This window comes from Sparus aurata, chromosome 4 (genome assembly GCF_900880675.1).
Source record: "Sparus aurata chromosome 4, fSpaAur1.1, whole genome shotgun sequence".
Lineage (NCBI taxonomy): Eukaryota > Metazoa > Chordata > Actinopteri > Spariformes > Sparidae > Sparus > Sparus aurata.
Genome location: NC_044190.1, coordinates 18832606 through 18947495, shown reverse-complemented (window position 1 = coordinate 18947495; position 114890 = coordinate 18832606). Strand labels below are relative to the sequence as shown.

Genomic DNA, 114890 nt, shown 5'->3' with positions numbered 1-114890 from the left:
CAGTATAGTGATTCAACGAAGCACATAAACATAATAAATGAGATGAGTAAATAATAAAAAAGAAGGAAAGAAAAGAGGAGGAAAGAGAGAAAAGAGAGGGAAAAAAAAAAAAAAAAAAAAAAGGGGAGTGTGTATGGGGGGAATTACATTGTCGCAAAAAAATTCATGAACGATTGCCATTTATTGTAGAATTTTTTCAAGTTTCCCCTTCTTGAATATCTAATTTTCTCAACTTTTAAAAAGGACATAGCCTCTTTAATCCATTGTGTACTGGAAGGAGCTGTTGTGGATTTCCAGTTAAGAAGGAGGGACCTGAGACTTTCAACATGGCTGCTGCGTGGTTCAGTGGTGTGCATCTAAGCATTTGCTTGGACTGCAATGATACCGTGAATAAATTATTTCATAAATGCTTTACAAATTCCGCCGAGCATTGTCCACCGGAGCCACCACAGTCACATGCGCACCAGAGCCAATCACTACACACGGTGGCCACGTGCGCACCAGAGCCAATCACTGCAGAGCTCAAGCCCACGACATACCTGAAGAAACAAGAAGATTTATACCTGCAGCGGCACGAGCTGGACCGGGATTTTGCCGGCGGTTCGGTCCCGTTCTGTTCTGTTCTGTGCATCTAAACTGACTGCTGTGGATTAATGAGATTAAAGGAGTCCGGACCAAGTCTGTTCGGGTCTGCGGAGATCCGGAGACGCGCGGACAACAAAGTGGAATCGGAATCTGTGGATGTTCGTGTGTAGCTAGCGGCTAGCTGCTAGCCGCTAGCTACACGGCCCACCTCCCGAGGCGACGGACCGGACGCATCGGCACGTCCAAAACTGGACCTAGGGTAAATAGTGTCCTCCCCGCTTTTTCGCGAACATTGCCGTAACGTTTGCTTTGTGTCTGGTGCAGGAAGAAACGGTAAAAACGGGCTTTTGTCATGAAAGTGTCCAAGCAGCAAGTTTGGTTGTTGAGGAACAGGAAGTTGTGGGAGGGACGTAGGCGGATGATTGACAGGCAACGACGGTAGGTGTATAGACAGCGATATTGAGAGTAGAGAGATTTGTGACATTTAGCGTGTTTGGAGTGTGTAGTTAGTGTGTTATGTAGTGTTTGGTGTAGTGCGTTTAGTGTGTAGTGGAGTCGGTTTTTTGTTTAATGAGTCAGAACAATGAGGAGAAGCTGAATGTGGAGCAGGCAGTGCAGCTCTTTATTCAGCTGGAAGGAGCACAGGCAGACCTGAGCATTGCCTGCATTTAAATGTAAATAGTTACATATAACTTCGTAAATGTTCAAAATGTATGCACAAATTTAGCAAACAACAATTTATATTTGCATTATAAGTAAAAAAAACTTGCCTAACATATTTGTGGTTTTCACAGTAAAAAAATCTAACTTTTTCTACTCGGATTTTATGTTTTTTTTGTGATTTTAGGTCCATTGTGTTAATACAGTATGTCAAAATAAAAAAATAACTCTACAGTCACACATGTGAGGTTGTGCTGAAAATAATGACACCAAGTAAATAGTTTTTAAGGTGAAATATAATGGCAAAATCAAAAATAGTCAAAAACGGCCAATTATACCCTGGAATATCGGATTTCACAACAAACCTAAATGTCCCTGACGTCCCACCTTCAAACACAGCCTCATTTGGCCATCCATGAAAAAGCTACTTAACCTCCCACTTTTTTATAGGAATACATTTTTCTTACGGGCACTGCACTAGTAATAATAATAATAACAATAATAATAACTTCCATTTGTCATTTGTCAATTACCTTTGTTCTATATCTAACAAAACATAAATCTATTACAAAAATATTTATCCTAATAAAATATTATATTATTCTTTCTATATTATACACACACATACTGAAAATGACACAGAGTACAATATATACATATATAAACATACATACACAGACCTACACACACACACACACATATATACACATATATACATATACATACATACATACATACATACATACATATGACATACACACACATACTGAAGATAACACAAAGATTCATAAATAACAAAATAAATAAAAAATATACACCCAGTGATAATCATACACCCTCCTCATTTCTGTACCTTGTAAAAATCATCTCCATATATTTTTTTTTTACCTGGTTTATGTTTGGACATTCCCTGAGCGTCCCCTCCTGACTGTTCCATAATTTAACCCCACAAATTGAAATACAAAAAGTTTTTCCTGTTGTGCGTGCCTTCAGTATTTTGAATTTAAATTTGCCCCTTAAATTATAACCCCCTTCCCTTCCAGTGAATAGTGTCTGAATATTTTCTGGTAGCAGATTATTTTTTTGCTTTGAATAGTATTTGTGCTCTATGAAAATCCAACATATCTTTGAATTTTATTAGTTTTGACTGTAAGAATAGTGAGTTTGTGTGATCCCTGTATCCTGCCCCATGAATGATCCGTATTGCTTGCTTTTGTAAAATTAGAAGTGGATGTATTGTAGTCATGTAGTTATTGCCCCAAACTTCTACACAGTAAAAGAGGTATGGCAGAACTAATGTACAATACACTAATGTACAATATAATGATCCTAATCAAGGGGGTTCAGGTGCCTAAACAAAACCGTGACAAAATTTAAGGGGAATTATGACATTCCTAAACCTAGGCCATTTATGAAAATGTTTTGGTGTGTAAATGAGTCATACTTAGCAAAAGTTTTGGAATTAGTCCAGTAGATGCCTCAGCTGGCAGCTGCGACACAGTCACCACAATATAAAATTAGCAGATAATGTTTCTGCAAACCCCAGATATGCCCGATTTGCGCGTGCCATACGCTACATGTATTTACTTGACCATATTGACAAAGTACAAGGCATATCACATTCACAGAACATGTTTAATAACAGACCTTCATGAGAGGTTGAAGTGATGGTAGTGGAGATACAAGCAATGAGGCTGCCAAACCGGCGACCACAGTTTGAGTCTGTGTGTCTGCATTTGTAAGCATGACACCACTGGATATTTGTAAGGAGACCTTTAGGGACATTTCCAGTTGTGGTTGTGGCGAACAAAACTGGATATTTTATTCATGGGAAGTCGTGCCATCTCCAGCCATGTATGTGGCATACAAGGTAAATTAAACAAATGGAAAGTTGCAACATAAAGGCACTGACAGCTGACGATGACGTCCACTCTGAAAATTGGGTTGAGTGGCTGCAACGTAATCCTTTGAGGCAACTATGACTGTTAAAGTTACATCCTCTGAAAGCGCTTGTTTTTGCCACTGACAGGCTGAGGTTGTTGTTCCAACTGTCTGGCGACATTACAGAAACAATTCCTACACTCTGAAAACTCTGCTCTGAAACTGAGCAAGTTAAATCATTTACACATCAAACCATGCAAATAAAGGGCCTGGGTTTAAAAAATACTGGAAATACCATTTAACCACAGTCAAGTTACTCAGAGCAGACATGAGGAAAATTATTTTGCAGATGACTTCATCATGTCACACAACTCTTCCATGGTATGTTTTTCACCGAATATTTTCAGGCCATCTTGCCTTCATCAGGGTGTTGTTTCTGGTTCCCATACACAAAGTCCATTAATCGGTCAGGTGACTTATAAATTACTATAGATACCAAATGTACATAACATTATAATCATCCATTTTTTCTTTTTTAACTGATAAAACAAAATATTTACTCAAGTGAATAAAGAAATTTAAGAAGGAAATGACCAGAAAAACAAAACATGTATTATTAGAACCTTCCCAAAAACGTACTATTCTAACCCATCAGTTCACAAGTACCTGGAAAAACCTCAACATCATCCTGATAAAGTATTGACTGTTTATGTAGTAGGTAGCAGTTAGTGTATTTGTAGGCAGTTTGTGGTAGTTCTACATAACCAACATCACTGCCCCAGCTCTTTCTGGTTGTGTTTGGAGAACACTCTTGGAGATGTGGCTTTCACAGCAGCAGAGGGAAGGCATGAGGAGTTTGTGAGGTGCCTTGGAAACTGCCCAAACAGCTTGTGTATGCCAGATCACTGTTTCCAATACATAGGCCTTACCTGGGCAGTGTGCCCAAGCAAACTTGCCGACCAGGAGGAGTCTTTTTAATTCAGATTTACATCACATAATACCTGTGGTACATTTACTCAAATACTGTACACTCCTGTGTATTTCCAGATCTTGTATTTCATAAGGCAATACATTACCTGACAAATATGGTTACTAGTTACTACTTACTTTTCAAACTGAGATGTATGCTACAAAATATAACAATTATAGTTCCAATCAGCATTTTTGGTACGATCAATCTGCATTTTTGGTACGATCAGTAATTTGATGGTAATACTGTTTTACTTTTGCTGAACATTTTAAATTCATTATCTTTACTTCCAACATTAGTATTTCTAGACTGTGGTATTGCCACTTTTACTTAAGTTAAAGGTCTGAGATCTTTGTCTACCCACTCAAACTTCCTGTGTAACATGATAGCAATGCAAACGGTGCATATTGTCCCAGTACACCACTGGACCCCAATCACTTAGCTGAGGCCAAGTAATTAGTTCATAATTCATGAGAGACGATATATCAAAGTCTCGTCTATTAAATAATTACTAAATATTTGTGGACGACATCTCGGTATCAGTCATTTAATTCTGAGTTCCTTTCATGTCATGACTGGGAGGCATGCCATCATAACGTAAATACTGTATGAAATAGCACATGTCAGATCACGCATCTGTGGTGCAGACATGTAAACAGAATTTACCGCACATGCAGACAGCACCCTCTAAAAGCAATAATCAATGCTTGTGTGCAGCATTTTCAAATCACACCATGAGATTTGTTGTGGGTCAGAATTTATAGTGAGCTTAATCAAATGTGCATCTGCATAAACACACAGCATTATGTGCTGAGGTTGATGCTTTGCTCTAATGTGATATTAAACGTGCAGTCGAATGTGTTAGAACGGGGTTTAAGATGTCTGTGGATTTTATTTTTTATCTTAGTCACTACAAATAATATGCGCTATGGTAAACACATTTCAGTAGACTATAATAATGTATGAACTATTCTATACTATGGCATTAATTATAGATTACAGCACAATTATGTTACTGCCGGTGCTTATTTTTGCCACCTTGGGTCAGAAATTTTAGTTTAGCCATTATTTTACAGGGGACACTAGTGAGTGTGGAATATTGGAGTTTAGAGTCTGATGACCAACTTAATCGCCAGAATAAATGTTGGCATATTAACAAACCACGGATATGTTGAAACTTTACATTTCTTTATGTTACGTCTTTGTTTTGACAAAACTGTGCTTATGGTCTGGTTAGGTTAAAGCATGAAAACCTCTTACTGAGGGTTAGGAAAATATCATATTTTGGCTTAAAATACCTTTTGTTCACCTCAACCCCAACTCGATTTCTAGTCAAAAATGTCTCTTTTTTTTGCTGTCACAATCATGACCTGAAAATGTCTAAGGTGTCCTGAAAGTTTTTATTAAAAATATGGGTCAGATTTTTTTTTAAAAAAGCTGAACAAATATATATATATATATTAGTGCTGTCAAGAGATTTAAAAAATTGAGAGATTAATTAATTATGATCTGTAATTAATTGATCTAATTAATCTCTTTTTTAATCTCACCTTAAAATTGCTGAGAAAAGCCCTCAACTTGAGGTATTTTCATTTAAAAACTCCACCAAAAGTTTGTTTTTCTTTTCGCAGTTTGCAACAGCTCTGTTAACCCCTTGTCTTCCGCTATGTTTGTCGGCCTGCAGTTCATCGCTGTCCACTTAGCAAGAACATTCGTCAGCCTGTCGGTCGCAGACTTGCTCATATGCGGGGTGTACTCCTCTAGTTTAGTTTGGCGAAGAGCTTTGCTATGGCTCGCTAAATTGATAATGTTTACGCTGCTAACCTTAGCTGTGGCTGCACTCGCGACTGGGTGCTTTGCGTTGATGTGGTAGGCTAAACTTGAGCTACTTTTGTGATAAGCAAACTCCTTCTTACAAAGAAGGCATATCACTCTACATTTATCAATGGTGCCGTCGGGGCGTATGTGAAATGTAAATTTCCCATTCATTGGACTGACAACTCTCACATGCTCCTCCATTTTCACGTCTCCTCTCTGCTACTCACAGCTCCTCACCTTGCCCTCCCAACTACAATGGGAGCCTTTCAGCTTATGCTAAACCATCCCAAACACAATGACAGCCAATCAATGTCCACTTCAGGGTGTGACTGACCATTGTTTTTTCACTCAAGCACAAGAATCCGAACGCACAAAAACTGATTTTATAAAAAGGCAACTCGCATACAGAAACAGTAAAGTTAGAGATTAAAAATTAGATTAATGCGATTAAAAAACATAACGTGCTAAATATGACAGTAATCAATTAATCGCAATTAACGCGATAATTTGACACCCCTAATATATATATATATGGGGGTCAGCATATCACAAGAGTAACCAACAACTACTGCTCTTTGCTAGCAATCGTTACCTTTAGCTAGCTATGTTACCTAGTACTCTCGTGGCTCAATTAGCCATGGAGCCAGTGGCCCTAGAGTAAACAAGGACCTCGGATCACAAGGGGAGTCACCACAGGAGACGAGACTCAGCTCAACTGGATCTGGCAACCTGTTGTGACAGTGAACACACTGGACACCAAACTGGACTGAACATCAACTCCATACATACACACCACAGCTGATACAGTACAGAGGTGATTTACAGCGGCTCTAATTAGGACGATGAGACACTGCAGGGAAGGGAGAGGTATGCAACGGGAGAGAAGCGACAGAGAGTTGGACAGTAGCAGCAGGCAAAACCAGCTTGAAGAGCTGTAATATTTTCACATCTTGCTCAGTGAATTTAATATCTATTTTGACAAAATCAGAGGCAATTGTGGAAACACAAACCAGACTATGTTGGTGAGTTTTATTACCTTTATGTTGAGTACTAATGAAGTTTGTTTTATAAATGATTTAAAAAGGCATTTAAGCTCATCTTAGTTTGGAAAAGGGATGAATTTAAATTCAGGCAGTGTACAGTTATATTTTTTCTTTAGGAAAGAAAATGCAAGGAATAGTATTTCATTTCTTGACATTTAGTTTTGTTTATTTAATACACTAACAGTTGGTATATATTTGCCTGCTGAAACCACAGGGACAATCTGACTTTTCCTGTTGCGAATTGTGGCCAATGGCACAGCAGCCTTGTATCTCCACAACCGTCCCCTTCAGCTTTAGATATCAAAGTCAGGTCATAAAGGACACTTTTTGTAGAAATATCAATATGGAACATTGCCAGTGACAAGTACAAATGTGAATGACTGAGTGGTTTGCAGAAACGCTAACTGCCAATATTTCATCCTGGTGACTGGGCTGTGATAAAAACCCAGACTAAGTTACAGCCCGCAGTATGTGACGAGAGAATGTGGCAGTGCCAGTTTGATGTCCTGATCCAGATTTGGGGGATTTGGTACAATCTCTTAAAATAACTTGGAATTATTTACACAGATTTTTGATCTCTCATTTTTAAACGTGTTCACTGAAAAGCATCAGAGAAAGACCTGACCATCATCTGTGTATGTCCACTTTCATTGTGCCCAGTTGATCATGCCTGTAGAGTTGCAGCAAAGACAATTAACATTCTGTTTGTTGGATCACAGGATTTACCATGAAAAAAGTCTGCAACTATAAAAGAAGACATGTTGAAGCCCAATTATTGGCTGAGGGAAATGAGCAAAAGAACATCGCTTGCGCCTGGCTACGTGAAGAGTGGGCAGGCCCAGTTCTGGCGGCCCTCCAGTCATCACTCAGACAACAAAAGTCCCCTTGTACTTTAAACACACACATTCAAATTTTCCAACCTCATTCTGTGGAAGGATGCTGCCAAAATGACAGCAAGTGTTTCCAAAAATGTACCAAAAGAATTAACAACTGTTCCTCCTTTTTCGTTATATGCATTTGTTGTTCACAAATATTTTCACAAGTTAGCGAAATGGGGTTCACACATTTAGAAAAATACTTGTTATATTCTTGTTGTAATACAACAGCAGAACACAACACAGCAAAGTTCGCAGACGGTGGTACAAACTTAAAGAACACGATGTGCACTCGCTCACAGTATCACATCTGAACAACTTCTGTCCCTTTGTTCTCCATTCCCGTCTCTTTGCATCCAGCTCAGTTTATGATTCATGAGCTGTTAGCTGGCTCCTCCCCTCCATCTGCAGTTCCTCCCACCTGTGATCATCACTCAGCCTCGACAGGGGAGCAGGTGCGCGACACATGTGTCCAAGTGAACTGAACTGGAAAAGCTAAATATCATTTGGTCTTGTCCTAATATTTGACTATTCTTTTTCAAAACAATACGGGTCCCTCTCAAAATATATGATACAACCCTATTTAAAGTGAGTGATCCGTGTCTTTGAAACAGAGGAATAGATGAATATATATTGGCTGACTGGAGAGATTTGCATCCATTTCAGAGAGGTTTATCATTAGATTAATTTATGTTGTAAAGTCTTCACCGCATGCAGCTTATCTGTAAATCCTGAAAATCTTGTTAATGCTATAACGGTGTTTTTTACTCACTAACACAATAAGAACTATCAAATCATTCTTCTCTAAACAAAAAACTAATAACCGTCTTAGTTTATAAGCGTCAGTAAATCCAACGGGGACTGTGCTACATTATTGTCACCGCTAGAAAAAGGAAATACATATAAAGAAACACCTTTAATGTTCTCTGGAAAACAGGGTAAAACTGGAGAGGGAAGAAGCATCGCTTGTTGCCTTGAAACTAATAACAACCACGCTGTTTGGTTATTTCTGTCTGTTCTTTATTTACTTTTAGTTGCTGCTTCATTTAAAATGGACGGACAAACAGCGTTACATAAATGTTACACAAATCTCTGTGTATTAATCATTTCCTACCAAACGTCCCAGATTAGTCTAGACTAAATTCAAATTGGATAGCGAAAGGATGGAGGGTTGCTTTGAAGTACCGATTAAAATTACCACTTGAGATTTTGATTGTTTCCTCCCTATTTGAGAGCATTCACTTGGCAAACTCACGCAAAATGACACGCAATTATTTTGGTCTGACCTGTTACAAAATATTTGGATGAGCACAGGTAAAGCCCACGGAAAAGGAACATTTTTTTAGACTCATATTATGAAAGCACGATGGTCACCTTTATAGCTGTGAAAAGTTTTGTGCAAATGAGAAGCAGAAGCACAAACAATAGACCCTATTTATAGCAGACATTTTGACTTGTCATAGCAGAATAAAAACGCAGGTGCTGCTAATAACGTTAACACTGGCTTCGCTCTATTCAAGTGTCCCAGTAGGCCATGGCAGTGTGACAGTGAGCCAGCATACACAATACCAGGGGCTAAATGGAATTCAACCATCAGCCATGTTATTATTCGCCCCTTTAGTTTTCCTACCAAGACTTGTCAATGTGTCTTTCGTTGAAAAAAGGGGCCTACGGCACAGCGAGGAAACATCGCCGACTAATCTACAACTCAAAGATGTGAATGCATTTAAATATTTTTAAAAAAAGGCTGAGATGACATTCACAAGGATTTTGCATTTTACAAAGTCATCCGTACGCAAACGTGCTCGTTTTCTTTGGTTTGCTGTGTTTACATTTATATCCCTCACTTTGAAGTGCATTAGCCTCCGTGCAATACAGACAAAACACCATTTGTTTTGACAGCACGTGTGATAAGTGCTTGTTTTCTTCCTGTGTGGAATAACAAGGATTCTTTAGCTCTGGAGCAAAAAGCACATAATCAGTGTGTGCTCATATACAATGTAAATGTTTTGAAATAATAAGACCATAAGATGACAGTCAGTTGTGATCTGTCAGCGGCGTGACACACATGTGAAGAACAGACTGGTCCAACATGTTGGAATAAACATGTTTTCTTTGTTCTTACTCCTGATTACAATATTGCTGGGTAAGAGTGGCTGTTCACTAAAAATACATTCATTTACATATATTTAAAAAAAGATATCCAGGGACGTAATTTGCATATGTTTCTTTCTTGTTTTTTTTATTATAGCATTTTGTAATTCAATTAATCCTCTGATGGCTTTAAAAAGAGCTAATTTTTATTTTATAAGAGGTGTTCCCAAAATGTCTGTTGGAGCAGATTTCAAACAGTCAGCCTGCTATCACTGTTCAAACTCGACAAAATCTTCCCCTTGATGTTAATGTTACTGTGAATCCAGGGGAAAGAGTCAAATCGGTGATAATGGTGAGAAGGGGGGTTGAAAATGGAAATCGTGGCTCTCTTATAGCCCAGGAGTGTTTGTGAAACCAAGACATGACCTCTACATCTGTAGGCTTGTTAAGCTCTTAAAGCTGATATCACCTGTCGCTCTGCTGTTTGCCTAAGCGCTGTGTACATAAACACACATGGCTCAACGTCCCACTGAATTCTGATTATGGTCCTCCATCATTTCTCTGGGACTTATTTACCACGCTGACATTGTGTTAACAGGCGGCAGAGAAGTAAAAGCGAAGTAAACCCTTCTTCCTGCTCGTACGTTTTAATAGCCCACAATCTCCTCTGTCTCCCCGCTGTTGTCACTTTTGTGTTGACCAATTTAGATAGCCTTCTTTTCTTTTTTATTTCTTGCACTCATTCTCTTTTGTCTCTCTCAAAGCTGGCAGAAGGATGCCATCGATCTTCATGAGGTTTTGATACACATCGTTTCACCTCCTGCAGTACCTGCTTTATCAGGAGATTGGAGGAGGACGGATGACTGATCAGACTGATATAGCTTCTCTCGCATTTCAGTGACAACCCCCCCTTCCTTCTCTTTTCTCATTCCACTTCATTCTTTTTTTCTCTCCTTCTCTTACCTCCTACAGGGTAATTGAAATTTGAACAGCTTTAGCCCGGTGTTTTACTCATTTTTATTTTTTTTACACGATCCTACCTTTATTTTTGTGTGTTTCTACTTAGCTTGGTAAAACCACTTGCGGCAAACAATTCAAATACAGTATATTTCATAAATTTGTGGAATTGTTTTGCTGAGGTTTACCCCCCCCCCCCCCCCCCCATTTTAATGCATGTTTAAGCTTTTCACAGGATCCAATGTCTCCGGTGAAATTAAATTCTGCACATCGTGTGAATCCCAGGAACAAAAAAAACTAACCAACCAAATAAGCAAATTTGTTCAACCTTCACAAAGGGAAACAGCTAAGCCCTTGAGCAGGGAATCAAAAGTCCCATCACTTCCCTATAATATTTCATCTGGAAACAGGTCAACTTGATAAAGGAATTTATATGAGGATGATTGATTTCCTGAAATGACTAATTTCCTTTGTGCAGCTGGTATCAGTGAGTTGATATTGCATTGGAGAGAATTGGGTACTTGAGGAGAATAAGATGCAGGGAAAGGTCACATGACAGGTTACCTCGTTGGGAATCCCAAGCAGCCAAGCAGGGGGTAACCTTCACTGAAAGATCGTACAAAATAAGGATATACGCTGACAAACAGATAGTGTCTGATGCAAAAACCTGACTGACTGACGAGAAAAAAAAAATGCACTGCGCAATGCATGTGACTGATCTGATGTATATGGCTGAATGACCGTGAATAACCGCTGATGGCACAGAGGTGGGATGATTAATTTCTATGACTGATAAACCTTCATCAAGGCCAGGCAATAAGAGCTTAAATCACTACAGGACAAGTGTCTCTCTATCTCTTCTCTCCTGTGGAAAAGCATCTTATGATCTGTCCCTGCACAATATCTGCGTTGATACAAATTGCTCCTGCATATCATCATAATTGGTTTTCAGGTAATTTTAAAATATGACAACAGTGACTCCATAATGAAGGCAGCGAAATGGAGCACTGTACAGACAAAGACCAAAATCCACAGACATAACAAGAAACAATCATATGAAATATTTTAGAATGAGGTTTTGAAATTCTGAAATACCTATAACTGTGCTGAAAAGTTTTTGCTGTCCAACCAAGATTTCAGTATGATGAATTCGACAACTGCATACAGACATTTAAACCCTTTTTCACTCTCTTCTTTTTAAGTATGCCAGTTTTATCAGCAGCCTTAAGCTTCAAACTATGAAACTTTACTTTCCTGTATGAGTCAGTTTTGCATGTGAAGGGCTCCATGGTCAAGTAAATCATAATACATATGCAACATCCAGTTGGACTTTCAAAGTAATGCATGCTGACAAACTTTTCACATATTATGATATGTTATGACCTTCGGATTGTTTTAAATGTTGTGAAACAGTTAGGTTGAGGCTGAAAAAATGCTAGGTTACTGTAGGTTTAGGTACAACAACTTTTTGCTTAGGTTAAAGGAATAGTTCGTGTTTTTTGAAATGGGGTGATATAAAGTACATATCTATAGTCGGTCCGTTCCCTATCGTAATTGCAGATCAGCGAAGCCTCAGTTTGGAGAAGTCAATGTGTATGTCTACATCATTCATACCTTTTTTTCCAATGCAACAAAACAATAGCATGTGTGGTTCTATAACCAGACTCTTACCTCTACCACAATTATATTGAAATATCAACTCAAAAGTACCTAAGATGACTTTAGAAAAGCCTTCAAAACTTTTATTGAGTTGGCCATTGGATCTTGCAAGGTTATTCAGCAGGGTACTGAAGCATGACAGCCTTCATCAGGATGTACTGTACCAGACACTTCTACATTTTTTAAGGCAAAGCTGCATTCCTTTCCTTTACTATTTTATTTTTTGCACGTGATGCCATATTTGGCAGCACAGTGGCTCAGTACAGTATTATTATATTTTCCACCTCCAGCTTACAGTCGCCACACGGCACCAGTTTGAATTTCAGCCCCTTGTTTTTAGTGTGTTCCATTTGCATGTTCTCCCCAAGTCTGTGCTGGGTTCCTCCAGAGTGCTCCTGTTTTCACACTCCAAACACATGCTGCTCCAGTAAAGTGAAAAGCAATCTCACATGTGTGACTGGAAGTGTGACTGTCTACATCTGTTTTGAATCTTACAAACACTTCTCGGTGATGAACATTCAGACTGTGTGCTCTTTAGGACCTCATTAGAAGAATCATAAAATGATCCTTCTCATAAATCACGAGAATTGCCATTTTTGACACCAGCCTCAAATGTATAGCTCCAAACCCATCCAATCTCATCCCTGATAGGAAATGAAAATATCACCTTATCTCGGAATTAGAATCACTCCCCCATCATCACCACCACCACCACCACCCTTCTACCTCATGACTGTGGAGTGCCTGAAGATGTTTGAATATTACATGCCATCCTTTTGGCTTTAATAATTAAAGATAGAACCATTGATGTTGATTAGAAGCTTTCAGATGGCTTATAAGGCAAAACAGCTGCTCGTAAAAAGCACCACTTTTTCATTACCTTAAATGGGATTTCATCAAAGACACTTTCTTGATGCACTTCAACACTGTACTGACGCAAGCTGTTCATGTACACTTTCAAAGAGGGTGAAAATAACTGGGCTGCCGATTGACAGATCAAAACCTCCTTCCTTGCAATAATGCACCTTATGGTAAACATGGTAGCTCTGTAAAGCGTGTATTATTATTTTATTTTTTTTGTCCAATCAGAGCCTAAATTCAGCTACTCTATTATATATATTTCCAGCGCTGAAATGACCATTAATGGAAAAAGTCAGTGGATTCCTCCAGAGGTAAAGTGATGCAGCTTGACTGATTCTAAAAAAGTTGCACACAGCCAGAAAAGTACCATAAATGCATCTTTGTAGCAGTTTTAAAGATAACAACCGAGATGGACTGTGCATTAACACAACATGCAGATTTTTCACAGCTTGAATTAGGAAAAAGATGTGGAAGGTGACGATAATTGCCAACAAACATATTAGGGCTGGCTCTGGTTAAATTACCTGACATTAATTTTAGGCAGTTAGAGCAGCGGGGTTTAGTAAATCTGTTTGAGCGCAACGGGAAGAGAAACTGTGTTAAATTAGGAGGATGCTAAATGAAGGATAAGGTCAGAAATGGGAAAGCAAAGAGTTGGGGACAGATAAAGGGTTCGGGGTGGAAAGAGAGCAAGGAGAGGTGGGAGAGCCGAAGCCTTTGCAGGTGGCCCCATCACCACCCAAACGTGCTGGTAATAGCTGCCATTCATTATTGAATCTGCGACTGCCTGGTGCAGGACCAAGTACCCCATCCATCCCTGTCAGCTAGTGGCATGTCAATGACAAAACCTTAATTACACCATTAATTAATGGAATGATTTTTTCCAGCATGCACTCTGTGCCTGATGTTCGTTAAGCCTCCTCGTGAGCGATTGCTCATGCCACAATACCATTTAGCTGACAGAAGTACACAGAGAAAAAACAAGTCAATGAAATGGCATCCTGAGGAAGGAGGGCCCTGAAAAGCACCACGGAGTTCTATTGATTGACAAGATAAGGAGAGACAGTGGTTGATCTTGTTATATACATCATCTATTGAATTAATTCAAAGTCCCCCGCACTGTTTATTCAACATGCAACGAGAATGTCAAACAGGAGGGAGGACAATGTGTTTCTGAAAAAAAGGAAAGTTGGCGGGAGTAGGATGAACAACATCTTCGATATCACCAAAGAAAAAGCTTGAGATATTAGCAAACGTAAAGCCAATAAGGAGGGGATGAATGACAGGCCAAAAGACGACATGTGAAGGAGAAAATCAAGGGCCACTAAAGCAACCCTTAAGGATCTTCACCAGGTCCTGCCCAGGAACTAACCAGGTTCAAAACCATTTTTATGAGAGCGGCAGGCATTCAGCCTCTGCTTTCATCTAGACTGTAGAGAGTCCATTACAACTGCAATATCTATTCACAACTAGCGATGGCTGTTCAGTGAAGAAGTACCTGCAGTTGAACAAGAAGTGGATAGTTTGGAGGTAAACATCTGAGAAAAACAGTTTGCCTCTCTGTTACCTCTTCCCCTTAAAATGTTGTTTTTTTATGGAATACAGAGTGTTTAATTATCTAGACTGAGTCGCATTTCAGCCACTATCTCAACAAATCTTTTCATTGCTATGACGAAAAACCGAATGAACAGATAATCACATGCTATTAATCACTGCACACATTACACAGCACACCATCAAACAGATATTATTAAGGTCACAAAAACAATGATGATAAATGGGAGGCAACTCAGTGTGACTGCACGGCACTTAGTCCGTCTCACACTATCACTGCAAACACAATGAAAAACATTGTTAATGCTTAATCTCTGTCAAATGTTCATGAAGACATCTCGCCATTAGTAAAAATTAAACAGAAACGGGAGGAGCAGAATCAAATTAGGACTGCCACAGAGGCTGGGATAAGAAGGCAAACAAAAAAAAATATGAAAAGGTCAAAGTGGCTGAAGTTGACAGCGGAGTGCAGAGAGGCTGGGTACAGAGCTGTGACCGATGTCAAGTTCTCATCAGTCGCAAAAGGAATGGCAGGCCAAAATGCTGAATAAAGCATCAAACCACCTGACTGTGGCGGACAGGGACAGAAAATGGCTGTGGAGGAAGCTGAGTTGGGACAAGTACAGTGAAATAAAGACCAGTTGAACAAAACGGTCTGGGGTAAAAGCAAATAGTGAAAAAAAAATTCTGATGACCTAAAATAGAGCAATATTTAACAGAAAATCTTATGTATTTTCGTTCAGAATACTGTTTTTGTTTCATACATCACCAGCAACATCTCAGGTTCACTAATACAACTTTCACACACAAGCTGTATACAGGTAACTAAAATAAACTGTTGTGGGAAAGGAAAGATCATTGTTTGGGTCAACAAAGAGTTGACTTGCTGCAAGATGTAAATCCAACATTTCTGCAAAGTTTAATGGGACAACTCAGTGCATCGTTCTACAATCACGCTTAAGTGTCTTTCGTTGTGGGTCCAAATTTATGTGATGGAGAGCTAGATTTATTGCAATATCAAATGATGATGCAGTCTCAAAAATCCATCCAGCCAGGCTCACCAAACACGCAGTGGTTGAACCAATCAGCATCCTCTGAGATACTACTGGCAGGAATGTAGGTGGTTTAGATTTGACAACCAGCAAGAGAAGCGACTGTTCTCTGGAAATAACAATGGCTGCTCCCCAAGAGATCATCTTAAATGCTGTCAGTTGTATCAGAACTGGAGAGTACGTTTCATTGAAAGAAGAACAAAGAACGGCACTGAAGGTTTTCCTCGATGGAAAAGAACCATCTGGCACACCTGACAATAAGGAAAATTTGAAATTTTTCAAACAATTTTTACAGATGGGTCCGTGTAATTGACTATCTGGCACATCAGGTTGGAGCAAGATTCTGTTACTAAGGCTCATGATCGGCAGAAATTACTAATAAGTGAGCTCCATTTAAGTACAATTCTGTACTGTTCTTCTACTCTCTGCTTCTTACTCCCCCACCATTTAATTACCATACATTTTACTTACTATACAGATTCAAGTTTTACGTCTACCTTTTTGGATTGCAGTGTAAAAGAAAAAAATGTGTATAGTCACATTCAGTATTTGAGTTAGTTGCAGTTCCACCAAGAAGCCAAGATTAGAGAAAAGCTGGAAGTAATTACTCGAAAAAGGGTGTATGTTTGTTTTACTTCCTTCCAATCCCATTAATCATTTATATCGACAGGGATTATAACTATCTTCACCTCAACCACCCAGAACAGAAAATACCATTTACATGTTGTTTTCATCGGGAAGAAGCGAATTTATTTGCACATAATGCTTCATTATTTCTACCTAAGCATGAGTTCAATGCAGGACTTTAACTTATGCTTGTAATCATAAAATTGGTAAAAGATCTGAATACTTCTTCCACCACATTTATATTAATCCTGCAGTGAGTCTAAACCCCAAAATAAACCTATGATTATTCTAGAAAACCCATGTTTTCTCAGAATTCGATCCATGGTTAAACAAGAGCATGGTGGCAAAGCCAGGTCACATAACCCATGGTGACCCATACTACATGCGGGCCCTGGCTATGATGTGGAAGAAAGAGTATTGAACTATCTGCAAATATATGGAGGCACAGACTGACATAGAGATATATAAAGGGACAGAGAAGAAAAAGAAAAAGGAAAACCATGTGTGTTACGTACTTGCATTTGAAGAGTTGCCGTCTAAATGATCAGACATTAATTACGCTCACTTGAAGGCATTTGTACTGCGTGATCCTTACGGCTGATAATGGAGCATTGTGTCATGTTTATGTTAGGTGGATAGATAAGTCCCGTCATTAACATAAAGCACTGCAAATCTGTGTTGGATTTGCTCCGGTGGGAGCTATTTTGTGGTTGGCTTTTTCCTCGGTGATACAGTTGATTTACTGCTTCATGGAAGTCACAAATGCTCACAGATATTGAAATAGATTCAAGCTAAGAATGTCACTACGGCTGAAAAGAGAGCCAAGACTTCCTCGCTCGGAGAGCTGGCTCTTTATTATTGTGTGATCCGCATCATTATCACAATAAGCACATGGGATAATCACACCTCATTAGTTATGTCTGATATTAATGGGGGCAATATAAATACATTCCCCGTGTGTTTCAAATGGCTAAGCAAGAAAACACATAGCCCCTTATCTCGCTGCTAATGCAGTCTGGGTAAATGATGGGGCTTTGTGCTGCTGGAGCCTGGGAGAGTGAATATACAAACATTCCTTATTGATCCTCTGAGTGGTTCTGAGTCGAGCGCCCGCATACATGACCGTACGACAGAAATGATCCCAGTCCAACCCTGACAGACTTGATGTATGTTCAGGCTTTCTCCACAGCTGTTCCTCAAATACTACAGATATGATCTATTGATTAAAAAAAAAAAAAAAAAGTTAAGATGTGTGTGTTTGTGCACATGTGTGGATCTTTTTGGAATATGGGTAAGGAGAACAGGAGAGCATAGTGGAGGAAAAGAAGGTCATGGTATTACATATCCACATTCAGTAATAGAATATGGCAGACTGCTTGTGATGCCGAAATCTGTCAGATCTCCCTGCCCGGTCTCACTCTCTGTGTGTCCTGCTTGAAATTTCTGTTTGATTCTTCGCTGGGGAGAAGAGGCAGTCATTAATACACCGCAATATCTTCCATGTCCTTTGGTGCTGAGGGAATCCTTTACTGCATCCCTCCTCCGAAGTTATGTAAATTAAAATGTGCATCAAAAGCCATTTGCCACATTAAGCACCGCCTGCAAATATATGTGTACATGCAAGCAACCTTGACAAGACTAAGACTCCCCGTTGTATTTCAAATTCCCCGACCTCATTTAAAAATCAACCATGCTTAAAAAATGAAGACATAATCAAGCAGCTTGCTTTGAAAATCAATGGTTTTCGACTTGTTTACTTATGAATAAGAGAAATGTGCTATTTGCGTCCATCAGAAATTCTCTGATATTTTCCATCCGAGATATACAGGAGAAAAGAATCATACATTATTCAAACGCAAGGCTCTAAACCGTGTTTCCATACTGTATATTCTCAATATCGCTCTGATCGTGTCAAACACGTACTAAAAGATCACGGGGCTCTTTGATCCCAACATCTTGTGTGAAAAATTCCCCATGATATTGACCTTCTGTAAAGTCATGTTCTAACTTGTGCGTCATTGTGTTGTCCAGCTGACGAACACCTCCTCAAAAATGTGACTGCACATGAGGGACCATATGGTGATACTTGGGGAACACCACAATAACTGTAATTGGTCGACTTGGGCCGCCCCTTGTTTCCTCCTGCATCTGTTTGCTGCTGCTGGTACAGACTGTTGATGACGAAAACAGCATGAAGCGACCTCACAAAATACTGTGCAATTTTTTCTTTCCTAGTAAAAGTAGACAAGCTTTATATGTTTTGAGATCTAACGCAGCAAAGCTTTTTGTTTCTGTATTACTAAAGTGATTGTTTTGCAGGTCACAAGTAAATCTTGGCCATGAAGTACAAGTGAAACCAGAGTCGAGGTCCTTAACTTTGTTAACCAAGACATTATTTTATCGCTTTGCCAAATTCAATTAATTTTCAATTTTTTTTTAAGTATTTTTTTATTGATAGAACAGCTGAAGACTTGGACAAGAAACAGGATGAGAGAGAGGGGGAGTGACATTCATCAAAGCGCCCCAGGCCAAGAGTCAAATTCGGGTCCGCTGCAGCAAGGACAAAGCCTCTGTACATGGGATGCCTGCTCTACCAACTGAGCTAAACGGCTGAGTTGGTGCTTTCCAAAATCGTAACAAATCTTCGTTGAAAATTAAATGGTTTTCTGTTCTGATGCCCTAAAGGTAAAGATTCAGTTAGATTTGGCCAGGCTGTCCTAAACACAACCTGAACCAGAAAAACAGCCGTAAATGTTACCTGTGCAAGCAGCTTATTACGGCACTTATTAACTTGTTACCAGTCGCAGTGGTTTTGACAATCGCAAAGGAGGTAGTCAGATGAAGTAGTTTAAGAGCGGAAAGTCAGCACAAGAAGCAGCTTGAGCATGCATGTTTACCAAGTATATGTTTTCAAGAGAGAGTATTGTTATGATGTGACAAGGTGTGTTTGTAGTTAGATAATACACATTTCTGACATTATGTTGCCTTAAGGTGAAAAAAATTGAATAAATACTAAGTGTCCTTTGGAAATGAGCAACAAAGAAAGGTTATTGAAGTCTTCTGTTTTGCTGAGCCATCCATCCAGCCCACAGTTAAGGTTTATTCAATGGCTGTGACCTTGATGAGAGATAATCTGAGCTAAACTTATTTCCAAAATGTAACTAAGCTTTTAACTGTATAAATGTAATAACCCTGGCCTAGATAGTTCTTTTCTGCTGAAACGTTCATGTGATGAGATCGTCTGGAGTGGCATGTTCAACTGGTAGCTTAACTGGAGGTATAAAATGTTTGTAAAACACTTTCAACACTTTTATTTTTAGGCCAGTAAAAACTGTATCTTGATTCTTAATAGGCAATTATAAAAAAGGCTGCAAGAATGTATTGGATCTTGTGTTGGTGACATTATGATTGATCTATAGATCAACAGAGCATATGACTAGCATCTCTCTCCACCAGCCTTCGTTGTTTTCTTTTGACCTCACAACCCTAACCTTAACAAACGCTACCATCCTGCCAACAGGAGCATCAGAACAGAAACACACATATTTGGGTGGTAATGACAAACAATGTGTTTTGGCATTTAGTTTAGAGGACATTTTGCACAATGTATGTTCTTTCTTGAATCCACAGAGCATTCAGTGATGACGGCCTGCCTGTCTGTTCTATGCTAAGTTGAATTATGAACAGAGGGTATTCAAAAGGCATTTCATTGAAAGGATATCTGCCAGAAGCCATTTCAATGCTGGATTCCTGTGGCGGAGCAGATTGAAGTGGAGGTGGTTTGACCGCAAGAATTAATATATACAAAAGGGAGCTAAACGGGAGAATAGATTGCTGTCACAGTTGGTAATTTCATGGCTTGATTGATTGCTGGCATATTGTATGGTGCATACTGAGGTGATTAATCCATCTTTGCATAGTTCAAAACCTCCGTGGCTCTGACTTGTTTGCCTTGCCAACAACGCTGTCTAACACAATTGTATGTCACTTTCCTTTTCATTCCATTATTCTTTTTCTTAATTCCTCTTTAAATGTCCTCATCTTTACCGATGTGTGTGTGAACGTGCGCACGCACATCCGTGAGCGGGTGAGGGGACGTATGAGTGAGTGTTATTAACCTTGCATTGTTTACTCAGCCATACATACATGCATGAGTTGGCGGTGCTTAATTCCACACCGATAAAAGCCGTTTAAAATTTCAGACAGAAAATGAAACCTGTCAAAAATGTACACAATTGAAATTTGTTAAATTAATGAGATGAAAAGAATATGAAAGGGCGGCAGCAGGTAGACCAGATGACGGGGTCAATGGGATACACCATAAAACTGATTATGATTGATGATGACAGATTAGAACGTTTGTGCACACAGAGGAGAAATAATTGGAAAATGAGTAACTGTGGTTAACTTATTTATAGCCAACAAATAATATGCGCATATCTGTTTTATAAGACTAAATATAAGACTTAAATATTTTGAATGGAAAATAGCAGAACTCTTGTTAGAATCTTTAAAGCAGATGTTTGTGCTCCACATTTCTTTCGATAAAAATGATAATATCATATATAAATAGAAAACCAGCCCAGTCAAGCTGAAAAGCGTGCACTGCACACTCTGTAATTACATCCACTCATATCCTGGGAGGCATGTTTAAAGATGCAGATTGAGTGTTTAACAGAAGACTTCCATGGCTGTCGATTTTATTTTCTCATAGGATGCCATGCAATAATCTACAGGTCAGAGCACATTTTCATAAATAACTCAGTTCAAGATATTGTAACAGCTAGGCATGATATTGCAAAATTATCTCGAAGATTGCCGAGTTCAAAAAATAATTGGACATCCAGGCGGTCATTTAGCTTAATCGGTTTCCCATGGAAATTCTGACAAGCTGCATGTAGCTGTTTCTCTGGACCACTGGCACTACTAGGAATGGGAGAGACGTATAGGAAATGGGTAGTCTGATCTCTAAATAATGAGAATAACAATTCATACTCTACAGATCGTAAATATCTTCATGCTGAGATAAAAAAAATTAAAATAAAAATACTAAACTGATAGATGAATAAAATATTTCACTGACCTAAAATTTAGGGATCAAACTGGGATTTCAACTTAATATAGAAAAGGTCTGGTGGACAAAGGACCTGAAGACAGAAGTCTAAAAATAAATTCAAGTGAATTAATTTCTCTCTTCAGCCATGCAGCCACAGGGTCATTAACATAGACATGGCTTAAATTCCAGATAATTTGTTATTCTCATATTGCAACACATGGTTAAGTGTCTTGGTGGGACTTTGATGCCCCGAGCATGTCCTCCTTGTGTCTGGCAGAATGTCATGATCAGAGCCATGGACGGCAACAGGAGGCAGTATGCAAATATGAATTCAAAAGGGTTTTAAAACCCTTAAAAAGAACTGACCATCCTGGAGTGAGCGAACAAAATCAGTCTTTGCTCATATCCAATGCATGAGTGGGCGCACACAAAACCTACAAACACAACAGCTATACATCAATTTATATTTTTTTGTAGCCTGTAAAGGCTTTATAGGAGATTTTTCAATTGCTATTGTGTGAGACCTCACATGTTATACTTGCTATACTTTTTTTGATGTTGAAGCCAGCATGTAACCCGTTTTGACAAAGGATTGGCATCATGCGCTGTGCTATAATGAAAGTCTGAACCCCATTCCTGAGCTTTTACTCAAACTTGAATTATCCTGCAAGACTACTGACCTGTCACTCACTGTGTGTGCACAGTTATTTACTGAAGGAAAAAAAAAAAGACAAACACAAAGATCTGGATGTAGCCTTGACTGCAAAAGGAACTGACTGTGGTTTGTACACTTTGGAGAATTAAAACTAGATGCAATACAGCTTAGAAGTAGAGATGCACAGATCGATCGGCAACCGATCGCAATCGGCCGATAATGCCCCTATCGGTTTTGATCGGAGTTCTCAAAATATATCAAAGCAGGCCGATCAGATGACGTTTCAATATAGAGTGCATTGACTGCATGCAGGGTGGGAATTTCACGGTGGCAACGGCGGCCACCCGCACTTTGGCCTCGATGCCGCTTGAAAAAAACCTCATCGTACGGCCACAGTGGCCTTTGTGCCCCTGACCCTGTGTGCGTAGTGTTGTTGCCTTGAATTACAGCCACCTGAGTGCACAATAGTCACTCACAGTAACTTCAGTGAGTTCGCGGTTCGTGCAGGTGGAGTCTCATCATCACATCGATGATCTCACGTGAAAGCCTCTCAAACAGCAGCAGCGTCTCAAAACAGAAGAACGAAACTTACAGCACAGCGAGCGAGCGAGCGCAGCCGGTTTTGACATGATACGTAACTGACTTATGTGGTAGGATTTAGTTTGGTAAAGTTGGAAATATATTCACAGATTCGAACTTACCGGATCAATCACTCATAAGTGAAACCTTGTTAAAACACAAACGACGGGTCTTTCCTACTGTAGTAAGGTAGACAACGAGCTACAACCGTATTTTTATCAAAACCAGCAGTCCTCCGGGTCTGTATGGTCAGCCAGCTGTGAGACGAGGGCGCAGGGACCATCTACAAAGTGCAACACCGAAAAGAGAAACTACAAAAAATATTCAGTAACTTCACTTTTATTCAGAGTGTAGTGTCACCAAAATCACTCCACACATCAGTGGTCTCCTGCTGGTTATTCTACAATTTTTTGTTTGGAAAAAATGTGCTTTGCCATAATTTTGGGGAATTTCTATTGGGAGAAATATTCAATAACACTAATATTCAGTGTGGTGTCACAAAAATCACCTCACCCTAACCCTACTTAAAAAAACTGTTTTCTAATGTAACATTAACTTGATATTGACTCTATGTAAGCTGAGTCCAAGGTGTCTCTAAGAGAGTCTCTACAGTGTGAAATATTGCACATTGCCTCAGCCTGCAATACAACGGTGGTCAATGCATGATACTTTCTCATCTCCTAATTTTTATACTTAATAATACAATGTCAATGTTGTGTAAGAAGAATCATTAAATAAATATATGAAAGTTACACAAGACAACAATATAGAAGAATTTATGGATTTGACGCTGTGATCGGTGATCGTCAATATCGGGATCGGCAGATACTGCTTTCGGTGATCCGAGATCGGCCCCAAAAATCCTGATCGGTACATCTCTACTTAGAAGCCTGAAAGATGGTGCACGATATGAAAGGCGAATGATTTATATCAAATGGCATGATCAGCAGGCTCTGTTTGTCATACTTAATCCTTAAGTACAGCACTGAGTGATTCAGAGAGAAATGAACAACTTATTGAACTGAGCGAACATGGCAGTTCTGATACGGTATACAGGAGGTGTTAGCTCCCATTGCTCTTATTAAGGATGTTTGTCAGTTTTAATCTGTGACTTCAGCACGGTGTCGGACTTTAATGAAAATGACAAGCAGTTGGTGCTATGGCAACTCTAACATAAAGAATGTGTGCTTGACCAGTCCCGTCTCCTACAAATTAAGCTTATACTTTATATTCACAACAGTAAGTATGCTTTGACTGAATTAGGTTTTCTATCAATATAACGAGAAAATGTCGTAGCCTACTTAATGTATCAGTCAAATGTTCGCAGACAATGACCAGTATTTGATTTGTTCATAGGCTTGCAATACACTATCACCAAATAACTCTGTTCTTTTCAAAAAGTTGGATGTGTTTGGCTTAGTAGGAATTAGGGATGTATATTGATAAGGATTTAGCAATTCCGATGCTTTATCGATTCCCAAATAGGCTGAAAAACAAGTAGTACATGAGTAAAGAAAAGAATACAACCTGGTTTATTAATATAAATACATAAACAAATAAACAATACTCAAATGAGTAAAATGAGTCCACAAGTCAAGAGGCTATTGGCTAAGGATAATCCCATAAAGGAACAAGAGGAACAAGAAATAACTGACGTTATCTGCAGACTGACTACCAGAGCCAGCAGCAACCTGACTCTGACTGCCTCTGCTATCATCTACATTACATGGATGGAAAATGCAAAATGCACAAGTGAAAGGTGGTTACTCAAATTCCGAATCGTGGTGCTAAATTAACCTCATTTTTATCATTATCACACAATGTTAGCCAGTTGTTTAATTTTACCTGCTGTGCTGGTGATAGCACTGGTGCTGCTAAGTGCGTCAAACAAACGGCATTGCTGGAGTATAATGCCGTGTTGTGTGGCCAAATGCTTGGACATTAGTGGCGTAAGTATCGGCGGTGCAACCGGTGCAGCTGTCAGGGGCCCATGAAGGAAGGGAAAAAAAAAAAAAAAACAGCTGTCCAGAATTGCCACAGGCCCTGTTTTTGTGAATGAAATAGCTGGGGGCGTGTCGGTAAGGTAATGCTGAGTGGCCTTGATGCCTGTCAGTCATGATGAGTCGCGTCTCGTCACAGGGTTCGTACACATTTTTCAAGGTCAAATTCAAGCACTTTTCAAGCACTTTTAAGGGTCATTTTCAAATTTTTCCAGCACCATATCGCTGGGGTAAAATACATGATCTACAGGAATATATACACTCATTTAAAAAAATTTTTCACTTTTTATCACAATTATGTACATTGTGTTATGCTGTAAACTTCTAAAATGATGTTTCATAATAGCAAAAAGTTTAGAAATTAAAGGAGAACACAAAGTTTTATCCAAAAAAAATGGAAGCCACTTGGCGTTCTTCAGACACACTCGGACCAAGACAAAGAGAGACCTGAGAGCACCCTGTAATTTTCTTTTTTGACATAAATTTGTGGGTTTCAAAATGCAGTGTTGGGAGTAACACATTACAAAAGTAATGCAATTACTGTAATGCATTACTTTTTGCTGTACACAGTAATGTAAGGCATTACAAAAAAATATTTTACTTGGTACAAATCCCAGTAACGCGTGTTACAATGCATTTTAAACCCGAAATTAAGTGGTGTGTTGTTTTTATACAAATTCGCCAACAACTTCCTGTAAGTGCTGGAGAACTATTGATTGAGGAGAAGACGACTGCAGCAGCAGACAAGTTGGACTCTAAACTCGCAAGATGGACATACGCTCATTATTTTCAGTTCCTCAGAGACAAGGATGTGAAGAACATTATAGCTACGTGCACTTGGTGTGCAAAACCAAAAGATCTCTCTACCTCGTGAAACAACACAAGTAATTTAACGAAACATCTAGAGCGGTGCCACACTAACATTAAGCTAGTAACCAAAAGAAAGCAAACTAAGGATGAGAGCGGAGAAAAACCTAAGCAGCAAAAACATTCTCCCGTTCTGCGATGCTTGAACCTCAAGAAGTGAGGAGACTGTGACAGAGTATGTTGTCGAAGATATGCTGCCACTTTCAACAGTGGATTCTCCGTCTTTTAGAAAAATTGTGAGCAAGATCCCCGCCCAGGCTAGCAATAACAAGGTAAGCTATCATTGCCTCAACAGGTTAGTGCTGCTGGGCTACTGACTATAATATATCAGCCAATAGAACAGCGACATAATGTCAATCTGTTTCACATCAGTCTGTATCCAGATAAAACATACAAAAACTTCATAAACATTAGCTAAAGGGCCTTACAATGTAGGCTAATCTTACTTTATTAGAAGTAAGTCATGAAAATGGGAGAAAAGTGAACATTTCCTTTTCACACTTAAAGCTCTTACGTATGTTAGTGCCTGGTGTGACGTTACAGAGACAAACTGAACAGTCAGTTTCTGACTCTGGCACTTTCAGCTCTGGTGCATCAAATTCGACCTTCTCTTCAGCCATCCTTCTCTATTGCTACCAGTCTGCATGTGTAAGGACACACGGACAATCAGGCGCTAACTTAACGAGGTCACTTAACGTGATTAATGGTGTGTTAATTATTATTTAGCGTGTTATGGTTTAGCTAACGTTAGCGGTTAACATAAAGTGTTAACGTGCAGTGTTGGCCTAAGTTACTCAAAAAGTCTTAACTTACATTTCTTGTGACTGGAGAGCGCAGACTCTCCCATTGCACAAATCTGCAAATTCTTTTTTGCAGACCTTGCATGACGCCACTCTTTGATTCGGTCCTTATCTTAACCATAGTTTGTAGTTATCATTTTCAAGCCAACGCTTGTTAAAACAACAGCTTCCCGGCATTTTGTCATCTCCTGCTGTCTCTCTTCGAAAGGGGCGGGGTCATACACAGACCAGCAGGTCGCGGAGAGGAGCAGAGAGGCTCAGCAGAGCCCAGGAGGAAACATCTCCACATACGGTTCTCTTGCTGATTTTATTACTCCTTGTTATAAGCAAACTATCCAGTCTGATCCCAATTTTGTGAAAGACATAGAGTATATGACATTAGCATAGACATAATGTCAAGCACTTTCAAGCACTTAAACTAAAATCCAAGCACTTTTCAGACCTTGAAAACACAACACTGAAATTCAAGCACTTTCACAGATTTCAAGCACCCGTACAAACCCTGTCGTCACCTCTATGATGTGTCTGCAGCTGAGCACTGTGAAGCATGTCTCTTTCCCCGGGCGGGAGAGTTATCATACCGTAAAATACCAAATAATGGCCGGGGCGTTTATTTGTTTCAATCACTTAACAGACCAGGCGTTTATTTGGGATCAGGCGTTTAATTCCTTCCTCTCGAAAATCCAGGATGAAAATGTCACAAACTTCTCCAGCTTCTCGGTGAATTCTCTGGCATCCTTCTGCAAGTGAAGTTGTTGTGGCGGAGGAAACGACTCCGCCAAACAACACCCGCTGCAAACTCCTCATCTCTGCTGTCACTCACGTTGGCGTACATTTGTTTCACCATCACCCTGATCATTTTGCGGGACACTCTCTCGTGGCGTGCCCGTTTGCCGCATGTTTATCTCAAGCTCCTTGCTTGCCTTCTTCCTCCCTCCACCAGGCATCCTGGTCCTGTTGCTGTCCTCCTCGGACAGACGCTGAAGCTCAGTTTGATTTTTCGCCAATCTCTCACTCTCTTGGGGTCGACAGAGAAACGCCTAGGGGCAGCAGAAAAAATAAATAAATAAATAAATAAAAATAAAATAAAAAACGGCCGTCGATCGGCCCATTATTGATCGGCCCACCGGGAAAAATCCTGGTACTCCCGATGGCCATTCCACCCCTACATTAGCAGTTCTCTCGAGTGGCTGTGCGTGTGTCCAAGCGTGTCTGTGTGTGTGTGTCTGCGTGCGTGTGTGGATCGTTTTTGCTGGGACAACATTTCTCCACAGTGCATCGCATGTAGCAGCTCAGCTCACCTCTGCTCTGCAGCAGCTTGCCTGCAGCAAATTTGCGAGAGGGGTACGTTTGTTTACAGTGGCGGCGCAGCCCGGAAGATCGATAGCGGAATCGTAAAGGGTTTTTGTTAGCGATTCCAAAGAATCGTTATACTTAGAACCGGTTCCCAAACGAAACCGGTTAACGATGCGCATCCCTAGTAGGAATATTGTCTTTTTTGAAGTAAGGGCTAAAAACTGAATATTTTTCTTAATTTAAACATTGTTACTGAGACAACACATAAACCCTGATTTGACTTCTTCACTGGCTCACCCTTTTAAATTGGAAAAACAATTTAAAATTTTTTATAAATGCTATATTTTCCATCAGATCTATACACGTGTCTCCTACAGCTCTGGTCCCCTGAAAATGTCGGTGTGCCGCACATCATTAACAATCTCACTGCTGTCTGCAAATGGAAGTCAACTAATTGGGGCTAAGGACAAATAGTGACCCACACGTACAGCGAGCCAATCAGAGCGGTGGCCCATGCTGCTTTTCTAATAAGCTTACCCCGAAAAAACACACTCAATTTCTAAGTGGAGGCCAATGCCCTGTAATGTAAAGTAATTATTTAATATCAAAATGTTTTACAATTATGAAAACAATACTGCCGCACTTAACTATCCTTGGATGTTTTAAAGCAGATCATTTCTTAGTTCTTGTGATGTTTTTTTTTTCAGAACTTTCTCTAAACCTTCTCCCCGCTGAAGTGATGATACTGCTTTGAAGGCATTTTTCTGTAAAAAAAAAATGCAGCAGTGTCAAAGTGGGCATGATGTGATGCTGTAAGACTTGACCACATGCATAGGAAGAAATCTGCCACTCCTGCACTTTTCTCCTTGTTACTTACCCCTGACCTGCTCTTAAAAAAATATAGTCAGCAGCATTGCAGTGCCTCTAATGATGTGTAATCACAGTGGTTTCCTGCATAATGCCTTAAATGTTGGGAGAGACCATCAAGCACCACAGATATCCAGGGACATTTTAGGCAGATGGTGATACTTTACTTCGCTTAACAGAGAAAGCAAGATAAGACTTATTTTCATGCCTCAATAAGTAGCCCATTGAACACATTCATATTCAGCATAGAAGATCATGAATTTGCCTAATTTACTGATGATTTTGAACTGCACTGTATGTTGAAAATGGTGAATGGATATGATTGATGTTTCTCCTTATGCACTGTATGTATTCCATCATTTTCCTGAGAGCAGGGAGAGAAAAACATCAAAGTCATTCATGTCAATCTTTAAGCTCTTTAGGAGAAATAATGGCGAGCAAGGCTGTTTGAAAACTCATATCCATGTTTGGTTATGCTCATTTCATTGCGCCTTGTACCCCATTCTATTTCAAAGCAACTGAAAGCAAAGTAGAGCCACAGTTGAATTCAAATGGAGATGCAATTAAATGCAAAAAGGCTGAGAGAGAATTTTACTATGGGGATGTTTATGCATTAGACTGTGTCACTGAAAAGACTTTTGACTGCATTCTAGAAGTGACTGTTGGATTAAATGTGATCTGGAATTTGCTAAATACTCGGGATGAGCCCCGAATGGGGTGAAATGGCCAATTAGAAAAAGCTTGTAATCTCATGTGTGACATCATGCTCCTCCAAAGTTATAATATTTCTGTATGAGAAGTCACCAAACCATGGACAGAAGTCGTTCACAACTTTAGTCCAGACATATCTCTGCAACATTTGACTTGATTGCTATGATATTTGGCATAAACATAACCATCCCCAGAGGATACATTTACGAAAATGTCTCAGCAACCATCGGACAGATTATCATTAAATTTGTTTCAGATATTCACACTCCCCAAAGCATAAACTGTAGTAATTGAGATGACTTTATTTTCAATTTGTCCAGTTCTTTGGTGTGTGACAAAATACCTTTGAAAGTAATGACCTGCCCATCAGCCTCAACTGTATTGCAGTAGTTATTATTAGCAAGTACCACACATGCTAAATGAAGATAGCAAAAATGTTATAACTTCTAAAGAGTGTTTAACTCAAAGCCCCACAGAGTAACAATTGAACATCACAGTTTGTCAAAATGTCTCAATATAATCTACAGGATTCGCAAACATGGCCATTGGCACAAATTTTTAAAAATGTCATGCTTTGACCACAGCTATCTTTCATGCATGCAACGCATATCCTTCACTGAACAAAAAACGATATTAAGTAACTGCTGGAGTCGTAGGGAGGTGGTCATGGTGGATGGCTTGTGTACAAAGTCCAAGAATGTAGCATCAGAATCCAGACTTCGCCTCAAGTCTGTGTTCAGGGTTTAAGCAAAAAAAACACTTAAAATTAGGGACAGATTGTTATTTCCATCATATGTTGATGAAAATTAATGGGAAATAATGATGTTATTGATCTTGAGAATGCGTGTACTTGGACAAGAATCTGTAATGTGTTAATTTGATACTTGAACTGTTGTGATCATACGAAAATACGGGTTGGACACACATTTACAGTTATAACCAATCGGCATTTTGTCCAATCCATTACCCTGTGGTGCAATCTTGTGTCAATGCAGCTTATTTTCAATAAGTTATCTACCTTCACTTATCCAGTATAGTCTAGTTGTAATCAGGTTTCCCTCCAAATACATTTAGTACAACAGTGTTTTAGCGGCATCTTTGGTGTCCTTCAGGGACTGCTCTTGAAAGATGCTGATGAAGGTTCTCAGTCATCCAGGTCATGGTAATTCTAAGTGCTCTTGAAAGGTTTTTCTGTTTATTGTCTCCCCCCCCCAACAGTGAAATGAAAAGCTGCCCTTGGCCAAGATATTGGGTTGTACAGAGCCTGTGTGGCTGTAGATTTTATAAGAAGAACAAACATAAAAGCTTTGGCTCACAAATTGACTATTATAAATCATTTGGTGAGACGAGATAAATATCAAGATATTTACATTAAAATATGATTAATTATTATTGAAAAGTGTCTTTGATATTATTGATAGTTCCCTAAACTAAATGAGATGGCGTGGTTTGGTGCAGGAATGAACAGTGAACGGTCTTGGATGCTGTACCAGGTTAGAGCATTAATATGAATCAAGCAGCCAGTGTGTGCTGGCTAGCAGCTGTTTGGGGCCCCGAGTGCAATCCCATGCAGCACCTCGGTCCCCAACAAGTGCTAGCCGCAATGAGGTGCATCATAGTGACTTTTAATTTCCCTCCTCACCACATCATATCTGAAGCAGGCCAAGGAAGGGGGGGAGAGGAAATAGATCCCCAGATTATTTCCATCTATAATTTCTTATCTCGTGGTATGCGTTCCTTCTGCCTCTCCTCCATTGCCCCCCAGCAGGCTGAGCCTTTTACTCCCTGGGTGTGCCACCAATCTAGAAATTGAATTTGAGGGGAGGAAATTAGAAATGAGGGCATTTTCATTTCAATTTGGCTTTCCAATGAGACAGTTTTGATGTAGGGTCTTACAAGGCGACAATATAGAACTCCCACTCACTTGATACCCTTCACCTTACGACCTTGTCACCTACACCCCACCGCCACCCTTTAAACCCCTACCAGCATCTCCCTGTCTGCTCTCCCACCAATTTAAAGAGCCCTACATCTTAAAAACAGTCAATTTCCAAGCCAAAGTGTGCCACCTGCTTTTGGCAGCTGGAAGCCCTGGCAAATGTAGATAAATGAACAGAGCCACCTGAGGGATTTTATGAATCTGCTGCTGCTTGGCAGATTTATTTGCTCCCCGCCACAGAGAGCTGCACTGGTAAGCACAGATTACGGTCTATAGCACAACTGCCCCTGCCCATTCTCCTGTCCTACCCTCTGTGTGTCCACCAATGCAAGCACTGAGAGGTTGTTGACCTGTAATTCATCAGTATTTTAAATTGTAAACTGCAGCCTTGTGTTTTCCTGTGTCTTCCTTCACTTCATCATTGCTGCTCTGGAACAGATTGCGTCGTGCCCTTGGGAAGATGTGAATATGTTTGTTTAATGCCTGATCTAATCTTACATCATTATGCAGAAGGATATTTGACTAAATCTTATAGAACTGTAATTAGATTTTTATCAAATCCACTGCTGTTCGTTATACACAGTATATGTTTGGCTATACACTATCTCACCTCAGTCAAATTAATTGTTCAGAAGCTCCATTCTGTACTTGATTTAAGGTTAAGTTCAATGAAACGCATTATGAAGATCAAGTTGCAGATCAGTTTATTTTTCTTTTGACTAATTATTTTATATTCCTAACATAAACATGAAGGTTTTAAGCTCCCTTTAGGTTAATAATCAAAAGTGCTCTTTAAATAACGATTCATGGATTATTGAGTTGTATCTACTGAAACAACCTACATTCATTCATTTATTTATTTAAAAATTGAAGATGAACATTTTGACTGAAGTGCTCCTCTTGAGTTGCAAGAGCAAAGTCCTCCATGTGATCTTTGATTATAAAACAGCAGCAACAAAAACTTGATAGAAACAGAATCCCACATGTTGTAGAGGACTCTCATTACAACCATCATACATAAGAGAACAAAGAAAACATGTGGAACTTTTTTGTGGTGCAATATTTTCAACATTTGATTTTAAGGTATAAGCATAAGTATTGAGTACAGAGTGATTGTTTAATAAATATTTTTCAATAGGTGTTGTCTCTATAACAGAATTTCAAACTTTCAAAATACCTTGACAATGATCAATGTTCAATATAATTTCTTTGGACAATTTACTTCTGATCATTGTCTTTGTTAATACTTCGGTGATATTAAAAAAAATTTAAATTCACCTTTCATCTTTCTTTCAAAATTTGTTGCGTTAGCACCTTTCATTAGCACTGATCTGCCACAGTGCAGCATGGTCCCTGGCATCAACCAATGACAATAATGACATGACTAATAGCTTACTGGTATTGCTCTCTTACTTGTAAAACTCTAATTGACAGTCATTTATTTCTCACGTCAAGTGGCCTTCCCAGGTAAATTTGAACTGAGCCTTTTCCCTTTTGTGGAAAAGGTCAAGTTTCAGACACAATACGTGGCAGTCAGTGAGCTGTCTGTCTTTAAAGGGAATTCAGTCACAGACAGACACCTGACGGCTGATGTCTGCAAGCAGCGAGTCCCCTCTCTGGCTTCACTCATGAAAACCATTATATTCAACTCTGAATAAAGGCTCAAGAAAAAATAGACCGCAAATGTCCTGTCTATGTTCAGACAGTTTATATAAGTGTTATAGATGTTCTTGTCACCATTATCTCCTGTCATTTGAGGTAATTTAACCTTGTATATAAATCATCCTCTAAAGGAGCTCTCAAAAACACAAAATATATTGTGCGTATGTGTTATTCTATGGTGTGCTTTTTGAAGTAAAACTATGAAAAGTTGGGCATTTGATAAAAATAAGGAATGATGTGCACACAAGTTGTTTGTTTTTCTGTTGTCTCAATGCTGAAGTGTTCAGCGTCTCCATACTGCGTGGGCGTGAAAGAAGTTAATCAGCTCATTTTAGGCTTTGTTGCTGATGTCAGAAATGTTCATATTTGGTGGTCTAATTATGATGCCAATCATAATTGTGTCTGATGCTTTGAAACCACAAAATAAACAAGCAGATGTTTTGAAGTTCTGCTTAGAGAGTAAACCTAAACAGAATTGAAAAGATTCTTAGTTTTCTATTGAACCTTCAAGTACCTTTAATTTTCTACATCACAGCATCAGTCATCATGTCAAATTTCAAATTTATTTGTCGAGGGCTTTTAACGAACAGGCTCAAAATTGTTTCAGGGACCAAAAACTAAGATGAACAAGTGTGTCACTAATTTAAAACTGTGGGTGTTAGTGTGACTACAGCTGTAAATGGAGATGAGAGGATATGAGAGTGCGAGGCAACACCAGGGAGTAAGCAGACAATTAAATGACGAGACTGCTGGGAACGACAGGAGAGGAAAGAGAAAATGGAAGGGAAAACAAGGGTCCTTCTGGACTGAGGATAATTTTCCATTCAAAAAAATATGCAGTAATATGCAGTAACAAACACAGAAAATTGAGGGTTTTTTTTTACAATGTAAGAGCTCACATCTGGGTACAAAGGGGAAAAAAAACAATATTTTTTAAATATATGGATGAAATGTTCTTGTGTCTCCAAGCTGTTTTCAAATTTACAGTACATTATGATTTTGACTTTATGTACATATACTGTAATTTGTTTTTCCAGAATTTCACAACTGGGCCATATATTTACATAATTTTGTGTGTAATTTATTCAAACTTACCAAAAGTTTTGGAATCAGTCCTGCAGAGACACCCGCAATGACTGGAGGGTAATCCTTTTGGAGAACTGACTGTCAAAGTTACTCCACTAAAAGTGATTGTTTGTGCCACTGAGGTTGTTTTTCTAAGTTTATGACGACATGCCTAAAAATTCCTTCAGAGCTACACTTTTTTCCTTCAAGAGTAAGTTTTGTTTTGCAACCAGAAACAAAAATCTTGTTTGAGGACAAGTCTTGCTCTTAAATCTTGGGAGGTGAGTTGTAGCAGTTGTTGCCTCATCTAGATTGTAAAAATCAGCTAGTCAGCTGAGCTACTTACTGAAATAAATTCTTGCTGGCAATTCCTCTTTCCAACTCTGACTGACATTCCCACCATTGTCATCCTCCAATAAACACTCAATTCACACATAAACACATAAAGCTTGACAAAAAAAAATAGAGATATATATATATCCATATATATACTGTATACTGTAATATATATATATATATGTATACTGTATACTGCACATTCACATTCACATTCCATGCTTATTAACTAACTTTTACATCAGGATGTGGTATTATTACAGCAGAGAAGGCTGCCAAACGGCTGACCACATTTCAAGTCTCACCAGTGGATATTTTTAAGGACACTGGTGGACATTTCCTAGCGTTTTCTATTGCGACCAAAAGTATTTTATTTTTATTAAAATTGTATTATTATTTTTATTGTTTTTTATTTTTACTATTTTTCACAGGAACTCAGATCGTCTCCATCCTTGAATGTGATGTCCAAAACAGGTATTTTAAGCAACTTTAACCATGTATGTTTTGTGCCTATACCTAAGCAGAGCATAAGCGCAGCATTGTGACAAGAGAAAAATTCAATTTAACAGTGTCATGGCAACTGAAAATCATGCATGTCTAGTGCAGATGAGAGTTGGTCAAACACAGAGCTTGCAGGCAAAAGTCATACATCAGTTGTGCATAGATAATGACTGAAGAGAGGCAGTCTATTTTCATCTTATAAAATAACCCTAACAATATAGCATTATTCCAAACATCTCAACATCAGCCTCATGATACACATAAGACTTCTTGTACACTTCAACCATTGCTGCATGTCATACATCTAGCTAAAGTCAAAACACTTCTACAGAGAAGAGGTTTCACCAACCCCCTTCATGGTGAACTCCTAACCTTAGTTCCTTTACGTCAATTTTCACGGCACATTATACCATATACAATACATCCATTCTTACTAAGCAACCAGATGATTATCATAGCCAACAATGAAGCCAACAGACACAAGATTTCACTTTACATAAATAATAATTTTGCATCTATATTGTTAAATATAAGAACAATATATCAGAATAAGAAGGGACATTTGAGAATTTCCCTCATAACAGATAGACAGTTGTAACATTAGCATCCTGTTGTGGGGAAATTATCTTTTTTGTTGTGTATAAAACATCCTAATTGCTGTTCCAGACATCATGCTAGATTCACAAACTTTTGTGAAATGAGGCTTGGGTTTAAAATTAACAGCGCAGCTGTCCAGATATGCATGTTTTTTTCATTTCATGTATTATTAAAAAAAACTGGGCAATCCCTGCACATCACAAAGTACATTATGGCTGCTTCAGTGTGCAATTTAACATCATTTATGTTTATGTCCATTTTATCCCCCGTTGGTTGGATACAAGCAAGATAGCATATAGTCACTGTCGCAACAGCTCTTTATTCTGTACAAATGCATCAGTACAACATAGTTATATCCATATACCACTTACAACATTAGCAGAATCTAACTGTAGACTGTCTGAGAATTTTGGTGGGCTACAGACAACCTGACATCCTTTCTCCCTCCTCTCTCCTCTTATCCTAAATCCATAGAAGAAAAGCAAGTTGAGCTCGTAACGGCTGAGTGCCACCCATGGGTGCATTTAATACTCTAATTAATTAATTGTAAGTGGGGAGCAGTTCAGCTAATATTGAAGCAGACTCTGGCTGAAGGCATGCCAGACACAGTGTGTTCTGTACACTTCCTGTTGTACATTTACCCATCACTACTGTTCCAAAGTTCAGGCAGGGGAAACATAATCCTGCCTTTTATTAAGAATTGACTTCCATATCACATTTAGCAAGAGTGAAAGCCACTCTTATTCATGCAACTGAATGAAGGTAATTATGGTCTCACATCTTAATCGTTATCAAATTAACCTCCGTCTGAGAGATAGAGAACTTTCAGATGCCAAACAATCTAAGTGTGTTTATTCGGAATGGTCTGTGCACTGGATACAGTTTTACAGCAACACTATGGCAATAAATTATTGTCGGTTCTTTTGTGGTCAGTTTCAATAAAACAGAAAACTGGCTTTGTGAAGAAGATATTTATTAAGTTTAGCACATCCAGCGGCAGCTACGTTTAACATTAAGCAAAGAGAAAGAAAAAAAAGCTTGCAAAATCTGCACAGCTCACACAACAATGTTTACATAAACAAAATAATATATCCGTCAGAAAAAGGTAATAAATAGCATATTATTTGTCTGATGTAAGAGTCATGCTGGCTCTGGAACACCCCAACCTTCAGTGGAGCTATTAACTCTGTGGCAGACAGGGTTGTTCAGAGAGGGTGCACTAACATAGGTTTATTGTTTTCCTGTTTTTGAATGACAATTACTAGTAAATCAGGAGTATCCATTAAGAAGTGTTGTGTACGTTGAGAGGGCAGCTTGCTTGAGTTCCTTTCAGGACCACTTCCGTTACATTACAGCAGATCTGTTTTAAAATCCCCTTTGCACTCGTAAATGTTTGCTGCTTCCTGCGTTCTAACAGTGCAGACACTCTTCACGCTTGCTCTCTGCTTATGTTAGTTTTGCTACTTATTCCTATTGTCTCAAGCAGGTTTCCTATAACAAATAAATCATTGAAAGAATAAATTACGACATTCCTGGGTTGCGGTTATCTACTTTGAACTACCTACCCAGAATATTAACGGACCCAAACAGTAATTTAGTGAACTACTGACAGAATTATTCCCTGGACTGTGCTATGCGTCACTGCTCATCAGGATCGATGAAGTGCACAGACTGTCATAAATTGTGACAGAAGATCGGATATTCGCATTCAAAATGTCTTCTGCCAGTAAGTTTGTTCATCAGAATTTCAGAACTCGGCAAGATTTAAAAGGACGGCCATCTCTAAACGACGCCATAACTTTCCCCAAACCCGCTGAAATGGACCAGTGAAGTCATGAGCTGTGAATGGAAGTTCTACCCACTGAGATAATCTGAGTTATAAACCTAAACACAAGTGCAGGGCCCTACGCACACAGAGGGCAAAATCTATGGATTCGGCGCAGCCAGCTTCGCCCCCAGACATCTGGCGGACAGCCAAAGGTCGCATAAACACGAATAACAGTCAACCTGGAGATTTTAGTTAGAATACAAGCTTAAACCATTAATAAATCTCAGTGAGGCAGAAGTGGAGATGACTACTGATAAGTAAAAAAAAAAAAAAAGTCAAGGAAGTTGCATGTGGAGCAAAGGGGGGAAAAACCCACGCAGGGCCAATGATGCTTGCTGAGAGCAATCAGAAGTGCTAAAGCAGGATTTCATTGAATTGTTTAATTGTCTGGACAAACTAAGGCCAGGATTTTTTATTTGTGGACCACTTCCAACAGTCAACAGAGGAATCAACAGGTTCACAAGACTCTCAACAGATGCCCCAGTAAAACCTGCGGTCTGAAAGGGATAAACTACATTGAAAACTTCAGTCTGCTCCGGAGGACACAGTATTTTCTTTTAGGGCAGATGGCCTACACCTAAGTAGATCTGGAGTGACAGTACTGATGGGCCATTTTTTGGATGAGTCTGAGACACCCGTCAGCTTGGCCTAAGATGATTCACCCTGACACACAGCAGCCTTGGCACCATGGACACCTAACATCACTGCCTCAATGTCAGCATGTTGACAACCAGCGCATTGATCAGTCTGCTTATTCCTCCTCCCTCCCCTGCCTCACCCCTTCTGATAAAGCGGAAGCGCTGTTTAGCACTGGCAAAATCACTGAAAATCACCCCTAAGTCACTTCCATGTCGTCTGCCTCCACCCCAACCAAACAGACTGACTCAACTCAGCACACATACAATAAGGGGCACACTCTCGAGTAAATCATCTCAAACGGTGTTAACATTTTGTGGCTGTGGTGACTGATGTTGTTCTGTCTGATTATTCTTGTTTCTCCTTTGAGATGACTATCTCTGTGCACACAGATGTTCAATCAGAGTTAATCATCAGAAAATGACCTATCACTGAAAACACTGGTGAATTATTCATTCAGGTTTTCTCTTCCACATCGGCCCATGACTGGGTCTCAGTCCATGATGTTCTGAAATTTCAGTTCTGAAATGATCCATGTTATTAATGCAATTCCCTCCACTAAAGTAAAGATAGTCTGGTAAAAAAATAACATCATAGAGAAATGCTATGCCTGTAACAATTAACAGAGTGTTGGACGCAAGCTGGACGCAAGTAGTGAAAAAAACAAATCTCCTGGTGCATTAGGACAGCTATGAAGATACACCAAAGAAAGCAATTACAATTTTGAAAAGTGAAATAAAAGACAGTCCTTATTCTATGACATCATTGTAACCAGCTATAATAATGAATGTGCCTTATTTGCTAGGGCTGAAAAGCTGACAAACTCTCACACAATGAATTTGCCTCATTCTTTACTGTGAAAACTGCAAAGATAAGTCAAGTGATCAGTTTTTCCGTAGCTGGTATAAGGTCTGTGTTATCCTTTAAATTCACTCAAAACCACTACAGTTAGTACATCACAATTTGAATCCTATTAGCTACAACCTTGGCAGAAGTTGTCCAACATCTGTTCCCTTGATATTCTTTCAGCAGACTTCTCTGAAATGTTTTAACTGAATGGCACTGGATTTTCTGCAGGCCATCGACACACCTCCACTGTCAGGCTATTTCCCACAGGCCTTGAAAACTGCAGTTACGGAGCCACTTCTTAAATGGCATAACCTTGACAACTCACTAAGGAACAATCATACCAAAACGAAAAATTTTATGTAAAATCGTTTTTAAAAAAAAAGGTGTTTTTCAACAGCATAACACCCCCTCTTGCCTCTAAACAGTTGTTTTTATGTTTCCTAGCCAGGATTTCGATCACACCACAGCACAGAGAATGCTCTTGTTAAAGTCCTGAATGACAGTGGGAAAGTTTCAGTCTTGGTATAATCAGATCACAGTGCTGAATTGTCAAGCACAACATATCACAGAGAGAAAGAGAGACAGGAAACAGGAATTCCTGTGGCAGTGCTAAACTGTACTACTTTCTGTCATTCGGTAAAAATGACATATGGAGTCCCCAGGGTCCATTTTCTGTAAAAACAACAAAATATCTTACCATAATTATGCAAAAGACACAGAGACTTATTTAACAATATCATCAGATGACTACAGTCCAATGCAAGCACTGTGTAAGTGCCTCTGGACGTCTCCATCCAGCATCCATCTCCAGTTTGTGGCAACTAAAACAGGTATTCTAAGCCAGAACATGACCCTTCCCAACCCTGAACGGAAGTGTTTTTATGCCTATGGCTAACCACATCATAGATCAGAAGCACAGCGTTGTCATGGTATAGCACTGAACCTAAGAAATGGTAAGATGCAACATAAATAAAAGGAAAGTTTAGACATAACTGTATGAGATGTCAATTTTCAAAATATTCGTTGTTTCCAGAAAGCTACATTTCCACCATTTAGTGAGGCAATTTGGTTGTTCAAGACAGGGCATAAATCTCTCAGAAGTACCTTTTAAAATCTATATTAAGACGATTACAAAATCACCTTATACATTATATCAAGAATTAAAGGACATGTGTTTAAGCAGGTATTACAAAAAGTTGCCCATGCATCAGCTTCTTTAGGCTTTACTGTAACTTAACTGTGTTAACGGGATTCTCTGAGAAGTCGATAGGACAGCTGGAGCTGATTCAGAACACTAAGGTGAGTCTTCACTAAGGAAAATGGATCACATCACTCCTGTTCTCAGATCTTTAAACAGGCTTCCTGTTTGTCAAAGAATTGATTTTCAAAATACAATTGTTTGTTTATAAAGCACTGAATGGTTTAGGGCCAAAACAAATTTCTGATCTGCTGCTCCATTGGAAATATTTGTAAAGATGAACTTGGGGCCATTATTCATGTCTTACAGCACGTTGTAATATCTATTTTACTGTTTTTTTCTCATTCTACTTTATTTTTATCTTTCATTTTACTCTGTGTACTCTTTTGAAAAGCAACTTATGTATCTCTATTATGTATTTTTATATTGCCTAGTGTTTCTTTTTTTTTTAATCTTTTCTCAATACCTTTTTGTGTTATGTAAAGCACATTAAATCCCCAGTGCTGTACAAATAAACTTGCCTTTTCACATTCGTCTGCTGAATAAAGAATGTCTCTCAGTGCTCACCTTCAATATGAGTTGAAGACATGCACAGTACCTAGAAGTGTGGTTGTGTTACATAACAAGAGGTTTGGAAGTCAAACTTCATCCAGTTTGTAAATCACAGATGTGTGAATTGGAAGCTCTAAGCCTCCTGTGAACACAAACTGACAATGGTGATATGATAATGATAAGGAGCAGACACAATCTTAGAATTTTTTGTGGCATGTCAGAGAAAAATGTTTAATCAACTCTTAGTATTTTTAAATGTCATGGAAAATGTCTGGAGGGGATCCTTTAAGTGATTGTTCAACTTAATATCAAATAACTTTTGACACCGAAAGGATCTCGAAGCCCTACATTACCACCACAGTTACGATGGCAATCCATGTAACAATGTAGTGTTGCCCGCTATTTATCAGGACAGAGGATGTAACGTGACAGTCCCTTGTACCATAATCAAAGTCAATTTTGTACAAACTCTGACACGGTTACCGTAGTCAGCATCAGGCAGGGCTGTCAGGAATATAGGAGCCCATCAGTCAAGCAACAGGCTTACTGCCTAATCTAAATTTGATGGCAAGTGGTAAAAACAGGATTAAATGTGCGTGTGTGCATGTCTTGGGGGTAGTCACGAAGTCCTCTGCCACAGAAAATGCATGGATTTGACCAACAAGTCCATCAAAAAAGCTCAAGAGTAAGTCCCTCCAGAGGAAAACTGTTCAGCTTAGTTTACTTTAGTAATTTGGCAATTACCTTAAAGTAAGCTCTCAATATTGTAACACCATCATACATACGCAATTAATGTGCATCAAGGATAAACAAGAAAGTCAGATGACTAATTTCCACTGTGTCCTTGCGAATGACCTTGAGATGTGTACATGTGTATTTGCATGAATACAGGGAAGTAGGGCACTTGCGGCATATAAAGGCATTAAAGTATAATTATACAGCTAATATTTACATTAGACATTGCACCAAACATGTTTACATTCCTTCTCATGAGATCAGAAGTCATTCCTACATTATAACATCGACAACATCCATCTTTGAACTTAGCCCTCATTTTGATTTTGACAACACATCAATGCATCTTGAACATTTGTGCATCTTGCACAATTGTGACAGTACTGCAGTGACAAATATCCTTCCACAGACATACAGTCAGACATAAACACCTGGCAAAGCACTCAAAAATACTACTGCTGTGGCAGTTCCTGTTACAAAGGTGTCTCCAGGACCACCATTTAATGATGACACACAAACACAAACAGACACACTCACAAGGAGAAAGCATTACCAGCCAACACTGGTAATTAAGTCTATAATAAAAGAAATAGTGGCAAACATTCAAGAAAATCAACTGATAACTCGAAGCCGCTCATCTACGGCTCTATCTTTAGGGAGTGCTTCTGAAGCCTTAATTCAAAGCTGACTTTGGACACTCACTGCAGCATCCCTCGCTGAATGATGGTCTAACTCTTCAACTGAAGGTTCACAAAAGCTTTATTGATCATAAATGGCCCTGTAGCTCCGCAGACATGCTGTGAGGGAACTGGGAGAGATAAGAAGAAAAACTAAATATTGCCATCCTTTTATATCCTGATGGTATACACATGTTATAATCTTTGCAACCACAATTCATAACATGTTGTATTACAAATTTGATTGGAAATGAAGCATGCAACTTCATAACCCTTTTGACTTGACTTAAAGGCAATATCTTATAAGCTCTTTTAACCTTAAAATTGTGTTTTTTTCCTTTTAGCTATAGTTAACATTATGCATAGAAACATAATGCAAATCACAAATGAAATTCATCTTAAATCTTCTCCACTCAAGCATTTTGTAACTTATATACTGCAGTCACTGCGACACACACTTTGATAAGAAGGAGGAAGGTGTGAGCTGGTGCATTATCAAAGTGGGCCAACCGATGATGCAGCTCTCTGGCTCTTGTTTTTGTATAAAAGGTTTCTCAATCGGCCAACAGAGCGACCGGCCCACTGGGATTCCTTCCGGTACTCCTGATGGCCAGTCTGACTATAAGAACATAGCCTTAAGGAAATACTTACATAATGAATAAACAAGAAAAACAACAGATTATTTATGTATGCTGGAAGACACAAACGATCATTTCTACTCAGTTCAAACACACAACTTTTTGCTTCCACTGCCAGCTCACTGAACATATCTTTTCAAATTTCTCATCTCATGGGTCTGTCAGCTCCACAAAATGTACACTCCACTGGGCAAAGACTGGCATTATAATAGTGGTGACTACTACTGACAGCATAACCTGTTTCAGTCAACCAAATATGTTGGCACTGATTCAGCAAAAAAATCTGAATTGAAAATCAATTTAACGTAATAACGTGTGGTCTGTTTAATGTTTGCTTTTTTGATAGCCAAAAGTCCAGCATTGCAACATTTTCAGAGGAGACATTTGGCTGCGATTCAGCAGGAAAACATGGCCACAAGTAATGAGGACAAGAGCCAATAACAACAGTAGATATTGCTGTTCTTGATCTAGCTGTAGTTAGCAATATATACTCCAGCCTAAGGCCATGTCCACACCGGGCCAAGCTGATGCTTTTCGAAAAAATGCTCCCTAGAGTGAATAAAGTGCTGCTGTTGTCGGTCTTAGATGCCTCCACTACACTACAGCCACCCACACTCACATTTTCTTGGCACTCTAGCTCTTTTTGCTCTCTCAGACCAGTTGACTGTTGGTGTAATTAAGGTGATCGTGAGGTAACTATGGTGCTAAAAATCTTAAAACCTACATAAAACAGAAGCCTCTTCAGCCTAGGCTGTATAATGATATGGTCATCATTAAAAGGCCAAAAATAAAAGCTAGTACTGCTGTAAATTTAAACTCAAAAGATGACAGAATTATGTCAGTATTAAACAGTTGTGGTAAGAAATTAAAGTCCCCTTTACTGCAAAAGATACTTTCATGGACTTACTTTATGTTCTCAGGTCCATATATTCATTCACTCACATAGATTGATAGTCTAATTTCCAAATATGTACATTTTACATTATTCCAAGCTTCTTCTTTGTACGGACTCTATAGACAGTTCTCTCTTTCAATACTGGTCCATAATGATCCCGAGTTTGTGCCACCTGTGTTCTGTCATCACAAGTCACAAGTCACAAAGCTAAGTATCAGATGTTTTTAAAGTCACAAAATACCAATCTAAAAGAAAAAAAAACAACTCAATGGGGTTTTAAGCTGTTCTCAAAGAATCCTCTAATCATCTGGATGAAATAATATTCTGTCAGTGCAGCATACTAAAAAAAGAAAAAGAGCTGTTATTCACAATGCTGGAGATGATAAATAATCTAAGTTTTTGCAACATGAACCAAAGCAAAGATTCAAATGCATGTACATGAACTGTATTCTACCCATCAAAGCTCACACTTGAATTCATCAAATGAGTTTCCAGATAAATAGAAAATATAGTCAATGCATTACAAAGGTTAGAAACAATTACTTGAAATAATAATGTTCTCCTTCAGTCTTTGCCACATTGGCGCTTTCATTTTTTTTTTTTTTTTTTTTATCAATCTGAAAAAGCTTTTCCTCAATGCTTCCTGAAGCACCTCACTCAGGTTGGATTGACTTGATGAGCACTTCTTATGTACCTTACATTCAAGCTTCCGTAAATTGTTCTTGCATAGTTTGGAGCTGTTTTTAAGGTCATATCCTGTTGTGGGATGAAGTTGACTCTAATCAAGAGCCATCCACAGGGTCTGGCATTGTGTTCTAAAATAGACTGAAAGCCTTCTTTATCAAAATCCCTTTTACCCCATCTTAATCTCCCACTTTATCAGCACCATTACTCCACCATCCTTGACAGATGGCATCAAACACTCCTCCAGCATCTTTTCCTTTGTTCTGCCTCTCACAAATGTTACTTCTATGTGATCCAAACAGCTCAAACTTTGACTCGTCTCTCCACTAAACTTTTTTTTCAGTTTTTCTCTGTCCAATGTCTGTGTTATTTTGTCCATCTTAATCTTTTCCTTTTATTGGGCAGCCTTAGATATGGCTTTTCCTTCGACACGTCTTCACTCCCAGCTCATCTGCGGTCTGCGGTCAAACTATGATGCCCAACCTCCCCCTTCAGTGTCAGTTTTACACATAGTCACCACCAAGGCCAAGGTCAAGTAAAAATAAAACCTGCTGACTAAAAGTTCACATAGTATACCATATTAGGACTTTTTCGATGTTAGTGACATTGTCAAACTATTGTGGCTTGGTAAGGCTGAGGCAAAAAAGCCTTCTTGGTTTGGGTTAGGAAAAGATCAAACTTTGAGTTAAAATAACTACATTCACTCTTGTAATATAAATCATGTGAGTGACGTAACTCAGGTCACGTAACGGATGTTACATCACTCACGTCAGCTGGCAGAGAACAGGCTATTTTCCATACTCTGCTCCAGGATGCTAAAGGCCAGCATCCTGGAGTTGCTTCTTCACCGTTGACTTTGAGACTGGTTACGTGTGAGTACTATTTAATGAAGCTGCCAGTTGAGGACCTGTGAGACATCTTTTTCTGAGAATACAGACTTTGATGAGGGTCTCCCAATTCTCTTTTTATTTTGGTTAGAGCCAGTTTGTTGTTCTCTGAAGGGAGTAGCACACACTGTTGTATGAGATCTTCAGTTTCTTGGCAATTTCTCGCAAGGAATGGCCTTAATTTCCTCAGAATAAGAATAGACTGACGAGTTTCAGAAGAAAGTTGTTTTTTTTCCAGCCATTTTGAGACTTTAATCAGCCCCACAAATGCTGATGCTGTAGATACTCAACTTGCCTAAGGAGGGCAATTTTACTGCTTCTTTAATCAGCAAAACATAATTGCACAAGGGTTTTCTAATGATCAATTAGCCTTTTACCACAACAAACTTGGATTAGCAAACACAATGTGCCATTCGACCGCAGGAGTGATTGTTGCTGAAAATGGTTTGTAGATACTCATTTAAAAATCCGATATTTCCAGCTACAATAGTCATTTACCATATTAATAATGTCTAGAATGTATTTGTGATTAATTTCACGTTATTTAGCTTGAAAAAGTCGAAGTGACCCCAGACTTTTGACTGGTAGTGTATGTCGTCACTCATTAAGACCACTCAAATGATCTTATAACCTAATACTGACAGAAAAGATAGGTACTCACTGCAGGCAAACATCATTTTTCATTCCCACAGTCTTCCATACAATATTTCCCTCCTTATCATCAGTTGATGAATTTGTTTCATAACCCTTTGCTCCCAGGCCCTGCTGTGGAACATACACTTCCTGGTTGTCCTTTGAGGGAGAGTAATTTTATATATCGAGCAAATGCGCAAGAGTGGCGACACCTGAATGTACAGTAAGAGACAGGCAGGATATAAATCTAAATTTGGTGTTAGGTCAAAACTGGAGAAGGTTTGAGGTCTGATTTTTCATAGATATGTCTGGGATTTATCAATCTATTCTGACAAGTATGTTAGGAAATTCATTCTACATTCACTACATTTCAGTTGATACAGGTACAATAATAATAATACATTGTGAGTTAATGGTTTTTGACTATGGACATAACTCTTAATTAACTAATTTGGTAAAAATGGGTCCTTGAAAGGTCTTCAATGCAAACTGCTTTTCAAATGTGACGTGTTAGTATTTTTTTTTTGCCTAAATTTTTTTTTCTTTATCGACCAAATTATGTCAAAATCAAATTACTGGCGGAATGTTTCAAAAATTATATTAAATAGAGGTCAATATGACTCGATGAGAGAAATGTGCCTCTTTAAAAAACAATGTGTGCGGACAGCTATAAAAAGAATGTTTCAATTTCCAATTAAATGGAAATCTTTGAAGCAATTTTTGTCAAAATCTGAAAATATGTTTAAAAATGTAAAAAAAATTATAATAATCTAATGATATACAAATGTAAGATCCAAATGGTATGCTGGTATTAAATTGGTAGGGAGTAGGTGTTATAAGCTACTTTTTCACTTTTCAAATGTTGTTTTAAACTATTAGCCCTCCATTAGCTTTATCAAACAGAGGCAATTCATTTTGGGGTCCAATCATAAAACACATCAGCAGACAGATAAAATCAAAATCCAACCTGCCATAACACTAACTCACAAAATGCAAACCTGACATACTGAAAGACAAAAGACAAAAAATAACGTAAAGTAAAGTGAGTAAATGACACAAAAAATCTAATAATAGATCACTTAACAGGTGTCAGTTCTATAAATCAACCCAACATAACAGTTATTACTGCAGTGCAACACAATGCCTAATTGTATATAATATCATTGCACTCATATAAAATAAAAACAAAGGTGAGGAGGGAGCTTGATAATAAAAGTAACAATATAAAAAAAATAAGTAACAATATAAAAAATAATCTTCATTAACAGGCCATTTAACAGTTGTGTAACAATTCCAAGTACTTAAAATGGACATCTATAAATGAACGCAACATTACTGCAGCTCAACACAGGGCCTGACTGTAGAGGCTATTATATCGTAATAATCATATGAAATGGAATGAAGGTGAGGAGGGAGGTTGAGCCAGAAAATTGATCATGTTTCCTGGAATATAGCATGGAAAGACGTGATCGAACAAGAGGTCCATTTGTTTGTGTTTTTTTATTCCACATTGTTTATATAACTACCAAAATCAATTTTAATATCAATATGCATTAACCTGTACTATAACATTGCTGTGGTGTATTATCTGATTATAGGTAACCAAGTCAGCCATAAATCTGTTAAAGCTCTGAGCCATTTAAATTTTCACTGGACATTGAGTTTTTGCAATCTGCATTATCTCAATGTGTCACTTTTGACAGATTTTTTAAAAGTATGCCCCAGTTCTCTTGTAACCCCCATATTGCTACTTCCGGGTGTATTTAGGTCTTGTTTCCAAGTCAGGGCCATTATTGTATTTCAACTTTTATCTATACCTATTACAATACAATAGACAATTATTCATATGGTTCATTGAAATGTGAGCAACTACATAGCCTTGAGAAGGAGGAAAGTTATCTAAAAGCAAAACACGACCCTGAAAATTCAGAAGCATGAAAACTAGCTCAGTAATTAGATGCTAAATTAGTCCATGTGGACCAATTAGGCAAGACAAGACATGGGGGCTCTGTAATGCTTTGTCAACAGAAATAACACCGGTACAAGGAGACAGACGGGTTGAGGAGGAACAAGTCTGAATGAGAGACAGAAAAGGGAGGGGGCCATGAGAGCATGTACCCTGATTAAAGGAGAGACGGGGATCAAAGAGATTTTTTTTGGCATGTGTGTGAAGATTAAACAAACCTTTAGAAGAAAAAAGGGTCCCATCATTTCCTGTATTAAGTTTGAATTAAATTTTAATGCAGAAACATTGCTTGATCTCTTTTACAAATGATGATGCTTTGATTTGGATGCTTAAAATGTTAGTGAGAGACCCATAGCCCAGTGCTGAGCTAGAAGTTTTTTACATTCCTTTTGACTATCTTCTCAAAGCTAGACGGCCGTTTTTTACCTTTTAAAATTAGACTGATTTTTGTAAATATTAAATAATAATAACAGTAAAGATGTAATTTTTTTCAAATTCCAATTTAGGAAAAATAAAAAAAAGTAAAAAACGTATTTCCTGAAATACCTGGTGAATTATCCACACTCACAGAGGTGCTGATGTGGGAAGAGATATTGCTGTTGTTACATCTGTCTGCCAGTTTAGTCCAGAAACATTTTAGAAACACACACACTCCAAAAAAAGCTAAATGTCACAAATCTCTCAACTCTCAAAACTCGCTATCACCGTCACACATGATTGGGTGTGTTATTGGGATTTTATGCAGTCCAGGGTATAATTGGCCATTTTTTACTGTGAAAACCACAAATATGTTTAACGAACCATTTTTATTACTTATACTGCAAATATAAATTGTTGTTTGCTAAACTTGTGCATACGTTTTTGAAATTTACAAAGTTATATGTGATTATTTACATTCAAATGCAGGAAATGCCTCAGGCTCAGGTCTGCCTCAGCTCTCCTGCCTGCTCCACATTAAGCAGTCTCCTCGTTGTTTTGACTCATTAACAAAAAAAACGTTACACTCCAAAAAAAGCTAAATGTCACAAATCTCTCAACTCTCAAAACTCGCCATCACCGCCACTGTCGGTCCCTCCTACAACTTCCCCCTGTTCCCCAGCAACCAAAGCACGTGTTTTGCCATGTAATTTTGTGATCGGCTGGTGAGGTGCCTTTTTCCACCAATAGGAACGTGTTTTTTCCCTAGCAAACACTTCCTGCTTGCAGACACTTTCGTAACTTTCTCCCTGCACCAAACGCGCGGAAAACATGATGGTAATGTTTACGAAAAAGCGTGCCATACCTTATCTATCATAAGTCCGGGCCTATCAACACAATTTAAAAACTGGTATACAGTTTGAAGGCTGCTCCAAAACATAAGTCGGACCGAGACTCACTGAAGCTCCGTCTCGCTGCTACGTCATCTTAAATTGGTTAATTGGTTGCACAAATATAACTTTAACCTCACAACCTCAGAGCAGACAAAGTTGTGTGCAACCCTGTAATCTCTGGCGGTCCCCTTGGGGGGGCGTGGACCCCAGGTTGGGAACCACTAATCTAGAGTCATCATGAGATCTTTTTATTTTTGCTAACCTGCCAAACAAAAATGCTAAAATTATTAGCTTGACAAACATTATTTATGTTAAACAGCCTGTTAGCATTGTCGTTTAAGCATGTTAGCATACCGATATCAGTGTTTAGCTGAAAGCACCACGGTGCTTCAAATAATAGTTTACCCAAAAATGAAAGTTCGGTCATCTACTCACCCCCAAACACATGAAAGTCGGGTGAAGTCTTGTAGTCCACAGAACATTTCTGGAGCTTCACAGGAAAAGGTTGTGGAATTCTCCTCAAATAACTGAAATAGATGGGGACTTTAAATTCAGTGTATTCACCTAAAGCCATTTTCATGGGAAAATTTAATAGTAAATTATTTGTTTCAAGCTCAATCCAAAACAATGTAATGCTCAAAATGTCAGCATGCCATACCATTTAAATCAATTCTATACCACTTTCCTGTCCACTTGTTTAAACAACAGGAGTGTTTTTTATTATCTTTAATGAAGCTTGTAATATGCTAATTGTTGCTCTTTTATGTGTCTTGAGTCGATCACCTGATATGGTTAGCTGGCTTCTGCAGCAGTCCATAAAACCTTGACTGGCGGGATGTGCAGGCTGTTTTCGTTGTGCTGGTGCACCTGCAAGGGGAAGATAAGGGCACTGATGATAACAACCTGTCGGCATTCTGACATTTCTCTGGACACTCAGCAATGAGCTGTTGGCCACAGCCCTGCGGAAAGAAAGAGGAACCACAATTTGAAGGGGAAAATCAGGGCCTTTTATTCTATGTCTTCAAAAAAGGGAAAGCAAGTCATAATACATTTGAAAGCCCACTTTACATTGGTAGTAAAAGTGATGATTTTCCACAATAAGGCAATAAACCACAGCAAGCAAATTATACAGCTTAATCTAAAAGAGTAGTTATGAAAAAACACTGTTCTGCATATTCTGTATCCACATTACACCTTAAATATTAGTTGAATAACAAAATGTTATGTAATGGTGAATTCCCTCACACATTTAATTGTGCATTCTAAACAAGACCCATACTTAATGATTTTGCTAATTAAATGAAAATGTCAACTTAAAAGATATTTCGACCACTTTTTAAAGTTTTCATTCATCTACTATGGATGCACAATGCAAAGTACTGTGTGACAGGTGTCATGACAGATATCCTGAATTTCGTAACAATTTTTCATGACCTTTTAGTAAAAAAAAAAAAAGGTCCAGACCAAATGTATACTGTAGGACAAATTCAGATCGATCCTCATTTGTCTGTAACATACTAGCATTAATCGTACATATAAACAATACTAAATGAGGCCTTGTGGGGAAATGAGAAGCTCCTATTGGCTCCTTAAGAGTTGGAACAGAAATACAGAAACAGTTTTTTCAGTGTTTGTCACTCTTGAAATGATCTACACAGTGTTAGTGACTTTAAGCTTGTAGCTAAGTTTGTGCTGTACTGTCTCAAAGGCACAGCACTGCAGCTCAACTCCACAAGATAAATACAGTTGAATTACATTGCTACAGTCGATTTTTTGATAGTTGTGAAACATTAATCTAACCCTGCGACAGCAGCCCGTACCGTGCCAGCTATGTTGAATTATGTGAGCTGGAGGTGTTTGCATTAATTTAAGGTTTATAGGTCTTGACATTTACAAGGTGAGAATTGCCAGACTATTTTGGTGGCATTGTGCAGAATTTGAGATGTTTTATGATCTCAAGATTTTCTTTCCAAATATAGATGTATCATTGCCTCTGTGTAGTGCCACCTTATTCAGAGAGAGAAATGTATTCACCTGCCATATAAAAATGTAAGTAAATATATGTAAACAGTAAAGAATAAAAATAATTGTTTTTCAGTTCTTATTGAATTTTGGATTTAATGACTTTAACAAATCAACAAAACTTAAATAAAGTCTAAAATAAATCTGCTGACATGTTTCGCAAAGCTTTTGGGATGCTGTATACATGGGAATTACATGTATTATGAAGCACAATTAAGTGAACTCCACTAATTATCCTGAGTGACAATCTCTAGCCTGATCGAAATCATTAGAAATTCCACATTAGCTCTATGCATGGATGCTAAATAAAGTAATCCAGTAAAATATGTGTTTACAAGCTCCAAGACATTTAATCAGAACAGGCTATCACTTCTCTGACATGCTCAAAGTGGTTCCACCTGCTGTGAAGTGTCTAATCTGTTGGGAACATGAAAACGACTTGACTGAACTCAAAGTTCTTGTAAATTCGCTGTACGTCTTATTGACAAACAATTATTTGAAAAGAAATTTCAGCACCTGTGCTGCTGTCTACAAGCTAGTGCCTCTCATAGGGGTACATCTACAGGGTGAAAATAATTGTGAGGGGGTTGACACTAAAATTAATAATTTTTTTGGCCTTTTCATGTCTTTATTAAATTTAAGATCTTGAACAGTGACAGGAAACAAGATGAGAGGGGCCACAGATTACATTCGATACAGACTCTGTACACAGATCGCACGCTCTACCAGCTGAGCTACTGGGACAATTTTAAGAGAAACTATCAGATTATGCACAATTTACATGGTTATTAGGTACTTTTTATTCCTGTTGGGTGGATTATAAAAGGTTTACCTCAATCTTTAACTCCGACTGAAATGTCCTTTCAAGTTTCTTCTTTGTTCTGATTGGGCTATTAATCTGATTATTGGTGGAACATTAGGGTTCATGTAAAGGCTGCCAGCGGCTTACTTAAGAAGTGTCTCATACTGCAGTAAGGGCTTCCAGGCACAATATATAAGAATATTAATTTAAAACTTTAAAAATTCTCAAGAGAATAACAACTTTTGATTTGATTGCTGTGCCCTTAGGTTATTCTATGAACTGGCCAGTTCATACATTTTAAGGACACTAAAAGACAACGCCCACCCCAGCTAGTCTGTTCACCCAGCTGCTATTTGATACAGAGGTATATGCGGCCAGACCACCACACAAATTTGGGAAAGCTGCTTTCAGTTTCTGTGCTCCACACACTTGGAACATTTTATAAGGTACATTTAAACCTGACACAGTTATACCTGTAGGTCAGTTTAAGATTATGATGCAAACTACTCTGCATCTGAACGTAACTACGTGCTGTCATGTATGGCTGTTTACCGTTCATCTGTTATGCACAACTTCTGTTTTATTTGTGTTTTGTCATGTTGGCTTATCTTGCAGTTTGTCATTCTCAGCACTTTTTTTCTGTTTTTATTTGTTTTCTATCATGTTGTTTCTTACCTGTTATCATTTTATTTGCCTGTTTTGTTTTTATTTGCTCTATGTTGTGTTCATTGTTTCTTTTTGTTATCACATTTTTGCACCTATTGTCTTTTACTATCACCCATGTGCAACTTACTGTATCTCGTGGGTGCGAGATAGTAAGTCGCGCGTGCAAGATAATAACTCACACTGGCACGATAGTAAGTAAGATGCAGTGGCACTCTGGCTCAAATGATTGAATGAAGTGAATGTTGTGGTGTTAACTCAACAATGATGGGACGCTGGAATCGTGAACAAGTGCTGTTTACTTCAACAACTTATATTGTAACATTGTTCTCAGTAGCAGCGTCGTATCGTACATAGTCGCCATATTGTTGCACTCTGACCTCTCTACATCATACAGTGTGTTTTTTGAAGTGGGGTCATATAAAGCTGTTCCCTATCGTAATCACCGATCAGCGCAGCCTCAGTTTGGAGAAGTAGAGAGCCGCTCCAGCCCAGACACTCAGCTTTGTACTGCAGTGAACGGGGTCCAGAGAAAAAGCGAAATTTAACCACCTAAAACAAGGCTCACCTAAAAATATCTATAACAGTTCAAGTGTACGTTGTATAGAGAAAATTAACACCTCTTTACATCGCCGTCAGACCACCCTTTCTTTTGGCACTACATTTTCTCAGTCGTAGGAACCTCCACGATACGAAGGTTCTACAGTCTGTTAAGTTTCATTTTTATCGAAAGTAAACCTCTCGTCCAGCAGCTGGGACACGCACTGTGTTTTGCCGCTCGCAGATCACCTGTTGCGTTAAACGCTTCAAAAAACACAAACTATCCCTTTAACTATGACCTGTCTTATACAACAGCGCCCCCTTGTGGTATAAAGAGCAATAGTGTATCTGTTATAATATATAGAACACAACAGAACACAACTAACGTGTTTAGTGTTACAGCGAAAGCCGAGGGAATGAGGTCTGTGTGAGAATGTTGTGGAAAATTTAAGGTTTTTAGTAAATTTAGGTTTTCTGTCACAACTTTCACATGAATATGATACTAACTTATATGCACCTGCATCCATTATTAATCGTTTGTCCTGATTGCCAGTTTTCACTGCTGCAACGTTAATTCATAAAATGATAACCAAACTACTATTACCTTGACAACTCCTCCATCATCATGACTAGCATACTAGCTATTAAAACAGCTATTAGTATATAGCTATTAAAACACCGAGACACTCATCGTGGATCATCAAAATACCTACCACATGTATCCCTTACCATTACACAATAACAATACACTTTATTATCTTTTATTAATGAATGAATGAATTGATCAATTAAAATTCTGACATGGTCTCGATACATGATAATAAGCCTGCATTTAACCGACTGCACTGTTTAAGTAGTAAAAATGCGCATGAATTAGCCTAATATCTAGCACATGCGAGATACTAAGTTGCGCGCATAGTAACTCGCACTCACAAGATAAAAAATAAATAATTAAATACATCCATGTCACCTCCAGTGCTCCATAAAACTCAGTCAAATCAGTTGGCTAAAGAATTAGATATGGAAAATAAAAAGTATAGGAATTCGGCTAAGTCACAGTGTCTCCCTGTTTCCCATCGCCTCTCTGAACTCACCTGTGCAGAAGTCCAAAGTCTGCTGGCCAGGTATTTCTTATAACGCACATAACTTCCAAGTCACCGTGACACTTTGATCAAGTCCCCCCGTATTGCTAATGGTATTAGCTTGCTTTAGCTAGCTAGCTAGCGTCAGTCGAAGGAAAGATTCTCCGCGCGACAGTTAACGGAAAATGACGGCAGTTTGTACAGCACCCTGAGAATGGACCTACATCAAGGAGAGGAAGAGGACGAGTGTGGACAGAAGACAGTTTGAGCTGAAATATCAACAGTCTCCTCTGTGGTCCATTGGAAATACATGTAGCTGCTATGAAGACTTCAAACACAAGTAGGTGAAGTGAACACACGCCAACCGTCTCCTCTTATGAGCTGCCTGCATGAGACTCAGCTGAACTGTGGCCTCCCTGACGGCAGCTGCGACACAAGGCATTTGGTTATTGTACTTTTAATGAGTCCTGTTAGTGTTACTGTGAAGACAGCCTGTACAGAAAAATAGATTTTTGAAAATTGTTCAGTTGATTGATTGAAAGGTTTTTTTGGTCTGTCCTTGTCATTGTTTTTAAGTTTGTGATGAAAACACTCCAACTTGTATATTTAGTGAATATTTTTTCCCAGCAAAATATGAAAGGGCTTTGCTGGGAAAGTAGGCAAGGAGACAAAGTAATTCATTGAAATAACTGACTTGATAAGCAATACAGCGTATGGTGCATTTGTATACAATAGATAGGAGGAGTGTGTAAGTCATTTTTTTGATACATGCATTGCTCAAACATGCTAATGAATGTGGACAAGATATTAGAAACACCTGTCAATCTGCAGTGTTCTTACACCGAAATCTGCAGCCTCCAAAATGAGGACAACATTTCTTTACACTTGTCGCTAAGCAATATTACCTGCTTGTCATGGCAGATTTAGTGGACATATAATTACACATTTTTGTATTTTAAAATCATTTTAAAATACAAAAATGTGTAATTATATGTCATTTAGCTAGCTAGCTAGCGTCATTTTAATAAAATGTTCATAACCTGTAATTTATGCAGCCTGAGGGTAAGAAAGGCTCAGATGTAGTGAGCAAAGATGGATGATTTGATCATCTATGGCTCTAATAAGATTTGTTGTGTTAAAACTCATAGACTTTCCCCTCCTCTCAGAACCTTTGCGGTTACATCTATTGCAAATTGCAATCTTGTTGTCTTGCTACAAAACTGCTAAAGACATCCACACCGGCGTCAACGACATGTTTGGCTTTCTAGTCTACACTGTGTGGCTCTACTGAGCATGCTGCACTTGTCCTTCTGTTCTTGTTCTTGTTCTTGTTCTTCATGTTATTATTTTTATTCAGGGATCCAAGGACAGAGGGTGTTATTAACTGTTAAGATTGTAAAGCCCACTGAGGCAATGTGATTTGTGATTTCAGGCTGTATCAGTTAAACTGACGTACTGACCTGACTTGACTTTTGGCTGTTGCTGGCAAGTGGCTGTAGAATTTGGACACAGCTATGTGTGGATATTAGTTCACTCTATTTGTACAGATATGTCATGGATATTATATTTTCTAGATTGCAACAATCGTTTTGAATAAAATATGTTCCAGAAGCGGTTTTATTCTAAAGTCAGAGAACAATGGTGTTGATGATCTGAGTTGCGAATTTCCATCGAAGGAGCTTTCAGAGGAATAGTGTTTCATAGCCTCCTCCACAGCTGATAGAAATCGAAAGTAGCAGCCATTCACAAGAGACAATGGGTCATCTAAAGATGTAACGTTACCATTGCCTCAGCAAACTGTCAGCTTCCTGTGTTTGTAGTCAGGATAGATCCTGAGCTTACATGGTTAACTACAGTAGTTCTGGGACATAAAATCAGCAGCTGACCTCTGCATACAAATAGGCATACTTGTCATTTCTAACAAGCATGAAGTGCAAAATCAAATGTGAGCATCCTGTCACAATATCAGAGTAGAGAGCTGAGCAAAGCGTTATTGCTCCTTAGATTTTTCCCTCAGTGCCTACATCATGGTGCCATACAAAAAATTTGAATCTTAACACTTACTACGCTGGTGGAGGTACTTACATAAAATGACACAATTTATCACCATGATCGTTAAAACTAGATGAAACATTTAGAACCCCAGCCTCTTTCTTTTGAGCAGGTTTGGTTCTACTCTGCTATGTGTAGAAGAGATGTCCCGACCAATGCTTGTATTTACTCTTTCAAAAATATTAATATTATGAGCTTAAATTATTCATATGATTTGAATGAAATGAGAAATTGCTGCCTAACCTTTTTGTACACTGCTCTTTGTGAATGATAATTAGGGTTGGAGTTTTGAAAATCCATGTTTGCTAATATCAGTGCTTGAGAAAGTCAAGGTGTGCCCATATTATTTTTTCACATTGCCACATGTGTGCGAACACAGGTGCAACACGAGCAGGCTGAGGTTGACAAAACACAGTTCAGTATAGTGAAGAAAGCATCGGCGATACAGACCCATTAAAATATGCCCAGATTGGCCCCTAATACTGAACCTGAGGATCAGCATCCACTGTTTAGTCTCATGTCTGGCTATTCAATAATTCATTTTCAAATGTTGGAAGAGTTTCCAGACTCTGCTTGTGTGCCCTGTTTGCACTGGCTGGCATTCTGCATGGTAAGAAGGCCTGTTGCAATACTTCATTATGATTGATCAACACACAGAGAGAGCAGCTGTCCTTTTGTGTTTCTGCAACTACCATGGGGGCTGTAGGCATGTGTAAGAAATAAAAGACATTTATTGCATCATCTTAAAGCACCATTTCACAGGGGCATACCTAGTCAAACTGCCAAGCCATATAATTGCTACGGTTCTGTGGAGCTTTTTTTACTTTGCAGGCTTTGTGAGAGATGTGCACTTTATTCTTGCAAGTTCCAAGGCACCAAAATCTCTGGAATACCGTTTCATTCGTACTGGCAAGCAATTAAATGTGCATAAGAAATACTTCTCTTTTTAAACATGTGATCTGTTCGATTCAAGGGCATAAGAAAGTCCATCTATGTATGTATGTATCTGTATGTTTGTCTGTGTGTTTGCCCGTCTGTCCGTCTTTCCATCTGTCTGACATTACATCCAGCACTCTGTCTCCTGTGTAACACCTGAAGGCATGAAGCGTTCTGTGTGCCAAGGATCATGGTGACATTTGCATAGCACACTAAAATGAGAAGTAAAATGTAATATTCATGTACCATGATTTCAAACTAAATTGCTGAATAGGGCAGCATGCTGTTCCATAGCAGTGGATTTTTTTGAGGATGAAATTAGCCCAGTAGCAGTCCATTATCTTGCGCAGCATGAAGCACCCATTTTTATTTATTTATCATTTTGCTCAAACATCAGTCAAGGTGACCTTCCTATTTCACTGGTGTGGCCTCCAGCCTACATAATATCAGTGTAGTATTCTAACAGACGTTGGGTGTCAGGAGCAAAAATGAGCATCTGGGATAATAACCGGGTGTTTTATCCCATGTAGTGTGATGTGATGAAAGACAATGTCTGGGATGCCTCACAGTCAGTGTGACAGCAGTGGGCAAAGGTTTTACTGCACCCACACAGATTTCGGCAACACTGACCAATCAGAGGACAGTCTGCCTTACAAACAAGATCATTTTGGATGTGTTTTGCTTTCACCTTTTTCACTTGTTTTTTTTTTGTTTTTTTGTTTTTTTTTGTTCAGCTACATGAGTCTATATGGGAAAGTTTAGTAGTTGGTCACATCTAGAGCAGGGCCATTATATTGATGACAGTTATCTTACAATGAGCAGTTACAGTTGCAAGCTGTATATGAAAGGAAAACAACATAATTGCAAAAATGTATACATGATCTACATAATATATAAAACCAGTGCATGTTAATGAACTATATTTAGGTGTACATTACCCATGTAAGCGAAAGACAGAGAAAAAAATACAAGGACAATGAACAAAGTAGCACAAAATCCTGCACAGTGAGTCGATATATTATCAGAATCCAAATATGACCAGGCAGTGTCCATATCATGGAAGCTGTAAAATGTGCTGAAAAGGGGTAAAATTACACACCTCACTTTAGGTGCAAAGCTTTCAAGAAACAGCGTGAGTGAAAAAGGTAACGCCTTCACTGCCAAAGACTTCTGTGGCATGAATTGTGCAAAGATAAGACGTGTGACAATACAGCATTATAATGAAGTACTGTAACGCTGCAGAAATGCTGTGGCCAACAAATCTGGCTCTCCAGATGTAGAAACATGATTGTTGAATACACACGCCAACAAATATCCCACCATCGGGATTTTAATAGTTTAAAATATCGTATATCATACCACAGTCATAATTTCTGTCAAAATAATAGCATGATGATTTTTTCTTTGCCATATCATGCAGTCTTAGTGAGGAATAGCTGTTAGTATTGTCATGTCATGTTGCTATTTAAATGATTATTTTAACTAAACTCCAAGCAAACACTCAAACCACATTCTCCACCCAGACTTATAGGAAGCTTATAACTACACAGCCGATACACTAACAGCATGCTTTTAATTCTGCTGTTATTCAGAAGCAGATGAAGTCACTATTCTCAAGCTTCTGGAACATTTCAGTAAAATAAATAAATACATGTTTTTATGGCGCATGATTGCCTCTGGTGAATGAATATTCTCTAAATGGAAAAAAAAAGTTTCGCTTTGGCTAACGGGTGCACTTTACTCTGCAAGTTGCACTTCACTCTGAGTGCATCCCCCACTGTGTGTACAATACATTTCATTAAGAGATAGAAATCCATGCAGGTCAGGGGTTCTATTAATGCCTCCACTTCCCTCAAGACTAACAACCACATATGGCTTACTTGGAAAATGCAGTTTAGTGCCCACCCACGCTGAAAGAAAGAGGAATTAGGGACCTATTAATGCAATGCACAAAAGCGCAGCATGCTACAACTTTCTTTCTCTGTACTCTCCCCTCTATCTTCTCATTCTGTCTTTATCTGTAGTCACCACTGGGAAAACTCCATGTCATGCACATTACATGTTCTATACATACTCTGTGCTCATTATCATTACAGGGGCGTACAGGCTACTACATTCAACTTCTACAGATGTTAAGATACGGCATTTCATATGCTCTCACCATAGCAACAATTTCCCAACCTGTCAGCTCTGTGTGTTCAGTGTGGAATGCCAAGCCGGCACGAACAAGCAATAAGCTGTTGATTAGGGCCCCCCAGCCACTAGCCACCTCCCAAATGAACTGAAAATTTAACTCTCTTTGGGCCCCTTTGTTCATTCTTTTTAAATAAGCTCTTTTTCTTAAAGATAGAGTGGCTAATTTCTTAATCCTATATCTTTCCCAAATTACAGTATTTAGCAGGCAGTCCTTTTTATTCTATGTTGAAGAAGATTTGAATCATTTATCTTTTGTGAAAATAAGATTTTTATGAAAAATGCTACAGCAGGACTATCAAAGTGAAACAGATGATGGTGATTTTCTCTGACCTCCAGTGCAACCTTAGATAATGTTTAAACTAGTTTCTTGGAGATTTTGGACAATTAGCATTTTTTTTTCCTGGCACAACTTGAAACCTAAGTTCTTCGGTCTGTGGAAACTGGTCATCTTTCCCAGTGACTATAAATCACAGAACCATAATGTTGTCACATGCTAGCACCCTGAACTACACAGTGCTTACTGTCAGTATTTTTTATTTTACTTACAATCAGCCACATGAATTCTGGTACTTTAAAGGGTAAAAGGTTTTGGTTTTACAGTCCCCAATCTCCATTCATCCATCTTCTTCCACTTCACTTTTGTAGTGTTCATTTTTGACCATAGCAGATGGTTTCTTGAGGGGAAAAAACTCTAGAAATCCACCATATGGTTCCTGACCAGCACCAAACAGCACATTACAGTTAGTACAGGATGTAGCTTGTGAACAAAAAAGAAATATTAAGCAGCTAAAGAGCCAGATATTTCCTTCAGGAATTGGTGGAGACCAAAAACAAACCTAAAAGAGATTAAATATAAGATAAACAGTTGTCCATTTTGCACATTCATCAGATACAGAACATTATATGCATCATTTGGAGGCCTATAATGACAGGCCAGGTGGCAGAAATGTACCTCTAAATGATGCTATTGATGCTAATAAGTCCCCGGTATGTCCCCAGATATGAAAAACGTTATAGTTATATGTAGGGCTGGGTGATTAATTGAATTTCAATTTCCATTTCGATTGTGGCTTCCCTCGATCATGAAAACAAGATAATCAAAATAAAAAGATCCTTCTGCCGCACGCCGTGTCTTGTGTGGTAAATGCAGCGAACCCTTCCATCTCCACCTGTGCACTCCGCTCCACCCCGCCCCTGCCTGAAAATTTTCCCTTTCAGCCACGCCGGTGCATATTGCCAGTGGGTGTTTGGAAAAAAAAACGTGTAGAAGAAGACGGTAGAACATGGCAGAAAGGCAGCCTTTGGTCAGAAAGAAAGGTAAAGCGAATTCTGTGGTGTGGAAACACTTTGGTTTCGAGGAGTCTGACCCGGAACAAACGAAGATATTGTGCAAATATGTCACGCAACCATGTCTGCACCTCAAGGGAACACACCCAATTTATTTAACCATTTAAAGTCCATACACAGAGTAAGTTAATACATGACCAAGCAGTGAAGGAACAAAAAACTCAAAAATGAAAAGCTCCTCGACTCCTGCCATTGCCACACAGTCCTCTATTAAGGACACACTTTACAATGCCACCGCATATCCACCCAGCTCCCGCAGGCATAAAGAAATAACGTATGCCATCACATACATGATTGCCAAAGACATGTGCCCTATCAATACCGTTAGTGACCCGGGGTTAAAGAAACTGATTAACACATTGGACAAGCGGTATGTGTTACCATCACGTCACCATTTCAGCAGAATTGCGCTGCCTGCCCTTTATGACGAATGTCACAGAAAAGTTGCAAGAGAAGTGTCAACAGCATTATATTTTTTATTTTTACATATTATTTAATTCATTTTATTAATATATGTTTCTCTTATTTATTTGCATCTTTCTTGTTTTTCAGTTCAAACTTATCGTGTTAAAAGAAATACCAGAGTTAAAAGTTCATTAAATGCTTGTTGTCAAATCAATGAATAAATCAAAATAATAGTGATCATGATTTTTGCCATAATCGAGCAGCCCTATGTCAGTGTTGTGTACGCTTCCTTCTGCTTCTCCCAAGTGGCCAAAAATTTATTTTCTTTGTCTTCCTTCTTCCTCAACCGTCACCGTACTGATCCTTGATCACATGTCTTAATACATCAGATACGCCCTATGTGTGATAATTGATAGTGCTCTAAACCTCTATAAAGGAGAGATTCATTCAGTTGTTAAATGTCATTTTTTTTCCAGCATAGAATTGGATCTAAGATTGAGCTCCTCAGACCCCTATGTGACCTGGAGTAATTGTTCATGTGACAATATCCTCTGGACCTGACTATTGAATCTCATTACATTCTGAAATTTGCCAGACTGATGTTTTCTGTCTGTATTTTTTGATGCTGGTAGAGTATTGCCCAGTTATAAAGAACAGACACTAATACCCCAGTCCTTGCCACGTTGGACTGGTTTTGATACTGAATTAAATTCACAATTTTATTACTTGTTTTTAAAGCCCTTCAGCTTATTGCAATGCAGATCTACTTATACCTTGCGGTACCCTTAGATCCTCCATCCAAAACCCGTTAACTATCCCACTGTCTCATTTGAAAAGAGCCAATAACAGAGCAAAAACATCAGATTGGCTTAGAAAGTAGTTAAGGAGTTGTATTGAAACATGTTTTTATTCTCTTGCAGATAGTTCAGTGTTTTTAAAGTTGTGGACTCTCCATAGCAATGACTTTGCACAAAGCAGGTTTAAGATTTTTAGAATATTTTTGTGGACATTTCATGTCACCAGAGAGATGACAGAAGAGAGGATGGGGAGTAAAGGGAAAGAGAGAAGCCAAAAGGGTGCCTGTTTTTGAGATTTTAGGTTTTTTGTGTAATTTGTCCCGAAATATATATATATATTTCTTCTCACATTTAAGGAGTCATCAAATCCTGCTTAGGTTCCTTAAAAGTGGTGGGCCAAAAGTGTTCAGGAGGTTTAGCCAGCCTATAGTTCATTTTTTGCAGTTTGGGGCTTTGATGCCTGTCTTTGAATACCATTGGCGGAAGGCATTTAAACAAAACTACAAAATGACTGATTGTACAACATACAACACTTGACCTGATTAATTCACCTACTCTGCTTATTACCACAATTTACAAAGAAAAGAATATTCTTCAAGTTATCAAGCAGCACAATATTTCAAAGCCTTACAGGAGGTTTCATGACATTTGACAGGACTAATTGCACATATTATGGAAATCTGGAGTACTGGCTATCCCTTATTGCCACACATTCTGAACAAATAAAAATGAAATCACAATAATTATGTCTCCGATCCAGGCATTTCACAGTTTTGACACATCTTTTTACCTGTCTGAGCATCCAAGGTGTTTCAATTTGTCTCCTCATAAATTTTAGGCTGCTATTACTGGGTTGTGATATTAAATTCTTCTCGCCTTTGGGATTTTGTATTTGGATTATTACTGTGTGTTTTTGCTGTGCAAAGCATTCATTTAAACGCTGATTTTGTAACTGCTGTGTTTGAAGTATTTACTGTATCGATGTGGGCTGATTCACACTTTCCATTATTGTTGTGGACTACGGAGCGAGTTCCTCTAGTGGGTCTATATCAAGGTTCATGGCACTACTTAATAGAGCTTTGCATTTAATAGACTGGTCTGCTTGGTTGAGTGTTGCCAGTGCTTTATAGATTTTATTTTTTTCTGTACACAAGGGAGGACAGTAGCAATCAGCTTGTTGGAAGTATTTTCATTTACAGTAGAGAATGCTCAATGAAAGATTTCTCTTTTTTTGGTAGCTTAATAAAATATCTCTTCCCTCTGAATAACAGCAATTATGACTTACAAGTATGAATGTTTTAGAAACTGAAACAAATCCAAACCTCATTCAGGTACATTCAACGTTGTGTTAAGCCATGAGTATACCCTCAGGTTCCTCTCGCAAACATGAGTATATACTATTCTTAGGCTCAAGCCAAATGATGAATGGCCTTATAGGAATATAGATTAGGTCACATTGACATCTGCACTGATTTTAATGTGGTCTGACATATTGGAAGTGGTTGTGTTGCTGTAAATGAAGTTATTTTAGAAAGACGGACACAATAATAGTATTTCATCCACTCAATTATGCCTCATGCAGCTCCGGACTTCATCACTAGGACCTAAAATGCTGCCCCTAATGTATCTCTAAAGTAATTACAGTGTGTTCCAAAGACTAATGAATATAACTAGCTTTTTTGTTACCATTTTTTTCTTCCTAACAAGATCAAACAAGCTATTAGTCATAATGCTTCAGTGTTTGGTAAGACTGATGTTGCACCATGATATGCACAAGAGTATTATAGTGTTTTCAAAGAATGAAAATATTACAGTAAGAAGCACCCAAGTTCCTTGGGTTGTGTAAATACGGTAGAAGCTTGTGCATTTAAAGGAGAGAATGTAGTTTCCCTTGGTTCAGTGGTTACAACATCACACGGATTCATGATGAAAAGACAAATGCTGCAGCTGACAGTCACACATTAACATTAACAGAATAAAAGCCAAAGATTTTTAAATCCCTATTTTTAGGGACTGTAATGTAAATTTGCACTCAGCTGGATCTTGAGCAAACCACAATGCATGCTATTTGCTACATTTGACAACTTGATTACTTCTATTTTCAGTGCATGAAAGGGACCTAATATATCTCACACCATGGGAGTATACAACAGAGCCAACTCCTCGACTCCAGTGTTTGAAAACTACATAAATTGTCCTCTCTGTTTAAAGCTGCAGCCGCATCAGCTACTGATGTATGAATGGAGGAGTTCTACTCATCATAAGTTTTTTTTCTGGGACATCTAGGATCCAGAATCAATCATTATCCCCTACATAAGATACACCATTACTTGACTCAAAAACTTAATTGAGCTGCATTTCAACTAGTCCAGTAACGTCGAGGCAGACTCTCAGCAGTGTGGCCAAGTCTTTTGAGAACCCAGTTTTTTTTTCTTTGTTTGTTTTTAATTATATGGTGACTTGATTGAATAATCACTCCAGATAATTTCCAGAGCAAACTAATGGGTTTATGGCTGAATTTGCCCAGTCCAGCTTGGCATGCATGAACACTCAGAGTGCCAGATTATGAACACATCCTGAGTCACAAATTATAATTACAAATGTTCCTATAAATACTGTGCTGTATCAGTAAACTGTTATCTTGTGTGTGTTATTTATAGCTGATTGATGACTTATTTGAACACATCTTCACTCTAAACACTACGGCCTAATCCAAATACACCCCTTGCCCCTACTACTTCGCTTTTCCCCTCTGTTTAGCACGTTCATACCAGGCGCGTCGTTAGACCTGGGCATTCGGGGCTATAGCCCCGGATGTTTTGGGAATAGCCCCGGATCTCTGTGTTTTGAAAAAAATCAAATCAAATAAAAATCAAATATAACTGTGTTATGACTTGGCAAGGATGAGGACTCAGACGCAGATTGAGAACGATTAATGCAAGCTTTATTTCTAAATTTCTTTGTGCTCTCTTCAGACGGAGTGATAACACAACAGGTATAAATTCTAGACTCGTCTAAACAGACGAGTAACAGGTAAACTAACAAAAGATGCACAGGGCACAAAACAATAAACAGAAGATCGCTCCCGAGGGAGGAAGGGGCAAAAGGCCAAATCTACACTGATCTCAATAACAATAATTATGAAACTTTACAAAGGAAAATCACTCACGAGGAGGAGAGGGCAAAAGGCTATGAACGGAAACTATGCTGCACAGAGCTAGAAAAACTACAAATGAAAACGCTCCAAGAGGAGAAAAAGCAAAGCACTATGAAATTAAACTAGCGTCTCAAAAGGAACGAGCTGACCAAAACTTTTAGAAAACAAAATCACTCTTCTACAGAGGGTACAAAGAAAACAGAAAACCAAGCAGGGCAATACTCAACAATGGCTTGACAATGGCTGTGGAAGAGGGCTGGAGGTACACGGCGAGACGATATACTCTGGCAACAAGACAGGGGAAGACAAGGACTATATACACATGAGGGAGGGTGACACAGGTGGACACAATCAGGGAATCAAGGGAGACATCAGACCGGTGACACAGGAGGAAGGGCAAGTGACCTGAAACGAGAGGAGGATTAGATTTTCAACATAAAACAGGAAGTTTGCCAGACGAAACCCCAAAACAGGACATCCCTCACCGCGGTGTGACAAACTGTCTAATGGTGAAAGGTTTTTATGTGGCTGCATATCGAACGGCCAGCAGCCTCAAATGCAACATTGTCACCAGAGTCCGAATAATTTGTTGCAAATTCAACATCAGTGTTATTCTTTCCCCCTCTATGCGTCACTGATATGACCATAGCCGTCTATTAGCCTACTGTTTACCACTGCAGCATTTATAACAGGGATGGAAATTAAACCCGCCACCCACCAAATGCGGGTGAGTTTGTGTGCTGGCGGGTGAACTGAATCTGTGACACCGAGGCAGTGCCGGTCCAAAAGAGCTGCCAACGGAACCAATTGTCGGACACTTGAAATGCCACAAGCCTGTGTGTGGTGACTGTGAGGGGAGCGGAGGTAATCTGCAGAGACTGTGACCAGTGATCACAACGGATCTTTTTTTGTCTTTGTTTTAGAACAACACCTCGTTTCCAGCTTTTTCGATTATTATTATTATTATTATTATTATTATTATTATAATTATTATTATTATTATTATTATTATTATTATATATTATTAAGTGTTAAAATAAAATGTTTCATAATCAAATAAGTTACTTTTGATAGTTAATTTTCTTGTTCTGAGTTTTCTCTATTAAAATCGTGTGTATATATACAATAATTACGGTTTACTATGTGCGATGATATGAATATTGATAAATATATACATTTAAAAAACGAAATAACACTAAAGTGTACATTTTAATACGTTTAATTATAATTAAACGTATTAAAATGTGCACTTTGGTGTTAATTCGTTATTTTGGGTTTTTTTTGTTTTTTTTTTAAATATCATGACACAATGAATGCATTCATCACTCAGTTGTGTATTTACATGACAGATTATAGAGTTTAAATCTAGCGGTCCAAATGACCGCTTACGGCCGTTCTAGTATGTTGAATTCCGGCTCTTCTGAAGTTCAACTGACACTTTGGTCACGGGGGATCCGTTGTGTGACAGCGGAGAGTCAGCAGCTGGATTTTGCACCCACTGTCAGTAGTATTAGTAGGTGTATGGGCAAACAAACAAACAACAACCACCCCGACCATTATTCATCGTATTATTACATTTGTGGGAAGTTTTTCCAATCAAGATTTTCAAGTCCCCACAAAGAAATCCCTGCAAACGTAATAGTTATTACATGTGTGGGAAATCGCGTGTTAAGTTTGTAGTAGGCAGCGGCTTTTGTGGAAAATGTATTACATTTGTGGGTTTATTACAATAAATGCTGCAGATTTGTATTAGCTACATTTGTGGGTTTATTGACGATATTTAATGACGATGTTTTTCTAATACCCTACAAAGCCTCCTGTAGGCCTGATGCAGATAGACAATGAAGCCAAGAAATTATAATAGGGAATGTTCAACCTGCTCTAATGGCCTATGCACACACGATGAGGACCCAATGATTGGCCTTCCTTTCCTTCTCAAACTATGTTGAAATTGCATCTTTAAAAGGCCCAATTTTCAAAATTTTCAAAATTTTCCCGGACCCCGTTAAAAAAAGACTCTATCTGCGCAGTGATGCCGGTATCTAACCACTTTTTTTCAGTAACGAGTAATCTAACACGTCAATATTTACAAACCAGTAATCAGATTAAAGTTACTTATCATTGTTTTTGTCCTTAGTAAAAATGTATATTTTTGCTTTCTTCTTGTCTCAGGGAGTGATGTCACATTTGGAACAAGTCACATTTCAGCACGAGCACAACTCATGTGTAACACCACGCAGCGACACAAACACACAACAACAATGGAGGGAGGAGAGATATGTGCCTTTTCTAGCTGGAAATATAGTCATTATTTTGAGTTCCTCTCAGCTAAAGATGAGAATATTAAGGTTTGTTGTTCACTCTGTGCTGGTGACAAAGTACTATAAGTATATAGTACTTCGAATGAGTTTTAAGGAGTAATCAGTTATCAGCAATCAGATTACTTTTTCAGGGTAACTGAGGCAACACTGCGCGGGGCTAAAGCCCCAGATGTTTTGCACTCCTAGCGATGCCCCTGGTTCATACCTAAGTGTAGTGTGTCCCAATTCTTGTTGGGATAGAGGCTTAGGGCGAAGTGTTAGGGCTATATAATTATAACAATAATGATAACATTAACAATAACTTTATTTATTCCATGGTCTGGGGGAATACTCGATTCTGATTGGCTGCAGGGTGTCCATTAACCCCTGATATACGGACACCTACTAAGTAGTTCCAGTCAAATTGACTGTTCACCGCTGTAAATTAATGCGCTAGCTGGGCGTATCAAATCTGAATATTTTATTTCCAGCACTAAGTGCAGTCCGTCAGTCCTTCAGTGCCTTATCCTCTGAACACCACAGGGTGGCGACTGTAACACACCAGCTGCAGGAAGTTCACTTCCCCTCTAAATTTACTGATACGCGAATAATCTCTTATCCCGTTCGCTGTTCAACTCTCTGCTTCAGGCTGCGGTCACAGTAACGTTACACACGGCCGGTCATTTGTTCGTGAAAATCTTGCTATTGATTTGGGGACAATGACATGACTGGTTAGCGAGCTAATCGTGTTAGCTAGCATACTGTCACATTATATTTACTGTTTGTCAACCGTGCGCAATGTTATTGACTTTGAATCTTGCTAGCATAGCGTTAGCTTGCTGGCTCATCGCTGAGCGGACTAGAATATCTCCCGTTGCCAAGTCGTATCTATGGTCCGTCCTATTTACCGGAGGAGTGAACAACGTCTCCGTTGCATAAGAACCTTATGGGAGGGTAATGATTGTTCCAGGTATTAGTCAAACCCTCAGGCGTTACCAGGGAAACTAAGTTCCGGCTTGTAAAAAACTTTATATTTTGACTGTAAAACGCAAGAAAATGTAAATTAATGGTCCAAATTTCTTTTCTTTGGCAAGTGACCATGGTATAAGCGGGATAATGCCCTTCGAGGTGTCCATAAACAGGAGTTAATGGACTTCGCGGAGGCAACCGTCCGACGCTGTTCTTAGGCCTCCGCGTCGTCCATTAACTCCTGTTTATGGACACCTCGTCGGGCATTATCCCTTACTTATATAGCACTTTCAAAAACAAGTAACCATATTAAAAACATAATTAGAAAAAGGAAGTGAGCAATTCAGGAGGAAGCCATTCTAAAAAGGTGCTTTTAAGAAGAAACTGAGCTAGCTTGCCTGATCTCTTCTCAGTTCGTGCCAAAGTCGAGGGGCCAAGGGGAGACCAAAAGCTCGGTTTCCCTTGGTTTTTGGCCATGACCTTGGAATTACCAACTGTCCTCTGCAGGAGGACCTCAGGCTGCATTCAGGCTCATAAAGGGTTATTAAGTGGGAGATATAATCAGGGTCCAACCCCAAACGTGCTTTAAAAGTAATCGTTAAAATGGCCCTCCAAACAAAGTAGAGTTGCACGATACCCGCGGTACCCACGGTACCCCGCGGTGCCAAATCCTAACGGTTCCTACTATACTAGAAATTCTACACGACGGTACTACCGTGGATTACTATACTACCGGTGCCAGTTTCCGCTACATAGCGGCCGCCTCTACTCTCCTCCCGGCTTCTCACTGCATGCTACTCCCTTGTAAACAAACCCACATGCTAACTACTGCAACCGAACTACACAGCTGCTGAATGATTGGCTGTTTGCCTGGTACTGGTGATGTCCGGGGATATGATAGGCTGTTTCCGCACGCTGGGTCCGCCCGTCTGTTAGCTTATTGGCTGTTCGTGTGTTTCTGCCGGCAAGAACGAACTCCGTGAAGACAGCTCCGCTTCGATAGAAATTCGCTTCAAAACAAACTCACCCAGATGCGAGCTTACAGTCACTGACACGAGACAACACACTCACCATGGTAGTCTCAGTGGCACCACTAATTTTGCTCAAAAAACCAAACTCCAAAAGTCACATTTGGAACTATTTTAGCTTTAAACAAGGCACAGATGGTAAAGCAATAGACGATGGCCGTCCACTGTGCAGGCGCTGCCACCAAGCTATAGAAGCCAAAGGAGGGAACACATCCAACCTCATAAACACCTGCAGGGTCGTAACTGAGATTTATATGTCGAATACCAGGTTAGTATGCCCTGTTTATTTTCTCATTGGCTAATATTAGTATATATGCTCCGTGTACAGGCTGAGGAATGAAGAGTTAAAGGATGTCAAAGTATAAAGCACCTAGAAAATGCATAAAAATATAGTTTTCACAGGGAATCAGTTCCTGTTTATTGTATTTTGTCCTCTATGGTTTATTATGTTATATTATTGTCAAATAGATATTTTCAAAAGACAGAGGATTTGTTATCCTAAGTTGATTATTTATATTAGTTATTTATAATGTGCAAAGGAAACTAAATGATTATATGATTTCAACCATATAATTTCTAACTTCATTTATTTGTTTTTTATTGCTCATATGCTTTTGTTCATGTACTCTTATTGACCCAGTTATGAACTAAAACCATTAGGACCATTAGGCTAATTTGTTATGTATTTCCCACTCCTTATTTTAGAGAGAGCCATCCAACCCAAAAGGGAAGCAACCCATGGCCAAGACCATACCTTTTTTTTTTTATTATTTTAACTTTTTAATAAATGTTATTCATAAAAATATTTGTTTCAGTCTAATTCATGCTTCACTAGTATTATGTTTATCATGCACCAAACAACATTATAAGTAATTAATAAGTATTTATAACTTGTACAAATACATTGCAGTTCATAAAAATAATGATAATAAAAAAAGGCTGCAGTATCGCGATTATAGCCGGAACCGTGATACTTTGTCTGGTATAGTATCGTGGTTACTCATTTTGGTATCGTGACAACTCTAAAACAGAGGCAATCTTCAAACCGACTGCTATGAGAACCCTGTTGTTTCAGTGTATTATGGTCCTTTTCTTTATTATAAATATGAAACAAGTGCTACTAGTTTGCTGATGTCTCAGCAGTTTGGTAGCTAGCTAGCATGGTAATTGCTGATTTGTGCATGACATTCCTGTACAGGTTACTAATGTCAACCTATGCCAGCTATTGAAGCAGCACTCTTATTTATTTGATGACCTGAATGATCGCATGAAGTTGTGAACAAATTGCAAGTGTCCATACTTTTTCTATCAACATAGATAAATGGCAAATGCCATTGTGATAATAACAGGATTGCCATAGTAAGGCAAGAGGAGTCAGCACCAGCTGAGGAGAGCATATTTGAAATTGACAGTTGTGTCTGTTTACAACTACTGATGACACATGAGGAGCTTGAAGGGTTGTCCCATTTCATAGGGGGAGATTTCAAACACTGCCCCTTGTAACTCTGTTCTGAGGGGCAAAAGGGTGCCTAAAAACTGGGAGGTAGGGGTTAAGATTGGTAATGGGATAATGCCTTTATTTTCTCAAGGAAACAAGAAACAGACAGAAATAAAGATGCTTCAATGATTTGTAATCCTCTGGTGTTTAGATCAAATACTTTTGATTTATTGTTTTAATCAAACAAATGTCTTATGACTGCAGTTCTTGTGGCTCTTACTTGTGTAAGAGCCCCAAAGATATTGTCAGAGAAACTTCAGAGGCAGTGAGAGAGAGGCAGACAGAGACTGATGGAAGAAGGTGAATTTATGATAAGTGCCTCTCTGAACTGAGGATGTAAATTCTCATCTGCAATGATACTTCCTTAGTATTCAACTGTTTTGAACTACAGGGTCGAACAAGCAAAGTCGAAAGACTGAATATCGCTGAAGCCAGTTTTGTTTCAATAACACATAAATCCGGAAAAACAAGGCTTGCAAACGCCCTTCATGTCTTATAAATGGTTGAAAATGTAAAATTCCTTCAGAGGCAAACAAATATCTCTCAGCTCGTGTTATGTCAACAAAAATCTCAATAACGGTCAAGCAATTTATGTTTTAAAGACAAATATCTGACCATGAATGCTCTAAAACCATTTCAAGGCACTAATTTGTGATAGAGTATTAAACTCTGGACTTTTCTTGTCCTCTTACTGGCATTCAGACCTTAGTAACTTCTTTTTCAAATCATGTTGCTACATTTAAGCACTGTGCTTCTTGTAAAGACATTTCAGTATCCTGACAATTTACACAAAGGTGTTGTTTCATATCCGCAGGGTTTGTATGTTTGCTGCCAAGCAAGGCAGCATTAATCAAAAATAATTAGACTTTATCTCTCCAGACGGGGCTGCTCTCTCACAGAGATGCTTGACCTTCATAAGGAAAAGTGTAGGATACAGCCTACATACTCTCATTAATTGCTAGTATCCTACATAAAATACAAGAATGCCCTAAGCCAAGAGGTCTGACGCACAACCCACTTTAAAACAATAAAAGGTTGTATTAACACTGTGGTTTTTGAACTGATTAAACAAATGAGATTTAATGTGTTCATTAATGATATTTAGAGGTGCTGGTAGGGAGCTTTGTTATCTTTGGACAGAGTCAGGCTTGCCTTTTCCCTCGCTTTAAGTCTTTATGCTAAGCTAAGCTAACCAGCTGCTGGCAGTGTGTTCATTATATATAATACAGACATGAAAATGGTATCAGTTGTTTTGTTTAACTCTCCACAAAAAAGTAAATTAGCACGTTTTCATATCTAAAATGTATTCATTTAAAAAAAAAAATTCTGGAGGGCTGTATGAGGAACTTATCCATAGTAAGTGTATAACATGTAGCTTAGTAAATTGTCGTGAGCACACCCTGAGTTTGGAGAAGCAGGAGTACCGGTGTTGAAGCTAGCAATTTACTGCTTGAGACAGGGTAAGCAGTAAAACGATTTTTTTTTTCCACCTAAACACAGGCCCACCTTAATAAAAGTATATCAGTTTGAATGTATGCTATACTTAGAATATTTTCAATGCTTGACATTGTTAAAAGACACCAATTTCCTGTGACATTACATTTTTTCTCAACGCCCTCTACAGCAGTACATTGTTAACTTCCTGCACTGGTATCTGTGCTGCTTCATCAAACTGAGGGTGTGCTGGCCACCATTTACTGTATGTCATGCACTGTATCTCACTGAACCCCACTTCAAAATTATCCCAAACTATCCCTTTAAGAATCTAATTAGAGCTGAGAGAATCATGAGAGCTGAATGTAAGTACACACATCTGTCCACAGCACCCACAGTCCCCTCAATCTCTATGTGAGACTGGTACCTGGCCCAAGCCATTCTCAATCCTTTTATGGAGAGAAAAATGTAATTCTCTAACTCACTTTTTACACTTCAGTTACTTATTTTTTTTATGTTATTGCACTGTTCATTTTACAGAATATCAGGAGATACGCAGTACCGTGTCCACTGTATCCTGCAGTCACTAGTTTGTAGCTAAGCGACTTTATCTTCAAACTAAATGAGGGTGAAAGTTGGAGTGACTGGCATTGCTGTGACGGGAACCATCTTCTTAAAACTGGAACAAGTACATTTGTAACTGGGCCGAATTCATATCTTAAACCTTTTGCCATGGCACCTTGCCATTACACAGCGACCTGTGGTCTCTAAACTTTCTCAAAATCTGATATGGAACCTGGCACACTAAATCCCCTCAGCTGTTGAAAAATGGAAGGGAGAATTTCATCAAATGCTCCATTTTATCTTTTAGTGAAAACGTAGACCACTAGTGTATTGTTTATTTACAGTGGAGAAAATATGTAATTAAAAGAGTTAAGTACATCAGTTTGGATTGCTGACAAACCCAGTTATTGAGAATAGTTAAGTTCATACTGTGTGCAATGCAGGGTTTAACACTGCAGCCGTTTGGGAAGAGGACAGTTATCAACCCTGACACCACAGTGAGGGATGGAAGGATGATAGACAGGTGATATTGCCTGCTGTACACTACGAATGGATGGTTGTGTTTGTGTTACTTTGCTAGATAAGGTAGTCAGCGAATAGCTTGGTAGAATAAAATGGATTTAATGAGGGAGATACTTGCAGGGGAAAAAGTTACTGCTAACCATCCACCGAGACAGGCTGATGGCACTTGCACCAAATATCTTACACTGATTGCACTTAACTTTTTCTGCAGTTTGTGGTTGTTTATCCATGAATTCCTCCATTACATGCCCATATCTGATACTTTATCATTCTAAAGATTAGTAATGCTGCAACTAATGATTATTTTTACCACAGGTTAATCTGTCTATTTGTTTTTACTGTCAATCGTTTAATCTACGAAAAATCTAAATACTATCAAAAAATGAAGTAAGAAATGTTTCATACTCCTGCTTGAAAAATGAAAAATGAAAAAATCTAAAAGTAAAAATCTTACTGTCAAAATGTAAAATAACCACTACTGTAAAGCAATTGCTTAAGTACTGTACTTGAGTAGAATTTTTAGTTTCTTTTATTTAGTGTTGATAGGCTATTACTTGTGGTATGTAACCAGTAAGGGCGTCACGATTTCGATTTTAAATCGAAAACAACCGAAATTAAGTCAAAATCTCGAACTTCGAATTAAAAAATGGGATCGTCGATGCTGCCACACCCCCATGTCACGAAAAAAACACACACGGTAAGTGTTGAAGTGCTGCAAGTCAACCTCCTCTAATTTAGCTGCTAGCTAAGCCAGCAGCTATTAGCTACAGCCAGCCAAACGATAGCATGGTGTTACACCATTCCTGTTCAGCTCCTGGACCGTGGTCGGGAAGCACGGGAGATGATTTCCTGTGGGGCCGAAGTTTGTGTTTACTGTCGGTGAACCCCCTTTCACGTGTTAAGCTGGTCGGGAAATAATACCAGGGAGCTTTGCTGTATCTTGAGGAGCCGTCGCCTTTATTCACAGCCAAACTGCAGACTGTATTGTACACTTTACTGCTGTCGCTACTACTGCTACTGCTTTCGCTTTTCCTTCCTCTCCCAATCATTCACTGTCCACACGTACGCACGCTCCCTCACTCTTGCTCGCCCACTCACACCTTACGCACCTTAGGCACGCACCTCACGCACCGCCCTATTCCTGAAAGGGGCTCCGCCACTCTTACAACAATGGAGACCCATCGACAGAACTTGAACCCCCTCCTCTTTCACTGAAGTCGCAGGTGTGGAAGTATTTTGGATTTCCAGTGAGCTATGTTGACAAAAAAGCCACAGGTTGCAAGCTCTGCAGAAACTAGATGGCAGGTTTAAGTTTAAGTTTCTAATTGACTGAGGATATAAGTTATTGTTACATTATGTTGTTAATAAATGTTTTGTAAATGTAGTGTGGTGCATTGCGAACAAAGGTCAGATATTATATATTGCATAAAAGTCTAGTCTAAAAATGGCATAGCAGCCTGTGCTTTAAAAAAAATAAATGTAAAAATCGAGAATCGCATCAAACCGTGACATTAGAATCGAAAATTGAATCGAATCGAGGATATGGAGAATCGTGACACCCCTAGTAACCAGCCAGACAGAGTTGAGAGTAAGACATTAGCCCTTTTCACACAGAAAGTCTTTATCGCCACAAAGAAGGCTTGCCTTTTTTTGCTTCCTTTGTATGTTCACACTGAACCAAGCAGCTCCAGTGTAAAGCCATTCCAGCAGTGGCGGTTCTAGACCGGTTTTAATAGGGGGGCCAGGTTGGGGCCGGCTTTTTTGTTAGGGGGCACATACAACCCGGGAAAAGACAAATCCCTCATTCAGATAAGGGATAAATGGGACTTCAAACAATGTTTATAATTTCAACAACTGTGATTGGGTAGTAAACTGCTGAGACACTTTATTTCCACCTTTCCCTTCAGTAAAAAATCAGTGCAAGAAATCTGTCATTGTATTATTGATGCAGATTCCCTGTCGGGGGGGCCACAGGGGGGTCCAGACTCAGAGTTACGGGGGCACTGGCCCCTGTTGGCCCCCCCCCTAGAACCGTCCCTGCATTCCAGTGTGTCATTTCATATGGCATGCAGTTATTGTGGAACCGAAGGAGGCTTGGCAGTACATATTTCATTGATATTGGTGTGTTTTTAAAAGTGTTTTTCCCCTTGTTTCCACCTGTTAATCTAAACACGTATCCACCGACAATTTAAATCACATAGATGCTGTTTTAATATGTTTCAGTTGCGACTCTGACTGACAATGCATTGCGGAGAGTGATAAAGCTATGTTTTTACTCTAAATGACATCATATACATGGCGGCTGTAGCTGAGCGGCTAGAACAGGTCGGCTAATGATCGGAAGGTCACTGGTTCAAATCCCAGCTCCGGGCTGGGCTGGGCTGAGCTGAGCTGCATGTCGAAGTGTCCTTGAGCAAGATACTGAACCCTGAATTGCTCCTGATGTGCGGTTGACACCTTGCATGGCGGTCTCTGCCATCAGTGAGGGCCCTGCGATGAGCTGGCAACTTGTCCAGGGTGTACCCTGCCCTCGCGCAGAGACAGCTTGGATTGGCTCCAGCAAAAACCCCCACGACCCCATAAAAGGGATAAAGCAGTTACAGACGATGGATGGATGGACATATACTGTTATCGCCATCAGTAAATAGCGGATCCTGTCTGGCTCTCTCTTGAAAGGAGGGATGCTGTTTTCTTGGGGAAAGTTCACTAAAGTCTCAATCTGGAGGGCTCACAGAACCATGATTTTTTTCAAAACAAGTTGTCACAGACAGTACTACAACAACACAATAGCAGAAGGTGACAAAGACACAATGAGTTAAAGTTTTTTGCTCTGAATCGTGTCACAAAATCACTGCCCTTCAACTGCAGGAGCTGCTTGGCCCTGACTACTTGGGACAAATGCTGTTTTTCTGGCAGAAATGTGACAAAGAGTCGGTTGGACAGACAGGAGGACAGACACTTTTCCACATATGGATGCTGTATTTTCTTCCTCATATAAGATGCTGAAGACATGACCTGCTACCACATTACTGTTCTTTGGTCCTGTAAAGTTGCTTGTAGGTCTTTTATTTGATGAGTAAAGGATCTGTTTAGCAGTCAGACTGTGGATGCCATCAGACTGACACACTCTAGAATGGAAAAGCTTCACTGCAAAAAGCTCTGCTTCATTACCTGCAAGGGGGGATCAATGGCGGAACAAAACAGTCCCCCCATTCTAACTTTTAAAGCCCCCACACACCGCCCAGACTCAAACCAACAGCCAACTGCCTTTATCTGACCACTCCATTGCCTCTCATCTGACCTGTTTGGCAGAAAAGTTGCATTGAACAATCCGCTTCAACGTGCTTCCAACTCAACAGTAGTGTACGTTCTGCGCTTGCGTGAGATGCAATAAGCGGGTGGCGCTACATGAAAACAGGAAATGACGAACGGAGTGCAAACAAAGCGCACACAGTATTCCGCCCACCGCCAATCAGAATGGTGATACAGCTAGCACACAACTAATCAGAGAATCCAATGGCTCAGACAGCCGACAGCCAACCTTCTCAGACTTCGCATGTTGAATCGGAGCAGACAACGTCTGTGCGGTTCCAAAAGCTTCCAACGCAGCCGAACACACCGAGCAGATATGTTCCCGAACTTGTCCAAGTCTCCCCAAGCGGTTCAGACGTCCAACGAATGGGCCAGTGTGTTCCTGCCTTTACACAGAGCTACGCAGAATATCGATGCATGATTCCAGTGAGACCACAAATCACAGATACTGATAAATGAAGACATGCTGAATATCAAGCCCAGTAATTGGTCAGGAGGACAATTGGTCAGTCTCCAGTTTTCACAAAAACTCTATCTATCAAACTACATGTTGACATAAGAGGATCTTATTTCAAGAGTCTAATTTTACTCTACAAACTTTGGAAAGTAGACAAAAGTCTAAAAAAGAAAATAGCTGAGCTTAAATACAATGCTCAAACTGCTCCCTTTGGCTATGTTGCCTTGATGTTATTCAGTGCATGGCATGATGTCTGCTATACTCTGAGCCATAGCATTATTTGACAGAATACATTTAAAACTTAAGCTAAGGAAGTGTAGGAAAATGAAATTTACCGGTTTATGTTTACTCAGGGACTCATTCAAGTGCTCCAGCAGGTAATATCTTGGCTCAATAGCTGCTGTGGCTGAATCAGTAAGCCTTATTTTTGACAACCTGGAAATGTTTATTTTATGTGTAACATTACTTTCTATGTTTGTGGTGTTTATTTATATGTATTACTATAATGTCTACATGCAAAGCTCTGAGGTCCTCATCCTGCTGTGGCTCTCAAAATGATGAGACCAAATTCATTTTTATAGCTGCCGCTGCTACAGACCTCTGCTGCTTTACTGCTCTGTGAGCAGTGGCATTGCAGGCTTTACCTTTAAACACGGATGCATCCATGAGACTGTGAACAACAGCATTTTCTGGTTTCTGTTTCTCGTGTCATTTGTTTGATGGTATAAAATGTTTTAGCGAGAACACTTGTAAGTGTATGGAAATGAATTACGCATGTGCCGTCACCTGTTCCTGATATGTCATTTCAGGTTGGCAGTTGTATTGATAATCAACTATAGCCTATTATAGGTTTAGTGTTAAAATACCAAAGATGATCTTGTGCATTAACTGTGACTATAAAAACATAGGATATCTTTACTCTGATGTGCAGCTACAAATCTTTACTTTGAGGAGGGTTACGTTTTACAGTCAAAATCAATCAGAATTATAATCCACGGACATAATTTGGGCACCTGCATGTGCTCAGTGTCTTGTGCAATTTGAATTCAAATTCAAATAATCAAAAGAGTCAGAGAATTTCCTCCAGTGCTGAACTGATCTGTTCACCAGTCTGTCACCCAACCCCTGATATAAAGAGCACAAAAGCTTTTAACCTTGCAGAAATGGTAATATAAGATATAAGCTTTGGATAGCAGAGCAACCACGCAGGCAGATCCTAAACTTAGGGCCAACATCCCTGTCCCCGAGTTGAAAGTAAACTGCCTAAAATCCTTTTCAGTACCCTTCCCAGTGATGTGCTGACTTTGAGCATGAAAAAGTGATTTCCAAACAGAAAAACATCTCCTCAGATTCAAAGGTTAGAACTATCTAGGAAGTGTAGGAAGAGCATCAGCTTTGACCTTGTGTGGCATCAAAAAGCCCATAAATATTAAAAAAGTCTGTGTCGGATCCTTTGCCCTCGACAGTGCTGGGAAAGGTCACAGCCCAATCGAGTCTAAATCTGTTTTCTAACACCAAAAATGACACCTTGTGTATAGTGTGCAGGGTCTCTGCTTGAGGAATGTTATCATCATCATCATAACTCTGTATCACAACAACCCAGGCTGCACAGCTGCATTCAAAACCAGCAAAAGTATGATTTGTAAAATAATACAAAATAAATATTGAGTAATATTTATTTAAAGATTCTGTTCATGTCAAGTGTTGTGCATAATATATTATTATGAAAACTGGGAGGCTAGGAGAAAAGAAAAGGAGACTACCATGCAGAACATCAACTTAATGGCTATACAAATCTGTATTGCAGGAATAAATCACAATTGTTTGTCATTTGTTGTCATGACACGTACACATAAATCCTCCTCTTTTATATCACATTAAAGTATGTTTTTTTGGCAAGACATTTGTGTATTCTAATCCAACACTAGCGTGTGGTACTCGGGCACATGCAGAGAGAGAGAAGAGAGGAAACAAATATTACAAAATGCAGAAGCATCTAAGTACATTGTCAAAACCAGTAAGAGCTAATCGGAATTGATCCTCATGTAGCAGCACCACTCAGGAAATCCATCCATTGATAAACACTTTCTTGAGAAAGTCACGCTGTGGCTCCAGCAGTGGTGTTACGTTTCCATTTGTGAAAATGAGCCAGCAATTTATTTCTAATCCAAAAAATGGTAGCAATGGGCTAAACACAATAGTGTCTGCATTGCTCTCTCACTATGATTTATGGGACAGAATCTCTGTATATTTCTTTGGCAATGATAAGAAAATACAGCAATAAATCTGGAAATGTCAGGCAATTTTGTTATCACCTTGTTGGAATATCTGAATACATTATCTCCTGAGAGGAGAGAAGAGGAGAGGAAAGGAGAGGAGAGGAGAGGAGGAAACATGTGAGACACAGGATTGTTGGCATGAGCAACTGCAAAATTGCTCACCATACTGCTGCTGTACTGTAGAGACTAGACTGTGTGGAATCTTCATGACATACTATACATTTGGTTATTTGACCCTTTCAAAGGACAGTTTTGCTGCTTTTATATCGGTGTGCACTATGGGGATGCACCAGTTTATCCAATTTTGGTCTTGATATTTGTTTCATACTTAAGCAACTAAATGGGTGGATTATCCAAAACAATTTATATCGCCCATCACAAAAACAACATGTCCATTGGAGTGTACTACCAACAGCTTACTGGACTCGTCATACGGTCACAGTTGGGTTACGAATAGAATACTGCTTTTCGGAAAAGGACATTTGCTGGGGTAAGAAACCTATATCAATAATGTGACTTCAGTGACATATCTAACTTAACTTGCATTATGTAAGTGAGGCAACTTCAACAGTTAGTAAGTTAAAGTAATTCACCATTGACTTTTGCTTCCACCCTGGACTTGAATTGTGGTATCTACAAACAGTGGTGAAAATCTTGCGCTTGTTTAAAACGTAAAAGGAAACAGGAAAAAAAAAAGAGACTTACAACATGGCTGCTGCGTGTTTCAAGGGTGTGCGACTTTGCAGTTGTTTGGACTGCAATGATACCGTTAATAAATTATTTCAGAAATGCTTTACAAATTCGCAAGCATTGTCCACCGGAGCCACCACAGTCACGTGCGCACCAGAGCCAATCACTGCAGAAACAAGCAGATTTATACCTGCAGCGGCGCAAGCTGGACCAGGATTTTGCCGGCAGTTCGGTCCCGTTCTGTGCATCTAAACTGACTGTTGTGTATTAATGAGACAAAAAGAGTCCGGACCGAGTCTGTTCGGGTCTGAGGAGATCCGGAGACGCGCGGACAACAAAGTGGAATCGGAATCTGTGGATGTACGTGTGTAGCTAGCCGCTAGCCGCTAGCCCACACAGCCCATCTCCCGAGGCGACGGACCGGATGCACCGGCATGTCCAAAACCGAACTTAGGGTAAATAATGTGCGCCACGCTTTTTTGCGAACATTGCCGTCATGTTTGCTTTGTGTCTGGTGCAGGAAGAAATGGTAAAAACAGGCTTTTGTCACGAAAGTGTCCAAGCAGCAAGTTTGGTTGTTGAGGAACAGGAAGTTGTGGGAGGGACGGAGGCAGATGAATGACAGGCAACGACGGTCGCTGTATAGACAGCGATATTGAGAGTTGAGAGATTTGTGACATTTTTAACGTGTTTGGAGTGTATAGTTAGTGTGTTATGTAGTGTTTGGTTTAGTGTGTAGTGGAGTCCTTTTTTTTGTTTAATGAGTCAAGACAATGAGGAGACTGCTGAATGAGCATTGCCTGCAGTTACATATAACTTTGTAAATGTTTTAAATGTATGCACATATTTAGCAAACAACAATTTATATTTGCATTATAAGTAATAAAAAATTGTTTGTTAAACATATTTGTGGTTTTCACAGTAAAAAAATCTAACTTTTTCTACTCGAATGTTATGTTTTTTTTTGTGATTTTAGGTCCATTGTGTTAATACAGTATGTCAAAATAAAAAAGTAACTGTACAGTCACACATGTTAGGTTGTGCTGAAAATAATGACACCAAGTAAATAATTTTTAAGGTGAAATATAATGGCAAAATCAAAAATAGTCAAAAACGGCCAATTAGGCTATACCCTGGAATATCGGATTTCACAACAAACCTAAATATCCCTGACGTCCCACCTTCAAACACAGCCTCATTTGGCCATCCATGACAAAGCTACTTAACCTCCCACTTTTCTATAGGAATACATTTTTCTTACAGGCACTGCACTAGTACAATATTATCTACAACATATATGGTTGAACAATTGAAATAACCATGAGTTGCATTCTGTTTTGTTGTTGATTTGACAGATTTCAGATGGACACCACAACAGAATCTGTTCCTTTGTGTAGTATACCATTATGTAATTATGTCTAATCATTGTGTAATTATATAATTATGGTTCCTGCTGCAGTCGCAAATGCTCTCCGCAGAATTTCTTGAAGAGCTACAACTACAGCGTTTATGGGCTCCCCATCCTATGCCGCAGGGATCAGTAATCACTTGGGATAAATAAAGCCTACATGCACAGTCTTGTTCCTGGACATGCTTGTCATCATTGCAAAGGTCATTGAAGCCCCTACCCTGCCATGCAAACACCGCCCCTCTGTCACTCGCTCACTCACACACACACACACACACACACGAGGAGAACAGAGCACACAAGGAAAGAGGCTGGTATGGAGATCACTAGCTCATTTGTCTCTTTATCAGACTGTGTCTCGCTCTCTCCAGAGGAGGTGTCTGTTTGAAGAATGTGCCACGGTTGGGAGGATGAATTTGCATGATGAACTTGGAATTTATTTATTTATTTTTCCATCAGGCAGCACCCCACCACCATCCCCATTCCTAAAACTGATTTCTATTATACGCAGGGCAGCTACAGATTCTTTGTCAGTTAAAGGCAATGTCTTAGATAATGATTGTGCCCCTTAAGCTGTCACACACGGGAAAGCAAAGATTTGTTACACTTCTACAGAAAACTCAAACATAAATTCTCAGCATAGCATTGTAAAGTATCGCAGCTTTAGAGGCAGTGCACATTAGATTGGCTATCCACTGCACACAATATCCATAAAATGGAGAAGAACATCTGAAGAATACGATATGACCGGTGCGCTATGCGAGTGAGATACAATCTGATTACAGCGATCATACTTTGTTTCACTTTGTCATGTGATAAATGTGTAAAACACTGACTTAGAGCTAAGCATCTCTTACATAGAAAACGGATACTGAAGATGGAGAAGTGCTACTTTGCAGGGAATTCATTTTCACAGATGCTGCACAGTTTCAACAACACTCAAGCCTCTCCTTCAAACATGGGATGATAGCTGTAAGAGCCGTACGATAATCTAAAAACAAGGACTTACGTTGTCATCACAACCACAACTATAAATTCAGTCAGACGGACAACTATAGCTATATCTAGAGGCAGTCTCAGACTGAGGCTTCCAGCAGTAAAGATTACAACCACTCAAATTGTGTTTAGTTGGCGGCATGTCCGTGTGTGTGCCCTACAGAGGGATAAAAGTGGGAGAAACAGTCAGACTTTTATAAGGTTGGGGCACCCATTTGATGAGCACATTGATTGAAGTTACACAGACATGCTTGACAAAGTGACAACTGCCTGCCACTTTCGACTGTTTATGGCAGTCAGTGATGGCAGCGGGACAAAAATGGTGAAATTCCTCTTAAGTTTCTGAAATACCCCATACATAACTGCCAATTCCTGCTTGTCAAAGATAAATACATGTGATAAATCAGAAAGCCAGCATCAGCGGTTACGTGATCATACCACTTATCATTGCAGCCTACCTCACTTCTGTCTCGTGTGCGCGCTGCTTCAGAGTGACATGGTTTGAACCACTGGGTCACGCTAGCTTGAGGATTATAAGCCAAAGTAATTTAGTTTCCTTGACAACAATGTGGAAGTTGAGCAAATGTGGCGACAGTGCTGGATTTCTTGTGCTGGAAGGAGACGACCTTCTTTTCTTCTTCTTTTTTTTCATTTGCTTTTGATTCGCTTTTGTTTAACGTACATGAAATTTGATGTTGTGTTACAGAGCACTGGGTACTTCAGCTCACTGACTTATTTACTTCTGCAAACTTTTAATCGTCAAACTAAGGGTTCAGTTGCATGTGCAGCATATGAGAAAATGTGACATACACATCATCACACTGAAGCAGAAAGTGTCAACATTAACTTTCATCTATTCATCCGAGCACTGTTTGTTTTTTTCCTGTCAGCAGCGGCAATTACATATTGATTCATGAAGGTTATGAGTTTGTCCAAACACAGATCCAGGCAGACATGAGGGAAAATACACGCTCAAATTGCATCATTAATGATTAATCGTCTTACATGTGCAATCCACCTGCATGTATGTATTTGCATGTGCGTGTATGCCTTTCCCCATCTCCGCAGCAGCGATGTCCCATGAGACCTAATTTACAAAACTTGTGTTTGCTGTAAAAAAATACAAATCCAGATGGCTATTTCCACACGTTAGAAAGGATTTGAAGAATTTGCTGGACGTGATCTTTTAATGTATACAGGCAAGAGAACATCATATGAAGTGAGTGAGTGCATATGTGGTATGGGAAGAAACAGCATAACGAGAAAGGACAGTGCTCAAAACCATTAGAAAGTGCAATAAACTTAATTGAACATGAAATTAATTGAGTCCATCTCTCTTGCCTTAATCGCAGGATAGTCACATGCATTTTTTATGTGATATGACTTACAGTATCTATGTATAATGCTCCTAGTTATCTGCAGCTCCAGGAACCAGCTCCTGAAGATGATGGTTACTCTACTGTGGCCTCTTTGTTTTCCTTTAAATTTTGAAGCCTTCGCTATATTAAAACCCATGTTAGAAACACCATATATTTTGTACTGACTCTTTTTAGTAAACCTCTAGACCTTCAACTGAGTGGATCAGCCAAGGGGCCAGTGTTAAAAGAGTACACTAACAATTGTGTTTGAAGGAACATGAGCTCCACTCCAAACAACAGCTTTTATTTAGTTTTTCTCTTTCCTTACTTTGAACGTAACTCTTGTTTTATGAGTATGATACATCTCTAAAGTAGCTGAGTTGATGAGAGACTTATACTGCCCAATTAGAGTTTGTATAATGGCACTGGTGCATTATGTTGTCATAGCCTTTTCTAATGTGGCTGCAATTTAGAATAAACAAAACACATCAAACTTGTGGGTATTTGCACAAAAGTAGGTTATAGTTGGATTGCACAGTATGTGACTTCAAGTAAATAGCTAGTACAATGACATATGTAAATGATCTGTTTTATGCAAATGTGCCTTGCTGCTGTTCATGCTCACAGCTGTGGTTGTAATGACGTATAGTGTTCTGTGTTCCACTTTCTACAGTGGACTAGACTAAAAGTTAATCCTAGTAGTTATATTCTCTTCCTTTTCACAGATAATCTTACATTACTTTTCATTGATTAGATTAAAAAATACACGTACAAATTCATCACTATACCATATTCCTTTGTATCTTTGTTGACAGTTGAATTTACTGTACTAAGTCTAATAATTGCCCATTTATAGAAATCTGACATTTCATCGATTGTTCAAATCCGTGGCCACACACCTGAGTAGATCCATACATAACTATTGCCCATTGTTACTGTGACTGTGTGTGCGACGCAGCTGTCCCTTTTTCAGTCGAACACCTTGTTATCTTGATTGTGTGAACCTGCCCCTAGCTGAAGTCAGCTAAAACATTAATTGGACACAGAGAAAAGTTCACATTCCTTCCAGCCATTCGCTGCACACCTTTCCATTATTTATGTTCCCTGATGTGAGGAATTCCCTTTGATAGAACCAATCAATGAGTACTTTGAACACTTTCTACCCAAGGAAAGATGGCAAAGACGCAATTGAAAGAGCAAGAGAATAGGCAGTCCGAAACTCTGTTTGGCCGATGGTACCAGTGCAGGCAAATTGAAGAAAAAACCTCAGTGTACGTGTTGACTTTGATCCCTGCTGAGCTACCTGCAACCCCGGACTCTCTCAGTGTGGGGCAACTTTACAGAACTCCACTTATACAGGCCCATCCTCCAGTGTTTCTCACAGTAATGTGCAGCATCATAAATAAATTTCACCATCGAGCTAATAAGATGTTTTATATATATATATTGAATACCATCCGAGTTATACACGTGAAATCTGCCCTAACCTCGAGAAATACAGCATAAATCTCCCAGCAGGATGTTTCCTGGGCAGAAGAGTGCACCCAGTTGCTAAAATACAAGCACCACATCACATCTAGCCCTGGTGAAATGGCACTTTACTTTTCCGTCCCGTCCTTCTCCTCATGTGTTCCATCTAATGATGGCAAAATGCTGCAAGAAATAATTTTAAAAAATAGAAACAAAACAATTCCCAATCCTCAGTCAGCATCATTATTCTGAAATATTTCTCTGTTTTGATGAATTCTTGGGCTTGAAAAGCTTTATTTACTTGATAGCAATTCACAGCCCTCAATACTGTGTTATGTGGACTGTGCTAACTGAGGATCCAGACTCTCAGTAGCCTGTTGTGTGAGCGCAGCCATCAAAAATTCTCTTTTAATATCCTTTGCAAATAAAACATTGTTTTTGGTTAGTTTTTGAAGATCTCCAAGTCGCTGTCTCTCTCCTTCTAGTGCTCTCCAACTGATGCAGCCTACACTTATTGATCATCTCACTAAAGCATTCCCTCTCGAAGCACAGCAAGGACAAGAGCTCATGATTTAAGAATAAGAAATCAGTTTTAGTTCCAACACATGTTTCTTTTGGCAGCTTTTTATTTTCCCAGAAAGCACTGTCATGGACAGATTCAATGAGATTTCTGCGCAATGGCTGTCCATGAACACATACCAAACAGGTGAGAGATCTGCATGAGTAGCTCGGTCATGACAAGAAGAGCAAAATGAAAAAAAAAAAACAGTTGCATCATAGGTGCTTTTCAGTACTGAATATTCAAGCATTTAAAAGAAGCATTACATTCCTGTAAAGGATCAGTCTTTCTTATTACAAGTTAGTTTTCATAGATTTGCCTTCAGTTTTTGATGACATTGTATTTACTGTTGAGATTTTGGGAAAAAGTACCGCAATGAGCAGTCAGATAATCATTTTGCACACAAGCTCAGAGTTTAACGCAGAGTGTAATATTTGCTGTGAGAGTCTCTAAGTCAAAACAAGAACAAAAGACATAGTTCGATGATGTTTTGAAGTAGCGTGGGATCATGGGAGGTGATGTCTTTATTGGTGAACAAGAACTTTCCTTGTGTGGCAGCTGGATGCCAAAGATTGTGTTGTGGTTGAACTGATCAGTATGCTGTGAGGAACTACTGGCAGCTAGAGATGGCAGCTAAGGGCGTGGTTTAGGTGTGATGCCCAGCGGAAGAATTGCAAACCAGGGAATTTTATGAAGTCTTGTTCATGTTTTGTTCAGTCATGTTTGCTAGCTTTCTCCCTCACTTTATCGTGTTACATCTAGTGGTCCATTGTTTTCCTGGAAGTAACAGCAACTAGAAGGATATAGGGGATATTATATATTTTACAGGAGATAAAATGAAATGCTCCATTATCTTGGTTTGATCATTACTGGATACATTTTGGATAAGAATACAACTCAACAAAATACATAAGGACCTTTAGGACAGATTATCTAAACCACCTTATTTGGAGGTAAAACTGAAAGTGACATCAATTATAATCCCACATTGAAAAGATTAAAATTTAGCTGAAAGCTGAACCAGGAAATCAGAAAAGTGTGTTGGACAGATAAAATACCTTTTACTGTCTAAGTTTTCTCTTCCAAATAGGTAAACCAAGAGTTTTATATAAACACTGTCTGATCCTCTCTGTGTTTGTTTGTTGCTCTGCAAGGCTTATTTTTTAGAGCTCCAGAGGGGTGCTATCTTGTTATTACCAATGGAAAGATGCCTAAACAAGAAAGAGACGACCCAAGTTGTGGTAAACTGGAATTAATCTTTAATGATCCTTTTTGTACATAAAGTAATGCCTTTTCACCAGCCTGTCCTCATCAGAAAAACAAACATATGGGTTGACTATGAAGGCGCATTATATGAAAACCTAACCAAACTGTGTCTGTCCAGCAAAGGTTCCGTACGCCTGTCGCTGGGATGCTACAACGGCCATGTTGTTATGGGAACAGTGATGTCATTTTTGGAGTCTAACAGTCATCCCCTCCAACTGTTTAGGTATCAGGATGTGTTGTTCTTCACATACATAGAGTACATACATATGTAATTCAAATAACTAAACTAGTTATTTTAACTAGAGCCAGGCCATAGGTTGGCCTATATTAATGTCCAAAATTGGCCTATCACAGATATTTTGGTATCGCCATGCAAGTTGTTTGATACATGAAAGTCGATTTGTCGTGAATTGGCAGGAGATAAAAAATTGATGCATTGTTAGCCTTCTTCCAAATATTCAATTATATGATGGATTGGAATACTGTCCAGTCTGAATATCAACTGTCCACTGGTCTATGATCAAGTAAAATATATTTCACTACTCATCCAAAACACTTCGTTAGAGACTTCTGTGGTTGTAATGTTTCTTTTTCTTTTTTTAAACATAATTATAAAGCGCAGGTGTTCCAACAGAGACCTTGATTCTGTTCTCATCAGTGTAGCCTCTGGTTTCATCTAACATTACTGGAAGTGTTCATTGGTTGAAAGATAGTGGAGGGGGGGTAGTGCTTAAACCAAAAAAACAAACATTTTTCAGTGAAACTACATGCATGGTCATGAAGAGCAATCCACAGGGACTACAACTGCGTATAGATACTGTCATAATCGGACTGGCAATTGACTGATGACTGATCAGGAGCGACAGGAGAAATCTCCGGCGGGCCAGTCGCTCTGCTGACAACTTGAGCAGCCCATTATACAAAAACAAGAGCAAGAGCGATATGTCAGGACCCCACTTTGATTATTCTAGCCCCGACGACCCTCCCCCATTCTTAGCAGTCAGGGGACAGGAGTGCGTTAACAGGTGGATTCATTGCGGGCTGGTTGTCGAAAGCTGCTCTTGGTGAAAATGTCCAGGGCCTTTTTTTTTAATCCCAGTCACTGGCTTCCCACCTGTGCAGGAGAGAAACACCTGGACACGTCTCTACCACAGTAATAGATGTATAAATCTGCATTTGTGTGTCCTTGCTTTCACATACAGAGATGAAATGGCTAAACAAGAAATTATCTGAGAGATACGTAAAATGGACGTGACAATAAGACTTAATTTGTCGCTAAAATAAATCATATGTCAAGTTAATAAAATCATAATGAAAAAGCAGGACCAAATTGTAATAACCTGTTTAATTAGATGTGAAAGGTTATTGTGTTATACGCTCAACATTTTTTATTATATCATGGAAAGGTTATTACTTTTAGGGTTTGTGGGATTTATATTTCATTATATGATGCTTCCACATCAGATGCATTTCTTATAGTACAAGTATATATAGACAGGAAACAGGTGTTATTTCTGCAGTGTTGCAAACGCTTCCCCCACGTCTCTCACCACTACATTCTATGTCTCATGTTTAGAAGCAGATCCGAGAGGACTTCAGGTGGCTTTGCCGTTGTAATCCTCATATTAGTGACACTTCATTTGAGCCCCTCTCACTAATCTCAGGTAGCGGTTACACTTAATGATTCTCCGGTGCCCTCATTCTGCTTAAGTAAATGGGAAAAGGGGAATGAGACAGACAAAGAGTCAGAGAGACAGAGGAGAGAAAAAGGAAGAGAGAGAGAGAGAGAGAGAGAGGGTGGTGTTTCACTGAGCAGGGAAACAGTGCCATCTGTTGATACCAGTGAGGGACGATGTAATGCAGCAAAGACACAGATTTAAGGACAACTGTTTTTCTTTTTTTTTTTGTATGTGTATACCTGAAACACACCTTTTTCATACATTTTTACAAAATCGCATCTGACACTCATTTATTCTAAGGCCTCTTCTGTGAAAACAAATATGAAAGGGATACATAGAAATCACATTCGTCAGCTATAATGGAGCAAAGAAAAAAAAAGAGCTGCATATGGCAGAATGGAAATGAGTCACCAGTGAATCTTTTTTAATTGATCAGTCTCTTAGCAAAGCAAAGGCAGAGGGGGAAGGAAAACAAACACTCCAGAAATGTTGATTTGGAACAGACACTTCAGAGAACAGATTAGACTATCTAATTATCATCTTTGCCTTCAGATGACGCCTTTGATGTGAATGTGACTGCAGAGCCTTTCCCTTCACTCTGTAAATAATGAGAATTCTAATTAAGGGATGGAATAATCGGGGGGCTCATGGCCTTGGTTTGCTTGTTATTAGGGCCTCTTAAATCCTGGGGGATGGACAGCGGGCATTTAGAAGGGCAATGTGGAGGGATGTTTGTTGTGTTTTTTCAAGGAATTAGAAGTGTTGGCCGATTTACTGGCAGGCTGGCTTTTATGTTGTCAGTAGCTATGGAAGGGAATGTCAATCATCTTAGCTATTGAATAAAAAGGATGTTGCTGTAGATTTTCAGCAAGTAGATTATGGCTGTATAGGAGTGCTGTTTGCACTGGTTTTAAACCAGGGTGACGGGAACTTTGTAGCACAGTATTTTTCCTTGATCTCACCTCTATTCCAAATGATTAGTGTGTCTCATTAAGATGTGCTTAAGTATTATCAATGTAGAGTAATCCAAAGACTGAGATGTCATATTTGAAAAATATTTTTTATGGGTAAAAGTCAATTTGTCGGGAATTAAGCCGGAGAAGACACTTCATTTCACCACCCCCCCTCCCAAAAAAAGTTGATGCATTGTTAGCCTTCTTCCAAATATGCAATTTTATGATGATGGATTAGAATACTGTGTAGCTGAATATCAACTATCCACTGGTCTATTATCAAATAAAAGATATTTCACTGCTCGTTCAAAACGCTTCATTAGTGACTTCTGTTGGCTCGTGGTGAGTCTTAGGTATTTAATGGTTCTATAGAGCAGATTTTTAACATTAATAAATCAGCAAGCCACTATTTGCTATGTCAAGATGAAGTGGGTTACAGCATCCTGAGCAGAGGCTTTGGTCGTACTTCCCGTGTGTGTTGTGATACAAGCTTCTCTGTTTTTTGTTTTGGTTGCCAGACTGGCACACACATATATGCACCCATATGCCAATATCCCTAACCAGCTGGTTTTTGTTCTCAATGCTTTAGTAACTCGATGGGCACGGGATGTTACAGGCTAGAGTTGGCATGATAGCTAATCAGTTGTTACCAATAATAAGACTTTGTTGCGCAAATGTTGCACCCGCTAGATGTCGCTGAATGTCATATATAGCAGCTTTAAACCTCTGTGGGTCGTATGCAGACTGTTGTTACATGATGGCAACGGTGGAAAGTAACCAAATACATCCACTTGAGTACTATACCGAAGTACTAGCTTCTGGTACTTATGCTTTAATTGAGTATTTCTGTTTATGCTACTTTGAAATACTACTCCGCCACATTTGTAGACAAATGTAGTTACTGTTCAGATAAAGATTTCACATTAAAGATAGTGCCTGACTGATATTGTGTATGTGGAGCTAATTCCAATCCTGATATTAAGAAGTTAGAAATTCCAATATCGATACATTGGCTGATATACCGTACACACACTTTTTGAAGTGATTACTTAAATGTGGTGATCAAACCCTTGAAATAGATGTGTAATTGAGATCGAATATTGTACAGTTCACAATACAATCAGTCAACTGGAACAGTAAACTTAATGTGAAATAGAATAGCTATAAATCACCCCAAAGATTGTTTTCTGCATGTTGTTCTGTATACTATAAGGCCAGAAAGTTTTCATATTGGCAAATGTTGACAACTTATACATTGTTACTGATAAATCTGTGATAGGTCAATATAAGTGGATAATATCTCATTTAATTAGATAATAATTTTGATTATTAATGTTATAATTGAAAATGTATGACCAGTTTCTAAAATATGATCAATTTTATACCTTAAACTACTGAACTGTACATGAAGTTGTCTAAATATTGTGGGTAATTATAAGATTCACCTTGATTTCTGAAATGTTTAAACATCAGTGCAGAAGGGTGATGTGTAAAAAACCTTCTTTCACTATAATTTATATCGTGGTATTGATATACTTTACTCTATGTTGAGTCTACCTTGAAAAAACATGAATAAAATATGCAGATCGGGGGAATCATTTTCACTGGCAATCCAGCAAATAAAACGTGTGATTGATCAAGGTACCTCATCTCATCACTGAGAAAGAAAATCCTGTAAATTCACTACCATATTGGCATGCAGTTCTCCTGAATAAAAATAATATGATGTGTAATAATGAAACACTGTCAGGGACCATACTGCTGCATAATGAGTACTTTTAATACTTGAAGGCCATTTATTTTCCTTTCAATACTTCTGTACTCAGCTTAATTAAAGTGTTGAATACAGGGCTTAAATCTCTCTTTTATCTTAAGTAAAGGGTTTGAATATGTCTTCCACTGCTGTCAAGTGAGAGCTGTTTGAGTCACATGCGTAAGTAGATGACCTAAACTAAACGAATTAACCTTAAATCAATTACCCCAGGACCTCATCGACCCCCTCATGTGACACCTACATGTACATGTACAGCCTCTTAATTATTAAGCATCTTGAATGAATCAAGAAAACAAAAGTTCAATAGATACTGCACTCTAATTTCAACTGGACAGTGTCATTTTGACACTAAACCAAACAGATAGAATGGCATGCCACAGTTTAAATTAGAAGAGTTGACTTGAATCAGCAGTCAGGTAGACGATAACAAAATGTTTATACTGTGAATGAGCCAGCACAGAAATCATGGGTTTTCATCCCTTGTGTCTGTTATAGTCAGTTCTGTTTCTGTCCGTGTAAATGTTTCCAAAATCTAGAAATAGAGATTTCAGGCCAAAACTGTGATGCCATCAGCATTTAAAGCCTCAGGCTGCTAATTTGCATCTCTTTGCATAAGAGGAAGAAGCCAGTGATTTTGCAAGCCCATCAATTTTTTTGACTTTGAACAAACATAAGCATTATTTTATAGAAGTGATATGAGTCACAAAATATGCTCTTGTTCCAATGATGTCAGCCTCACCGGCACATTATCCATTGACTTTAATGATAACAATTACAGGTTTAAAGTACTATTCTAGGTTTGTGTGAGGTTCTTCATAACCACAAATATAAAACTGAAACAGACTGGACTTCAGAACCAATGTTGGAGACTGTGTGGGCACTTAATGGCAGACCTTATGCACATCTTTTGGTCTCGTCCCATGCAGCTTGTTCGAGCCACCATAAAGAACATACTAGGATTCAGTATTGAGTTTACTTGTCTCTGCCTGCTCAGGGAACATACCTAAGGAACTGGATATCAGAGTCAAATTTTTACTCTACATCTCTCTCATGTTAGCAAGCAAGAAGGCAAATAAAATGTGTTGCCTCATGAAAGAACCTCTGACCCTGCAACAATGGATACGTATGGCATTCAGTTTGGGATTACAGAGAGAAATGTGTATTGGTAAATGTATATGTGAAACTGAAGTCAATGTGAATGAGAGCATACCATGTTTTAACTAACAACTATTGTGTGTATCTTCCAATGAAATCATTATAAGGAAATTAAACAGGTGTTGGTGAGTTGCAGTTATCAAGATCAGATACAGATGCCTCAAATAACAGAAAACGTGTCATCACTTTTGTTTAATCATTATTGTTGTTTTAACTGCCAACATAACGTTACATTCAGCCTTGAAATGCGTAGGACTCAGCTATGCTGGGCATCTGCATAATTTGACTCAATCAGTAAATGAGGAAGCTCAGATCTGGATAACTGAGAATTCGTTATGAAAAGAAATTGTCGTGAAATATTTATTTATGATAAAGATGTTGTTGCGGTTGCCCTGTCATTTGGATCTTACTATGTAGGATTAATTTTTCTTCTGCAAGAATTACATTACATTCATTTTTGGTACATTTCTCGTATGAACACAGATAATTAATAAAGGCGTCAACATTCATGTCAGCTCTGCGATACAGAAACATAATCTGTATGCATGTAACAGCATACACTGTGTTGTGCTTTGTGCTGTTTTGTTAAAGCTTCCACACACACCACTGTGTTTTATTCATGAACTCTCGTTGGTCATCGCTCATTACACAAGTGATCAACAGTGCCTGTTGTTCATGTACTGCTGTACTTAACAAGTTGTCTATTTGTTTTACTCCGGATCTAACAACAATGCCTGTTGTTTAAAGATACCGCTTCTGAATTAAAACAAGGTAAACTCTCGTTCCTGTAAACAACATTCTGAAATCAATCTTGTGCTAAAAGAATGGGTAGAAACAATGGAAACAGATGCTTGCCCTGATTTTGACTGACTCTGCTACTGAATTGATAATTAATGTACACTTTATGGATGTAAAAAATATTTGCATTTTGCATTTTGACTCTTTACACTTACAATTTAGTTATATATGATGAATGAAATGTGTAAGAAGTAAAAAGAGAATCATTAGCATTTTAAAAGTGGAACAGGCTAATAACAAAAAAAAAGCCCCAATAAATGTGTCTGTTTTTGTTATCAAGCAGTATGCTAAATGTGGTGGAACTATCTACAAATTAAAGCTGCCCTCATCAATAGTTACCCTCAGCTCTGAAAAGCTTTATCTTTTTTAACTTGTTGTTTTGCTTTAATGACCTGCAACTTCACTGTTTGGTTCACTCTCCCGTTCTCATTATAGTCATTTCCAGCTGCAGCAGGCAGCTGCTTTCTGAAAACTGTCTGATAAAACCACTGTACACTACCTGCCCAGCACCAAATGGCAGACTGACAAAGTTGGCAAACTAGCTGGTGAAAGTAGTGGAGCACTAAGCAGCTGAAGAACCAGACATTTCCCTCGGGAGTAGGTGGAGACATAACTACAAGGAGAGTGAGTGTTATATTTACACTTCATCTGAAGTATGAATATGATCGGATCTGTAAATAGGCAATAGTTTTCTAAAATGTACGGCATATCAGCTATATAAGGTGTTAATTTTATCACTGTTGTGAACCGCCCCCAAGTTGCTAAAAAAGTCTATTATTCCAGGTTTTACGTTGGAAAGCAAAATGAGCCTCACAGTAAATTTTACTGTTGTGTTCTGTTGAATCCCAAACAGAATCTGCATAGAGTTCACACTGCCTTAACTGAACCCCGAGGGTCACCCTGAGTCATCAGTGCTGCAAAAAACTATGCCAGAGTTCAACTGGCAGCCCTCATTTTTCTGAGAAAAACAAACAAAAAACTTAAACCCACACAACCCAAGCTGTTTGTTACATTCAGTCACAAGTGTGTTTGAACCCAGAGGTCTTTGGCAGCTGCTTTCACCAAACTGCACTAATGTGGTTTAGGCTTACCGATCTGAGCTGGGTCCAGCTGCAGACTTGTAGCAGTACAATCCACGGCCATTGCCATGACGCTACCACTCATGCCTCGGTTTGTTGATGAAGACAACCAGGTTTACATACATTTTAAGATGAGACTACCTAGTATATCAAGCCATCTTAAGAGGTTCAAACTCAAAAATAATACTTGAGAATTGCTTTCTTTTCTTTTCTCCCATTTCAACTCTATAAACAAGCAGACAAAACACTTCAAACTATAGATACAGTGTAAGTGGTATGTAGTAGCAACTAATAACCCTGAGCGACATCTCCTTTTTTTGGTCCCTCCTAACCCAACCAGCCTGTAAAGCCTGCACATACACTGTTTGGTAGTTCATCTTTCTTCACTTTGTTTTTCATATTGGTGCTGTGGCTGCAGCTGTTTTTACTTAAAGCATCTGATAGACACCGGCATCCTTACAACTTCCTATTTGATAGTTCAAGCTAAACATGTTTTGTATTTTATGCTGAAGAAAAGGCTTCAGTTTCGAGGCTTCATTTTCATCTAATTTTGTGCTTGCCGCTGCTGGTGTAAAATATGTATCAATGAACAATTTAGAGTTGCTTTTAATGATTATTTTGTATATTTTATGAGATCAAAAATAGAAGCAATATTAATATTAAAAATAACATTACCAATTCAGCCGAGCTTTTTACCAACCACCCGAGTGCTTTTTAATGCAGCTTCCTCTGAATCCTACAAATGTCTGAAGCTCTGCCTGGAAGATGTTGTACTCGTGTTCCACAAGCTATTATATTTGGTGTGGTACTATGTGGTAGTGGAAAACAATTTAGAAAGCCACAGACAAGTGTGTGCTGCGAGTGTTCATTTGGGCTAAGATGGCAATTGAAACAACCACCACATATGTGCTGTCACTCTAACGTTCTTCAAACAATCCAGTGACAACTCATCCTCTCGGGCAGTTGTCACCTTTGAAGTGGCTCCTCATCAAGACAGAATTTGTCCTCCTGGAATGAAGGTTGTCACTTACAACGGCTTTACTGCTTATTACTGAGTAGGAAGTCTGTGACGCCTGTCAAAATACAGGGTGAAGAGGTGGACATGGTGCCATTCTACAAATACCTGGGGGTGCATATCCTCAACAGCCTGGACAGGACTAATAAAACATATTGTGCAAGAAGATATTGTTCTTTATAACCAACACTTCTGGCCGGCACACTGTTTTTGGGAAGGAAACTGCACAGGAATGATGCTTGCAGGATCTCAACAAAATTTAAGGAAAATAAATAAAGTTTTTATTGTCTGAGACACTGGGGATGCAGGAGAGACAAACACTAAACCAAATTCCATCCTCAATAACATTTCCCGACCCCTCTATGGTGATATTCTGCATCTGATTCAACACCCAAGTGTGCAGTATGAAGGTCTCTTGGTGCTCATTCGTTCCACCCACCAACAGAATGTTTCATTTCTAAATGGCCCTTTAGTCTCTGCAAATGGGAAGGTGTTGCAGCTGGCCGTCTGTACTGACCTGAAATAACCAAATATCCTGGATAGTCCTCTGCAACAACAGACTAATCAATATATGCATGCATTTTTTTTTCCACTGGACATATTTCTGAATAGTAGACAGCAGAAATTACAGGTTGCAATCCAAAGATCCAAACACAACCCAATCGCCTGAAAAAATGTTTGCAAATGTTGAAATCCTATATATCTTCATGTTACAAAATTGCGTTTTTATAGGATGTTGTGACAAGCTGTTTACATGGTCTTAGACTTGAAAACATTATGGTTTAGGTTAGGAAAAAGGTCATGTTTCAGCTGAAAATACCTGCTTTGGTGACCACGAACGCCACAGGACATGTCCAAAAGCTTGTGTAAACAACTGTTTGGTTGTTTTTTCGCCACAAACATGGCTGGAGGTGGCCCCAACTTCTCGTCACAACTATCAATTCTTTTGTTGCAACAAACACAGCTGGAAATTGTTCCAAGGTCTCCTTAAAAATATCCATTGGTGCCACGTTTACAAATGTTGAAATAACGTCTTGAACTGCAGTCAGTGGCTTAGTTGCCTCGTTGCCTTAACTTCACTACAATCCTTTCCGTGCAACAAACGGTAAATTGGTAAATAGACTGTATTTATATAGCACTTTTCTACTCTTAGCGGCCACTCACTGCACTTTACAACTCAAGTTAGCATTCACTACCATGCACAATGTCACCTGCTCATCAGGAGTGAAAACCATTCATAGGCACGCACACACCCACCAGGAGCAAAGTGGGATTCAGTATGTTGCCCAAAGGACACTTGTAGAGGCTTGACGTGTGTGTGGGGGAACCTTATACTATAACTTGTTCAGATTAACTTGCAACACATACCAAATCACGAAAAACCTCACTTCACTTTTCAACTTATTATTTCTTAATTCATACCACTACAGAATAATGCCTTAAACAGTAAGCAGTTAAGAAAAGATGGCTCAATTTCAAGTAATTCAAATAGCACTGAATACATTCAGTTCACCTGTCACCACTGCAAAGTGAAAACCACAGCAAAAGCAACAGAAAGAGCATATATTACAATTGTATTGTATTCCCATTTTTTAAGTAGTAATCAACATAGACAACAAAACTTTGATATCTAAAACTCTGATATGATATATGTCTTTGTAAAACTCTATATTGCAATCATATATATCATCCTCCACTGTGTTTGTTATTGACATCTGTTCATATAGCCCCCTCACACCTGTCTGTATTGTATTTGGGTCTCTAAACCTGTTCTGTTTTCTGATAAATCCTATTAGTTTTGCTGCTGCCAGATTCCAAATTCCCCATGGGGTTGAGTAAAGTTTCATCCCAAACAATGATAATGAAGCCTTTCAACCATTTTCAGTATATTTAAAAAATTGTGTTTGTGTCTCTCATTTATAATAGTCTTTTTAAATCATGTTTCCTTACTGAGCAATACAGGATTTAAGGAGATTTTAGCAAAATTTACACTTGTCTGTCTTAATTAAAACAATTCCAATTTTTTCTGAGACAGTAGTGATTTTGAAACACCCCTGTGGAGACGCATGACAGCCTCTACCAGCCACTTATACTGCATTTCATGGTTTGCCCTCAGGTCAGAGCTTTGTTTCTTGTGGCAGATGGGGAAATGAACTAAATAGCAGTTGAGAGATTTCTTTAAACCCACATCATTCATCTGATGAAAAAGCAACTGTGCTGCTCCCATGAGGAGCCCCCAGACTGTTTGTCAGCACTGTACTATTAGTTCAAATTTAAAAGCTGTTGAATGTCTTTGTTAAGTCCATGTCACTTTCTAAAATTGCAACCAGACCTGAGTCAAGAGTCATATGTTAAATGTGTCTCGTAATTTATATTCTGTTGGCTCTAAACTGTTATTTCTGCTTGGATGGATGAAGTTATATTATTAATAATACAAGTATAAAAACCAAAGTCTGGCAATTTCAGCTGAGCTGAATATAGCTCCAGCATGAATCCCACATGGCCTGCCAGGCACACAACTCTAAATGTGGCTCACCGCAGTGAACTGGGGTTCATTGCAAATCCATTAACTTTACAGGAGAATGACTTTAGATCGGAGACAATAATTTAGTAAAACTGCAGTAGTGCTGATATATTCTTGTTATTTGAAAAGTAAGTAGAACAAAGTAAAATTAAGTAGAAGTAAGTACATGAGCTGGAAATTTGGAACAAAATATTTTATTAAATGATTGAGCTATTTCCCAGAAACTCTCTTGCAGTGGGAGTGACGCTGTTTTTATGAGAATTGTGGCAGTAAGGTAAGAAACTGTCCTTCACCTATTGTGTGTATTCTCTCCATGCCTGTAACATATTCTACAGATACATACTGTAAATTAAAACTGTAGTGAAATGCTGGTATGACGTCCATATGGCTGTTTACAGGTTGTTTTCAAGTCGATTTTTGCTGAGAACCATGTGTACGTCACGGTAGAAGTAGGCAAGACTTCGAATCTCTAAATGATGCTATGTAGTGACCATGTTTGACACACAGTCAAACCTGTTAACATGAAATATAAAGGAAGAGGTAACGCCATGCAGCAGCGCAGCACACATATCCAGTGTGCCCAGCCTGTTACTCTCTGTAATGTTACTGTAAAGAAGCACTATCAGGTGCCGGAATTTGGCAACGATTGATTAAATGTATATTGGTATGTACCAACGTAATGCGGTCAATACCGTTAAAAGTACCAAGTTAGCAACCTGACCTTGCTTGTGGTTACTTGCATCTCTGACAGCAGTTTGATAAACTATAAGCTGATGATAAATGTCTCTTAACTCCAAACTCAGAGTACTTCAACCTCCAAACTGTAAACTTTTTGTGTCTTCACATTAAACGGCAGCTTACTGTTCAACGTTTCACGTTCCTCTGAAGAGAGACTCTCAGCCAGCTGTTAGTTGTTAGCTATTCACTTCGTTAGCTGTTAGCTCCCTTAGTCAAACACACTGCAGATCTCTGCTGCTCACTGGCTGCTATTAGCTAACTAACTGTACTCCTGCCCTCTTAATCAGTGCTAAATATATGAGATGTTAGGGCAATAAGCTGTTTCTGACTAGTGGGTTAAAAGGGTCTTCATATATTGCTTTAATCTTGCGCTGAGTTGTCGGCACATGTTTCAGGTAGATCAAATCTGGATATTCCCCCTAGCTCTCATCAAATTATGGTAAGTTCTTGTCTAAATAAACCAAGATGGTGATGGCTGTAATGCTAAACTCAAAACTGCAGTCCATAAGCCAATGGGTGACATCATGGTGGGTTTAGATTTGGTCAACATGATTCAATGATACTACAAAGTACAAAACCTAAAACTGGACTAAATTGCTAATATACCATTTGAACAAAATAATTTAAGCAAGTCATAAGCAGAGTAAAGGTCTGAAATAACTGAAGCGGAGCTGGCAGACTGGTATGAGATCACTAAGGGACCAGTACATTTTAAAAGACACAGTAAGTAATTTTAGCAGGAATTCCTAATTGCATTTTGAAGACGGTGACTACATCCTTGATAGAATTAGCCATCAAACCCTCAAAAGATTCATCCATCTTTCTGTCAGCCGTCCTCTAGGACATCAGGACCATGATTGGATAAAGGGGGGAAAAAATGTAACCCGCCCTGTTGTCATTACCAATCCAACACTGGCAGGTCTATTTTTACTTCAAATAATGAGGAAGGAAGTTGGGTAATTCTGCCTTGATCCTTCTTGAAAGCCTAGTGGGGGTTTGAGCCTGTGTAAAGAGGAAGAGGGACGTCTAATGGTTTCTTTAATGTGAAGTTTAAATATATCTCTTTCAGTGAGACCTTTAAAAAAAAATGTACTGATGAACAAGTGTGAATATCATCCTACCCATTTTTCAAAGTCTTACCACGTACTTGTATGTACTTAAGAGGCTTTGTGTGTGCTTGCCTGGATGACATTTTTTGGCACAGAAACTGTTGATAGTTTGTGTGTGTGTGTGTGTGTGTGTGAGTGTGTGTGTGTGTGTGTGTGTGTGTGTGTGTGTGTGCATCTGCATTCTTTGAGATTACAATATGCAGTTTATCACCATGCAGAATTTCTAAAGAAAGTAATCAGCAATGACAGCAATAATGTTTTCAAGCAAATTATACCTTACACATCAGGACGCTTCATCACACTGATGCAAGAATTTAATTTTGCTGTTAGCAGTCAGCAGTGTTTCAATTACAAAACAGCAAACAATAGCCCAATTTTCCCAGGAAACAGGATATTGCCAAATTTGTCAAATTTGTGAACTCAACATTGTCATATTGTACACCACTATCCCCAAGGAGAGGCCTATTATGTGTTCTGTTGTTGTTTGATTATTTTGTTTGTTTGTTTGTTTGTTTGTTTGTTTGTTTGTTTGTTTGTTTGTTTGATAATGGTAGCTTTTTGGCCAAACAGACTGTATGTGTGTGAGTACTTATTTATTTTCTTAAGTTAAACAAATCACTAGTGCAGTCCTAATATTATAAGCACTCTAGTAGCCTACTGATCTACTGCTACGCTAGCAGCTCTGAGAAGCTGGCCATGCTTGTGCGCTTGCAGTGGCGATTCTTAACACACTTGTAACTAGAAGGTAATATTAGCATGTTAGGTCGCATTTTGATCATCTTAGCTTAGCATGTGAGCCTGTGAGGGCTGGCCAGAATGCTTTGACATTTTTACCATCGCCATGGTAATTGATGTGTAAATCACCATGGGAGGTTGGACGTTTTATAAGGTACACTGAGCTTGGCCCTCAATGAGTTGACTTAAATGAGGTTGAAGGTGGGGACAGTGGTTGATGTCTCCCCTCCTGTCCTTAAAAGATAAATAATAATGCACTAGAAAAGTGCTTCAGAGACAGCTCTATATCCTTCTAACGTTTGCTTATTAGTATTGTATTAGAATTGGATAAATCTGCTTAATTGCCATTCATTCAGTAGTTGTGGAGACATTTAACTCCAAAGCAAAAAAGGAGACTTCATGGCCGCAGTAGGGGTAAAGTCAGGGTAACGCTCAAGTCATTTGGATTCCTCCTCAAGGGATCCATACTGTATTTAAGGGAAACTGATCCTATAATCTTAAATCTAGACCAGAGCGGTGGACTGACTTACTAACGTTGCCCTACCTAGAGCCATGCCGCGAGCTTGGCTTTAAAAACATCTGCACGTTTCCCAGTGATAACTATTCACTTTACCCTCCACACCCTCCTAATTGCTGCCACAGTTTTAATGTTTGTTGTGGGAAAAGAAAGATAAAACCTTGCAGAGAGAGAGACTTGAGAGACAAACAGAGTGAGACGGAGATTATGCGTGATGTCTCCACCCTGCAGGGCGGTAAAGCATATCGAGGGTTGGCTCGACTGCACTGGGCAGCTGCTGTGGCGTAAAGATGTGCCACCCAGCCAGACACACAGATGTAGAGTAATGAGTCATTGTGTACTGGAATTTTGTCAAAAGCCTTCATCTCTGTTTTGCTCCCTTGTTCCCTGTCTGCTTCTCCCTCACCTTCTTTCTCTTCTGCATCTCTCCATGTAATGTGTCCCACTCCTTATCTTGACTTGAAATTGACTTTAATAAGTGTCGCCCCGTGCCTCTGCTGGTTTCCATTTGAAGAATGGCACTGACATGGTGTTCAGATGAGCACTTGACTCTCACTTGTGAACACATGGTATGAAATAAAGTTTAATAAGGTCAGATTACACAAAGCAGCAGCAAAGGGCAACATTTGTAAAGGTCACAGGCAGGGGTAGAAAGGTCTCAGCATGCATCTCAGTAGGGAGAAAATGCAGAACAATATGACAGTGGGTAACAATGAAGGACAAGAAAACAAAGTCCCTGAAAATGCTGCATTCATTTTAAATTCTCTCCTTCCCTCTGGCCCTCAAAAACTATTTGATTCAGAGACCAAAGTCTGTCTTTTGCTAAAATAAGTAAGGTTTATAGAACCAATCACAATGTTTGTTTACACCGACTTCCAGGGTAGAAAATCCCAGCATCACATAGCTTACATAAAATTGAATTGCATGTTTGATTTTTTCATATAATAACTACATTTCCACTAACAGTCATGGACATAAATTGCCCATTGGACCACAGGCTAAAGAAAATTTCAATTGATGCTGAAATGTCATTGTTGGGTATATTTAATTTATCAAAGAAGCTAGCAGGCACTGTAAATGAAATAAGCACAGCAGCGAAGTCACTTCTCCAATTCTTGCTGAACAGAAGTGTACCATCACTGCAACATAGCACTGCTGACATCATTTAGAGCCAGATGCTGGGCAGTAGGATCAAGGTCCTGCACATACACTGGCCTGACTCAGTTGCAAACAAGGATCAGCTGTCAATCATGCTGATTTCACCCACTTTTAATAAGTGACTGTTAAAAACAAACGTATCTGAAATAAAAAACGTGAACACCCAGCAGCTTGTTAAGAACAACCAAAAATAGCAGAAACAAGCTTACATTCACATCTGTGCACTCAATATGCTATATACCATATTGACATTTCTACATTACATGTCATGTCAGGTTCATATGACATGTTTGTGACCTGACTTTCATACTTGGGGCGGAGGGGATGGTGGTGGAGTTACAGGAAAGAAGGATTTATTCATTTATTCTGGTGATTGACCTCCGGGGGCCAATCTAAATGTTTTGGCTTCACTCTTGAGAAGAATCTTTATATATCTCACTAGTCAGACCACCTGTTTAACTAATATCTTTAATATCTTTAAACATTAATGTGACAGCTAAACATTAAAACTGAAATGAACAAGTCTGCTGCAAATCAATCAGTAGTTGTCTTCCCAGATTTGACTGTTGTCGGCAGCACCACATCACAGCAATTCAGTATATTAACTTGTTTCATGCAGAAAAGTGAATCATTATGCACAGATGTAGAATATCGGTTTGACAGCAGCCACAAATTTACAACAAAGATACATAAGACTGACTTCAAGTGCAGCCCACCAATGTTGACATTGTCAATGTTGTGACATTTATTGTTTCCATATGTGAAACCAAGAGATACACTAGCTGCCATTTATATCTTTCAACTGCAGGTAATTAGTTAAAAAAAATACCATGCGAGTTGAATGTATGGTGGAATACTTAATACCTAACCCTAACCCTCAAGGCCAAGAGTCAACATTACACTCTGAAATGTATGAAGTCTGAAAGCACGACCACTGCATACAGTATGTCTACATTTACTCACTACTGTGGTGATGTTACAATTAAAGTGTTTGAAACCACTGTCCTGAGTGAATTTAGTTGCATTTTGGCTACCCCAGAGGATTACTGGTACCTGTGAGTGTGGATTGCGATATAAAGATATTGTATTTCTTAACTTGACCGTGTTTTTTCACTGTTGACCTTTACTACCGCCTATTGGATTTTAAGATGTGTGGCATTTATTCCTCTAAGGCCAAATGTCTTGTCTTGCAATTTTATGAAAAAAAAAATAATTTGTGTATACGTCCTCTGATTTGCTCCAGTATTCAATGGGTTCTTCCCCGGGCTATGCTACACCCTTCCACCAATTTTAATGAAAGTCAGGCGAGTATGTTTTTTGTCCCCTAATCCTGCTGACAAACAGAAGAAACAAACAAAACATATTGAACCCAAAACATTACCTCCTTGGCGAAAAAATGACATGCAATTAATGAATAAACACACAATCAATCTAATCACAAGTATAATTGCATCTTTTCCATAATCAAGCAAACAGTAAAACATGACGGATGTATCGTATGGTCAGTCACTGCTCAGTAAAGAATTAAATTGCATTCATTTGTACAATTATTCATTTTGTTAACAGTGTGTCGGCTGTGCACATTACTCTGTTAAAATGCCATTCATCCATGTAAGCAAACAGAACCTTTGGTCTCTCTTGTGCAGTGGGTGGATGAATTTGGGCCACTATTCACTGACTGAATTCATAATATCACAGCTGCTGGGGCTGTCAGTCAATAAGGAAACTTTTTCAGTATACAGAGGAAAACGGTTATGATCTAGACTAAGATAGATTTTGGGCTAAAAAAGCAATTTAAGCAAGTCTTTGTGTGTGCCAGAAAAAGAACAAAACGACTGAATTTCTACAATTATTAGGTCTCTTTGAAGTTCGAAGTGATCAGGTTGACATCGCAGGCAGAGTTTGTGCAGATGAGAGGGGAAAAAGGAAAATTACTCAAATTCTGGCACAGATATTTTGACTGCAATTTTCAAAGAAGCGTACAGATTTCATTTGAGCTGAAACTTAATTAAACTCATCCACACAATATTACTTTCAACAGTTTTTATAGTCAGTTAATCATTTAAGTCATTTGTTAAACACTGAAGTCCAGACATTCACTTGTTCCAGCTTCTTCAATGAACAGATCTGCTCTTTTGTGCGTTTTGAAACACTGTGTTTTGAATATCTTTGGGTTTTGGACTGTCGGTTGAGGCATTTGTCAATATTATGACATTTTAATAAAAAATAAAAAAGATCAATTGATGCATAAAACAAAATGACAATAAAATTAATCACAAGTTCCAGCCTGACATTTTCTAAAGATTAAGCAGCGCAAACTATATGGAAATAACAAATGTTTTTTTTTAGCCCCACAGTTGTTCCTCTTATCCATAACTACACATACCTCATCCCACCCAACAGCAGCTTAAGTCGGAGTTGCAACACAAGACCGTTGCCAAACATGTTCCAAACTCAGAGACAATGCAGTGTGTTATCACCAGCGACAGTGCCATCCGCTGGCTGGCTGGGCCGATGTGTGGACCCAGAGTGGCTGGATGTGGAGGAGAGATAGGGCCCTCTGATAGAGCCCAGGGCTAAAGAAGAGCATTGTGTGCTGCTAAACCACAGGCCCACAGTGTTGTCTTAGTTATGCATCAGAGAACTGGATGAGTCTTCTTCACTCGCCCAATTTCTGCTCTCGAATTCCCTCACTGTCTCTCACATCCTGCCAGTTCCCTTATTTAGTCAAACGTGCAAAGCTATGTATGCAGGCATAAATAATGAAGAGTGGTGGTTGCTGTCCTGCATCCCAAACACTGGTCTTGCTTTCTTTTAGGCGCCCTGATGTGAAAAGTTGGAGACCTAATGGACCGGATGCTCGAGCAATGTGGGAAACGGTTGATTGCTGGTAAGGTTCAAGTGAGGAAATGTTTGAGACTGAATGACACAAAAGATTTTTAAGGGGTTGCAATAAGTCAGGGATGAAATAGGGAACGACAAAGAGGCTTGCATTGATTGGATTACTCAGCAAATCGCAGAAAGAAAGAGGAAATGGCTCAGAGATCTTAGTTTAATAGTATTCTTTCAGACCGGCACGAGCTAATCATTGGAGAGTGTGACCGACTTTGAGTTATCACCCCTTTTATTGTATCAAAATTGATCACATTATCTCCCACCCGTCTCTGTACATTCATCTCTGGTGAAAGTGGTTGTCCAAAGCACATAATGGACAGATTAGAAGAAAACCTCTGTTCTGGCAACACTCAATATTTCCCCATTAGTGTGGTGGCCTCTGGGATTAGACCTTTGCCACACATTAAAGATGTCAATACTGCTAATATTGTTTTTGGAGGTCCTCCACCTTCTTAGAGCTACAGCTTGTGTAACCAGATCCGTTTGATAAGATCTGCTGAACAGCTCGGAGACTGGCTGGAGGGACACCTATAGTTCTTACTTTCTTTTTGAGAATGAAACCCTGTGGGATTAAATGGCCAGGGATTATTTTACCTCTGCTCATGATGTACTACCACAGAGTATTAATTCACAGTGCATGTCAGTATCTGATTTAATACAAACAAATGAATCCAATACAGATTGGAATGAGAGATTGAATTTCACCAATATTTCATAGGAGTATTTCTGCAAAATTATTAATCATGTAATTAATTTGTACAAATAGGACAGAGCCAGGGTGTATTTTAAATCCATATTACAGATCGAGTCTTGAGTATGTGCTCATACAAGAAAACACAATATCCTAAACAGTAGGCAGACAAAAACAACAGATTTTTGAGTGTGCTGTGGGAGGACGCTGGTGTTCTCCCACAATGCAGTGCACAAAGGAAATGTAAATGCACACACCATTGAGGGTGGTGGTAAAATTGCTTTATGCACATCCTATAGAACAAAACCTAACCATTATAGTCTTCAAAGAGCATTTTATTGCCGATATGTGTGAGTTTAATTGGCAGTGACATTCAAAAGATGCAGTTTAATTGACATACATCATCACATATATCTCCTCTGTTGATATAATACATTTAATTGGTATATGTAGATTTGTTCTTTTATGGTAGTTAGTAGGCAAGGCAAATAGTATTCATACTTAGGGTTTGGTCTGATACTTTGAAATGTAGTCAGTTACTAAGTAGAAATGACGTGGCATTTTTTATAATGGATGCAGCCACAAAAATATTATTTTATTTATCGTTAAATAAAATGACTTTTTATTTTCTCATTTCATTTACATTCAGCCGAATCAAATTACCCTTACAAAAACAGCACCGGCAAAAACTGCTACAGAAATACTCACTGTATCCCACAGTATTTGGGATGCTGTTTTAAAAATGACAGATTTTAAAGATGTAATCAAGTAATCCTCGACAACGTAACTATAAATTGTTGATTGTAATTCTTTTTGGATTGCAGAAAATCTGTTTCTGTATTCTGTCAGCAGGCTTGGGAAGTAACTGAATACATTTAACAGGAATTACGTAATCAAGACATTCAATATAAATGTATAGAAAAGGTAACTGTATTGCGGTAAAGTTACAGAAACTAAAATAAAATGAAATTAGTTAAAATCAGTTAAAAAGGGGGATTACTTAGAGGATTATAATTTTAAAATGAAGAATGATATACTAGTCTGTAACCATGCACATGAGTGAAACTAAATATGTATTTCTTACGGGATACACACTCTCTCCTATTACATGTCTCTCCTATTGTTTTATTCTCACAGTGCAACAGGACACGTAATCCTCAATTTTCAAGATCCAAAGCGTTGAGGGTGAAAGTTTGTGGAGACACAATGACGTGGATACATGTGCTCGTTGAAAACTCTCATGTTGGTGATACTTGTGCTACATTATTAAGATTTTTGAAAGTAATATAATTGAGAGATCTTTAATTGAGAACTTATCAAGTTTTTAGTCGCATGTGGTAATCCAAAAGTAACGAAAGTAATCAAGTTACATTACTTATTGTTATCATTATAATATTGTAATACTAGGTAATTAGTAACTGTGTCAGAATACATTTTTAAAGTTACCCTCCCAACCCTGTCTGTTACTACCCACCCCTGTACATACTGTATACAAAAGGAGGTTTTGACACCAGAAAAGTAGCAAAGTACATTCAAAACAGGGGATATAGAGCGTCACAGCTGGAGAATACAACCATTTTTAAATTGTGGGTCTTGGTGAAAGAACACACAAAATCATGGAAACAAAAAATAATATGTGTTTGTGATGTGTACTTGCACAGTGGATCATAGACTGTATAGAGTTGGTAAGTACTGTAGTATGGGTTTGTGACAGCCAGTGAAACGAGCAATGATGCCTTTTCACCACAAGAGAGCACCATTGCACTTCCTCAGAGCATAACAAAAGCATAAATCCAGCACTCCTGTCTCACAATGCATTCATGGTGTGGACGATATATCACAACATGACCTAAAGTGGATTCAGCTAAAGTACTGTATCTACTGTAAATTAATGCGTGATTAGAAATGAATGAATTGTTAAGTAGGAAACATTTCAAACATGGTTTTAATACACAAACCAAAATGTTAAAAATCGCCTCCTTTGCCTGTTAGCCTGGTTTGATAGTCCGGTGTTGATTATCAGTGCAGATTTTGAGAAAAGATTGTAAAAAGAATTATCAAAGAAGAACAGCAGTGTATGTTTGCTGTGTGCTGGCTCACTGGTAACTATAGACTGAAGCACAGCCCTCAGCGCCATCCTGTATATAATTTCAGTGGTAAATGAAAACATACACTCCTGCGTGTGTGAGAACGTCCTCTCGGTGCGGCAGTGCTGAGGTCATATCCATTGGGATGGCCTGGCGTTGTGTGGACAGGATGAGCAATAGAGCCCTACTTTCTGAGTTAGATAAATACCTCCATCCGCCTTACTAGAGCATTCACCGGGGACAACACAAAGCCCAAAATCAGCAATACATAAGCATCAATAATTAAGCAGCCACACACAGAGTGAGAGCATGAAGGGAGGGTGGGGTCCTGGACGGTGCACAAGGTTGGCTCTGAAGTGATCCTAAACGCTGCTAATGTCTCTGAAGCTCGTCACAGAGGACAAAATGGAGCAGGATGCATTTTCTTTTAACTGAAGGACACAAAGGAAAAGACACTGCAGTGCATTAAAACTGTCTTTTTTTTAGTTTTGAATTTTGTCATCCATCCCTACAGTCGCTCTCTCTTTCTCTCACTTGTTTTCTCTTGTTTCTGTTTGCTGCTAGTTGTTATAGATTTCTCTCAGACGACTAGACGTACTGGGTCAGACCTATCCTATGAACACCCCATGACCCAACCTGGCTCAGCCTGCGCCTTATCATTTATTAATGAGAGCCACTATCAGTGCAATGCCGAACAAACCAACAGTGATGTCATTACTTTTATTTCTTTCAGTGTGTTGACTGAATGAAACGATCATCTTGGCCGACGGTAACAGGAGCTTTTGCAATTCAAATTGAAATAATAATTTAAACCTTGAAAAGTTTAAAAACCTTTCTCATGATTCTGTGGCAAAAAGAAAACTGTATTTGCTTCCTGGTTATACACACAATGAACAAAATCTAGCCAGGAAAGGTTGAAAAGTTTTCAAATAACACACACACACGTGATGTTATTGTGGCAAGTCCTCGACAAGTCTGCAGGCAGTTTTATTTTGGAAGGAAAAGGGGCTTTGGTGTTATGTTCCTGTAGGGGCTCTGGGACAAGTGGAGGTGTAGGATTTCTTCCAGTGTCACTTTGTCCTTGTGGAGTTTTCTATCCCTCGCTGATCTCTTTTTTTTTTCCCCCTATCTTTTGTACGTCTTAGTAGCCCACCAACAGGAATGGCAATTACTTTTGTGGACTGCATAGGGGATGAGTTTGTGCTGTGTTGTTGTCCTGCGTTTCCATCGTGTCATTTATGGTAAGGCCACTAGGGGGAGAGGTAGCGCTGACACAGGAGATGTGAAACAAAAGTGAAGGGTAGAGAAGGGAGCGATGAGGAGAATGGGAGCACCTGAAAGAGAGCGAGCGGAGGGGGGAGACGGTTTAACTGAGACTGAGAGCATGTCTGAGACAGAGAGACAGACCTGATGTAGCAGATAAGGAGAGAAATGTGAGAACTGTAGTGGGAAGAGCGTAGACAGACATAAACAGCAGCAACAAGAGACACAAAGTAAGAAAAATTGTTTGTCCTTAGTTTGATGCCAGTGTGTGTGTGTAACCTGTGTTCCCTCCCCGTCTTTTCTGGCGTCCCGCTCAGCTGTGTGTTTCCATTCAACGGGGCATGGAGAGAGTAGTGACCTAAGGGAGACCCTGTAATTATCCTCTGTGTCTGTGACAGGCCCGGATAATCAGTCTCACTGGGAATACTGGCAGAGATCTGTGGACGAGTGATTCTGAAAGACCCTAATCCTCAATGAAGCTCACTCGCAGCTCTCGCACTGGTTGCTGGAGTGCTCTCACAAGACGCCTTTTCTTGACACACTCACAGGTCACTGTGTGTGTAATCCCTCACTTATTATTTTTAAGTCTCTGTTCATATTGTATTTCCGAGTCCTGATTGCTCAGGAGCAGATGTTTCAGCACATTGTATTGTTTTTTTGTTTATATGAATGTTATATTTTCATGGTTAATGATTTTTTTTTTGTCCTGTTGTATATAATAAAACTATTTGTATCAAAACTTTCCCAAACTTCTCTTTCCAGCTGTGTATTTTGCAGCACCAACACGCAGTCCTCAAAGCCATTTAGTGTTTTTTGGAGAATAAAAGTTAACTGATATGGATGTTTAGACCTTTTTTCATAAAAACCCAAGTTATCATGACATTTCAAGTCCTAACACCATAAGTCGGCATCTATTTTGTTCACTTCATAGGGAAATATTTGATGTTTTAGGCCTACAGAGAATGCAGTTTGATAGCAGATACCATGAGCAGATAATAAGCTACAAGTCACATCACAGTGAGTGTTGGGGCTTCAGGTAGAAAGCGAAAAAAACAGTAAAGGTTAACATGCACACTTATGCTTTGAAGTAAGCAAACACACACACACACACATCAGGGTGAGCACACAGACACAATGGTTCAACATCTCATAAATCTTTCAAAGAGGCTTCAGAAAGAAGTCAGTGATTCGGCACAAGCCACAAATGCACACAAACACACATACACAAACATGCATCACATAAAAAACACTTTCCAAAACCAAATAATTTGCCAAAATGTATGCGTGCGCACATTTTTGTAGACATTTATGCGTTGAACACATGTCTCCCTATTTTCCATTCTCACTCTGCAACAGGACACGAAATCCTCCAATTTCGAGATCCAAAGTGTTGAGGGTCAGAGTTCGCGGAGATATAATGACGTGGATACATGTGCTCGTTGAAAATTCTCATGTCGGGGATACTTGTGCTACTGCGCCATGCATGATGAGGGGAGCAGCATTCCCACAGGGGGGCCTGGGAATCAATTACCTCTCTCCCGAGGCAGTGGATTGGCTACCAGGGAATGACAACATGCCAGACAGCCGCGCGGTCAGGCTGTCATCGTTTGATTTACACATAATCAACTCCTAATTGTATCACATTGGGCTGCAGGTACATGTAATTTTGAAAAAAAAAAAGAGTGTGAATTCACAGGGGTTTTGGCAGGCAGAGCTATTGTGTCCCTCTGGTAAAGAAGGAGAGGCAAGTGCTTTAATGCGGTTGGCCCCTGGTAGTCCTGTGCTGCTCACCGCGCACAGTCATGTAGGCTGTGGAACCAGACTCCTGTGCTTTGACAGTTTGATCGACAGCTGACATGAGTGGCTCCGGAGTTGCCAGTCAATCCGCAGCTGAAAGTAGCCCCAATGCAAGTGTCTGCCGATCAAGAGGAAGTTGAAAGGATTTCTTCTTTTTTCATACCTGTATAGTCTTGTTGTCTTCTCGCTCTCTCTCTCTCTCTGAGAGTGATCAACTCCATGTTGCAACAGTATCCTCTGGACACTGCGAAGTTTGTGGAACTACTCTTTACAAAGTTTTACAGCGAGAGAAGTGGTGTCCAGGTTTCTGCTTCGCTAACAACGATGCCAGATAACCGGGCGACTTAAATGACGGATTTAATTACGTGACACTCATAAATCATCTCTGCCTTATGAGGTAACAGACAGTGTAATTCAGCCTCTTTCTTCAGCGTCGTCTAAACGTGCTCTGTGCTGCATCCATGACGTCAGAGAGAAGGCAGCAGACTCCCCTGAGCATTAACAAGCAGACAGACCGAGACAAAAAAAAATAATCACATGACTGCTCTATTAATTTACTGTATTATGGGCCGTGATCAATATATAGTTTGCTCTTGTTCAACAAAAACCATTCATCAAGTCCGCCTCACTCTGCAGAGGATAACCTTTTAAGATGTCAGGAGGAAAAAGGGAATCCTGTTTAATATACAGCCCTAAAACATTTACATCAGTAAAATACACGTTGAGGAATTACTTGCATTGTAACTCTAAATGACAGTTCTCCCTGTCGAGAGTTAAACAAGGTGGATGCGATAGATATTTTACGCTGAACTGCATTTATTTAACTGAGATGTAGCCAACAAAAAGGAGAGAAAAAGTTGATCTCAAAATGATTTAAGTCCTGACAAACCTGGAGGAAACACCTGCTCTTACCCATTCTTGGCTTTTTAAGGTTCTGTTTGAATTCACAAGGGTGTGTCCATTCACCAAATAATCGGTTCACCTGTCTGCTACAAGTTGTAGTATCATTAGACAAGGACAAAGACATTGGGGAGTGAAAAGGGAACCCAGTTTTTTGCTGAAATTGTGACGGACTGGACCAGTATTTTGTGGTCATTAAAGTTAAAGGTATACAGACAGACAACTTTGTAAAATGTAAGCAACCCCCCCCCCCAGAAATATGTTTTTAGATCGACAGAAAACATTACTTTGATCTTCTTGAATATGAGATTTAGTTCATGGAATTCCTCCAACAGAAAGGCAGCGCAAGGAGCTATTGTTGCCCTACATTCTGTTCACAGGTCGTGCCCATGATATGTGTTGCTTTGTGAAGCACCGACCCGTCTTTTTATCTGCTACTGCACATTTGATTTTGTTTTTATTCACCTTTTATTCACAACATGGTTTAGAACTTTTTTTCTCACGGCTGAAATGTGAATGTGGCTCAGTTTCACTCACATATCGCTGGAAATATTACCAGCAACCTAGAGCTGTGGGTAATTCACACAGCTCTAAATTGCCAATCATTTCATAGGAAAATAAAAGCCATACAGTAAGTCTTACATTCTAGCAGACTTGCTAGCATTTAGACTATGGCTACAGTCTATAAATTCAAAATGTTTTTTCCAGGCTTTTACAGCACCCTGTAGGTTTTCCCACGAAGTCCTTTTCTCACAAACGTGGCTGCATTTTACACATTTGCAGACCGAGGAGACTCTATAGAAATGTTCTTGGATATAGTAGAAGATATAAAGTTACCGTGTACACATTTTTGACAATTCAATTATATCTTTTTTCATCATAAAATAATGGAGGACTATAAGTTTTGTTTATGGTTTAAACAACAACTGAACACAACAAAATTTACTTGAATTTGAAATGATGGTAATAGGTATCAATCCACTTGAGCATTTCAAACACATTGTAATCTGAAGCGAAAATGCGTCCTGCTAAAGGTGTCGATGTTTCTCGTGTGGCCCGCAGCCTTCATCTGACCGCTTTGTGCTTTATAAATCACAACAGAGCCACAATGGAGAGCAGAACATGGGCAGGCACCTCGGCTAAAATGATATATGACAGCGAATTAATGAATTAATAAAGAAGTGATTGTAAAACCATCAAATTCTACACATTGACAACCTTCAATGCAGGTTACACCCCCCTGCGACATGAGCTGCACAGCTTCTTGGTACAAAGACACATCTTAAAAAACATATTAGTACTAGAGGTGAGAAGTAGTAAAGCTTCAATGTTTCATTTTAATATTATTTTATAAATAAAAAGCCATTAATTCACCTTTTTATTTTGTTTGGCCTGTGGGTCAAAGGATTTATTTGTTGTTTTCCAGTTCAGGCATAAGATGCTTGTGGCCTTCAATTAAAAGCAGTAATCAGTTGAGTTAAATTTAAACAACTTGTGTATTTGTATTTTTCTTAATATTTGATGCACAAACACACACACACTTGAACGCACAGCATCCCACACATACAAAACATGAAGTCACGGCAGCCAATGGCAGCTCTGAAGCCAAAGGCCATGGCAGCTACAGGTACACCTCATTCTTTACCAGCTGACTGAGATGGATCTCAGCAATTTCTGGTGCTAGCGTTGCACTAAGTTGAATCTAAATAATTCAAGACCTTGAACGATTTTCAAATTGCTTTTATTTTGAGCAGAATACAAAACAGACAATGAAAAAAACAACCCCGCCTGTTTACCCCTTTTCTGTGAGTGCAGAAAGATTTCCTTGTCACAGAAGAAAGCATGGGAAAACACCGCGCGGTAAATGATTTCATACATCTCTTCTCATTTCTGTAATATACTACACACTGTGGATTCAGACTTTCACTGAATGCATGCCATTTTTTTCTAAACGCGGCCTTTATTGCAGCCTTTTTTTCCCCCTCTGTTTCAAAGAACGGTGCAGCAGCTTCGACATTAGTCAGCATTTGTGCGGTCCATAGCTGCAGCTTCTGAGGAACGAATTTACAAAGCAAGCTGTTTCGCACACACATACACACACAATCACACACAGACACACACATACACACAACTCCTCCACTTAACTACTCTCCCCCTCTCTGCGTTTCTTTCTCCTGTGTTTTTTTTTTTTTTTGCAAAGTAAACAAACATCATTTTCGAGTGATTCCTCACAATCCAGCCCTCTGCCTCTGTAGTGTGCTTGAGCCTGCCTCGCTGTGCTTGTCAGAAGAGCCCCTTTAATCGCTCAGCGCCGGCATGTGATGTTCAAGGCCCGCTCCTCCTCCCAGCCATCTCCTCTCTTTATCTGTCAATCATGCGAGCTTGAAAAAATAAAGCCCCAATGCCTTTATTTCAAGAGGTGCCTGATCAATATCATCAATCCCTCCACCTCCCCTGCTCGCACTCCCCACATGTTCTTTCTCTTCATCTCTCCCCCATCGTTCTCTTTCTTTACTTCTCTTGCTCCCTCTCTCTCTCCCTCTCTCTCTCTCTCTCTCTCTCTCTCTCTCTCTCTCTGTCTCTCTCTCTCGGTTGCTGCAGCTGTATCCATTTCCTCCTGGCAAAAAGGGACTTTATGAATAAATGATACTGAATTGCTGAAGGTTCAGATACTAAATAATGAATTTCACCACCAAAAACACAACAACTTCTCCAATCATAAAATAGCTCTCCCCTTCCATATTGATTGTGCTTGTGCAACCAGATGCAGAGAGCACAGTCTGCATCCGTGCAAGGTGGAAGACCATACAAGGGAAAATGTATAAAATGATAGGGAGCCACCTGCTTTTTTTAGGCTAT

General features: G+C 39.0%; 1 long non-coding RNA gene across 1 annotated transcript; it reads left to right on the top strand.

Moving 5' to 3' along the window:
- Window positions 1–54262: 54262 nt before the first annotated feature.
- Window positions 54263–110034, top strand: LOC115580009 (uncharacterized). Its single transcript, XR_003983786.1, has 3 exons — window positions 54263–54504; window positions 105217–105288; window positions 109733–110034. It is a non-coding gene; the product is annotated as an uncharacterized LOC115580009 (long non-coding RNA).
- Window positions 110035–114890: the final 4856 nt, after the last annotated feature.